The sequence below is a fragment of the Adiantum capillus-veneris genome, chromosome 22 (assembly GCF_014529385.1).
Source record: "Adiantum capillus-veneris isolate H3 chromosome 22, ASM1452938v2, whole genome shotgun sequence".
Lineage (NCBI taxonomy): Eukaryota > Viridiplantae > Streptophyta > Polypodiopsida > Polypodiales > Pteridaceae > Adiantum > Adiantum capillus-veneris.
This window is the reverse complement of record NC_140952.1, coordinates 60,242,933-60,387,111: the sequence shown is the minus strand read 5'-3', so window position 1 is coordinate 60,387,111 and position 144,179 is coordinate 60,242,933. Positions and strand designations below refer to the sequence as shown.

Sequence of the window (144,179 nt, the reverse complement as noted above, 5' to 3'; positions counted from 1 at the left end):
GCGAGAATGGTGATGTGAAGGTTATATACGGGATGAAGAAGGTATTGATTATCGAAGCTCTAAACGGGAAACCCTAAGTATCGAAAGATGTTACCTCTCTTAGCCACCTCTCTAGTCCATCCGGGGAGATCAAAATTATCATCCTCAAACAAGGAGATAAGTCTTGATTTTTCTATGTTACATTGAGACCCTAACAGTGTGTTGAACACCTGTACAATCTCTAAGGCTTTTCTAACATTATTTCCTTCCGCTTGGAGGAAGAGTAAAGAGTCATTAGTGAACATCTTAATAAGCAGCTACTTACCATTTTGGATTTAAATCCATTTTACCTCTCCTCTTGCTATTGCATGTTCCAACATAGCAATTAAAGGGTGGGTGCAAGTGGCGAACTAAAGCAGTGCCAGGGGGCAACCTTGATGAATGGACCTCCTGACATCAAAGCAACCAACTATTCTTGAGTTGAATAGCAGCTCTGAGGAGCTCCCTTCCCCATGAGTACTTACGACTTGACAGATTTGTGGATAGAACCCCAAAGTCTGCAACGTTTATTGCACAAATGACCAGGTTATCCTATCATAGGCTTTATCGAGGTCCAATTGTAGTAGGATACACTCCCGTTTCTTGAATTTAGCATATTCCATACCTATCATGGCCGCCAGGATGTTATGATAAAATGATCTACCTTTGATAAATCCATGTTGGTGGGAGAGATGACCTCCGCTAACACACATGCCATTCTTTTAGTAATGAGCTTAGCCAACATCTAGTATATTACTCACATCATTGTGATTGGTCTCCAGTGTTTAAGTTGAGAGCATGCTAATTGTTTGGGGATGAGCGCGATTGTTCCTTTCTTTACACGTGATTCAAGCGCGCCTTTAGTAAAGGCTCTACTTACCATATGCAAGAAGGACCGGGCCATAACTTCCCAGAACTCTTGATAGAACTCGGTTGTGATTCCATCTTATCTTGGCGACTTTTCTCTTGGTACATGCCCTTTTCATAATGCTCTTGGCATTCTGAAATAGTCTTTAGAGAACAAAGGATTAAAGAATGTCTCCCTAAGACTTTGATCCCATGATGTGAAGTATTGATTTAATAGAATTTTTCTTAATATTTTAGTTTGTAAATGGTCCTTTCATTTAAAGACTTCATAAATATTTATTTTCGTAATTTTTTGCTATGCTTATTAAATCTATCTTTTCTTATGAAGGCATTAAAATATTCTTTTGTTTAAGTTTTTCAGCGTATCTTTTTATTTTGTTGCTTTTTATTTTTCTTTTCATTTTACTTTTGCTTTAAAATCCTAATGTACAATGTGCACCTTTCACCTTATTATTTAAGTGGGACCTTTCTTATATATATATATATATAAAACATTTGTGATTATGTATGTATAAGTGATAATATAATTTTATATTAAAACACAAAAAAAATTCCATACGATTATAGGCACTCATTTAAACAATACTCTCATGACAAAAGAGTTAGCTTGGTTGTTTGAGCATTCATCCTTGGTGACTAGGGTTATCAATTCGAATGCAGCCAAGTGACCCATTGGTGCTCAGGAACGTTCTTTGTCACCTTGCACGGGAGTTGTGCGATTTGCCAAAAAAGAAAAAGCTAACTCTCACCCTCTTTAACTTAGCAAGCTTGCATGTCTCCTCACCTTGTTTGCATTTGCATACGTTTGCAATTTGACAAAAGTGTAGAAAGTTAGAGATAGTTTTAAAAGGCTAGTGGAAGAGGGGAAGAAAATGAAAGTACAAATTCGATTCTTACTATAAAGAGTGTTTCTTTGATCATGGGAACCGAAACCTTGAAATCTTGGTGAGTTTTCAAAGTCACTGCATGGAAGCATTCTGAGAGGGCACGGCTCATAGGCCCTTTAAAAGCGCCAATAGAGGACTCTTTGTTATTGTTCTCAACAACCCATACCCAATTTTAACTAGGATTTTGAGAAAAAACAAACTCATGACTGCTAAATTTTTGTAGGGGGCTGCCTCAACCACTCCTACCTTCATGATCCGCCTTTATCGTAGGCTATTGCGTGTTTCAAGATTGCTATTAGGGTTGCTTAATCTGCTGCCTTCATTGCACACCCCCTCCTGTAGATATAGAGGTAGCTAAAGGGCTCTTCAATTGTAGTAGCTCCCTATATAACTTGTGGAGGCTTGCTTTAAGGTAGGGACAAGCCTAAGGGCAGGTTTTGACAAGTTCGTTGACACTTCTTGTAGTTTTTGCTTCCTCCATCTTGGCGGTTCACAGAGGATGGTAGTAGCAAAATATACCAAAAAGACGATACAGAGTGGACAACGGACGTAAAGCATGAGATGAGGTTGAAGCCTAGCAATCTAAGTTTTTCATCGGAAAGTGAGTAATAGTCTCACTCTTTCCCATGGGGAGGGGGGGCTTGCCCAATTTTAGGTGGGTCCAAAGAAGAACCTCTCTTTTTTTATTTTTTATGCCCAATCTCTGCGTGCCAACGTGGATCCTCACCCTTGCCTCTCACTCTACCGCCACCCTAGGGCTGAGGCGGACGAAGTGTGAAACGGGAGTCTAGCTGTGAACGGTAAGGATGGAAGAAAGCGTTAAAAGGACGGTCCAGATGGGAGAAGGGGGTGGGAAGCCCTAGCAGATAGGCTCCTATTAAGAGAGAGCATCCATGACGCTGATGGTTATTGGGTGATGGTGGGGGGAGCTGGGGTGTGCAAGGGATGACAGATATCTGACGATCCAACGCCTACTCTTCCGTGAGGACCGTTCTGAGCTTTTTAAGTCTGATGCACTCTCCTCCCTTACACCTCTTCTTCAGATTTGATGCAGGTGCGCAGTGTTTGTCTTAGATTGTTCTGCGCTCGTCTTTTCCCTGTTTTTTGCCTCACTCTCAGCCACCAGGACTGTGCTTGCACTTGATGGGAGGCTCGTTCTCAAACTGAGCCAGATTGTCTGATTCACCTGCTGTGTAGCATGACCTCAATGCGTAGCTTTGTTTTGTGGAGTCGGTCATGGTTTGTGAGGGTGTGTTGTGCGCCTACCTGTCTGCTTCCCCCTATTTTTTCCATCCAGTCTAGTGTAAGACTCGTGCTCTGCCCTTGAAATGGTGTGGCATAACCTACGTCTCTGTGCTTCAATGGTGGAACATTTGTGCCACGTTCAATTTCAAAGGAAAAGTATGGAATTCCTTTACTTTTGTTGTATGTTTTGCTTCCTTACAGTGAAAGCTTTGTCATCTCATGAGGGAAAATAGCTGGTTAAGGTTGATTTTGTTTTACCAGTTTCTTGTCGATGATAGTTGTGATGACAAAAGAAGCCTTAACATCACGTGGCTTTAAGGGTAGCAAAAAGGTGAACTATAGGTGGCTTTTCTTCCCTGGAAGAAAGAGATGTTTGCTTTCTACATTATTCTAATAGAGCTATATTAATGTGAATTATTCCAATAGAGCAGTACTATATTCAACCGATGAACCCTGCCGAAAATCTCAAATCGTAAATACCTTTATTGGTAGTAGGTGTTGAGATGAAGAATGTATCTAAATAAATGCAGACGAGGACTATCATAAGTGCAGGGAGTAGGTAATTCTTATTTCATGGCTGTTTTAGTGTAGAAGCATACGTTTAGCTAAAAATGTAAGAAACCCATTAATAAAGCCCCATCGAGTCCCCCACCCATCGTTTTACTTGGTGTTGCCTACAATGTGTTAAGGACATAATCTAGCATATTCCCTAGAAAGTCTGTTACATGGTGTGGCCATCTGAGACTCCATGATAAGCTTTCTCTTCTTCATGTGGCCTCTCTACATATACTCTTCGTTTGCACACAGATTGTAACATGTTTCGTATCGATGTGCTTTCTCAGAACAATGATCTCTTCAGTACGAATGCCTCTTTCATATTCAGTGTTGCCATTAAGAGATGATTTACCTTTGCACGCTAAAGATTGTTCGCTACGTGATTGATTAAGTTGCCAAAATTGTCACTTCTTTAAGAGATGGTTGGTTCCCATCTTTATCAATCAATTTATAGTCGATACGAATTAAATTACTTGTGTATCTACAAAGGAGAAGCATTTTCTAACAATAAGAAATTTCTTGTGTAAATATCTTCTCTTCTCTCTAATGATAGACGAATTTTTCATTGCATAGTCTAGTGTCCTAAAGATGCATAAAAATTGGCATGTTTTCCACACAAGAAAAAATCTCGTGCTGGCACATCTTATCTCTGAAAAAATGCAAAAAACTTGTTATAATTGATATACTAGTGTTTTCATCAATAGTTACTTCGGAAAAAACAGGATTAAATTGGTTTTCCCAAATCATGGCTAGTCCAAATTAACCATAAGGCCGATTTTCATACGCATTATCGTATTTGCCTTCATTGGCAGGTGCGTAAGGATGTATCCATACTAAAAACAACCTACTAGCACAACTCGTCTCCTTGGGCAATGAAGCCCTGACCTTGTCAAATGTTTCATTAATGCACTGTCAAAAATTTGGTAGCCTAATCCTCACGTAGTATAAGAACTTCAATCAATGGATCAATTGAGCACAAAGGTAGATCACATGGCCTCACTTGAGCACACATCTACATCCCACAATAGGTGTTCATGTGCCATAAACAAATATCTTCTTAGTGCTTGTACTTTGAGAGTGAGTGTTATGCTATGTAACCATCTTTTATTAGGCCTTAATGTGTATTCAGACCCTATCAACCACTCTGCACACACTTTGCCTACATTGTTGGACAAAAACCGTAGGTTTATTGTAATTCTCCTTATAAATTTTACTAAGTATTGTATTCGAAGGTGAGAGAATGTTTGAGAAATAGAGAAATTTGATGTTTAAATACCATCAAATATGCTCAATTTAACGCTAAAATTCTCCATTTGTATAATTTCCAAGTACCATATTGAACAATACTCCAAGCTATCAGTCACTGGGACATTTCCTTACATACCATGCTACATTGATTGGATAGCCTAGTACCTTGAGTGCCCATTCATCTACACTACCTTGTTCCTTACCTTCCCGTCATAATAAAAGTGTCATGGTCTATTATCATTGCTTACTCATTGCAGTCGTGAACCACTCTATATTTGCGTGGACCAAGTAAGCACTGATATATTTGAAGCCACAAAAGTGCAAGTCATTGTGCCACACATCTATATATTATGTGTAATTTTCACATGTTAGAATTTCATTGGAAATGCCTCTGGAACTACCCATTCAATTCATCGCATTAAGTCTGACATTACATAGAAAATCTGGCTGAACATTCTTGAGTTTGCTAAAAAAATTGGCAAAGACTGCCCACATCACATTCCTCAACATTGGCGACCCTAGTGAAATTGGATATATAGCAACTTAATATGAGTATCTTAAATTCGGTGAATTGCCAAAACCCATTTTTCGAGGATGCCAAATCGAACTGTAGCATGACCTTCGTTGCTAAAAGTCTCTAAAAGTCTAGGCAACTTGTAAAATTTGAAATAAACATGCAGCCTACTTATGGTCAAACAAACTTGCTTTTTGAACACTCGTTCACTATTAATATATATTTGCAACTAAAATCTTAAAAAATTTTGAGTTTTCTAACCATCAAAAGTTCACTATTAATATTTTTGCAACTAAAATCTTCAAAAATTTTGAGTTTTCTAACGATCAAATTTGTAATCTGGGTCTCCAAGTAGAAAGAAGGGCTCTCTAAAGACACCCCCACATGTGTCCACATCAACCTCCGTTGCAGTTGGGCATATAGAAAGTCAAGCCCAAAAATTTCATGCCATTGAATGGCAGGTGCCTCTTAAAGTCCATTTAGTTGAGAGAACACGATTGGGTGTTGTGACCTTTCCTCAACTTCTACAACCTCATAGCCACCTCGTAGCTATTTAGACCAAGCAATCCTGACTATGATGTCATCAAAATTGAATTAAACTAGTTGGTCTCAAGCTCCCTAGTGGGAACTTTATAAGGTAGCTCTCTAGTGGTAAAACATTCCTGTTGAAAATATAACCCAATCCGTTGTGGAATACATTGGAGTGTTGTCTTTTGGTATCTCTTCATTATGCACTCCAACATTTATCTATTGACATATCCCATAGTTGCAAATGACCTATCTATACACACTCTTGCCTCTTCTCATGGCTCCACATTCATGTCGGACACAATAAGCATCAGTTTCAGAATGAAATAATCTATAAGGGCCTACACAAAGGCCTCTCAGCTATCTTAGTCACCCTTTGCCATTAAAGAACAATTTGAACCTTTTGAACTCAATAGTTTGCATCAGTTTCAGAATGAAATAATCTATAAGGACCTACACAAAGGCCTTTCAGCTATCTTAGTCACCCTTCTTTGCCATTAAAGAACAATTTGAACCTTTTGAACTCAATAGTTTTATGGCTACATTAATTAATTTTTCTTTAGCAACCTTCTTAATTCTCAAATGCTCCTGAACATCTTAAATCCACAACACTAACACCCATGAATCTTGAATACCATAATACTTAACTGGGGATATGGGCGTCACTTGAACATATATGTTTTGAGTCATTATATGCCGAATCTGATTGTAGATTACTCTTCCTAGAGTGTAATCCTCTTCACCTCTGGTTCTCCTCATGTCCCATGATATCCAAGCTTTGCTACATCTAGAACCGCTAAGCCTAATAAATTGTTTGCATATATTGCTCCAACGGTACAACTTGGTCTCTGCACATTATCCAACCCCTCATTGAGTTCTTCCCCTCCTCACTTTTCCTATCTAAAGCACATCATGCTCCCACTCCTCCCTTCTCGTGATGGATTTGACATACATACTCATCAATGTGTTCCCTACAAACTTGCCATATGTACCAATATGGAAGTGCACTGCAAAGGGCATACATGGTGGCCAACATGTTCCCCATGGATGTGTCCTCAAGTAGCATGTATCCTATTGCAAGCTTCACACACGATTCTTGGACACAAAATAAAGAGAAACAATGAGAGAAGTCACATAACTCTTCCCTAGATACAAATGAAGAAAAAAACATACAGATAGTGAACATCGCCAGCAACTTTGGTTGTATGGCTTCAAAATCAATAGAATCAAGCATTGTAAGCAAAGATTGTAAAATTTATAGCATGTCCCATTGCCATCGATCTCACCACCAACCACCAATTATTCATCAACTTCCTCCATCGTCTCTTGCGTTTGCATGCTGGAATTATGGATGAGTACTTTTGGTCAAAATGTTGGTTTGAAAACCTATCATGAATACAAAACCTCAATTTCGTTATCAAAAACTAGAACAGAGAAATAGGGGATTTGGTGTATATTTTGTCCGACATAGAGTGGAAAAGATATAGGTTTTGTCGTGAGGAATACTCCTTATGGATTGGAGATGGAGTTCCATGGCATGTTTTATATAATAGGGATGTTCATGGGGCATTACTATCCATTTTTATAAGTTGGTCAAGTCTACGATTTGTGCAAGAACTTTTGAGTTTACGGTTGCAATACAAAATGATATCGGCAGAAATAGAAATTCATGTATGGATTGAAACAAAGCTTGTGCGTATCTAGATGCTCTTGAAGTTGTTGGTCTAAATGAAAATCAAACGCTCTATCAATTTTTGAAAGCAATAGCCGTCACTTCAAACTTAGAAGTGTGATACTTACAGACCAACAAATAATTTCCTAATTTACACTCGGAAAAACCAATAAAATTGGTTGTCTTTCAAGAAGGGCTTGAAAACTCGTTGTGAACAATTTTAGGAACCATAGTCATAGACCTCAGCTTGTATATAAGTGGAACGGGAGCACTATCTATATATTAATTGGAATGGGGGGATCAAGAGAGAAGTGCAAAAGAGCATTAGTTGGTGAGTGGGTATATTCTCTCTCTATAGCCTATTACAATAAAATGGAGGCAATTGCTTCTCATTCATATTATGGAGTGGCCCTAATTCAGTTGCCATGGTGGCTAATGAAGTCATTGATGTCCATTGCCTCTTGGGCTTTTCTTGTGTAGCCTCGCCCTCTCAGTTTGCACGGTGACTATCTCTTCACCAAAGTGCATGGACCCAAATCCTTCTCTTTCATCCCAATTCATGTTGCCCACAATTATTAGCGTGCTCTCTCCTACTTCCAAGCTTGCGGTTGAGAAATATCCTCGAGGAAAGAGGAAGCAAAGCTTTCTCATATGCAGAGCTACTGTAAAGAGAGAAGCATTGAGTCTCTACCCGCATGATGCAATAACACTTGCTTCTCCCCAAGCAAAATCTCCTATATCTAGAAGAGTACGCTCCCTTGCCTTGCTCTTGTAGATATGGGAGAGCCTTTCGTGACTTAATTACCATCCTACAGGTAACCCAATATGAAGCACTCAAGGGTAGAACAATTGTACGAGCACTAATTTATAAATTCGCATTTCATGATTTAATTACCATGCTACACGTTCCCAATTCTAGTCCATTATGTGGGTAACATTATGAAGCACTCAAGGGTACAACCATTGTATAAGCATTGAGGTCGCTTGGGATTGTTTCTACAATGTATAAAATTCACTTCTTCTTCTTCCTCTCTCTCTCTCTCTCTCTCTCTCTAACTTTTGCATTGCTTCAGCATGTTTGTAAATTAGACCCATGATCACGCATCCCCATGACTACATTATTGAACATGTTGTGGATTGAGCAATTGTCAAAATGTATGTGCATTCTTAAATGATGCCAAAAGTCGCTTGAATGCATTTCAAAAGAGAATTTAAACAAAGACGGAAGATGATTTTTTAAAAAAAGGCAAAATATGTTCATCTTAGTCCGTGGAGAGATGAATAAGAAAAGAGTCTCTGTCTTGTGGCTTGCCCTCTCTAGCAATTGCACGTACTGTCATAAAATCTAATATCTAGCTACCCAAATGATTTTCTTATATTAAACTGATTATTTAATGTGGGAGAACAAACGAGAATAAGAGTTAGAATAGAGACATGTGCTTCTAAACCTATCTTAGCAGGGGACCAAAAGGAGAGATGGTTGTATCTCAATAGGGGTCCAAAAGGAAATGGTCTACCAAAGAGCAATGTGCAATAAGTGCTTCTAGACTTATCTCAACAGGGGACCAAGAAGAGCGATGGTTACATCTCAATAGGGGTCCAAAAAGATGTAGTCTATCAAAGAGCAACGTGTATCTAATGGAGCTTAAAAGACCTTAGGGTTAGCTTTATTAAAGACCTCCAAAGGTTAGTGTTAAAAATCCTTAGACCTTAGGCAAGCTAGGGTTGTTCTTAAGGTGGGAACCCGACCCAAGCTTGAGGTGCTTGTCATGCTTGGTGACTGTAACATTTAATGGTCTGATAACTTGTGTGTAGCGAAAAATAACGTAGACATAGTGAGCATTTCATTAAGACTAGATTCTTAATGAGCATAGCAAGAGTGCTTAGATAGAGAGAGCAACAAAAGCATAACACCTAGTAAGATAGGCATGAACAATACTTCCAAAAGAGAGAAATTAAGCTATTGACAACACTTGAGGACCGGATTTACATGGAGCCGGTCCCCCCTTCAAAAGGCTTTGTATTATAGGTTTCCTCCATCAAGGGAGACATTTTATAATACAATACTTTGTGTTCCTTCAATAACTTGGTGGTGCAATGAAGATTGAAGCTTCAAGCATCAAGCTTACACTTGAAAACACAACATCAATTCCTTCACGGCCTCAGACCCAAGACCTCACACACCTTCGAAGATGGTGAGAGCTAGCGGGGTATGAGAGTAGATCGAGAGAAAGGAGTATTCTTACGAGAAAGAAGTATGTCTCTTCACATAATCACTCTTAATAACTTATTAATTAGCATGGTAGAGGAGATGAGCATGCATTGGAGCTTGGCTCTTGGTTGAATTTGCATCACAAAGCCAAGATTTGTTGGTGTAGGCCTCCTTTCTCACAAGCTTGGAGTAGATGATGAGCTTTCCATTAAAGCTTGAGAAGGAGATAGTCTTCTTTACTTCATATATGAGATTGTGTGTGTGATAATGCCTTGCAAAAATCAGCCCCCTCTCTCTCTTGGTCAACCCCTCTTGCTATTATGCTGGCATCCTATTGACCCCTGCAAAGCTTAGCCAATGACAATTAAGAAACATAAGTGATAGCTTTGTCACATGTGTCCCCCTTTCCGCTTTTGTGAGAGCTTTAGGTATTTAAATAATACAATTAAACTCTCATTGGACTTCTTAGTCTTCTAGCCAATAGGAATCAAGCAAGCTTGGGAGACTGTCCAATAGTCTTCTAGAGAGCTTAATTTCTATTCGTCCTTTTTTCAAGTGTTTTTAAATGAATTAAACTAAATTTACTCTAGCCTAATTCTCATTGGTCCACCTCTATAGCCATCCAATAGGATTTGAATGCACCTTGGGGGCTGTGCCCTTTGTATGAAGGGAGCTTGAAAGAGTGTGTGTGTGTGATTCTCTCATCTCCCCTACAAATATGGCTCGCCTCCTCCTTGATAGGGATGTGGGAAGACTTTTGAGTCTTCCCACAAGCATCCAAATTTTCCCTAAGGCTTGACCATTGAGTATTTGATTTAATTTTGGAACCTTAGCATTTTGGAACTCTTAAAGGGATGAACCTTAGGGTCTTTGAAGCCCATTGATGCACATTTCTCTTTTTGTAGATGGCCCCCCTTTGGATCCCTATTTTTCCTCTTTTGTATCCCTACTGTGATCAGTCTGGCAGCCTAACCAATATTCTAGCTTTTTCTCCCTTGGTACTTCCCCATATTAAATGATCAGTTTAACATGAGAAAATCATTTAGGAGAATTAGATATTAGTTATTATGACAGTGACTAAGGTGCTTGTCATGTTTGGTGACTAAGGTGCTTAAGGTGCTTGTCATGCTTGATGAGTAAGGTGCTTGCTGACTAAGGGAAGCTTCCCATGCATGGGGGCTAAGGTGCTTGAGTAAAAAAGAGACCCTACAAAGGAGGGGAAAAGCCCCAAAGTTAGGGGAATCTTTGACTTAACTTCCCACTCACCCAAAGGGCACCCCCTTTCTCAAGGGGCACATGGACACATGTGAGACTCTCCCTATGCTCAGCCACATAATGTGCTTGAATCCTATTGGCTGGGCTAACCAATGAGCTTCTAGTTCAATTTAACAAATATCTAGATATTTTCAAGCTCTCTCTCTCTCAAAGAGGTAATGAGGACAATTGTCCTAACGCTACTCATGTTGCTTGAAATTCATACGGTGCATGTGATTGCTAGTTTTACAGGGGCCCAATGAGCTTCAAGCTTGAGCTACAAGGAGGGGTCGACCAAAGCAAGTTAGGGGGTATACACCCTCTCACACACTTATTTTTCACACATTCTCACTTGGTGAAACTGGAAGAACTCCATCTCCTTCTCCAAGCTTGTTGAGAAGTTGAGAGCCTACACAAACACTCTTAGCTATAAAATGTAAATCCAACCAAGAGCCATGCTTCAATGCTTAAGCTTGGCATCTTCTCCATCTTCATTACTATGCTATGCTAAGCAAGAAGAGTAATGATAATTGAGGAACTATTTCTTTCTCCTATGAATGTTTCTTCTTCCTCTTCCCTACCCTCATTCCCCGCTATCTCTCTCCACCTTTGAAGGTGTTTGAGGCCTTGGGAGTGAGGCCGGGGATGGTTAATGCTTTCAAAAAAGTTTATGTTATGCTCGTGATGCATGAAGATTTCCATCATCATTGCATCACCTAGGTCACAAGGAACACAAAGATTGTATTATACCAAGTCTCTCTTGATGGGAGAATCTATAATACAAAAGCCTATTGGAGGGGGGGTCGACTCCACATCAATCCGGTCCTCAATTGTTGTCAAGTTCTCTAAACTCTCTGTGTTGCAAAAGTATTGTTTATGTCAAGTTAATTAAGTACTATGGTTATGTTGATACCACTAATTAAGTTCACCCTCTATGTCCTCACAATAGTCTCATAAAAATGCTCACTCTAATTCTCTTCATTCCAGGCTATTCTCAAAGTGCATGGGCCATTTCCATTACACGTACTCCTCGGCTCACCACATGGCACTCGGTGTCCACTAACCCCGGTCAACGTGATCATCCCCTCCTCCTTCTCAGTCTGATCCGCACCTAACCTGCAATAGGCGCGCCACTGCATGCTCGATGTTGATGAAGGTGACCATCACAACACCATTACTCCTCGCTCACCACACGACGCTTGGTGTCCACTGGCAGCCCGAAACTTAGATCAACCTGATCATCCTCTCCTCCTTCTCATTCTGATCTCGCGCCTACCTGTAGGAGCCATGCTCAAGGTGATCATCTCCTCTTGGCCCACTAATTACCGCTTGGCGAGCTCCATCATGAGGTTTATGCGGCCCCGTGCATTCGGCAACGATAATATCACCACATTTGGCATCCTTGAAAACTTCTTCGTCCACCTTGCTGTTGGCGCCATTGCCATCAGGATCAAAGAGTAATGTGGTGTGATGGCTATGGTGTGGGGAAAATGGAGTGAGAGCAAGCGCAATGCATACTAACGTCGTGCATAGAGAGAGAGAGAGAGAGAGAGAGAGAGAGAGAGAGAGAGAGAGAGAGTGTTTTACCTTTGGCGCCCACATGGTATTTCTGGAAAAAACCTCTCTTCATTATAATAGGTAGAAGCCTTCGCATAGTGAATATTCAGTCTTTTGGAAAATTTTTATTTTATTTTTTATTGATGCAACATACACATACATACATACATACCAATCCATTATTTTCCTTCAAATAATGGCTTTTTATTTTTTTTAAATTGTGGCTCGCCTCTCGCTTGCGGGAGTTTCGCAGTACTGCTCAACTCCCCTCCTTCACCATGCCTCTGCCCCCTCTCTTCCGCCTCCTCTTTGAGCGACCTTGCCCCCCTTGCGCGACCTTCTCTCACGCTCTCTGCGCTCAAAAGAGAATATTCTCTTTTATTTAGAGATTTTCTCATTTTCTACCAGCTGGTACGGTACCCCTTACCTCGTCAGTTCTCCAGCCATCAAAGGAGTCTATTATATTTGCTCCACCCTTGCCCGATGCCCTCCTTATCTCTGCGCTTACTAACCTGGCTGCCTCTTCGAACTTCTGTTTATTCTCCTCGATGAGCTACAATAATTTCCAAGTGTCCATTTAACTCGCTTTCCTCATAATCCCGATGTCAAGAAGAGCAAAGAGGCATGGCGGAGCTGCAGAAGCTGATGATGACGCAGTGAGGAGAAAGCTCTATGTGCAGGGTTATGGATTTGAAGGTGAGGAGCGATGATGATGTAGTGAGGAGAAAGCTCTGCGAGATAGGTCAGGGCTTGGAAGGTGAGAAAGCTGCACTGCAGCACGAGTAGGACTATGCGAATGTGACTTCATCTGGGTTAAAGCTTGCAAGTATTCATTCCTTGAACACGTGCTCGGTGGTGACAATTTCCTTCTCTTGCATATCCTGTGACATGCATTTAGGATCACTACATGGATGTGAGCAAGCGCGCCAAAAACCATCCCAAAATCCTTTGTACTTGCGGAGCTGCCATATGCATGAAGAACAGGCTGTACAAAAGGAGAGCTTTACCTGCTTCCCGTTGCTCTGTACATGTGGACAACAATGCACTCCATGTTATGAGATTACGACCGGGTAATGTTGCAAAAATGTCCTAAGCCCGTTCTTTCCATGCACACTCAAAAGGATGGTTACCACAAAGACATTTGCAGTAAAGCCATTTCAGCGAGCAACTGTGCGTAAGTACGTAGGTCTGACAATTTGGATTCAAACCTTGGTCTAGCATTCTGACGTACAATTTCAAAGCTTCTTCAATTTGGTCATTTTCAAGACAAGCAGGTATCAATGAATTCCATGTGTGATAGTAGGATGTTTTAGGTGCTTGAAAGTGTGATGTGCCTTGGAAAGGGCACCACACCTGTCATACAAATTCATATCTATAGTCGAAACGAAGGGATCTGTAACTAAGCCTCGCTTGCGAGCACCAGCATGTAATGCCGTTGCAATTTCAAGGTGTGCATTTCTACTTTCATCCTGCCTATTAGGGATAAGCTCGCATGCTTGGATGGCAATCACAAAGGCTGCTTTATTTGGATCGACTCCTTCACCATTTGCCTATATGAAGCAAAACTTCCAACCCTAAACCTTGATCAACAAAAGTAGAAGCCATGGCAATCCATGACACGGTATTATGCTCTGTTGCGTTATGGAAAGGTGCCCGACTGTGCCACATTTTCCATACATGCTTGGATGGCAATCACAAAGGCTGCTTTATTTGGATCGACTCCTTCACCATTTGCCTATATGAAGCAAAGCTTCCAACCCTAAACCTTGATCAACAAAAGTAGAAGCCATGGCAATCCATGACATGGTATTATGCTCTGTTGCGTTATGGAAAGGTGCCCGACTGTGCCGCATTTTCCATACATGCTTGGATGGCAATCACAAAGGCTGCTTTATTTGGATCGACTCCTTCACCATTTGCCTATATGAAGCAAAGCTTCCAACCCTAAACCTTGATCAACAAAAGTAGAAGCCATGGCAATCCATGACACGGTATTATGCTCTGTTGCGTTACGGAAAGGTGCCTGACTGTGCCGCATTTTCCATACATGCACACAAGGGCAAAGCGGGCATGTAAAAGATTACCATATTCAAGGTCTGGCACACAATCACATGCTTTGAAGAGTCCAACAAAGGTGCAAGAATCAGGATCAACATCATCTTTGATCATGTGCTGATATAAGCAAAGGGCATCACTAGTACGGGCAATGTCAGCAAGGTTGGCTGTGTGCGGAGAACGAAGAGGGCACCGTCGGTGGCGCCGCAATGGTCAAGGGTGAATACCAAATGTTAACTGAGTGAAGAGGACAGATCCACACTGCTGCTTTCAAAGTGGTGTTGCAGACGCCTAGTGACTGGCAGACCTTTCCTCTTGGCGCACGCCTTGAAGAGGCACAAGTAGAAAGATTCAGAGGATGAAAATTTTTCGATGAGCGATATGGCCTATGTAGCTCTCCTGTGGCACACACAATTTGAAGCTCGCCATGGAAGTTCTGGAGTAGACTATAATTCCCATCTGTGCATCGCATGGGGCATCGTCTCTCTCCCTATCTCACCTTCTCACTCTACCCTTTTCCCCTCACCTTCTCTCTCCTCCCTTCTCACTCATATTTCCACTTGATCACTTCTCTCTCTCTCTCTCTCTCTCTCTCTCTCTCTCTCTCTCTCTATCTATATATATATATATATATATGTGTGTGTGTGTGTACACCACCGGTAAATGTATGTATGTGTACGTGTGTCTATTTTTATACATCCCTCCATAGCGCGCACACACACAATGGAAAATATCACCATTAATCTACTGGTACTTGTCTATCTCTGTCGCCCATTCTCACACTCTATAAAATGCAACAATTTCTAAAGGGGTTCTTTCATATTTTGGTAAGTTCATTCTACAATAGGAGAGCAAAAATAAACAAAATAAAACAAAAAATCAGCTCTACTCAATCGTGGTATTCAACACTATCCTTGGTTCTAATGTGGGGTCGTGCTCATGATGGAATCTAGCTCTTTTTGTTTCTGTTTTGGTGGGATTACTACTATAGGTGGGACAAGGATCACACCCTCAGGTTTTTCAACTTGTGGTTCTAGTAAAACTTGGGCTCCTTGAATCATTTTCTTGCACATTTCCAGCCTGTCCTTCTCTAGTTCCGCATATGAATATGTCATCCATGTCTGTTCTTGGGTTTGGTTGTTTTTGAGCCGTGTTTCATAGGCTTTTAGGAGGGCTTCTAATGGCTCATTGACCTTTTCTACCAATATTGATGCTCCCAAACTAGCACTTCTTGGCTCACTTTCCATTGATGGTTCTTTTGGAGGCCGAGTCCCCTATACAAGAGAAGGTGCAACCCTTTCCTCATGTTGTCTTATCTTCTCTTCAGCTTGGGTAAGCTTCTCAGCTAGTTTCCATTTTCTCTGTCTCTCGATTTTCAGCTTCCTTTTGAGCTTGCGCTATCGTAACTACTTAAACTGGTACAACGTTTTTATTTTCCAAGCTACTGGGTAGTTGAACAATTCCTTAGACATTCATTGTGATCGTGATGACTCGGTTTGGATTTTTTGGACAGTTAGGGATCAAGTGAATGACACCACATTCAAGACAATAGACATTTACTTGTGTGATCTCCGTCTAAGGACATTGTTTGACCAAGTGGTTGGCACGGCTTTTGTGACACTCTATCTCTGGTTGAGGAGCTTCTTCTTTCAATTCCTCTTGGTTGTAAACAGGCTTTGACCTTGCTAAGCCTCTATTCGCAATGAACCGCAATGTCCTTTTGTCCATCTCGTACCTTCTTTCTTCAGGTCGAAACGCAAGAGGTGGAGGTTTTGTACCGGCCGCACCACTCCATGTGTTTTTCTCATCTTTTGTCTCTTTGAAGGGCAGTACCCCCTTTGGTTGTTATAATACATGGTAGCTGGTACTAGCGCTTGTTTACTAGATGCTTCCATCATTTGTCTATATCTTATGTCTATAGGCATCCTAGCATCTGGTAGTGGAGGTTGTTGTCCTAAGATATGATGTGGTCTTGCATTTTCTACTGGTCCCGGCGCATTCCCCATAGTGTATCTAGGTGGAGTAGGTGCTACTGGAATAGGTTGTACATATCTCTCCCTAGCATATTCCATGCCATAGTAACACTCTTTCATTTTATGGTTTGTCCATTTCTGTTCGATTCTGCACTATAGAGGTTCTTGGAGGTCAGATTTGACTAGAGGAGCAAGTTTCTGAGCTAATCCTTCTATAAGCTTCATTTGCTCACTAGATACCTCTGGCTTTATTGTGGGTTGGGTTTTTGGTGAATCACTCCTCTGAGAAGATGTGTCACTCTCACTCTCAGTATCATATCTTCTCAAGATTCTGCTCTGATTTAGATATGAGTAAGTTATAGGAGGTGGTGATGGTACATATGGTCCTGTTGTGTCCATAATTTCACTTGAGGAGGCATGTCTGCCATCTCTGTGATCATTTCATCTCTCGTTATCGCTCTAGAAGGGAATCAAGGTGGCTCCCTTTTTGGAATTCTCGTAGGAATTCTCATGCTTGGTGGAGATACCTGTGGTCCTTCATTGACCAAATGTCCACCTCTTTCTAGTGCATTGTGTGGGCTTGTGTCAAAATGTGGATAGATTGGCATTTTAGCACTTCTAGCTTGGCTTACCATACCTCTGGTCATATCTACAAAAGGATTGGTAGATTGTCTTTCCATCCTGATGATCTCAGCTTTCTTAATGTAAGGTCCACTCAATACTCTCAAGATACTCCTTAATAAGCACCTTTGGCCCTTTGTCAGGTTCCTAAAAGTCAAGTCTGGGTGGTCTTCTGACCTTTGGATACTGGTTCTCGGTACCCTAGAAGTTTGGATTTAGGAAACCTGGGAAAATTCAGCTCTAAAACCAAAACTTTCAATAAATAAATAAATTAAGAACGACCAAACGTGTTGGTGAAGAGAGGTAAAAAATGAAAAAAAGGGGTGAGCGGAGGGGAAGGGGGGAGAAGAGGAAAGAATTGAGGGGAGAAACCAAACACGTTTCGCTGTTTAGAGAGCTCATCAGTGGTGTTTCCAGGGAGATTGGAGATTGTAAAGAAGCTTGGAGGGAGTAGGGGTTTGTTTAAGTAGGGTGAGTTTTAGGAGGGAAGATGTTTGAGAAAAAGTGGGAAGTAGGTTTAGAATTTGAAATTTGGAATTCCAAAAGGCTTTAGTCTTGTTTTGTGTGAAAGTGACATGAGTGAGATTGATTGGTAAGGGTGAGCCCTATTTAACAAAGGTTTTAAGAGGGAGAAGAGAGACTCAACTTGTGTGAGTTAGCTATAAGGGGAGGGTTTTAAACAGAAATCTAGTACAAAGGAGTCATATCAAAAAATAGCTAAGACCTATGGAATGATTCTAGAGATTGGTATGTTAAAAACACTTATAGTTTGATAAAGTTTTGGGTAAAACAATAAGAGGATGCGCATCACTTGCTTAGGTAGGGAGATTGAGTATCGAAAAAAATGCCGTAAACTAGTGACAAAGGAGGTTTTAGAGTGGTGACAGAAAAGGTTTTGCCCGTAAGTGGGGTACAAAAAAAGGCTTTGCTCATATGTGGGGTACCAAAAATGGCTTTGCTCATAAGTGGGGTACAAAAAAGGCTTGGATCATAAGTAGGGTACAAAACAGGGCTAAGTAGAGACAAAGTTTGGGTATATTTTTGATGGGGGGCAAGCGATGATAACTGCGCTGAAGTAGTATTCTCCATCAACCTGTACAGAGAGTAAGGCAGAACAAACGAGGATAAGTTTGGATAGGTTGAATGTCTTTATTGTGCATAAGGTTTGTTTTGGAGAAGTGTATGTAAATTGGGTATGGTGGTCCAACATGTGATGGGTTTATCTAGTTGGGAGAAGTTAGGAGAATTTTGGCAAGATTGATGGATAGGTTTCCCAATTTCTAAGGAGGGTTTTAGTTTTCTAGTTTTGGGGATAAAAGATATTTTAAAAATGGTTGGGGAGGGGTGGTTTTTTTGTTGGAATTAGGGTTGCAGAGAGACACACACAGCTTGGAGAAGACGAAGGAAGCTCAAGGCACACAATAGAGAGTGTGTTGCTTAGTGTGCAATGGAAGAATTGATAGCCCTAGAGTGATGGGCGTATATACAATGCACGGGGGAAAAAACCTCCTAAAGAGGGAAAAAATTCCCCGGCGGTCCTAGTGTGTTCACACACATCACTACCACATATATATGGTAACAAATCCCCCTTGGAGTGATGCGGTGAACGAGAGCTGGCACATGAGTAAAGGGAAGTGCCATGCCCTGAGGACATGATCAGTCCACAAAGGGGAATAAGCCCAAAGCTTAGCGGAAAGCTTCAAGCTTCTCACGAGACAATGCCTTTGTGAAAAGATCTGCAAGGTTGTCCTGTGTTGGCACATAAGCCAAGCTGATCTCTCCTGCTGAGAGCCTCTCCCTGACATAGTGGTAATGCACCTCAATGTGCTTTGTGCGAGCATGAAAAACTGGGTTTCTCGCAACTGCCAATGCACTCTGACTGTTAGTGTAGATAGTGTTGGCAGTGTCCTGTCCAACACCCAAATCAGCCATAAGGCGTCTGAGCCATACACACTCAACCGTAGCTGTGAAGACTGCCCTGTACTCAGCCTCACAACTCGAAGTGGCCACAGTAGGTTGCTTCTTGCTCAACCATGATATACATGAACTGCTAAGCATGAAATAAAAACCACTTGTGGACACTCGCGTCTCAAAACAACCAGCCCAATCTGAGTCTGAAAAAGCATGTAAGTCTGGCGGCAATGATCCCCCCTTGGGATAAAACAAGCCAAGATGTAAAGTGCCACTAAGGTAGCGGAAAATCCTCTTGACAGCCTGCCAATGCTTAGACCCTGGGCTATGCATAAATCTGCTGACCTGTGAGACTGACTGCAAACTGAATATCCGGCTCGTGTTGCATACATAAATGAGGCAGCCAACAGCTCTTTGGTAAAGAGTGACTTCAACAGGATTGCCAGCATCATGTAGACTCAAATTCAAACCTGTTTCCATGGGAGTGGAAATAGGTTTGCAATCCTCAAGTCCAAACTTACATAGCAATGTCTCTATGTAACTTTTCTGACACAAGGCAATTCACCATCACACTGCTTAAACTGTATGCCCAAATAATGATGCAACAACCCCAAATCTTTCATCTTGAAAGTAGCATTTAAATCAGCCTTAAATTCAGCAATATGTCTCTCATTTGGTCCAGTGATCAGCAAATCATCTACATAAAGAACCACAATGAGAAGTACATCACCCTCACGCTTTACATACAATGTGCTTTCTGTTGGACTGTTACGAAAGCCTCGTTTAACCAAATGAGTGTCAGCTTTCTCATACCAAGCACGAGGAGATTGCTTCAACCCATACAAAGCCTTCTTACATCTGCACACTTTGTCGTCTTGTCCTTTTATGACAAAACCGTGAGGCTGCGTTACATCAACTTCCTCAAATATGTCACCATTCAAGAAAGAAGTAACAATGTCTGATTGATGTACATCCCAACCAAAATGAGCTGCCAATGCACATAGAAAACGCACAGTAGTCATACGACAAGTGGGAGCAAAAGTCTCTTCATAATCTATGCCTTTTTGCTGTGCATAACCTTTTGCAACAAGTTGAGCCTTATGGCGATTGATCTCACCATCCGGCTTGCGTTTTCAACTTGTAAACCCACTTCGTCCCAATGGCCTTTTTGCCAGGAGGCAAATCACATAAAGTCCATGTGTCATTTTCTATAAGTGCATCATATTCTGATTGCATGGCAGCCATCCAATTTTTTTTGAATTTTGTGCTTCATCAAAAGACAGAGGCTCCTCAACATCATGTAAGCTAGACATAGCCAAAGCATAACAATCTGATGCATAAGATGCATGGTGAGAGCCTGAACGAGTACGACTAGACAAAGGTGCATCCAATTTACTGTCACATAAAGTGTGCACCAGCCATTTTGGCATACCTCTAGCCTGCTCAATTTCAGCCCTTTCCTCATCAAGTACATCATGTACATCTGCATCAGTAATAGGCTGATCTAGAACATTTTTTGAAACCCCCATAGGCTGTACATTTGCCTCATTGGAACTTACATTCGTATTTCCACCACTGAAAAGAGGCAACAAAGTGTCATAAATGTCCTGTCAGCTTACATTACTCTCTCTAGTACATGACAACAAGGGCTGAACAGAATCTTCCACAAACACTACATCCCGAGAAACCAGAATACATTTTGTTTGTGGATGATACAACATGTAACCTTTGGTTTCAGCACTATAACCAACAAAAATACATTTGACAGCCTTATCATCCAATTTTCTACGCTGCACTTGTGGCACCAAAGCATATGCCAAACAACCAAAAACACGCATGTGCTCAATAGAAGGCTTTCTATCATGCCATGCTTCATATGGAGTAATAGACTGCAACGCTTTCGTAGTGACGGACGCAAAGCGGACCTCGAACCCCGACGGCCTCTAAAACGCCGAGGGCCGAATGGCTCACCTCGAGCCTGCCACGGTAAAGCGAACAGGGGGCACCACCTAGCTTTGAGCGGCTAGGATGCAAAACCCACGATGATATGAACACCGCAAGTCTACACACCGAGCGAGAGAGAGAGAGAGAGAGAGAGAGAGAGAGAGAGAGAGAGAGAGAGAGAGAGAGAGAGAGAGAACACTCGCAATTGATGAAAACAACCTCCGGGGTGTGAGGGTGAGTTATTTTTGCAATATTTACAAGGTGGCATGCCGTGGTGGTAGAGAGGTAGGGGGAGGAGATGGTGCAACCTACTTGGTGCGTTCTCTAGGGCGACTCAATGGCTGTGAATACTCATTGCCAAGAGCGTGCATACGTGTGTGCATCGACCATTGGAGTCGAGAGATGGGTGTGGTTCCCTTCACATGGTGCAATTTCCAAGGCAAACCCAACACACAAGACCCCCTCCCCGTGATGGTGATGGTGTCAATCCCTCCTACTACACTCTACCCAATGCTTGGTTCCACCTAAGTTGCCCCCAAAATAGTGACCTCTCAGTGCCAATTTATAGGTGCTGGCTGCTTGGATTATGGTAATCCCAATGTGGTTAGGGTAATCTTAATCGGGGAGACAAAGCAAGTGGTGGGCCCGGTGTGGTTGACCCTTGCTTTGTTTTGGGGAAGGTTATTAAAAGATGGGAATCTCTAGGTGGGCCTTTGTGACCATCACCTAGAGAGAGGATATTTACAAAAATGGAAATTTACAATGGCTCGGGTGAAAAACTGAAGATAATGGTAAAATAACCTAAAAATTACTGGGATGGCGTCGTGGTTGCGTGTTGCCGGCGAATGGCGTGTTGCCGGTGCGTAAGTATCGAGCGTACTTCTTTTCGGAGTCGGCCGGGGCATGCCTTCGGCGTATTTTTTGTTTTTGTCGTTGGCGGCGCGTGCTTTGGATCCTTCTTCTTTTTGTTTGTTGACATCGTAGCCCTTTTCCTTCGTATTGCGGTGCGGTGCGTATATGCGTGTGTGTATGTAGTTGTGCATGAGACGGGTGCATATATGTGTATTTGCGGGTGAGTGCGTATATGTATATGTGTGTGCGCATGCGTGCGTGGGAACAAGGGAAGAGGGGGTACGATATAAATATAATGTATATATATATAATTATATATATATATATTTTTTCTTCTTCTCTGATGTCGGCGGCTTGTTCTACTGCGCAAGGCGGAAGGAGAGGGGGGGGGGGGTAGGATACGGTGTGTGTGTGTGTGTGTGTGTGGGTGGGTAAGTGTGTGTGTGTGTGTGTGTGTGTGTGTATGTGTTGGCGTATTTCGCTGCTGCCCGCATGGGCGTGTGTGTGTGTGTGTGTGTGTGTGTGTGTGTATGGCGAGCTGCGGACCGCGCACATGGGAGAGAGAGGAGAGGGGGGGTGCTGTGTGGGGAGTGGTGAGTGTGGGATTGCAGCGCTGGTTGAGAGAGAGAGAGAGAGAGAGAGAGAGAGAGAGAGAGAGAGAGAGAGAGAGAGAGAGAGAGAGAGAGAGAGAGAGAGAGAGAGAGAGAGAGAGAGAGAGAGAGACTTGGCGTGGGCCTGCGGCATCCGGATGAGAGGGAGAGTGAGGGAGAGGGGGAGGGGAGAGGGGATAAGAGATAGAGAGAGTGTGTGAGGGAGAGTGAGGGGAGAGGGGGTATGGCGGGGTATGGGGGATGTGTGGGTGAGAGGGAGAGGGGGGGGGGGGGGGGGGGCGGGGGGGGAGGGAATATTTCCGCGGGCCAAAGAGGGGGGGTGTGAATGAGCTGAAGGAGGGTGAGGCGAGCGGGTGGGGAAGAGGGAAGAGGGGTCGGGGGAGTGTGTCTATTGGCGGGCCAAAGAGGGGGGGGGGGGGGGGGGGGTAGGATAGGGTAGAGGGGTGATTAGGGTGAGTGTAGGAGTGAGGGGGGGGGGGGGGGGGGGGGTTTCTCATGTGGCTCATACCGAGGGAGCACGAGAGAGGGGTTGGGGGGTTTTTTCTGAATTTCTGCCTGGCCGGGGAGGGTAAATCGAGGGGAGAGAGATATTAGGGAAGGGGGTATGTAAGGAAAATGGAGGGAGAGAGTGCGAGGGTTTTATCTGATGCCCGTAGGGCGGGAGGGGGGAAAAATAAGTTACGGTTGGGGGGGTACTGAGAGTGGGGGGGGGGGGGGGGGGGGGGGGTGAAATGAGTTTTTTTTCTTTTTTTTTCTTGATTTCCGAAAGTTGGCTATCATTAGCCCTCTCTCTTTTGGCTAGAGGCATTCATGCTTCTAGCCCTTCTTCAGTTTCTCCAGTTGTAGAGTTAGAGGGTTCTCCCTTTTCTGGAATGTCTAGCACGAATTCTGGGTCAAACCTAAGAAAATACCTCTTCAGTCTCCATCCATTGACTCTAGTCTTGTGAATTCTCCCATCTGCTTCCATCAGCTTATAGCTGCCGTTGTCGTAGCGCTTCTTGATGATGAATGGCCCTTCCCATCTGGGTTGAAATCGCTTATCCTTCCTGGTATCAAATCTGTTGTCGTATCGTAGTACTAGCATGCCTTTTTCCAGTCCTTTCTCTTTAAGCCATTGATTGAAAGTGAGTCGGCGTCGTTCTGCTTGTGCTGCATAGTGATTGATTGCTTCTTCCCTATCCAGTTGGAGTCTCTCTAGATCCAGGATGTGGTTTGTAAGGTTTACGATTGGACGGTGGGTCTGGCTGGCCAAGACTCGTAAGCTGGCTATTTGTACCTCAATGGGTAGAATTGCCTCCTTCCCATAAACTAGATGGAAAGGGGTGAAACCTAGTGATGTTCGGAACGTTGTTCTGTAGGCCCAAAGAGCTGCCATGAGATGTTTATCCCAATCTTCTGTATGGTTGTTCACCTGTTTTGTGATCATCTTGCAAATCATTCCATTTACCTTCTCTACCAGACCATTGCATTGTGGATAGTATGGTGTGGAATGCCGACGTGTGATGCCTAACTTCTTCATCAATTCTCCTACCACATCACCTCTGAATCCTGGTCCTCTATCTGATATTATCTCAAGAGGAGTGCCAAAACGGCAAACGATATGCTCAAAAATGAACTTTGCCACCTCTTGGGCTGTAATGCGGGTGGTGGCCGTTGCTTCCGCCCATCGCGTCATGTAGTCTACACCCACTATGATGTACAGTTTCCCTGATTGGGCCCTTGGTAAGGGACCAATTGCATCTATTCCCCATTTCTCAAACGGACCATATGAAATGATAGGGGTTTGTGGCTCGTAGGTTAGCGTACGATCACTGGCCACTTGACAAGCCTTACATGTTTTACACCAATGGTGCACATCTCTGTTCAAACTAGGCCAAAAGTATCCTGCTTGTAGAATCTTCCTACTGGTGATATCTAGAGCAAAATGACCACCGCAGACGCCGTCATGGCAGCTTGAAATTACCTCTGTGATTTCACTGGAGGTTGGCACCCGCCTCAGAATTTGATCTTTGCCCTTGCAATACAAGTGGTAGTCTATAAGGTGGTACCTAGTAGCCTTCCTTACCAGCCATTGTTTTTGGCCTTTAGTGTGTCCTGTTGGACATTCCCCTATATTCATAAAGCTGATGATGTCAGGCATACCGTCACTGCCTTGGAAGAGGGGTAGCTTTAATTTGATTGCTCCTATGGGAACATCTTGTATTCTTTCTTTTGCTAGTGCATCTGCCTCCTGATTTTTTGCTCTGGGAATATGGAAGAGCTTTACTGCTTCAAACTTCTTCAGAAGGTCCCTAACTTGGCGAAGTTGACCAAGTAAAACCTGATTTTTGCACACCCAGGTGCCATTTATCTGCTTTATCAAAAGCAAGGCGTCGCCAAACACATTCAAGCGCTGAATTTTTTGTGAAATACATTGTTCCAGCCCAAGGATTAGGGCTGCATATTCTGCCTCATTGTTAAGGTGGGAGTGTAATAACTGCCCCATGGAGAATACTCTTTCCTGTTGTTCATTGAAAATGACCATGCCTGCTGCAGACTGATCCATTGTTCTTTTGTATGCTCCGTCAAAGAAAAGAGAGTGAGCTCTCTCTAGCTTAGGGCTCTCTTTATCTGGTATTCCTTCCTTTGCTTCCGTGTTGACCTTCAGTTTCTTCTCGTAGTGGCGATGAGTGAGAATTCCTGCTAGACTAGCCTTGGTGGAGTTTTCTACTTGCATGGTGTAATCAAACTCTTGTAGTCTAATTAACCACTTTGAGATCCTAGATGAGACATCCATGTGTCGCATTACATAAGGGAAAACTTCTTCCATTGTCAGGATTACAAATGGTCTAGGCAAGAGATAGGAGCGGAATTTCGTGGTAGCAAACATTAGTGCCAGAACCATGTGTTCTACTTCGGTGAATCCCTTTTCCGATGAGGTCATGACTCAACTAGAGAAGTAAATAGGGCGCATGAAAGAAGTTTTGGGATCCTTTTGCATTAGCACTGCTCCCAGAGTATCATTTCCCACACTAGGGTTTACATAGAATGGCTCGTCCCACTTAGGAGGTGAAATAGTGGGAAGCTTAGATAGGACTTGCTTTACCTCAGTAAACTGCTGCTCATTCTCTTCACTCCATGAGAAACCATCCCTTTGGGTGAGTTGTTGTAGGGGAAGGACCACTTGAGATAGCAGGTGAATGAACCTGCTTAAATATCTTACCTTCTGAAGGAAAGAAACCAACTGCTTGGCGGTGGTGGGAGATGATAAAGATACCAGAGCTTGAATTTTGCTAGGGTCAGCCTCGATTCCTTTTGCTGAAATTACATGACCAAGGAGAGTGACCTTGCTCTCACCAATGCGACACTTGTCCACGTTGAGTTGGCCACCTAGGGTTTGTAGCCTGGTTAAGCCGTCATAGACTTTGCTTAGATGAAGGGCTCGTGAGCTATAGATGCAAAAATCATCTATGAAAACCCGTATTGATGTTCCAAAGTAGGGTTGGAAAACAAAGGTCACATAGCGTTGAAATGTGGCTGGGGCGTTGGTGAGGCCAAATGGCATCACTCTGTAGGCAAAACATCCCCAAGGTGTGATGAAGGTTGTCTTCTTCTGATCCTCCTCCACAATGCTAATCTGGAAGTATCCTGAGTAGCCATCGCATACTGTGTAGCGTTCGTGACCTGCCACTTCATTGAGTATTTCATCTTGGAATGGGAGGGGAAAATGGTCCCTCTTCTTGGCTGCATTGAGAGGTTTATAATCCACACAAACTCTCCATTTACCTTTTTTTTTTTGGTGTGACTACTACTGGGGAGACCCATTCTGAGTCTTCGATAGGGTAGATGAAACCTGCTTGTAGCAAACTCCTTACTTCTTTAAGCAATGCCTCTAGTTGAATTACTCCAAGTCTTCTGAGCTTCTGTACTACGGGTTTACTGCCTTCCTTGAGCTTTATGTGGTGTTGCACTACTGTAATTCCTGTGATCTTATCATAGCCATCAATGAACAAAGTAGTGAATTTGCCTAACATGGAGACATACTCTTTCCTTTCTTCATTGGTTAACTCATTTGAGAGCATTTTTTGTAGCTTACCTGCATCCTCCAATGACTGCTTACTTGATGGTCCCTCTTGGTTTGCTGAGGTTGCTTCAGATTGTGTCAATCTGTTTGGGTCTTTAAGAAAGACTCCCATTACTTCGATGCTACTATCACTCCCATCGGTGGTGGTTGTGTCTTCTCCTGAGGTAGACGAGGAGTCGCTGGTGGACTCGTCTTCTGAAGCCTCCAAGATCATATTGCGCTGCTTTCCAGTCCTCATGTCATAGAATATGGACTTCCCTTTAGCATTCTTCATCTGGATCATCTCGATGCTCCAGTCTTGTTTGGCTTCCATGGCCATAAGCCAAGGCCTTCCAAGAATGATGGGGTAGCCCTCCCCTTTGTGTGGCATGACGAAGATGTCTACTTCCACTTCCGTATTGAATGCTTTCACTTTGACCGCATTTACAATGCCTACGCATTTTACTCTTACATTGTTTGCCATCTTGGCTCGGCAGGGTGCCGGCCTACTTACCTCTAGACCTAGATGGTGCATCATCTTTTCACTCATGACGCATATTTGCGCGCCACCATCTATGTAGACGTTTGAAATCCGCTACCCTTTGATGTGAGCGTCCATGGTTGGCAAGATGTCATCGAGATCCCTCCCAGAGATAGCCCCAGCTATCCGTGGTTTTGATTTCCTGGTACTTACCATTTTTGTCCATTGCCTCCTCATTCTAGGTGCAAGGTGGAGTAATTGGGGCCAAGTTATCTTCGGGCCCTGCATTAACACATCCTGAACTAAGTCATAGGGTTGTGCTTCCTCACCTAGTGAGAAGTCCACGATGTCTATCTTCCGCCGCGGTTTAGCTGCTTGCTTGCTAGACTCGGCTTTCCTTTTCATCTTCTCTTCTTTTTGGGATGCCTCCTCGTGCCTCGCACGTTTCACTCCCATAGGATCCACTTCTTCTACCTTCGCTTTTCCTTTGTGCTTCTCTCGAGCTGACTCTTCTACCTTCGCCTTCCCTTTAGCCTCTAAGATAATGACACTCACCGCTTGGTTCGCCGTAGGTGGTGGGGGTAGTGGTGGAATGAGAGGTTGGGGTGGTGGTTGCTGTTGTATAGGTGGTCACAAAATTTGGATTGCTGGGATTGGTCCTGGCTGCCTTGGTGGTGGTCTTTCTCTTGGCGGAGAGATCTGATTCTGTCTCCCCCCCCTATTGAAATTCTGCCTTCTTGGGTGCGGGCAGTAGTACATTCCATGGCCGTCTTCCCCGTAGTTGTAACAATGGTATTCTGGGTTCTGCCTTCGTTGTCCTCTTCCTTGTTCTGGATTCCTGCCAGATGCATGCCCTTGCTGCACCAGATGCACAGATAAACTCTCTTGTTGGGTGGTGCTGCGACTCAGCAGGTCTTGCTGTTCCTCTGCTGTCTCCTGTGGTTGGACTCTATGATTGGTTGTTGTAGCCACTGGGGTTGGTCGGGCCGAGCTTGTTTTCTCTGACTCGTTTACTCTTGCTTGCATGCGCAGCTTCTTGTCTTTAAGGCGGGCTACTTCGACTGCCAACTCATATGTTGCAGGAAACCTTCCCTTCACATTCTCTCTAAGCGGCGACCATAACCAGCAACGAAACGGTCATTCTTCAGGAAATTAGGCGCTCCTTCGCCTTCCTCCAGTGTGGCAACCCACCTCTCCCATAAGTCCACAAACTTTGACTCATAGGTGGCGTACTCCAGCAGGCCTGCCTGCTTTAATTCTGTCAATAACTGCCATAGCTTCTCCGAGGTTGTGCCTCCACCACACCTCTTTACAAAAGCAGCCCTTAACACATCCCATGCATTCTTGGTAGCCTGGGGCAATGCATTGTACCAGGACTTGGCCTCTACTTTCATCAGTAGAGGAAAAATTCTGAGTCGTGAAGCGTCGTCATCTTTGTTGGAGACGACACAAGCAATGTCAAAATCGTCCAAAAAATCAGTGGTGAGATCCTCACCCTTCTCTCCACTGAACGTGGGGAAAGAAACACTTGCCATGGTGGTGACTCGGGAAATTACAAACCCTTTTTTTTTTAAAAAAAAACATCAACAACAACTGCTCATAGCGGTTTTTACAAGGGCGAACGGATAGGCTAAAACAGGATAAAAATAGAGACATTAAAGGAATGATGGTAATCTAGTATGGGGAGAATGATAGGGTTCGGGGAACTGAGGATTTCTCCTAGTACTGCCGCACCGAATAGGTAAACGATCTTCTGTTGGTAGAAGACTTTCCTATCTACATAGATATTCACATGTATATGCTGCAGGAATCTGAACGGGAATGCCGTCGGCCCGTTTTCCATCATGCACAGAGGGTGAAATACTTACTTATACTCTTACCGTACCAGTGTTGATGAGTCGGCACATCCACAAGAGGTCGTCACCTTTCATGGGCTCTACCCTTCCTTCGTTGCTTAGCACGTACGGGGTGATGGCGACGCGTCTGACCACTCCCAGTCTCTTGGCTAACAACAATTGTAGGTAATTTCCGTAATCGGCGTGTTGCATGAATTCTACTCCATTCAGCTGCAGCTCATCTCCAGCCCATTGGGTCTCTCCCGTGGTAGAGAGCTTCTTCAGGATAAGTTGCACAGGGAGGGTAGGAAGGTCCTCCACTTGTTTCCCAAAACAGCGAGAGCAGTAGCCGAACAACTCTTCTCTAGGACATGGGAATCTTCTCACCACTTCTTCTTCTCGATTGTCGAAGTGGATTGGTAGCACTCGCATGTGTCGTGCAAATCAGTAGGCGACCTTCCGCCGCTTAGCTTCGGATGACCTCTTCTTTGACAAAGTGGGTACAACTCGGCTCTCTGAGCTTGAAGCACTTGCTTGGCCAGATGCTTCTCCCTTCGGGGTCATGTGTTTCCTCTGACTAGCCTATCTTCTCCTTGCCCTTGGCTCGAGCAGCCCCTTTAGGCCACTTTGGGGTTTTATCTTTGATTGCAGTTTCTTTAGGGAAAAGAGGCCTCACCGTCTGCTTTCCTTCCTTGACGTGAATGACCTCCTTGCGATGAATGTCAATGTAGAAGACTTCAGCCCTTCCGCTGCCTCCGTTGCTGGCACTCATTGACTGTGTGCCTTGGTTGACAACAGTGATGGCACCTCACCAATCTCCCACCTGATGCTTTCGATTTATAGTTAGAACGAGCGACACGAGATGGAGAATTTACCTCTTGAATGTTGATGACACTGCAGCCTGGCAATAGCACCTCAATGAAGGCGGCTAGGGCCTCCTTCGTCTCTTCTTCTTCCCTCCTCCAGTTAGAAAATTCCTTTAACCACTTGTCCATGATTGATAGTGGGCGTCACTTTCAGCATTATAAACTGAAGGGGTCTTAGAAAATCCCTCCTCAGTGGGGGCACCAAATGACGGACGCAAAGCGGACCCCGAACCCCGAAGGCCTCTAAAACGCCGGGGGCCGAATGGCTCACCTCGAGCCTGCCACAGTAAAGCGAACAGGGGGCACCACCTAGCTTTGAGCGGCTAGGATGCAAACCCACGATGATATGAACACCGCAAGCCTACACACCGAGAGAGAGAGAGAGAGAGAGAGAGAGAGAGAGAGAGAGAGAGAGAGAGAGAGAGAGAGAGAGAGAGAGAGAGAGAGAGAGAGAGAACACTCGCAATTGATGAAAACAACCTCAGGGCTGTGAGGGTGAGTTATTTCTGTAATATTTACAAGGTGGCATGCCGTGGTGGTAGAGAGGTAGGGGGAGGAGATGGTGCAACCTACTTGGTGCGTTCTCTAGGGCGACTCAATGGCTGTGAATACTCATTGCCAAGAGCGTGCATACGTGTGTGCATCGACCATTGGAGTCGAGAGATGGGTGTGGTTCCCTTCGCATGGTGCAATTTCCAAGGCAAACCCAACACACAAGACCCCCTCCCCGTGATGCCATGATGGTGTCAATCCCTCCTAATACACTCTACCCAATGCTTGGTTCCACCTAAGTTGCCCCCCAAATAGTGACCTCTCAGTGCCAATTTATAGGTGTTGGCTGCTTGGATTATGGTAATCCCAGTGTGGTTAGGGTAATCTTAATCGGGGAGACAAAGCAAGTGGTGGGCCCGGTGTGGTTGATCCTTGCTTTGTTTTGGGGAAGGTTATTAAAAGATGGGAATCTCTAGGTGGGCCTTTGTGACCATCACCTAGAGAGAGGATATTTACAAAAATGGAAATTTACAATGGCTCGGGTGAAAAACTGAAGATAATGGTAAAATAACCTAAAAATTACTGGGATGGCGTCGTGGTTGCGTGTTGCCGGCGAATGGCGTGTTGCCGGTGCGTAAGTGTCGAGCGTACTTCTTTTCGGAGTCGGCCCGGGCATGCCTTCGGCGCATTTTCTGTTTTTGTCGGTGGCGGCGCGTGCTTTGGATCCTTCTTCTTTTTGTTTGTTGACATCGTAGCCCTTTTCCTTCGTATTGCGGTGCGGTGCGTATATGCGTGTGTGTATGTAGTTGTGCATGAGACGGGTGCATATATGTGTATTTGCGGGTGAGTGCGTATATGTATATGTGTGTGCGTATGCGTGCGTGGGAACAAGGGAAGAGGGGGTACTATATAAATATAATGTATATATATAATTATATATATATATATTTTTTCTTCTTCTCTGATGTCGGCGGCTTGTTCTACTGCGCAAGGCGGAAGGAGAGGGGGGGGGGGTAGGATAGGGTGTGTGTGTGTGTGTGTGGGTGGGTAAGTGTGTGTGTGTATGTGTTGGCGTATTTCGCTGCTGCCCGCATGGGCGTGGGTGTGTGTGTGTATGGCGAGCTGCGGACCGCGCACATGGGAGAGAGAGGAGAGGGGGGGTGCTGTGTGGGGAGTGGTGAGTGTGTGTGTGAGTGTGGGATTGCAGCGTTGGTTGAGAGAGAGAGAGAGAGAGAGAGAGAGAGAGAGAGAGAGAGAGAGAGAGAGAGAGAGAGAGAGAGAGAGAGAGAGAGAGAGACTTGGAGTGGGCCTGCGGCATCCGGATGAGAGGGAGAGTGAGGGAGAGGGGGAGGGGAGAGGGGTGAGGGGATAAGAGATAGAGAGAGTGTGTGAGGGAGAGTGAGGGGAGAGGGGGTATGGCGGGGTATGGGGGATGTGTGGGTGAGAGGGAGAGGGTTGGGGGGGGGGGGGGGGGGGGGGGTGTGTCTTGCATGGGGGCTTGAGGATGAAGGGGGAATAAGTCAATGGGGGGGGGGAGGGAATATTTCCGCGGGCCAAAGAGGGGGGGGGGGGGGGGGGGGTGTGAATGAGCCGAAGGAGGGTGAGGCGAGCGGGTGGGGAAGAGGGAAGAGGGGTCGGGGGAGTGTGTCTATTGGCGGGCCAAAGAGGGGGGGGGGGGGGGGGGGGGGGGGGGGGGGGGTAGGATAGGGTAGAGGGTAATGGGAGAGGGGTGATTAGGGTGAGTGTAAGAGTGAGGGGGGGGGGGGGGGGTTCTCATGCGGCTCACACCGAGGGAGCACGAGAGAGGGGTTGGGGGGTTTTTCCTAAATTTCTGCCTGGCCGGGGAGGGTACATCGGGGGGAGAGAAATATTAGGGAAGGGGGTATGTAAGGAAAATGGAGGGAGAGAGTGCGAGGGTTTTATCTGATACCCGTAGGGCGGGAGGGGGGAAAGAAAGAAGTTACGGTGGGGGGGGTACTCAGAGTGGGGGGGGGGTGAAATGGGTTTTGTTTCTTTTTTTTTCTTGATTTCCGAAAGTCGGCTATCAGTAGGACACTTGTTAAGTACATAAGTGGCACACATGATGGCCTCCAGCCAAAAAGAATGCGGCAAAGCATGACTTTTGACCATACATCGTGCCATTTCCGTCAGTGACTTGTTTTTTCTCTCAGCAACACCATTTTGCTGAGGTGTATAAGGCACTGTACATTGGTGTTTTATCCCACGACTATCCAGAAATGCATTAAATTCATGAGACATATACTCCCCTCCTCGATCGAAACGGAGGGTGCCCATAGTACATTTCGAGACATTTTCAGCCATAGCTAGAAATTGTTTGAAGCACATAAAAACTTCGGACTTTGCTTTAAGCGGAAATACCCATGCATGCCTGGAGTAATCATCAATGAAAGTCACGAAGTACAGGTAATTTCCCAAGGATGGAGTTTGCATGGGCCCACAAACATCACTATGTACAAGCTGCAACCTACATGTGGCCCGAACTGAACCATCCTTTGGAAACTTAGAACGCTGCATCTTACCCAAAATACAGCCTTCACAAACATGTTTGACAGGTGCTTCAAGAGGCGGCAAAGAAGCAACCATATCAGATTTCTACAAATGCAGCAAACTGGCAAAATTCAGATGACCAAAGCGTGCATGCCAAAGTTTTGCATCTGAAATAGCCCTTGAATCTGCAACAACATTTGCAAGATTTTGTCCACACTTGTCATTCAAAGTGAGCTTATACAGCCCACGGCACAAAAGCCCAGATGCGACAATTTCATCACCAAAACTGAGATCATGAACTGTACATCTGTCATCCACAAATTTGACCACAAGTCCAAGTCTAGTAAGTGCGGAAACAGACAAGAGATTCTTCTTGATCCCATGTACATAAAGTGCATCAACAAGTGTGAAGGAACTGCCATTAGCAGTAGTGAGCACAATCTTTCCAACTCCCTGAACTGGATAAGAGGCGTTGTTGGCACAAGTGACTCAATTCCCATGAGGGACAGACTCGAGAGAGGTAAACAATTCACGATGTGAGGTAATGTGCTTTGTAGCACCACTGTTGAAATACCACACATGTAAATCTGCAGTAATTGACAAGCATGCATCATGGACAACAGGATTGTAAGTGCACTCTGCGCTAAAAGCCCAGTCTGCATCAACATCAACAACACAGTCTCCTTTCACAGAAGACTCAACAATGGCTGCATTTGTAGTGGAACCAGCATTTGCAGTGGAACCACCCTCTTTCTTCTTAGCCTCTTTGGCCTTCAACTCAGGACACGACTTGATCAAGTGATCATTGGCTTTACAATAATGGCAACACATCTTCTTTTTGCCCTTATCACCAAAATTTCCAGCCGAATTGCTGCCAGCAGAAGCATTAGGAACAAAATTTTTGCCACTCGCAGTAGAACCATAAGAAGTGGCTGCATTGCTGTTACCACCCTTTCTTTGAGAAGCAATAGAAGCATGTTCAACTGCACGCTGTCTAGTCCTGTTTTTTCTGGAAAGTGACTCTTGCAACAACAATGTGCATAATGAATCAAACTTGAAAACTTCTGGATTTCCTTGGGTCATAAGTCTCCAAGTACTAGCAAAAGTCTGGTAGGAATCTGGTAAGGCATCAAGAAGAGTCTGCACAAGGGAACTGTCTGAAATGACTTCACCTGCAGAAATAAGCTGCTCATTGATATCCTTGACACTAGCAAGGAAAGTGTCCATATCATCTTCCTCATGCATAATCTTCGACTCCAACTCTTTACGCAGCAAAGCAATTTTAGCCTCATTGCGGCTTGCATAAAGACCTGCTAGAATATCCCAAGCCTGTTTTGCAGATTTTGCTGAACGGATGTGAGGAACAATGGTGCGCTTCACAGACAACGCAATCAATGCATGAGCCTGCGCATCCTTAACATCCCAACGAGGTTTTTCTGCCGTAGGCAAAACAACTCTAACAACTGCAATCCTTGCAGCAAGACATGCAACATCCTCAACATCGCCTACATCCTCAGAACCAGGACGTACATCAATGCCCTGCACAATGTTCTAGACGCCCTTTGACACAAGAACATGTTGCATCATATAAGCCCACATAGGGTAGTTGTCCCCATCCAACCTGTCCTCAGCAGCAAACATCTCGAACACATTTGTGTTGTTGTCAGCCATGGTAAATGCTGCACCTGATGTGAAAACTGCCCGAAAATAGGAGAAACGGAGTGGGAACAACCTGTGCTATATAGCACAAACCGTAGAAGACTATAAGGCACGTGTTATGCAGAAAGCAGCACTGACAAAAATTTTGCACAAAATGACGAAATAGCCTGTGCAGTACTGCCTATAGTGGAAACGGAGGCCGAAATGAGCCCAAATCAAAATTTTGAGCAGACCAAGGTCTACGAGCTCTCCCAAAGTATTTGTCGACCTGCGAACGCTCTCCAAAGCTCACTGAAATCGGCGAAAGTGAGCAGGTGTGTGTTGGAGCAGCTGGCGACTCAGCCCGGGAGGACGTGGCCTGCTATGATACCAATTGTTGGAATTAGGGTTGCAGAGAGACACACACAGCTTGGAGAAGATGAAGGAAGCTCAAGGCACACAATAGAGAGTGTGTTGCTTAGTGTGCAATGGAAGAATTGATAGCCCTAGAGTGATGGGCGTATATACAATGCACGGGGGAAAAAACCTCCTAAAGAGAGAAAAAATGCCCTGGCGGTCCTAGTGTGTTCACACACATCACTACCACATGTATATGGTAACATTTTTTTGCGGAAGGTTTTTTCAAGAGGTTTTCCCCTTCTAAATAAGAGATTGAGTTGAATACTTTGAGAAGCACTTGCCTAGGATAGCCTCTTTTGCCGAGTCTTATGAAAAAGAGGTTCCTTGTGGTAAGGTAGTGTTTGAAGGAGCTTTCTCTCATAATGTACCTCCTAAGTTCTCACTTAATGAAGGCTATTTTTTGGTGGGTAGGGTGCCAAGAGATCCATGGTATATAGTGGAAAGAGTTTAGAGGTTTTTGGTAGTAGATAGAGTTTAGGATGCCGTAGGTTAAAAATTTGGATCCCTTGAAGAAGTGGATGTCTAGGATTGTGGCTTGACTGGTAGAAATGGAGGGGGTAATTTTGATTTGTTCAAGCGAAATCTCAACATAGGTGTTGAGGGCGAGTGTTAAAGATTTGATAGGGCCTGTCCATACTCCAAAGGCATCATTTATGAATCTTTTGAAGTATACCAGGTTTGGGTCATTAAGAAGTGGGGATTGGGATTCTAGGTGGCAAAGGAAAAGACAAGCATAGACCATGACAAATTGGATCCCATAGATGTGCCTTTGATTTGCTTGAAAACTATATTACTGAAACTGATGTAGTGTTGCATAAGGATGAGGGTAGAAAGAGAGATGATGAAGCTAGTCTTTGGAAGATTGAAGTGTTTAAAAATGGTTGTTTTTAGAGCAGGGAGTCCTTGGTCTATTGGGATGCTAGGATAGAGGGAGTTTATATCAAAGGTAAAGAGGAGGGAGCTTGGTGGAAAATGGGTATGGTGTAGGTCTTTGATTAGGGACAATGAATCTTTTAGATGTTGTTTGTAACTTAACAGGATAGGGTATCGCTCTATGTGTAGCCATTTTGATGCATTTTCCAAAAAAATAGCCATTGTAAGCACAAATAGGTCTAGCAACAAGGGATGGTTTGTGTAATTTAGGGGGGAAGTAGATTTGACAGGGTTTGAAAGGTTTTAAGAGGGGTGCAAGGATGAAAATACGTTGTTTCATGGGGAGGAGGGTGTATCTATGGATGATGGTAGAGAGGAGAGGCTCTAGGTAGTTGTGAGGAGGTGGGGTGGTTGGTTGATAGGTGATGGGGTGATTGAGTTGTCTAAGTGCCTCATTCTCATACCATTCCTTTGAGAGGATAGTAAGACCAAGGTTTTTATCGGCGGGTTTAATGACAATGGAGTTATCTTGTGAGAGATATTTGAGGGCTAGATGTACAAACTTAGGAGGTTTGGAGCAAGAAGTGTTTTAGATTTTCAATTTTTGTTTAAGATGAAGTTTGTTTAGTTTTGTGATAGTTTCTAGAGAGGGATTCTCTTTAGGTGGTTTCCAATAGGAGTTGGGTAATTTAAATGGAGACAAGGAAGGGGTTTCTTTGGTTTTGAAAAAATCTTTAAGTTGTAATTTTCTTCCTAAGGTTTCATGTGCTTCTAGGAGGTGGGATGTGCTTGAGACCCAAGTTCAAGCATTTGTTTTCATTAGAAGTGAGGGGGCATGTGGTGAGGTTGTGTACAAAGTTTAAAGAGATGGTCGTATCAAAAGAGTAGGCCGGTTGCTTACCAAAAATTTTGAGTTTATACTCGTGCGGGTTGGTAAGAGGGAGCCAAAACTTATTCCTTCTCCTTGTGTTTTTGCATGTAGCGGTTGTGTTGCATCGGTGGTTCATTGGGTTAGGCAAAGTCGTAGTCGAGGGAGTTGAAGGAGACGGAGTTGAAGGAGAAGTAGTGGAGGTTGTTGTCCTAAGATATGCTGTGGTCTTGCATTTACTATTGGTCATGCCGCATTCCCCATAGTGTATTTAGGTGGAGTAGGTGCTACTGGAATAGGTTGTACATATCTCTCCTTAGCATATTCCATGCCATAGTAACACTCTTCCATTGTATGGTTTGTCCATTTCTGTTCGGTTCAACACCAGAGAGGTTCTTGGAGTTTTGACTAGAGGAGCAAGTCTCTGAGCTAATCCTTCTATAAGCTTCATTTGCTCACTAGATAACTCTGGCTTTATTGTGGGTTGGGTTCTTGGTGAATCACTCCTCTGAGAAGATGTGTCACTCTCACTCTCAGTATCATATCTTCTCAAAGTTTTGCTCTGATTTGGATAGGAGAAACTTATACGGGGTGGTGATGGTACATATGATCCTGTTGTGTCCGTAATTCCACCTCTATAAAAGTCATGTTCTATGGTTGCATCTGGGTACAACCATGGTCCATTAAACAAATTCACTTGAGGAGGCATGTCTAAGGGAACTCACTGCCATACCAGAATTGTACAAAACTTAAGGAACACCATCCCCTCACTAGGATACACCTGGCCCTAAGCCTTTACTCCACTACTCTCTATAATTAACCAATTCGATCCGTGGGTGTAGATACTTAAGTGCTGATTTTCAAAGGCTAAGAGGAGTAGCAACTAAGGTTTTGAATTGCGAAAGAATACACTAAGTAAACACATAAGTATAATTAGCATGGCTGACAATAACCAAGAGAGTAGAATGAACATTGATAACTTTGATTTTGCACATGAAGGTGCTAATGATGATGCCCCCATGTTTATCAATTATCTTGTTACTAGGTTGCATCAAGCTATGGGTAACCCTATTTTACAAGCCGAAGTTACTTAACAACTTCGTGCTTATGGGATTTCCCTTCCTCTCCAACAGGAGAGAGAGAGCTTAAAGGTCTCTTGATGAGACTCCCAAAAGAATTCTCTCTCCCTTACAAGAGGAGGAATCCAAAGAACAAGAAAGTAATGAATCCCTAAGTTCCTTTGAAGATGTGGCCCATGAAGACGGCGGTCTAGACTATCGCCAACTCCTCCCAAGAGGAAACGGTCACCCATAGTCCTTCTCCTCGTCACTCTAAAAGGGAAGAGAGGAAACAAAGGAAGGAAAAGGCAAACAAGAGGTCACCCTCTTCTCCTTCTTCTTCACCTTCCTCCTCTTCCGATGAAAGCTATGGCTATTCTCCTAGAGAATACAAGAGGGGAGGTTATCGCAAATCATACCCTGCATGGCGAAGATCACAAAAGCTCAAGAAGTTCAAGGGAGGAAAGAGTATCTCTTTTCTCACCTATGATGGCACCTTTGGTGCCACAAACAAAGTATTGGCCTTCATCCAACAGTTTAATGCGGCCTTCGAAGACGAGGGCTTCACGAAGTCCTCCAAGCTACACCATGTACCTATGCACTTCCAAAAAATTGCTCGTCAATGGTGGGCTAGCCATCATGGCAGTGGCGAGGCCCCAAAGACATGGAAAACTCTACGAGTTTTCATCATGAAGCAATTCCTTGCAAGCGATGCAAAGAACAAAGTGCTTACCGAATGGCGGAGCTTGAAGATGCTCTTCAACAAGTCCATCCACAAATATGTAGACAAGTTTTGGGATTTACATCTCAAAGCTATAGTCTTTCAAAGGATAGACTTCTCCGAACAAAAGCAACAATTTTGTGCAGTATTACTTGAAGAAATGGCCGAGTATGTCAACTCACAACGGCCTAGCACTATCACCGAAGCCATCCACCACACTATGGTTGCTTCAAGGATCAATTTTCAACAAGGGGTGAGAAGAAATTTCTAGCACATGGAAAACAAGGATCGAAATGAAGCTAAAGGGAAGAACAATGCTCAAAACTCTTCCCAAGGCAACACCAACACCAACACCAACACCAACACCAACAACAACAAGGCCAAGAAGAAAGGAGCTTAAAAAGGTTAAAATAAGCTCTCTCCCGAAGAATTAGAGGCCTTTCATAAAGACCATAAATGTTTAAGGGTGGGGAGCAAGCACATGGTTATCGTTCTTGCCCCAAAAGAAATGTACTCAATGACACTCCTAGAGCTTCCATGGTTGAAGCTCCAAAAGAGGATACTCATTGCAAAGGCTCATACCTCTCCTATTCTTGGTAAAAAGTAAGGGAGCATGATGCCCTTATTCTCTTTGACCCTGGCTCTACTCACAACTTCATATCAACGAAGTTGGCCACTAAGTTGGGTATTCAAGATTTTGAGATGGGAGATACTGTAACTGCCGATGGAGCTTTCAAGGGATATCAAGCCTCCGTTACTCCCTTGATTGGGAAGTTGACGCTTCATGTCCAAAGCTACGTCGACAAAGAAGACTTTTTTTAATCTCTCCTCTCCAACATGAGCATGTTATCCTAGGGGCACCATGGTTCAACCGCATGGCTGCCAACACGAAGTTCCCTGAAAGAGAATCTATTTCACCTACAGAAAAAAGAGCATGTACATAGATGTTAATGATTCGGGGAACACCATATCCCTTTTATATACGCTTGCTTTTGATAAGTCAATGAAAAGCTCTATTTTTGCGTATATGATTTTTGTTAGAGAATCTGTAAATGATTCTAATGTTTTCACAAGTAGCAATAAAGGGAATCAAGAGAAATTAGAGTTGTGTAATTTCCTAATGGATTCCAAGATGTTTTCATTGATAACATCCCTAGTGAGCTACCTCCAAAACGAGGGGATGATGACCATGCAATAGAGCTTCTACTAGGAAGCTCACCGCCTAATAAACCTCCTTATCGAGTTTTGCAAGCTCGACAAGAGGAGATCATGAGGCAAGTGCATGCATTGGTGGGAAAAGGGATGGTGAGGCCTAGTTCCTCTCCAATCTGTTCACCAGTACTTTTAGTGCAAAAGAAAGATGGCACATATCACATGTGTGTCGACTATAGAGCACTAAATAGGATTACTTTACATAAAAAAGGTTTTTAGTGCCACAGATAGAAGATCTATTTAATAAGTTACAAGTGTTGACCTGAGAAATGCTCCAATCGCATTCAAACTCACGATGGACAAAAATCTTTAGGCCACTCAAATTCTCTTTAGGAGTACAAGTGACACCTCCAGGTAATCTTTCAATTGGTGAGAGAGAATAAGCTTTTCATTAATCAAAAGAAAAGTGATTTTTTCCTACAAGAGATTCAATATTCAGATCACATTATCTCTCAAGATGGTATATGTATGAATCCATCAAAGTTGGAGGTAATAAAAGCATGGCATAATCCAAGGAATCTACATGAGCTAAGAAGCTTTATTGGTATGTGTGCATACTATAAACACTTCATAGCAAAATTCTCTCAAATAGCAGGACCATTGCATGACTTAACAAGGAAGAACGTTAAGTACTCATGGACTACTAAATAAAAAAATGCTTTTGACAAGCTCAAAGAGAAGCTTACCTCCCAACCAGTCCTTATGCTTCCGGATCTCTCAAAGCCATTTGAGGTCCAATGTGATGCTTGTGGTGATTGCCTTGGAGTAGTTTTGCTTCAAGAACGGCATGCCATAGCATATGAGAGTCGAAGGTTCAATGCCGATGAACGGTTCTTGGGCATATACGAAAAAAAAGCTTTTAGCTGTTCTACATGTCCTAGACACATGGAAGCATTATCTTGTGAGAACTCCATTCATCCTACGAATAGATCACAAAGCCTCAAGAAATTCATGACGCAAACCAAGCTCTCCGAAAAACAAATGAGGTGGGAAATTTTTTTGTCGCAATTTAAATTTCATATTGCTGGCAAGCACAATCAAGTGGTTCATGCACTTTCACAACGGCCAAGGGTAAATGTGATGTCTACAACAACTCACAATGATCTATCTTTTATGATAGATGAGTATGCTATTGACCAAGATTTTAAGGAGGTAATTACAACCTTTGCATTAGGGAAGAAAAAAAGAACCATTCACCTTGAAGGTGGTTATCTTTCAAACAACAATAGGCTATGTGTTACTCACTAATACAATAAGAAAGTCATGTATGAATCCCATGCTTCTTATTATGCGGAGCAAAGAGGGATACCATAATCTACCCTTCGAGGAGTACAAATGTATTTATGTTGCTCTACCATGAAAATTAAACATACAAGAGTATGTTTCAAAATGCGTGCTATACCAAAAATTGACATTTGATTGAGGGAAGCAACTTGGTTTGTTTTAATCGACAAGCTTAGCAAGAAAACACACTCTATGCCTGTCAAAAAGACATTTTAGACACATCAAATGGCAACCCTCTTTAGATATCAAATTTTCAAGTATCATGGCTTGCCAACATCCTTAGTGTCTGACAAAGATCCTAGAATGACCAGTAATTTCTAGAAAGGTCTTTTTGAGAATCTAGGAAGTAGATTAAATTTCTCTTTCGGCCTATCATCCACAAACGGATGACCAAAGTGAAATAACTAATCTAATGATTCTTGAATCTACTAAAAGCCTATGTCATGGAAGTAGATCAACGTTCTCAATGAGAGAAGTACCTACCTCTTATAGAGTATGCGTACAATGACATTGTACATACTTCTATGGGGAAAGCACCTTTTGAGGTTAAAGAGGGAAGATCCAAAAGTCCCTTGCTAGTTAAAGTATATGGGAAGATCTTCGCTGCTGATGAATATAGTTGAGACTTACAAGAATCTTTTCTAAAGATTAAAAAGGTTATATCCATCTCACAGCAAAGGCAAAAAGGGATGCTGCTAATAAGCACAGAAGAGTCTTAGCCTTTAAGAAAAATGATTGGGTCTTGCTAAAATTTCTCAAGGTTCATCTAAGACATACTATGGGCAAGAATCCTACGAGCCACAAAGAGTATTATGCTAAACTAGCAAAAAGATACTATGGTCCTTTCTTTTAAAATTCTTAAGCTAATCAATGAGATGGCTTATTAGTTAAAGTTGCACAACCATTGGCTCATTCACAATGCTAACCATGTGAGCCTACTCAAGCCTTACAAAGGAGAGCCACCAAAAGAACCAATAATGGAGGACCCGCCAGAGACCAAAGATCAAGAAGAGGTGTTGCAGCCTCAATTGATTCTTCGACACGAAGACAAGGTATTAAGAAACGGTAACGTTATCCAATGATATCTTGTTAAGAATTATCCTTTTAAAGATGCTAGATGGATGCAAGTAACCTAGCTTAAGGATAATATAAACCTTGTCAATGCTTACAATACTATCCTAGAGTAAGCAAATGGAAATGCATTTTAAATGAACAATGTTCTTGTCTTATAAGACTCGTTCTCTTTCTTTTATTGTGCACAAAATTTAAGAAGTATGCATGCTTAGGATTATGTTTGTGGTGACGACGTCTCCCAAACACCAAGTAGAACTTATCACTCTACTTTGGAAGTATGATATGGACTAAAAAGCAGACATGCTTGCGACAACTAAGTCTCCCGAGCACCAAATGGATTAGTCATCCATTCTGGAATGATGTCGTAGGGCAAAAAGGGATCCTCTACCCGCATAGAAACATGGACTAATGACTAGGCTTTATCTTCTCTACCTTATAGTCGAGGACGAATATGATTTCAAGAGAGAGGTAATGTCATAAAATATAATCTCTAACTTTACCAAATGATTTTCTCATATTAAATTGATCATTTAATATGGGAATATAAAAGGGAAATAAGAATTAAGATATAGATATGTGCTTCTAGAACTATCTCAACAGGGGACCAAAAGGAGGAATGGTTGCATCTCAATAGGGGTCCAAAAGTTAGACGGTCTACCAAAGAGAAATGTGCAATAAGTGCTTCTAGATTTACCTCAGCAACAAGGGACCAACAGGAGAGATGGTTGCATCTCAATAGGGGTCTAAAAGGAGGTAGTCTATCAAAGAGAAATGTGCATTTAATGGAGCTTAAAATACCTTAGGGTTAGCTTCATTAAAGACCTAAAAAAGTTAGTGTTAAAAAGTCATTTGACCTTAGGCAAGCTAAGGATGACCTTGAGGTGGGAACCCTACCCAAGCATGAGGTGCTTGTCAGCTTGCTAACTATAGTGCTTAAAATGTTTGTGGGAACCTTGCCCAAATCTTGAGGTGATTTTTATGCTTAAAATGACTAAGGTTATTCTAATGTTTAATTCAAAGATAAACTCTCAAGAGGCATCAACGGTTTCCATGCTTGATTGACTAAGTGCTTGAAGTATTCAATTCAAACCAAATGATTTAAGAAGCATAAAAGACACATGTTCAAATGATCCTCCACATGTGGCCCTCATGATGTGCTTGAATCCTATTAGATAGGTTTGAAAGGGGTCCAATGAGAATTTAGATGCATAAAAATAAATAATTAAGTTCTTTCTCTCAAAGAGAAAAAGAGGACACATGTCCAAATGAAATAATTAAATAATACGAGAGAGAGAGAGAGAGAGAGAGAGAGAGAGAGAGAGAGAGAGGTGTCCCACACACACACACACACACACACACACACACACATTCTCTCATTGAGTGGAGTGCAAAGTGCAAGAGCTCCATCTCCTTGTCCAAGCTTGTTGAGAAATGGAGAGCCTACACCAACACTCTTGGCTATGGAATGCAAATCCAACCAAGAGCCATGCTTCAATGCTTAAGCTTGACATTTTCTTCATCTTAATTACTACGCTATTATGCTATGCTAAGCAAGAAGAGTGATGATAAGTGAGGAATGAATGATTCTTCTTCGTCTTCCCTACCCTCATTCCCCACTAGCTCTCTCCACCTTCGAAGGTGTTTGAGACCTTGGGACTGAGGCTTGGGATAGTTAATGATTTTTGCAAAGTTTATGTTATGCTTGTGATGCATGAAGCTTTTCATCTTCATAGCACCACCAAGGCCACAAGGAACACAAAGATTGTATTGTACCAAGTCTCTCTTGATGGGAGAATCTATAATACAAACGCCTTTTGGAGGAGGGACCAGATCCAAGTAAATCCGGTCCTCAACTATTGTCATGTTCTCTAATACTCTCTCTCTTGCAAAAGTATTGTTCATGCCAAGTTAATTAAGTACTATGTTCATGTTGCTACCATCAATTAAGTTCACCCTCTCCGTTGTCGAAGTGATCTCACAAAAATGCTCAATTTAATTCTCTTAATTTCGCTATTCTCAAAATTCATAGGCCATTTCCATTACACTTGCCTTGAAACAAATCGAGCAAGTTTTAGTGCAAATACCGACAATTCTTCAAAGTTTAGCATAAAGACCGAAAGAGTTTTATTTATGTCCTTTTTTACTTGGTGAGCCAAAGGCTCTTTCCCCCCTATCTTATCACACAAGCCACCAAGTAGCAGCTTCTCATGACTGGCAGCTTTTCACGCTAGCAAAAAGCTGAAAACCCTCGCTTAATAATAAAAACACCGCAAGTATAACACCTTCGCATGTACATTACAGCGTCGCAGGCTCTCAAGAAGCAATTCGCAGGCAGCTCTCAGGTTCCCCACAAGCAACTCGGACATGCAGTTCCAATTTGCAGGTTCCCCAGAAGAAGCAAGTTTGGTGATTCGACCCCAGATTATGCCAACTGAACATCGATTGAAATCTGAACAGACCTTTGCCATGGCTTGATCGCACGAAATATCTGATCTTTGAGAGTATATCTTCATACCTCTGCCATGAATTTATCACACAAAATATCTGATCTTTGAGAGTGCTCATCACGTCGGCAAGCATCCGAAGTACCTTCCAGCTTGATGATATGCGGAATATAACTAGGGTCTGCAAGGTCTCCGGTACTCCTTTCCGATTCCATCAAACTAGCCATCTGTGCTATTGTATCACTGAGCGTCAAACTAGACATATGTGCTATCATATCACTGAGAGATCACGATGGGAATGTCCTACACGTTGATGTTGAAGGATATGAGCATGAGCAGCAAGTGGAGGGCGGCCTCAACACCAGCGATAGTAGAAGAAGGCTGGGCCGGCCATATTTTGGCGTCATACCCCAAAGGTCAAGGATTGAGTAATTTTAGGGTTCGTTTGTAGAACAATTGTGAGTAGCAAAGAGAGCGCTGGTTGCACTTGCAGAGAGAGAATGAGCTATACAAGGTTGACAACAACGACAAGAGAAGGAGATTGGCATGCAAAAGAAGAGGAGATTGACAAGTGAGCAACATTGTGGGGGGGAGGCAAGCTCTTGGAAGAGGGGACGAGCCGGAGAAAAAGAAAGAGAGCTGAAGAGCCTCGGCGTTTGCAAAGAGGTGAGCTGAGTACAAGAGAGCACCGAACTTGGGAAGCTGGCAAAAACAGCCCAGCAGCTTTAAGAGGGTGAGATGCAAAGATACTTTTGTTCAGGGAATATATCTTCTTTTTGGAATTCATAGGTTGCAGGATACACCCAGCATGAGCTTTGTGATGAAGCCATGAAGTTTTGAGAGGTTTCGAGCGGAGTGAAGTAATTGGCATGACACTAGATGTGTTCACTTTTATTTTTAAGGCTCTCTTTCCATGATCTCAACGTAGAAGCTACCACGTGGCATTGATTTTAAATTTAAAAAAAACATCGTTGCCAGGAAGAGCTTTACAAGAAACAATGACGTGAAAAGCTACCAAAAAAGTACTCTGCGTTGCTCAATTGCTCAAGAATACTTCGGATGCGTGATGACTTGATGATGACTCTCAAAGATCAGATATTTTGTGCGATCAACCCATGGCAGAGATCTGTTCTAGTGCTACTGAAACAGAAGATATCAGATTTCAATCAATGAACAATTGGCCTAATCTAGAGTGGACAAATCACCAAAACTCATTGCCTTCGTAGGCATGTTCATCACATTTTTTGCTGATGCTATCAGATTGTTGGCTATGCAGGCTGCAGAGGCCAAAGAAATGAAAAGAGTAAATGTCAAAGTGGACATGAGGGTAGAAAATCTTAGCAGGATCGATCACACCGAGTTAAGCTTATGATGGTTATCCTCGAGTAATTAAGTTAGCGGCTTCAGTGCTAGCTGCTTGGGCTTTTAGCAGAGAGTGTGAGGGGATTAGTGATAGACAGCTCAATGTCGAGGGAAAGGCATTGGGGAATATTGCCACTTATAGTGCAAGTCATGGTCTGATGAGCCGTTGGCTTCAATCACACTCCTCGTTCAGCTCTGTTGATAGCCAATTTGATGAGGCAAGCAATTCGAAACGATCTGCAGACAAATAAAAACATCTCTCATGATCAAATCAACGTAGAATATGGTATCTGCGAGAGTTGGTTAATGTGTAGCTCCAAGGAGATGCAGCAGCATTACAGTAGAAGTCAAGTAGTCAATCATGCAGGTGCCTATGCTACCAACTAGGCTCAAAATAATAGTCAAAGAGCATAAGCGGAAGCTAATTCTTTTTCCCACACAAAAAGATTTGATGCTGGATAAGACGAAGAACACGGACTGCAGAGTAATGGCATTTCTAGAGACATGCATACCAATATGTCATCACCTATTAGCCACTAGCAGCGATTCACTTATGCCCATTCAACAAATGGGTGGGATAGCAAAAACTTTACAGACAATATGGCCAATATTGTGGCCTGTAATAAAGAGCTTCTCTTGCTAATACCCACAATTCGGTGGTGGATCCTATGAGCAAAGGTCGATGTACGTAGCAGCTATTGAATCAAGTTCAGATGGTTGAAGATGGCACACATCAGTTTGGTATTGTAGCCAACAAAAACCCTCATTTTTCCTTGGAGGCGAGCTACTCCAGGACGGGCAGTGAAAATCTATTGACATCTTCTCAAAGGGTCTTTTGTCCAACTCAACAACACTGCAAGGTTCATTATCTGCATCCAATTTTCCATGCGCATGCGTTTGCTTGGCGCAACACATAAATGCTACGGGGCAGGGCACGGCTTCTATTCCTCATAAGTTTTTGGAGAGACCACAATGCCAACTCTCCACCACACTTTTGTAACGCACCTCTGTATGACGTGCACTGTATACTCTGCACTTTCAATTTGTGACGTTTCATTGCAAGACGACATGTTTAACTATTTACATTGTTTTCTTGTAGCTTGACTCAAATATCAACCTGTAGATTGGACAATTGAAAAGCAACAAAACATTGCAGGTCAGTAAAGCACCTCATTTATTGTTGCAACTCATTCATGCTTTATCTATTTGCTTGTTTTAGATTTTTTCGCATTACTTCTCATTTTCAGAACTATACACTCAATGTCAATCAACATCTGCACATGTTAGTTACACACAAACTCTTTGCATACGGTTGCTAGCCAATGCATATGATGTATTACAATACTGAATACACAAGTAGTGAATGCATGTGGTGTATCACAGTAGTGAATTGACCTTGTACACCTTTACTTTAGATCTAAATAATTGATACCATACTAGGCGTCTAAATATTGATGCCATATTAGGCGTCTAAATATTGATACCATACTAGGCGTCTAAATATTGATGCCATACTATATATGTCCTAGTATGAGGTTCTCAAGACCTCGAAGATTATAGTCCAAGCGTCAATAAGCTAGGGAGCAAACTGGATCCAATTTGAAACTAGCTTACCATATATATGCTAGGTCATGGTTTAAGATTGGAGCATTCAATGTGGCATCTTTTCTCACAATGTAGAAATATGTCTCTCTTGTGCGGTAGCATACCTCACGTATATGCGATAAACGAGGTCGACAGACAAATAAAATAGACACTCCTGCTTCCCTCACTTCTGTATTATTGTTGGACACTTTGCCATCGGAGTGGCAACAACAAGACTTAGCGGCATTGCATCTACAGTCCATTACCAGTTCAAGATACCAACCACGAATCAACAGTATCCCCTCTCTATTCATGAGATCGATGAGCGATATTTGGACATGAAAAAGGCAGATATTATAGTTATAAACGAGCTGTTCATGTTAACCCAAACGACTTTTTACCTTATCATAAGACAAAATATTAACGTAACAACCAATACATTGGCAGATCCCTTCAATAACAAATGTGTTTTCTTGCTCGGTGATCTTGCCCAACTACCCCTAGTTTGTAGTTATACACGGGAGCTTTGTAACACATGCCATATCAAAGCTCGGTCCACTGTCTACATGCAACTTTCTATAGGATATCATGCTTTGTAAGACATGTAAGGGCGGACCTGAATTTCTTCAGTTCTTGACCATTATTTGTAAAAGAAAACCAGTTGTAGATGAGATCTATTGTAACTTGGATGCACATATTATAGATGAAGCACATGTGCATGACTACATCAACAAATCCACTATGATAATCTGTACTCACATATCAGGCGTCCAATACTATAACAAACTTGCCTTGAATAAGTTGTACAATCAAACTGACATTACAAAAGTTGAAATGAAAGACGAACGGAGGCAACATAAACGTCCTTCAGTAGTGCTTCTAGACCCTAAGTTCAACAAGCTAGATTCAATCGCGATTGACATGCATTGCATGATCATTGAAAACATCGACTTGACAATCGGTGTGGCAAATAGTGCAGCATGCATTGTCAATGCCATAACACAGAACACATAAGGTGAAATTACATTTATCACTGTCCTCATTCATTTACCGAGAATAAGAAGAAAGGCAAAACACACTCGACATCCACCTTCAAAAATGCGAGCCGACGTTCTACGCTACCAACCATTCCATGGAAGTTTTCTTCTTGGAATACTTTTCATTTGCAAGAATTTAGCACGTATACTAGAAAAAACCTTCATCAGTAGACAACCTCGCTTGGATATAATATTAACTGTAACCATCCCTATAATCTCTAATAATTAGTGCATTTAACTTTGTCTCCTCACATAAACATTATAGTGTTTTTCAAATGTATATCCCTTGCACGCAGTGCCATCCTTGTCAAATTAGTCATGCTCTTGTTCCCTTCAATGCTAAATACTAAATATCAATTTGCATATGTCCTGTTATATTCTATAGATGTCATATAGCAAGCCCCTTGTCAAATTAGTCATGCTCTTGTTCCCTTCAATGCTAAATATTAAATATCAATTTGCATATGTCCTGTTATATTCTATAGATGTCATATAGCAAGGCCCACCAAGCAAGACTAGTTATTAAATAAATTTGATTAGAAAAATAGCATAAGTTGATAAAAATTCATTATCATAGAATCGATTCTTTTTCTTAAACCAATATGTAACAGCTTTTGGATCGCTGGCAGGCTGTTGGTGACTCTCTCTCTCTCTCTCTCTCTCTCTCTCTCTCTCTCTCTCTCTCTCTCTCTGTGGATTGTTTCCTACGACGTTAAAACTCTCTTCTTCTCGGGTGTGTGTGTGTGGGTGTGGGTGTGGGTGTGTGTGCTAATAAAAAGAGAAAAATGGTATAACCTTTCTATCACCCATGTGTGGTAGATTGGTTATGCCATTTACCTCTTGAATAACAGGTCTTGAGTTCAACTCTCCTTGTCGGCTAGATCTTTAAGGTCTCTTGGGATAGTTTCCTACGACGTTAAAACTCTCTTCTTCTTCTTCTTCTCTCTCTCTCTCTCTTTCTCTCTCTCTCTCTCTCATATCAATGCCCATGTGAGAATGGAACAAAAACTTTATAAGTACATCCCTCATCTCGTCACATAATGTCCATGGAGTGATGAGAGAGCGACATTGAATGTACTGAGCCTCCAACTCTTTCATCCATCATGCCCTTCCATTGTGGGGCTATTTGAGACACGTATTCACACAAAATTAGGGTTTAATGTATTTGTAGTGAATAAATTTACAAAATCTAGGTTAGTTTTCAAGTGTACCTTGAAGAACCAGCATACTTTTACAAGTTTTGGTGTAAATATTTGGCAATTCTTCAATTTTTGATCTAAAAATTGGAAGAGTTTTTATTGTGCCCTTATATATTTGAAATGTTTGCAAAAAAACCAGAGTTAAGTGTATTTTAACCAACTAAATTGCAAAATCTCAGCTAGATTTCAAGCTTGCCTTGAAAAAAAGGTGAAAAAGTTTGCAAGTTTTAGAGATAAATTCTAAAACTTTGGCCTAAAAAGCAAAGAGTTTTTATTGTGCCCTTCTTTACTTCGAGTATGATTTTTTTAAGCAAGTCCAATAAATTAGTTTGATTAGGAAAAATATTTTTGGCAAGCCCTATTTGAGACCTCACATGCTGCATGCTTATGTTGTCCCACATGAGACATAAGCAGTGCCAACATGACTCCGAGAGCATCCAATTTTGTCGACTATAGAATAGCGACGCGTGTAGGTTCCTAACACAAGGTTTTCGCTTAGCATTTGCCCGACGTGTGGAATCATGGAGAGCTTGGCATGTCCTACTCTTAGGTCTTCTTCTTCTTTTTCTTTGTACGATTCATGGTCTGTGTTTATATGGACACAATGTTCCTTGATGTGACACGAGATGGCCTTATGGTGGCACCCGTACATGTACATGGTTATGGATTAGGCTTCCTCGTAAATAGCCTTGTGAGTTGGTACGGTCCGTTGTGTTTTCTCCTCATGAAAATTTCTCCGCATGAGACTTATGTGTTGGCATTGGTTTTAATCTATTAACACTTGTGAGTATTGCTAATAGTAAATAAAATGATAAAGTATCAGAATAGGATTTGTGTAGAAAGAAAAGGGGGGTTTTCTTTATGACATTCAAAAGTAAAAGTAGACCCACTCTCCAAATCTCCTTAAAGAGGAAAAATAGTCACCCTTCATTGGATAGTGTTGATGCTTCTAGGGCTCATATGATCTCTCTCTCTCTCTCTCTCTCTCTCTCTCTCTCTCTCTCTCTCTCTCTCTCTTCGACGCCGCACGTAAGGATGTAGTAGATTTTTAACAAGTGCACCCCTCCTCTCTTCACATAGCATGTCCTTGGGGTGACGAGGGAGTGATCTTGGATGTACTAAATATCCAACTTTTCTACATCTATCATGCCCTTTCATTTTGGGGCTACTCAAATCTACTGTTCATAAAAAACATAGGTTTACTGTATTTTTAACCATCTACAATTGTAAAATCCTAGATAGATTTTAAGTTTACCTTGAAGAAAGCTAAGAAAATTTTGCAAGTATTAGTATAAATACCACCAATTCTTCAAATTTTGAACATAAAAACCAAAAGAGTTTGAATTGTTCCTTATTTACTTTAAAATTATTTCGATTAAAAAAAAGGATTTGGCATCCTCTTTAAGATCTCTCTCTCTCTCTCTCTCTCTCTCTCTCTCTCTTCCCCCCCACACACACACACATACACACACATGCTCTTTAATTTTGGGGCTATTCGAGACCCATGTTCAATGTTTGATAAAAAATGGGATTAATTGTAGTTTTAATAGGCTAAAATTGCAAAGTCTTAGCTAGATTTTGAACTAAGCCTGTAAACAATTCCCTAAATTCTGAACTTTTATGACCATTGATCCTCAAAAAGTAAAGTTGAGCTACCCTTCAATTGGCTTTCAAAATAAAAAGTAAAGTCTACCTTTAAAAGAAAATGTACAATCAATTCTTTTCCTTGTAAGTTAAAAGGTTAAAAGTTGAAGGTTCACAAGTTCCAAGCTTCACAAAAATGAGACACATGAAAGGCTTCTTTGGCCTTGAAAATTTTAAGTTGCATTATATATAGTATAGAATAGATTGCTGCCAAGTTTTAGGCAACAAAACCAACATTGCAATCGAATCGAGGCTCTTCCTTCCTTGCTTCTTCCTTCAATACTGTGTCTTTTGTCCCTTTGAGTTTTGGTCGCAAACTTTGTTTTCTTGAATTTTGTTTCTCTGAATGAATATTGGAGAGAGAATCCTTTTCCTACATGTGCTAGCTCAACGAGAATGTGTGACTGTCATGCTGCCTATCAATGTTCAATGCTTTCTGCCCACATTTTGTGCTGAAAAGCGCCCAACATCATCCCCCTTTTTTTTTTTGAAAAGAGGGGGGGGGGGGGGGGGGGGGGGGGGGGGGGGGGGGGCCACAAAGGAGGCACGCACATGGTGCCTCACCTTCTGCCAGCCCGTCTGAACCTAGCCAATGCCAATAAAAAGAGACAACAAGAAGATATTTGGCTTTAATTGCATCATTCAATTACTAGATTTTTGCTGCAAATAATGCTCTGTAGAGTACCCTTAATATGGTTCTTATCATTGGATATGCCTCCATACTTGAGTTGAAATTGATAACCACTTGTAGTAAGGCCGGTGTCACACTGGGCCCGTCTGCTGGGTTGGCTATTATGCAAGTCTTGCTTTCAGCATCATCATTAGGCAAGTCTGTCGCGCGTCAGGAGTTTGAAACTTGTAAGCTCGACCTTAAAGTTTGGCCAGGGAGTTGAAGTCGGCCATCTGATAGCCCATGTCCGTTCTGCAGGTTATATGCCAACCAAGCAGGGGCATGCAAGTACGTACTTGCATACAATGCATTGAGCAATACGTTAAAGCAAGAGAGGAGACAATAGTTCCCTCATCACTAAACCTCACGTGAGCTCTATGCTAGAAAGAGTCCGATGGAAAATGCCCTTACATCATGCTGTCTTCTTTTGAGCATAGCTTGAGCAACTTCTGCATCAAAGATGCGATACGGTGTAGTTTTGTGATCTATATATCCCATTGCGACTTTACTTTTGTCGTTAAGCAATGCGGCTTGTATCCCCTAGGCTTTTTGTAGTTAATTCTTGCTCTTCATGTAGGAAGCACAACTTCAAACACTGGGATCTTAGGCAACCAATTCAAAACAGAGGGTGTTGTTACCTTTAAGAAAATGTTTCATTTTGTCAGTTGCAGCAGTAAATACTTTGATCACAAAAATGAGAACACAATTCTCCTCGTTTTGTTTTGAAAGAATCAGAACAATATTTTTGCAAGAATCAAAACTTTATCATTTATCCCAAACCAAACCTTACAGCAAACCAAGATGGCTATTCCCCATTGCTTAAAGAGGCTGTATCCGACCTTCCACCTATACCATCCAATGTGAGGAACTTCAGTTCTCAACTTGCTTCTATTTTGAGACTGTCTTACAAGCAACTTCAGTCCAAAAACAAGCTTCATTTCTGCCTACAGCCACGAGCACTCTACCTCCTTGATTCTGTCCTGACCCCTTTGAAGGGGATGGAAAGAATCATTCAAAAAAAGGTTAAAACTTTACAGTATGAAATTGTAATGACAATAGCCCACAGCGAGGTTACATTGTGTTCCACTTGTGGTGATTCGCTTGTAAAGTCACTCCATCCTTTCACCAAGATCATAAAGCTTCGAATATATACTTCTCCCCGTTGCTATACAAAGCACTCCAACACTTTTTATCGCTCGAGAAGAGCTTTACCATGAGGAAATTTTAACTTTCAGGGTTACTTTGATGTCATTTAAGCCGAGCATTCTTTTCAAGACTTGAAAACAATGTGGAGGGTCTTTCCTATTTAGCTGCTTCCTTGCAGTAACAGAGAGGAATGTGCCAAAGCAGTCAGTAAGACCTCCCGCCCCCCTTTTCCCTCCGCTTTCTCCTTGCCCTTCATCTCTCTGTCCCACCACCACTACCACTATAACCGTAACAAGTCTTTCGTAACAGATAAAAGTTTTATTACAAGTTGCTGAAGAATAAATTAATGCCTTGCCACAATACCATTAGTATGTAATACAACCATCTTTCAGTAGAACAGAGGGTTTGGACTCAAAATAAGATTGAAACCTCTGTCTTGAATATTCCAGGTAATCAAAATCGATGTCTGAAAATGTTGCCTGCAGAGATAGCCACAGGAAGTATCATTTAAGTGATCAGTTGTAACATATATGTGGATGGAAAGAAGGTAGAGAGACTTACCGACAGAATTCCCCACAAACCCCAATGAAGATGACTAATAAGCGTGTAGCTTTCAACTTCCTCCATGAGTTCTCTAGCTCTGGGCAAAGGTGTAATAACAGCTGATGAAGATGTCAAGTATGCTTCAATAAAGTGACAGCGCTCTTTATAGTCTGCATATTTAAACCACTGAACATGAGAGGCGACTAAAAGAAAAAGCATACTGTTGTACTGCTAGTGTTTGTTTTGGAGTTTTGTGGCATGTTGCTGGATCCTTCTGCCGGTAATTGAGTTTTCTTTTCATGAGCTAATTACCAATCGATACAATTTATCTCTACACCTTGTCTTATGCGGGAAACAAGGAGATTGAAGCTTTGTTTCCTCAATCTTCTCCATTTATAGGTGCATATTGAAACCTATGATAAAACAATCAAAACTAAAGGCACCACTCATATATTGACTCCAGGTATCCCTGACAAATTAATGGAATTTATAGGAGGGATACCTATCAACATTGCATTTTAAGGAATTTAAAAAACTTGGGAGGCAGTTCACAAAGGATGATTGTCTAGGGCTGGAAAAGAAAAGAATCGAAATCTGAAAACATCTTATTGAAAACAATGAAGACCTTAATGAAAAATGATGTGATATGGAGGTGATACAAATGAGACAAAGAAGATAAACAGAACTACGTAATCTCAAAATCCAGACGATATCACAGTCTTGGGCATGCATCTCTTAGAAAGAAAAAGCACTCCAGTTATGTGCTATGATAGCACACACATACTTCTACTCTTAATTATCATAGCACAAGCCTAGAAGGCATATGCATTAAGGTCCAGCACTTCCACAAAATTGAGAAAATGCCAAACTTCAGAAACTCTCTCATAGTGCAGTATGAAACATGTGTAATAACACTAAATAGCGTGTCGAATATAAACATAAGATTTTTCCTAGGACAGAAGAATCGTTGTCAACCCGAAATCCATGCATCGACTTTTTTGAGAGACATTGTGTTTAGTGTATGGAGCAATCATATGGACCTTTTAAGGAATTTTGAACTCCAATATCACTCTTTGAAAAGCACATTAAAATGCTGAAAATTTGATGCATTTCCCACTTCCAAATTGTTTTAGTGGTCAAAAAGAATGTGGTCGCTTGGTTCATCAGTTTTCCCTTCTAAATACCCCTTGCCAGGGTATTTCCTTGCACTCCATAGAAAATAAAGAGACTCTCACAAGACGCTTGGTGAGAGCCCATCTAGTGTAGAAAAGTCTACGAGGAAACTAACCAAAAGTGAGAAAACTACTGAAGATTGAGTGCTCCTCCATGCAGACTCGAGAGACCAAAAACCAAGCAGAGAAACTGAGCAAGCACAAAAATGCTGGCTTCTAGAAGGTCCTCTAGGCTCCTGTACAATACGTACACAAGAAAAGACACAGTGAACCAAGGGACACCATGTAGTCGTAGTTGTCAACAATAACATGATTGGAGATTCTGTGAACACACAACCACAACACAACCATGTACATGCTATTGCCTACCACCTTGAAGGGGAGTGTCCCAGCAACACAACAAAACCACAAGCGTCCTTATAGGGAAAACTTTAGAACTCTCCACTCCAATGATCTCTCATGGTTGTCAACACTATGACCAAAAACAACACAAACGTGAAGGATGATACAAAGCTTGAGTGATGAATTGCACACACACTCAAAAGAAGACCTCATGCATACACTCACGGAAATCAAAGCAAAAGAAAAAAATAGAGAAGACCAGATTGAGTGATGCTCTCCCAATAGTAGAGAACTTTCCTTTTGTGCAAAATCCTAGTGCGCATGTAGGAAAATTTGCACTTCTCATATGCTCCCAAAATAAGCATACCTTTGTGCCGATTTTGAGGTATGCCATATGATAGCTCAAATAGCATGCCACCTAGTTATGCTTTCACCCAGATGCATTGGACTCCTCTTGTGCGGATAGAGAACTCATAGTAAATCTTGGTAAATTGCAAGTCATGAAATTAAACACACGACAAGCATGAAGGTCCAAATCACACTTGCAATTCACGTTGAGAGGATGTGAGATCCTGCGTGCATTTTCCAAAAGACCACAGGTTTATATGAGGGAGGCATCGGATGGAAGACTTGCACGTGGTTATGCATCTTTGGGAGTGCTTGAGGACACACAATTTCAAGAGCCAAACACAACACTAAGGTTATTTATACACAGGTTAATTTGACTTCCCTTTATGGAGCAGAGATTTGGGGTCCTAGCCTTTACCAGAGGAGGAGGGTGCCTTTGGCAGGATGTAAGGGACCTAAGAGACCTAAGAGATACCATTATGATAAATGGGAGCATCCAGATAGGCCATTAGTGTTGATGATTGCACTCATCAGTACTGCATGAGACTTTAAAGCGGAGCTGGGGGCTGCTCCAGTGTCTTGTTGTGGTATTAGTGGCGTTGTTATGAGCTGGGGGCTGCTCCAGTGTCTTGTTGTGGTGTTAGCGGTGTTGTTCTGAGCCATGTCTATTCTCATCAAGATATGGAAGCTATCACAATAGAGACATCCCCGTTTAGCACTCATCTACTCCATGCACCTTGCTAATGAGGAAGCCACCCACTCCTATTAGGCAGGCGTGAACCTCATCACACAATTTGAGATTGTAGATGGGTCAAGTTGAAAATATATGTCATGAGAAGACCCTATATGCCGGATGCGAGAGAGAGATCCAAAGCCTTTTTCCTGAAGGCTTTGGACCATCGCGTCAGATGAGGACCAGAACTTTCTTGGGCTCTATTAGGCGCCATAGACAGACTCAAGAAATAGGAGAGCAGCAAGCCCCAAAGTGCCGCCCTCACAAACTTCAGTGCTACTCTAGCAGCCAATACTTCCCAACCCACTGATCTACCGTGCACTAGACTCCGCATTAGAGCCATTGCCATTTGTAGATTGAGACGTTTGCAACCAGGAGATCCATGTTCACAACTTCTGCAGCATCTCACATTCGAGCCATCACTGCCCACAATCGGAGGAACCATGTACGACAACTTAGCAATCTCTTCCTCTCGACCCACACGGTAACAAGATATTGCACTCGACAAGGACGACTCCTACAAAATGCCATTTGTCATACAGCAACTTACAGCCTAGAGTCATTTAGAGTCTCCTCTTTTCATCATAGCTAGGATTTAGTTCACAGGATACTTCAACTTCTACACATTTTGTGATGAGAAACTGTCATCAGTTGTACTTTACATTACTACTCACCCCGAAAGAACTCTAAGCTCCTGTGCAACTGCGAGGGCTACAAAAGCAGATGAAAGCTATCAAAACAGACTCAGCTATATGCCATTGTGCTAGTGATCCTTGGGAGTTCCAAGCCTCCCTTGTCTATAAATTATGTAAGACAACTTCCATGCTGATTTATGAACAAGTTCTCTTTTTAGAAAGAAATATAATCAAAATCCTTCCAAGAGGGGAACGGTCTTAAGATATCTGGTCCTCAACATTATATTCACTACTCATTCTCTTAAGGTTCCAATTTTCTTTTTATGTCTTTTCAATAATGATCATTAATTTGGAAGATCTCCCACTGTACAACAAGACTATGTTTGCATGATATAAGAGTGCGCGCATGATATTTAAACATCCTTATACTTGTGATAATATGGAAAAGTGCTGTATCAGTTGATGAAATATGACCATTTGACAGGAAAGAAGACACTTTTGTGCACATTCGACAAGAGGGAAGGCCCCCCATCTTACCTTGGCAACATTGTTGTAGCCAATGAGGCATATTTTAAACTAACAGCAGGATCTCTTTGGTATTGAAAACAATATAATCTATATAGTTGTAACAAACCAATTTGTTATCTAGGTTTCAAGCAAAAAGCATGGACAAGAACTTAGAAAACTAGGTGGTTTCCTTAAAGGAAGCACAAACCTGGAGATGAAAAGAGAAAGAACAAACCTATCCAAAGGGCAATCTCAGAAACTATGAACCATTTCACAATTTCAAATGTTAGAAAAACATTTGAAGAAGTACGATCAAAAACTGCGTTTCCAAATTAGATCCTATAGATCAGCCTCAAAAGAATATACCTAGATGAATCCAGGATGAACCCAGATTCACCCTGAACGTGCAAGGTATAGACTCATGGTAGTCACCAACAAGATGATAACCATCAACTCCATCATGGGTAGTATTGACTAAACACTATGACATACCCACTAATATTGTCAGTGCCCAATAGCACGTGTAGAACACACACACGCGCACGCGCGCGCACACACACACATCACTTTCATTTGTGGCTTATTGTTCTAAGAATGGATACTTGCTGATATTTAACACTACATGGATGGTAGGTATAAGTTAAAAGGTTTTAAGTAGAACATGGATAACAACTGATAGGTTCATTGACACCTATAATACGTATTCAAGGCTAACGAATCTGTTATCTTGTTTATATGGATGCAAGTGAGGACTCTATCTTTACTTAGGACCTTTTTAGCTAAGCTCCTGTCCATCATTGTCGAACTTGGCCTCTTTCACTTCAAAATAAGTTGTTCTTGACTATCTTATGTACAAAACACTACAATGATACCTCATTCTCACTATGATATACAAAAATGACTCAAAAACTAAGTTGGTTTTGTGATATAATTGTTCTTTGTCTAAAGCCAGCTATCTTTTGAACTGTTATGTTCTTTTGTGTATAAGTATAAGTCTTAAAACAGCAACACACACGTCCTAAACACAAGGTTCTCTCACAAGGCTAGGAACCCGGACGTTAGCTTTGGAGATTTTTGTCTATAAGCTTTGATGGACCGTCTGTCTATAATTCCTTGTTAAGTTGACAAGTGTTAGTTTGAGTTTCCTTGTCTATATATTGGATTCTTGCTCACAGCTATTGTAGTTTTTAACTATGTTGATTTTAGGTTGCAGGTTAATCCAAAATTACTTACCTTTGTGTAATTATTTCGATTCTTATGATTTCAAGAACATTTTACCTATAAACGAACTACTCTTGGATGAACGGTTTGTTTGAGGACTATCCATAGAAACTGATTAAAGCATGAAAAACTTCTACGACTCGCTATGAACGGCATCCATACTATTCTCTACTGGCCAACAAAGCCTTAAAACTCCGACTGGAGTATAATCCTCTCTGTTAACATTGTCACTTGTAGCTCCGATGAGACTCATGGATTTTCTAAAATGATACAGCTCTTTGGCTTCAGGCTTGACTATTCTATTCTCATCAACTTGGCTTAGTGTTCTGAGAATGGATACTTGCTGATATTTAACACTACATGGATGGTAGGTATAAGTTAAAAAGGTTTTAAATATGATATGGATAACAATTGATAGGTTTGTTGACACCTGTAATATCTATTCAAAACTTACGAATCTGTTGTCTTGTTTATATGGATGCACGTGAGGACTTTATCTTTACCTAGGATCTTTTTGGCTAAGTTGTTGTCCATCATTGTCATACTTAGCCTCTTTCACTTCAGAATAAGTTGTTCTTGACTATCTTATGTACAAAACACTAGAATGATACCTCATTCTCACTATGATATACAAAAATGAATCAAAGACTGAGTTGTTTTTGTGCTAATCATTATCCTTTGCCTGAAGCCAGCTGTCTTTTGAACTGTTATGTTCTTTTGTGTATTAGTATAAGTCTAAAAACAGCAACACACACGTCCTAAACACAAGGTTCTCCTAGAAAGCTGAACATCAGGACGCTGGAAATCTGGACGCTGGTTTTGGAGGTTTTTGTTTATAGGCTTTGATAGACCCACTGTCTATAATTCCTTGTTACGTTGACTAGTGTTAGGTGGTCTTTCCTTATCTATAGATCAGATTCCTACTCATAGCTATTGTACTCTTTGACTCTGCTGGTTTTAGATTGCTGGTTAATCCAAGACTACTTACCTTTGTGTAATTATTTCGATTCTTATGATTTCAAAAACATTTTACCTATAAACGAACTACTCTTGGATGAACGGCTCGTTTGAGGACTATCCATAGAAATTGGTTAAAGCATGACGATTGACTATGAAAGGCATCCATACTATTCTCTACTGGCTAACAAAGCCTTAAAACTCCGACTGGAGTATAATCCTCTCTGTTAACATTGCCCATCACCTCAACATAGAACAGAAAGAGGAAAGGGGTAAGAGGGCAGCCCTGTCTGACCGAACGTTTGAGCATGAAGCGATCTCTTCTACCACCTGCCAACAGCACCTGACTGTGTGCCCCTCTGTAAAGAGCTGACACACCTCTGATCGAGGCATCTAAGAAACCCATCCTGCGTAGAGTGCCCTTCAAAATGTCCCAGTCAACTCTATTGTAGGCCTTCTCAAAATCGAGAAGAAGTATCACCAGATCCTCACCACGGAGGTGCGCGAGAGCAGATGCCTCCCAAAAAGTAAAGATGTTGTCAAGGATACTACGCTCCTTGACAAAACCTGTCTGTGTTCCATGTATAATGCTCTCTAGAAGTGGCTGAATCCTCAAACTCAGCCTCGACAAGATTTTTGTAGGCTGAGTTGAGGACGGTGATGGGCCGCCACTGTCGAATCTCATCCAAGGAGCCACCCTCACTGGAAATGAGGTAGATCAGACCCTCACTCATGCTCTTAGGCATCTCTCCTGTGTGCAGGATGTACTGAAAAGCGCTGCAAAGATTTGAGCCAAGCAAGTCCCAGTACTGCAAGAAAAAAGCTAGGAGTCAAACCATTCTCAGCTGGACAGCTACCACGGGGAAGTGCTCTGAGGGACGCGTGGAGATCCTCTAGTTGAAGAGGCTGCTCAAGCCTCTCGGGTATCTCCTCAGTCACAAGACAAGGCATCTGCCCCCAAACCCGCTCCCTCCATGCATCCTGAGCTCTGACTGAGGCTCTGCTGACAACAGGTCACAGTAGAAGTCAGTAGCAACTACTCGCATGTCCTCTCGCTCTGAAGCAACTGACCCGTCAGGCCTCCTCAACTGGCTGACCCTGCCATGCGTATGTCGGGGTCCCACTGTCTCAAAGAAAGCCCTTGTCACTGTCACCTACCCAGTTGGGTCCATAGTTTTTTCATGCGTCTCACTCGGGCGCGTATGGAAGCCCGATATAAGCCCGATTCAAACCCCCCGAAGATTCCATACGTGGAATACCATACGGCACTAAAAAATTAGTGTATATATATATATCTCATAACAAATAGCAATTAAAATTAAAACAGTAGACTCTACAGAGTAGCCCAAAGCCACATAATGCATTAAAACATCATAGAAAATGTAGAATCTAGCTAAATCAAGGAGTCGGGAGCCGAGAAACAGATCAAGATCTCTAATCAATAGATACATCAAGGAATCATGATCATACTAGATGGCAAAATATGGAGCCTCCAAAACCAACAAGACTGTGTACTGAGTACTCCAAAATTCAATGACAAAACATAAATAGAGCCTAGAGGGTGGAGTCCAGCCGCTTGATGCTAAATAGTGAATCCAAAACTTAAGTGGAGCTAAGAGGATTCAGGACCGAGGCTAGAGCAAAATGCAATGAGCTCTAACTCTCATCAAAGGCCACCTCCTCATCATCATCCTCATCATCACTCTCATCATCCTCATCCTCATCCTCATCCCAAGCCTCATCCTCAGCAACGGAGCATTAAGTCCCAATATCACTGGGCATGCTAATCGGAAGAGACTCCGTAACATCATCAGTGCTCTGTGCAATAGCCTCCTGAATCTCCTACAACTCAAGCAAGCGCTCCTCATCCTTCTCTTTGTTAAGCATCTCCAATGTCACCTCCATTCTCTCATAGCCGCGCTCTTTGATCTTGCATAAGAGCCTCACGTTGGTGTGTATGTAGACAAGCTTCTCGGTATGAGCAGGAAGTAACCTATTTCTTCTCTTGGTGTGAATGAGAGAGAAGGTGCTCCAATTTCTCTCACATGGAGAGGCACATGTCCCTTGAGAAAGCACCTTAAGTGCAAGAGTCTGCAATGTGGGCGTGCAAGCCCCAAAAGTCTCCCACCATTTTACACCCTCTTGCATTCTCTTTGGATCCTTTGCAATAGGATGAGCAAATGACTTTCTTTCAGTGAGGAAAGTGTCCAACTCATCAATGAGGGTACCCTGCATGGTCAAATCACCCTTGGTATACCTGTCCAAAAATGTCATCCACCCGTCATGAACCTCACTGTCATTGAATTGCCCTCTTCCTTGCCATATAGGATGCAACAAGTATCCCATAGCATGCAATGGTGTGTGCATCATATTCCATCTATCAATGCATAGGTCCTTGATCTCTTGCATCCTTGCCGCATCAATACCTTGCATGTTTTGAATTTGCTCAACCATGCGATCCGTAAGCTCATACACAAGCCCCATGGTGGCTCCTTCCCTATCAGCCAAACGAAGTATCTTCAAGATGGGAGCACAAATCTTCAAAATCAACTTGGCCTCTTGCCAAAAGGATGCATTAAACACGATGTCCGAGACCACTATGGCCTTTGCAGTCCTGGATGCCTTCATTTTCACAAATTTTGCATCAATCATAAGCCTACGCACACCTTGCATACATCTCTCATCCACAAGACTAGCCAACATGATGAAGTAGTAGGCAAATCGAGTGGCCGATGGCTTCAACAATTCCTTCTTGCTAAGCATTCGAAACAATGCCAAGACAGTGGACTTCCTTGTGACAAATGTGACAACCTTTGTTGCATCTTCAAGAATTTTTGCAATCCAAGGGAGCTTCCCAATATCCTCAAACAAGAGGTCCAAGCAATGGCATGCACACCTCGTGAAAAAAATGTGTTTCCAGTTCTCTTCCACCATTTGCCCGGCCCCAACACAATTAGTTGCATTGTCCATGCATACCTGCACAACATTGGAGGGTCCTACCCCAATAATCACATCCTTAAGCTGCTTGAAAATAAATTCTGATGTCTTTGTCTCCCCAGATGTGCCCACAAATTTCAAAAACACAGAACCATGTATAGAGCATGCAAGAAAGTTAATGATAGACCTGCGTCTAGTGTCAGACCATCCATCACATACAATTGTGCATCCATGTTTTTTCCATTTCTCGCACACACCCATGATCTCATGACCAATGCATTTGACCTCATCATTTAACTCTGTGGTGCGCAAAGCATTGTATGTGGGAGGCACATAAGATGGACCAACTCGTCCAATTGCCTCGACCATTTCCAAAAAGAAAGGACTCCGCACTTTCCATTCAGGAATGTCCTTTGCATAAAAAAAACTGAGCAAGGCTTGATCTGCTTGCTTGCGTGCTTGCAAGCTAAATGCACTTGCCAAGGGCCCTTGTGCAACCTTCCTCTTCTTGCTCGAGGACCCCACATTTGATTTGGAAGCCAAAGTCCCAGTGGCACTTACATGAGCACTCCCTAATGCATGTGTACTCATTGAGCCTGAGGCAGAGGCATTAGCTCCCAAATCATCCACCAAGGCATCTACAAATGCATTTGGGTCCTTCCCATCATTCTGTACATCTACATGCAATCTTGTGACCACCTCTTTGACGTCCTCTGGCACACTGTCACATGGGCCTACACCATGGCCAGAAAGGGACAATAAATGTGCACGAATACGGGAGGGACCGCCGTCCCAAGTATGCCCACAATACTTGCATTTACATGTAAATTGCCCTTTCTTTTGAGGCTTCAATTGTTCTACATACTGCCATTCGGGACGCTTCACTCGACCCATATGGATTCTGCAAACTTGCAAGGTGCACACTGCACAGTGCAAACCTTGACAAAGTAGAGGCCTCACGAGTAACGGACGGCGTAGGTGAAGAATCAGCCGCGCACGGGAGAGTGTGTGGGCACTGGGTAGGGCTCCCGGCTCGCGGTCTCGAGTCCTCTCAACTCTCAAGCTTCGATGGGGACTCTCTGTGCAGAAACGGCAACGCTGCAGGTTTTTAATAAATCGCGCAGAGGCGTTGTGGGCCACATTTGAGAAATTGGGGGTTTTTTGCCAGCGCGTCAAAAACTGCCTTGCTCGCGTCCGAAAACAGCTACCATGCGGCAACCATGCGCACACGCGTGAGGAAGCCCGATTGGGCAATCGGACGAGTCTGGAAAAAACTATGGTTGGGTCCACTGAGATGCCTGTCGATGGAAAGCAAACTCATGGCGCCTCTCCTCTGTGCTGGCGAGCCTACTGCAACTGCTCCTCCAACCAGGGACTGTCTAGATGCTGCTCCTACATCCTCTGCAAGGAAGCAACGCCTCGTCGGAGACACTGCTCCTCCACTCTCGTTGCAGTCAGGCGGACCGTAGACTTCTGGAGAAATAGCCGACTAAGCTGAGCAAGTCAAGAGGCCACTCTGTCAACTGGAGAGTCTTGCATGTCTAAGCCCTCTGTCCAAAGAGCCACCACTCACTCTCTGAGCGCAGAGTCCAACAAGACCTCTGGGATGCGTAGCATTGTGCTCCCCCTCCTCTGTCTATTTGTCACTATAAGGGTCACTGGTGCATGGTCCGAAAAAGAAGTCCCAGCCAGAATGCAAATCTGTCCCACCCAAGTCACAGAAGTGGTCACTAGTGTAGAAGCGATATATCCGAGATAGTTTCACTCCTCCCACTTTGCGGTCCGAACGAGAGAAGGCCAGGCTGTCTGGGGGCCTCACAAAGCTAGAATGTTGCCACACATCTAAAACCCGCAGTCATATATAACCTCTCCCAAGCTGTCTGAAAAGAGACACAAGGGGAGGCTGGACAAGCCCTTCTTTCCTGGGATTCCTGTCACTCTTCAAAAACATGATTAGGAATCGACACGCCCAAGCGTACTTGGGTTTGTGCGACCGCAACAAGCAAAAAAAATTCTTGTGATTCTTGTGGTTCTTTCCTTGAGTGATACAGAACACTGCCAAAGCTCTGATACCAATGTTAGGTGCAGCGGAATGATTGTTTGCGCTTTGCTCAAGATGAGTGCTCTGAACTATGCTCAAGGTTCCTTTTGTTCTTAAGGAAGGTAGAGCTTTCCGTTCTTAATGAGAGAGTGCAATGATCACAAACAAAGTGAATGGACACTGTGCGTGAAAGTGTATGAGACTGAGAGATAGAGAGAGAAGAGAATATGACACCAGAGACGTAAAACCCTCCTCCGAAGGTCCCACTCTCGTCGGCAAGAGTGGTCTACTATTGATTGCACAATCTCGTACAAATGAATGCAAGTGACTGATGCAAGTCTAGGCTATGTCGACGATGTCGACGGTGATGACGAAGTCGACCTAAGGGCTGAAATCTGCAAATCTTCTATCTGCTGAATTTTGACTCTATGTCGATGACGATGTCGATGGCGACGATGCGACGACGACGCGCTGAAAACGCAGATGCTGAAATCTGCGTTTTCCGGGCTGAAACTGTAAATCTTGCGGAAACTGACCGTGCGGCGAGGAACTGCTGCGGGAAGGTGAGATCTGCGAAGTTCGGGACTTGATCTGCGGGTACTAACTGCTGAAAACTGAAAACGCTAATGTCCCTTGACTTTCCGTCGCGGTAAAGGTGCAAAACGCCGGGGCTGATCTGCAACCAAAAACGCTAGGGCTGAGTTTTGGTCCTGCTGCTACCGTGGTTCTGCAAAATGCAAAACGCTAGGCTGATCTGTTGATCTCTTGCAAAAACGCTGGGGCTCTTGCTGTCTACAGTAGCCGAGGCTGATCTGATGAGGAAAAACACTAGGTGATGCTGGATCTGCAAAACGCTAGGTCTCCTGGGGGTGTCTGCTGAGAAGTTGCTTGTTGAGCGTGGAGCTCCTGCTGCCTCTTCTGCCATTGAGTGCTAACTTGGGTTTGCTTATATATTTTCTTAGCAAAATTGCCCTACCTACTTTTGTTGGAAAGTCACTTAAATTAATAAGTGAAAATGCCAAAAATAGGTAAAATAGGCTAAATGCACTGGAAAATTCCCCTGATGGAATCTGATGGATTCTGATGGGAATACGGATGATCATGCTGTGTGCAACCAGAGGATATGCATCTACACTAAGTGACTGGGCATGCACGGTCTACGAATAGACTCACAAAAGTGCCAGATCACTTCTAATCTAGATTGACTGGACTGACTGAACCCTGATCATGCTGTAGCTTGTCCACGGACACATAGGGTTCCATGTGTCACGTGACACTGCCAACTCAACTCCATGTACTGTAGTATAGCTACCTCCAATCCTGTCAGAGGGGTCCTCCAACATGTTGAAGTCACCCCCAATGCACCATTGCTCTGCCTGCGGCAGAGACTCTACAATGTGAGACCAAAACTCTGCACGTGCAATCTCCACATTGGGTGCATAGATGTTCAGGAAGCCCATGAGGCAACCCTAAACCTGCATAGTAATCCACTCAGCCCAGCCTGGCACAATAATCCCTTTGCCCACAATGGCCCGCTGCTAAGAATCCGCAATAGTCAAACATACCCCTCCCTGGATGCCTCCAGATCCGAATGCAGCTGAAACCGGCCCGTGGGGCGATAGGGTTTGGCTTTCACCCAAAATTCTTTACTTTAGTTTAGACACACACACACACACACAGGGTACTTTGCAAAGGGAGCCTACAACGGGAATTAACACTAAAGCACACACACGGCTTGGAAGCTAGAATGCTCCGAGCAGACGCCAACAACTTGTAGGCCCCAAAATTGGCGTCCCTTTCGGTATTTCTTTATACTTAGAGAGGGTAAATTACAAAGTAGAGTCCTGAGAATTCTTTACCTGTGTCCAGCTAGATACCACCTGCTTTGGCCAAATTTTGGGAGCATAACAATCCCAAAACTTGCGCGAAACCGATTCCCCCGCTCAAACTCACTTCCACTGGCATAAACCCTCTGATTCCTGCCCAAAAACAGTAAATTCAGCACGCTGTATTTACTGGTTTTTGCCCTGTTTTCAGCCCTAAACAGTCCCCGAATTGTCCTCTGTCAGTGGGCACTATTCCCAATGGATCTGGCGTCCGTATGGCTGAAAAACAGTCAATTTAGAGCGCATAACCATTGCTGAATTGCACCTGTACGGTGAGGTTATCACCCTCACCGGCGCCTGCTCTTGGAGTAGCAGTTAGCTACTTCTGTTCCTGCTCAAGGAGGCTCTTGCCTCATTACAAAAGCATAAAACCACACAGCTGTACATCAGTCAAATGAAGAGCCCTCTTGTGGGGCATCACATAACTGCACGTAGGGGAGAGAGAGAGCAGTGTATAGTGTGCAGGTCATCAGTCCTAGCACCACACTGTACATAGAGAGGAAAGGAAGCACTCCATAGCTCTTAACCTATGACAAAAGCTGAAAAATGAGCCCTCCCAGCTACAAATTCAGCGCCGCTTCTTCATGCAAGAGGAAAGTGCACAAAAATGTGCCACTTGGCGAGATTACAAGCATTTTCCCGTTTCGGGGTTGCCACCTAAAAATCTCCCAACTGGTTGCCCAATTGACTTCACGGCAGAGTTGTAAAATGTTCCCCTTGTCATTCCGAAGGTAATGACGCGAACACATTTCAAGGCCCAAAGTAGCAGTTCCCTAAATTTTAGGGGATGCTTTCGTTGGACTCTCCCTGGTCATCTGACCATCTATCCTCATTGGGACCGCATCCAAAAGTGCAATGTGGCCCAACTGTCGGATACTTTCCTTTGGTGATCCCACCTTGGCTTTGTGCCTTTATTGAGTTCACTTCTTAGTATCCACCAACTTGCTAATTGCGACGGGGGGACCTACATGATCTTGAACTGAGCCTAAACATCCTCTTACTATACGAATTCCAGTGCCGACCCACTTCTCGTCTGCGGGTGAAACTACCGTTCACATTGGCCAAACAATGTCCGACAATTTGCAACTTCAAAAGGAGAATCTCAAAAAGTTAAACAAAAATCATTGGAAAGAAACCAACAACTAAGGTTAGCAGTTGCCACGTCCTCGTGACATACCCCCCTCTTGAAATCGCAAACGTCCTCGATTGCATACCATAAATACACACCATTGATGATCTTGTGTTGTTAGCACTCTTTTATCATCGCATGTATCCGCAAGAAAGGTCGTAACACATAGATACAAATGACTTAATGAGACCTTCATACTTTTGTCATTGCCTTCTATTACACTGAATTCATATGTACATTTGATGTGCTAGCTCTATCATTACCCCTCCTTTGCACACGTTGGGTTGGGGCATAAGTAGGTTGAAACCCAAAGGCTTCAAGGTAAAGCTGCTACATTTGGTGACTCTGACAGTTCATGCTCTTCCATCCACTTTGCATCCATAGGTGGATAATTCTTGAACTTCACCAAGTAGCGTCTTGCAACCTGTCCTTTAACTTTTCTGTCCTTATGTGCCAAAACTTGCTCAGGTACAAGATCTCATCAAGTTCCTCAACTTCTGGCTGATCCTCATCTCGCATATCTTCTGGCCCATCACCCACGAAGGGTCTTAGAAGACTCACGTGAAACGCATTATGAATCTTCCATGCATCAGGCAATTTCAGCCTGTAAGCCACATCGCTGATCTTGTCAAGCACTTGAAAAGGCCCATAGTAACGCATGCTGAGCTTAGGAAATAGCCGTTCCTTGCCCTTCATCTTCTTTAACCTTGCCTTTTCAAACCTTAACAGAACCCAATCACCAGGTGATAGTAGCAATTCACGACGGTGACGATCAGTAGCCTTTTTCTGCTTTGCCTAAGTCTTCTCCAAGGCAACTTTAATTTTCTTATACATCTCATCCATGTTCTCAACATATCGATCTGCCTCAAAGATCTTGTCGTTTGTATGCAAAATGGGAGGAACCTTTTTACCGCCTTCAACAATCTCAAAAGGTGCCTTGCCTGCGGACAAATGCACCGTATTGTTGTACGCATACTCAAGCATAGGCAAATACTGTTTTCACTTGCCCTTGTTATCTGACACATAACATTTCAGCAGATCTAAGACAATAGAATTAGCCTCTTCTGGCTGTCCATCAATTTGTGGATGAAATGAAGACAAGAACTTGAGTGTAGTGCCCATGTTCTCAAACAATCCTCTCTAGAACAAACTGGTCATGCGAGGATCACGATCACTGATAATCGATTGTGGCATATCATGGTACTTACACACATTGTACATGAGCAAGCGTGCCATCTGATCAGATTTTATCTTCTTCCTAACAGGGATAAAATGGGCCTGCTTGTTGGACCTGCAGATAATGGTCCACATACCATCATTCCCTGTTGGCGTTCTTGGAAGATCAAATATAAAGTCCATAGCAATGCTTTCCCATGGCTTATCCGAAATCGGCAGTGGTTGTAACAGCCCAAGTGCCTTTTGCCTGTCAAACTTGACCTTTTGGCAAATCACGCATGCTCGCACAAAGGCATCCACATCTCTCCTCAAGGTAGGCCAATAGAAGAATGTCTCTACCGCTTTAATTGTCGCATCAATACCACGATGCCCTGCATACGGTGGGACATGACTCTCTTCCATGACCTTATGTCGCAATGGCCTAGTGACACAAAGTCTGCCATGCATCATTATAAAATCATCTCTAAGGAGGTAGTGCTCATGATGTTGCCCCTCTTGTAACTATTCAAAGATCCTTATAAAATCTTCATCAGTAGCATATTGTTCCTTTATGTCATCTAACTCATGATGATAAGGAATTGACACAGCTGAAATTTGTGGCTTCCTTGATAACGCATCAGCCACAAGATTCTTCTTGCCTTCCACATGCATAATCTGGAAGTGGAACATAGAAAGAATGTTTGCCCATCGCATATGCTTTTCGGATAACTTTGACTGTGTCAAGAAGTATCGCAAGGTCTGATGGTCTATCTGGACAACAAAATCAGCACCTAAGAGGTAGTACTTCCAGCTACAAAGCGCATGAATGACGGCCAAGAGCTCTTTCTGATAGACTTGCATAGTCTTCTCTGGCCCTTGCAAAATTCGGCTTTCATAAGCTACTACCCGTTCATTTTGCATTAGCATTGCTCCGATGCTACTGCCACACGCGTCACACTGGACCACAAATGACTTCTTGAGATTTGGCAAAACAATTATTGGATTTGAAGTCAACTTTTCCTTTAAGAGACTATCTCTTTTTGGGTCCATCTGAAAGTGACCTCTTTCTTTTGCAAAGCGTGAAGAGGTGATGCTATCTCTGCAAAATTCCTGATAAACCTTCTATAGTAGGAACACAATCCCAAGAAGCTTCTGACATCGTGCCAACTTCCAAGTCTTCAAGTCTGGCCATGTCTTAATAGCTTCGACCTTTGCGGGATCCATTCCAACACAGACTATGTGGCCAAGAAAATGGATCTCTTCCAGGAAGAATTCACTTTTCTTAGGATTGACAGGTAGCCTGTGACTACGCAGCTCTTCGAACACAATGGTCAAGTGACGCCTATGCTCCTCTTCATTCTTCAAATAGACTATCATGTCATCGAAGAACGTCCCAACAAACTGTTGATACGAGCAGAAAATCCGGTCCATCATTCTGTTGAACATGGCAAGAGCATTTGTTAGCCCAAACGGCATCACTAGAAACTCATAAAGACCAAATGTCGTTCTGAACGCAGTCTTGTGCACATTGTCTGGCATTATACGAATTTGATGGTAGCCACTCTTAAGGTCTATCCTGTTGAAAATTGCAGCACCGTCTAAACGATCGAGAATATCATCAATTCTAGGAATAGGAAGCCTATTCTTGATGGTATTCTTATTCAACGCACGGTAATCAATACACATGCGCCATGAGCCATCCTTTTTCTGCACTAGGAGCACTGGGGAGCAAAAGGGTGAAGAACTATGCTGAATCAGCCCCTTCTCTAATAACTCCTCAACCTGGCCCATAATCTCTTTCTGCTGCGCCGCACTAACCCTGTAGGGAGGTCTATTTGGTGGGCTACACCCTGGCACCAAATCTATCCGATAGTCCTCAGGTCTCTCTAGCGGCAATTGCGACGGTAATGAATCAAAGAAACAGTCACTAAACTCTCGCAAAAATGCTGACCTTTGTTTATCTAACACAGATAAATTTGACTGACAATTATCTGAGACATCACGTGCAAAAATCAAGTACACAGAAAGATGATTCTTTATTACAGAAGTGATAGCAGATGCAGATACAATAGGGACAGACTCCCCTTTGAGCTTTACATCCAAAACATGAGTTTTGCACCTATGCTGAAGGGTGATCATCTTGCCAAAGGCATCCAGCACACCATGCACTCTGAACATCCACGAAATTCCAAGTAGCACATCGCACCCTTCCAATGGCATGATATAGAACTCTTCTGTGTCTACATATGACTGAATATGTAGACGCAGCTTTCCAATAATGGGAGTGACACACTCTGAGTGGCCAGGACGTGTCAACCCTGCCTGTGCCGTGTACCCCATCTCTTCAGCTCTGATGCCCAGCTTCATAGCTAACTCTGGTGAGATAAAGTTTTCTTTGGCACCTGGATCAAAGAAGATGAGTGCCCTCTGATCTCTAACTTTACCCCTTGCTCTGTATAACTCGCTGGCATCTGTATTGGGCCTGTCACCCACCATATTTGGCACCAAACCTGCCGTGGGTTTAGGCTTCTTGCCTTTCTGGTCCTCTATCATCTGAGTCGGCTGGTCTTTTCTTTTGTGGGCAATTGGTAGCGAAGTGACCAGGCTGCTCGCGTATAAATTATTTTCAACCATTAGGACCTTCTTTTCCTCGAGCGACTTGCGCACAAAAGGCTTCCTTTTCTGTTTCTTTGCCTGCGCACCAGAAGTCCCGGCTGAATCCTTGTCTTTGGTGGCCTTTTTTGACCCTTGTGACACTTCAGGAGCCGTTTTCACAAAGGGCTTCTTCGCTGAATTTTTCTTTTGCTGCCTTCCTTTCTCGTTGCTCAGAAACCCCCTGTCCTCTCCTTTCAACAAGGCAAGACCAATGTTAGCAACTTCCATGAGTTGGGTGAGGGTAGCCACTCTGTTCTTGGTACAATAGTCCCGAATCCCTTTAGGCAGCCCACAACAACACTTCTCTATCTACTCTGTCAATGGCACAAATCTGTAGGAGGTCACTCAGAGTAACGCTTTACAAAACCTCCGATTGTACTCCAGCAAGCTCTTGCATGTAGCCGAAGTAAGCTGGTGCCAATCTATCATGACGTCGGCTTCAAATTCATTTGACAGCCAAGCAGATGCAAACATTTGCTTGAAGTAGACCCAAGTGGCGGGTGCCTGTCCTTGCATTAACAATGTCGTCCACCATGTAAGCGCATTGTCCTTTAAGAAAGTGGTAGCTTTCCTGAACTTTACAGCTGCACCACCTTCTTTGTAAGCTTTCGGCTTTTCCAGTGTCCCCAAATTGTCATAAGGAATAGTCTGCAACATGGCCACTGTAGTAGGCACCATCGGCACATCTTAGCCATTCACATTTTGCGTCAAAGGTGCCATATCTGACTACTGTCCAGAAAAACCAGCCATGCCAAAATGACCCTGTGGCACCCCAAATTGGCCCTGGTTGCACTGAAGACCTTGTTGCATGCCGATGCTACCATACATGGGGTTTGACATCATGCCTTGCATACCTCCAAACACTGTCCTAGCATGTACGGCTGACTTCCAGGCGCATAACCAGCCATACTCTGGAACACAGATTCACCCCCAAAATACCCAGGATGTACCGTGGGTGGTGGAAAAACTGGGTGCATTGCCTGGTAACCAGTTCCCTGTCCATTCAAGACAGCATGCGGGCTTTGAAAGGTGGTGGGCTAAATTGGCATAACTCGTGGAATAGGCGTCCTAACCACCTGTTCAAGGATGGGAGGAACCTGTTTTGGAGCCCCTGACTCCACAACATGCGAGTGTTCCCTATCCTGCTGAGGCGCATGAAGTACTTGGGCTTGAGCTTCAACAAGCTCTGTTCGCGGTGTAGGTTGCCTATTTTGTTGTTGCACTGGTGGCGCTTGCAAGAACTCCATAAACCTTGGATTTTGCACCAATTGCGAAAACACATTCACTGCGGCAACTCAATGAGTCTTGAACACATCATCCTCAAGTTGCCCAATCATAAAGCCCTGTACTACTGGAGGGACATTCACATCAACAGGAGGTACAGACTGACGTGGCCATGAGCTCTTGCCAATCTCAAACACCATAGGGGTTTCCTGTCTGTCCTTCAAAGAGGAACCCTCTTCCATAATGCCCTTCCCTTTGTTGGCCATAGTGTAATCCCGCGTTCCTGTACTCTGTGTCTTTACCCAAAACAACCGAGGCGCACTCTTTGAGGAAAAAGTGATTGATGTCCCGGCAATGGAACCTTGAAACAGGCCCGTGGGGGGGGGCGGTAGGCTTTGGCTTTCACCCAAAATTCTTTACTTTACTTTAGACACACACACAGAGAGAGTACTTTGCAAAGGGAACCTGCGACGGGAATTAACACTTAAGCACACACATGGCTCGGAAGCTAGAATGCTCCGAGCAGACGCCGACAACCTATAAGCCCCAAAATTGGCGCCCCTTTCGGTATTTCTTTATACTTAGAGAGGGTAAATTACAAAGTAGAGTCCAGGGAATTCTTAACCTGTATCCAGCTAGATACCACCTGTTTTGCCAAATTTCGACAACATAACAGCCCCAAACTTGCGCGAAACCAATTCCCCCGCTGGAACTCACTTCGACTGGCATAAACCTTCTGATTCCTGCCCAAAAACAGTAAATTTAGCACACTATATTTACTGGTTTTTGCCCTGTTTTCAGCCCTAAACAGTCCCCCAACTGTCCTCTGTCAGTGGGGCACTGTTCCCAATGGATCTGGCGTCCATATGGCTGAAAAACAATCAATTTACAGCGCATAACCAGCACTGAAATTGCACATGTACGGTGAGGTTATCACCCTCACCGGTGCCTGCTTTTGGAGTAGCAGTTAGATACTCCTCTTCCTGCTCAAGGAGGCTCTTGCTCAGCACAAAAGCATGAAACCACACAGCCGTACATCAGTCAAATGAAGAGCCCTCTTGTGGGGCATCACATAACTGCATGTAGGGGAGAGAGAGAGCGGTGTGTAGTGTGCAGGTCATCACATAACTGCACGTAGGGGAGAGAGAGAGCAGTGTGTAGTGTGCAGGTCATCACTCCTAGCACCACACTATACATAGAGTGGAAAGGAAGCACTCCATAGCTCTTAACCTGTGACAAAAACTGAAAAATGAGCCCTTCCAGCTACAAATTCAGCGCCACTTCTTCATGCAAGAGGAGTGTGCACAGAAATGTGCCACTTGGCGCGATTACAAGCGTTTTCCCGTTTCGGCGTTGCCGCCTAAAAATCTCCCGACTGGTTGCCCAGTTGACTTCGTGGCAAAGTTGTAAAATGTTCCCCTTGTCATTCCGAAGGTAATGACATTTCACGGCCCAAAATAGCAGTTTCCTAAATTTTAGGGGATGCTTCCGTTGGACTCCCACTCGTCATCTGACCAGCTATCCTCATTGGGACCCCATCCAAAAGTGCAATGTGGCCCCACTGTCGGATAATTTCCTTTGGTGATCCCACCTTGGCTTTGTGCCTTTATTGAGTTCACTTCCTAGTATCCACCAACTTGCTAGGGGGGGCCTACATGATCTTGAACTGAGCCTAGACATCCTCTTACTATACAAATTCCAATGCCAACCCACTTCCCGTCTGTGGGTGAAACCACCGTTCACATTGGCCATACAATGTCCGACCATTTGCAACTTCAAAAAGAGGGTCTCAAAATAAAACAAAAATCATTGGAAAGAAACCAACAACTAAGGTTAGCAGTTGCCACGTCCTCGTGACAGCAGCTGACTAAAACGTCTCATAGCGACCACGCAAAATCTGACCACACCGTCTAATGCGGCTCTCACAAAGATGATGCTCCTGTAGCATAAGAATGTCAATCTCACCACCCACAAGGCATCTCTGAAGCTCCTGATGCAGCCGACCCCTCTGACGCTGAAACTGGGGCCCTCCTAATCCTTGCACATTCCATCAGATAATCCTCATGGAATCAGTGGGAGGAAACAGATGCTGCCACAACAGCCAACCTCGCTATCTTTGAGGCCGGTTTAGATGGAGAGTAATCCTCATCCGAACGACCTCTAGATAAGCGCAAAAGAAGTGATTGTCCCGCCCAGGCCCAAGCCGAGCGTGCAGCCCGAAGGGCTACATCCTCACTCCAAGAATCCTCATGTACAAATAGATAACAAGGAGGGCTCTCAGTGTCAACAAACAAATGCACCACAATGTGCCTGCAACCCGCTGCATCCGGAGACGTCATGCTGAACTTGGCAAGAGGCCAAAGTGTATGCACCAGATCTGTCACCCCTAAGTCCCCTATGGGTGTGAGCACTCAGTAGCCTAAGTCTGGAGCCAGTCAAGAACTGTGTGCTAGGTCCACTCTGTGGAATCCCTACCGGACAGCGGAAAGGAGAAACCCACCACTGTGTCTAAAGCCTCAATGCCTCTAGCTGTAAGAAAGAGGACGTGAACTCAAAAGCAAGCCTCCTCCAGGCCGAGAAAAGAGTCACCCAGGAACCGTGTGAAGCTATAGTCGAAGAAGTCCCAACGTCTGTGCATGTCAAAGCTAGTCAAACCTTCAGGGACTACTGCAAAAGGAATGGCGGCCTCAGGGGGGCTGTCCCTCTCGAGCCACACGGCTCATAGTGAAAGCACTACCAAGAGATTGCCTCGCGGTAGACGCGTGTCCAGTCCCTTGCAACTGTGGAGGAGGGGTCGGGAGATGAGGCTGTGGCCCCCACCGGGGAGAGAGGAGGGATGGGAGGCGGAGGTGGAGGGGGGGGAGGTGGAGCGGTAGCGTCAGAGGGAGGTGGAGGTGGAGAAATTGAAGTGGACGGGGCCTCCTCAGGCGGGTACTGCTGAAGGGGGGCAAAACGGTCCCCAGTCGGAACCTAGTGCTACTGTGCTGCAGATGGTCGGTCGGCCACCAGGGGGAGCAATGGGGCGAGCCCGCCCCTGTCGGAGGTGGCCACGCACCTACCGCCACCTGTTAGCTATCTGATCGCTCGTCTCAATCGAGGTATCAACCTGTGCGTCCTATGTATCTGGCTGTTGGGCCTGCTCAGCCTTGGGAGGCTGCACCTGCGCTGTGGGTCGAGGTCTCCTGCGAGGAGAGGCCTTTGCCAAATGGCCCATCTGTCTGCAAATGAAACACTGATTCGGGAGGCCTGAATACTCCACGCTTTGACGGAACCAACCTCCACTCACCCGAGGTAGTAGGATGACCTTCGGGAGAGAGTGGGTGTCCCGAACCAGAACACGTATTGTGGGGATGCCGGACACCTTGGCAGCTACAGAGGCTGCCGTGTGAGGTGTCTCCAGGACAGTCCCGATCTCTGAGCCTATCCTGGAAAGGAGCGGAAGCCTGAAGGTACTCCCTCCTCATGCCGGGGAAGCAGACTGAGATGGGCAGGTCTGCCTCCTCGACAAGAACGTCAGTAGCCTGGGTCGAAACCGTGGCGCCACTGTCGAAAGTGTTCTCTAACTGCTCGGATGGCCAAGGGGCTCATCGCAATGACCTTGGACGCCATCTCAAGAGTCTCAAACTCTATCTAGTAGTAGCCACGTCCGAGAACCTGAACATCGAGAATCTTGCCCGCCTTCTCACCTAAAGGAGATCGTGCACTTCCCCTCTGCTGGTCAGTTGTCACGAGGACGTGGCAACTGCTAACCTTAGTTGTTGGTTTCTTTCCAATGAATTTTGTTTAATTTTTGAGACCCTCTTTTTGAAGTTGCAAATGGTCGGACATTGTATGGCCAATGTGAACGGTAGTTTCACCCGCAGACGGAAAGTTGGTCGGCACTGGAACTCGTAAAGTAAAAGGATGTCTAGGCTCAGTTCAAGATCATGTAGGTATCCCCCATTGCACTTAGCAAGTTAGTGGATACTAGGAAGTGAACTCAATAAAGGCATAAAGTCAAGACTACCAAGAGAAAGTATCCGACAGCTGGGCCACATTGCACTTTTGGATGCGGTCCCAATGAGGATAGATGGTCAGAAGACCAGCGGGAGCCCAACGGAAGCATCTCCTAAAATTTAGGGAACTGCTATTTTGGGCTATGAAATATGTTCGCGTCATTAGCATCAGAATGACAAGGGGAACATTTTACAACTCTGCTGCAAAGTCAACCGATGCATCAGTTGAGAGATTTTTAAGCAGGAAGCCAAATGCGGGGAAATTGCATGCATGAGTGCCAAGTGGCACTTTTTGGTCAATTTACCGAGTGTGGGAGAACAGAACTCGTAACTGACTTTTGGAAGCAGTTTTGGAGGCTGATAACTGTGATTTTCAGCCATTTCTCTCTATTTTTGAGCTTCCCATGACTTTACCTAGGTCCAAGGAGCTCATTTTCAGCATTGGAAGGCATCAGATGCATGTTTACAGGGCTGTTTTGCTGTGTTTTCAGCAATACGCAGGTTTTGGCAGCCATGGAAATCTTCCCCTTTTTGCATCTATTTGTTCACAGATGCATTATAGGTCAAGGGCAGCAGAGGGGGCGCTCAATTTATGCTGGGGGGATGCTTCATTGAGAACCTATCACAGGTTAAGAGCTATGGAGTGCTTGCTTTCCTCTCTATGTACAGTGTGGTGCTAGGAGTGATGACCTGCACACTACACACTACACACTCTCTCTCCCCTACGCGCAGTTATGTGATGCCCCACAAGAGGGCTCTTCATTTGACTGATGTACAGCTGTGTGGTTTCATGCTTTTGTGTTGAGGCAAGAGCCTCTTTGAGCAGGAACAGAGGTAGCTAACTGCTACTCCAAAGCAAGCACCGGTGAGGGTCATAACCTCACCGTACAGGTGCGTTTTCAGCGCTGTGTATGCGCTGTAAATTGACTGTTTTTCAGCCATATGGACGCCAGAACCATTGGGAATAGTGCCCCACTGGCAGAGGACAGTTAGGGGACTGTTTGGGGCTGAAAACAGGGAAAAAACCAGTAAATACAACGTGCTGAATTTACTGTTTTTGGGCAGGAATCAGAGGGTTTATGCCAGTGGAAGTGAGTTCCAGCAGGGGAATTGGTTTCGCGCAAGTTTTGGGGTTGTTATGCTGCCGAAATTTGGCCAAATCAAGTGGTATCTAGTTGGATATAGACAAAGGATTCCCAGGACTCTACTTTGTAAATTTACCCTCTCAAAGTATAAAGAAATACCGAAAGGGGCGCCAATTTCGGGGCCTACAGGTTATCGGCGTCTGCTCGCGGCATTCTAGCTTCCGAGCCGTGTGTGTATTCAGGTGTTAATTCCCATCGCAGGTTTTCTTTGCAAAGTGCTCTATGTGTGTCTCTAAAGTAGAGAATTTCGGGTGAAAGCCAACGCCTACCACCCCACGGGCCGGTTTCATCAGTGCCAAGAATCTTGCAAATAACAGAGGTGGCTTGAAGCCCGTGCCACCTCTGCCTCTAAGCTCGCTTGCTCTGTCGGCGAGAAAACAAGTCAAATGGGTGGGTTCTGTGGGGTCGGGCGAGGGGGCTGCAGTGGAGTCCCTCTGAGACAGCAGAATCCTCCATTGTGTCTATTGCTGCGAAGGCGAGCGAAAGGGAGTCGAGGACGTCGATGAGGGCGAGGCGAAACGAAACAAGGAGCCGATGCCGCTGTGAAGCGACTCCGAGAGAGAACACGCGGAGGGAGGGGGGGGTTAAGGCTGCGAACACCGCAAGCAGGGAGCGTGGGAGGGGCGGGCAGGACTGGCTAGACGGGCAGCATAGAGCAGCTCACAGCAGGCAATTGTGGGCAACGCGCGCGGGGGGGTGGGGGGGGGGGGGGGGGGGGGGGGGGGGGGGGGGTGGTGTACGCGAGGGGAGGCAGAGGGAAGAAAGCGATAGCGAGCGCGAGGCGTAGCAGCAGCAGCGAGCAATGCTTAGAATCTTTTTGGCTAAGCTGCTGCCTATTACTATTGAACCTGGCCTCTTTCACTTCAGAATAAGTTGTTCTTCAATATCTATGATGTACAAAAATGAATCAAAGACTGAGTTGCTTTTGGTCTAAAGCCAGGTGTCTTTTGAACTGTTATGTTCTTTTGTGTCTAAGTATAAGTCTAAAAACAACAAAACACACACACACACACACGAGCATACATAAATACAAAGTTCTACGTACTACGTTTCTGTCATAACTCTAGAGATGCAGGGGAAACTCAGCCATAATGAAGCCATAAAAAGAAGCATTAAAATGACTCAGCCTCAAAAGAATTTGACAAACTACCTTCATGCAATCACAAATAAGGTGGAGACATTGAAAAAGGTGAGCTTACTACTGCAAAGACATTGCAACAGAGTATTCTACCAAGAGCTGACCTACAATGAGAATTGTTTGGAAATGGACGAGGCTAAATCTAGCCCAAAATATCGAATAGGCTCATTATCCAGCTTTTTCTTCTAGTTTTGGCTTGTCTCTTATTCCCTTCTTATTCTGTGCCCTAAACAAAAAATTCTTTGACAACGATTAGTGAGTTCGATAATGTGTTTGAAGATCTCCCCACCATCTTACATTTTAACACTTGTTATGCAATGACTATTATAGCCTCTAGGTAGTACTTCTCAAGCAATAAGAGGATCTGCTTTCCAAAACATTTCAAAGAACTAACCTATACAAAATGATACCTAAACCTTGCAAACGAAGAGGTCCAACATAAACCTTCCAACAATTTTCTTTAACAATTAATGCATATTTCACTTCTTTTCTAGTCGTTTATGGAAGTCTCGCAAGACCTAAATCGCTCACAACTTCATAAAAAACATATCTAGAGAAAGGAAAGAAAGATTAACCACAAAGAATCGAAACCTATGAAGATCTGTCAATATGTAGGCATCATCAACAGAAAATAACAACTCCTTTGATTGAGACATCATTCAAGCGAAAATTACAAAAGATTTCATCAAGACAAAAAGGCTACCTGGGTACTTAGAGTTGTCCAGCTTATGTGGTGTCTCTGTATGATAATCTGCTGTCATTTCACAAAAGTGGTTTGCTATATCAAAAGCTATGGGATTGAAGCTGGAATACTCGTAGTCCTACATGAAAACCCTAGTTCAGATCAATGGAAGATATCAAACAAGTTCAAAAGTACATATGCTTGTCAAAAAAGAGCGGTAAAATTTTCACAAATAATATAAACATGTGTCTAGTACACAAACTAAACAGGAATCCATGTACAAAGGTGAAACACCAATGTTCCCATTTAAGTTCTTAAATACACGAAAAACCTTAAAGAACGTAAAGGTGCACATTGTTGAACAACTAGTTCTGCAATGGTAATCTTTCATTCACAAGCATATGAAGATCACCTTAATTGTAGGACATATCATTGTGAATGCAAACGCTTCAAAAATCCAAATGTCCATGGTGTTGGCATTAGATAAATCTTTGAAAAGTTGGACTAGAAGTTGCATATATGTAAGTGATTTAATACATCCAGAATTCCATTATATTTGTGTACAATCAATCATTAGCTCTCTGCCTGGTTTGAGAGCCATAATGGTCTTCTGATTGCTCCGGTGACCATTATGATTGCTCCGGTCTCCTCTAATCGTAAAATGTGATCCCCTGCTATGTGTGCCCTATATGGACTACTACCTACTAGCAGAAGCTAGTAAGATGTAACTGCCTCTCACTACCCTGGATAGAGATGCCTCAACTGAAGTATCTCCAAGGCTATGTGTCTCCAATAGAAAAACGTCCTAGATGGGCTGTCCATTTGAAAAGTGCACAATATCCCATCCTAATAATATCATATGCTCTAAATCCATCCTACGAGAGTGTAGAATACAAACCTAATGATTCAACAAAAAAAGACAATTGGTTACAGATAAATAAATAGATAGATTGACAAACTCATTAATCAAAATTAGCCCGCTAGCAAAACAGAAGCGAAATGATAAAAGGTTATAACATAACAGAGCAAGAAAAAACATGTGAAAAAAACAAATACAAAACTTAACTAAGTAAAGGCAGAAATTTATCTTTGGAAAACACCAACTACTCTGTAATAAACACTCATCCACTCATTCTTGATCTGGCTAACGAACATTTGACTCAACTACAGCTTACTATTAACCAAAGAGTTTAGTTTCTATCACCCTTTGAAGGTGATGGGCAAACCCAACCATGATAAAGACAAGAACTACGAATGTAAGACCAAAAGAAAACGTCACAACATAAAGGCATTAAACTACATGATGAGTGGGCCAACAGGGTTCCCATTTTGAAATAGTTTATAACTTACCCCTTTGTACATTCCAAAAGATAAAAGCAGCAAAACTGGCTTGGCCATTGTGAAGAAAATCAAACACTTTTTCACAATCTTCTTGGAGTCGTCTCCTTTTTTAACAAGTAAAGAAAAAAGGCGGCAAGATTGAGCAACAAGAAGCAAACTTAATTAAACAAAGACGAGAAAAGTCAAATAATGAAAAACAAACAACAGTATATAAAGCTGAATTGGAAGAAACCGTGGCATACACTATTACTTAAGGTGGCATAACGCAGCACACGGAGTTCGTCAAAGATATCTACTTTCAAACCCATAGGTGTCTCAAAGATCTTAAGGTCTAGAAAAGCACGATAATCACTATTAGAATGACCATATTATTCACAAAACTCCTTGGTATACATTCCAGCACCACCACACACTAAAGATATTTCTTGAGAGAACAAAAACCAGTGAAAGTCTTACTATGATGGTTACTTCCCCAGTTGTCTCATTCATCATTATATTTCCGTATTGCAAGTCATTGTGACAAAAACCAACAACTCCATTGAACTTTGAAAACCTGCATTGAAGTTGGACTAGTTCTTGTTTTATAAGCTCCAGTTGGAATTCTTCGTGCCATGCTGGTGGGCATATTTCCAGTGCCTTGTTGATCCAAAACCTAGAAGAAAAAATTTTATTTTTTACTTCCTTGGGAGACACCAATAGGTCGACAAAGATTTGGATGCGTGCTAACATAACAGTACAATTATGGTACAGAACCACATGCAAACAATTGTGCAAATGAACTCTTACACAATTCACGACTAAGAAACAGTTTCAAGCATTCAATATAGCAAATATGATCTTAGCTTTGGGAAATCGTTTAGAAGTGTGAGAAAATTATGGCTAACTAATTGCAAAGGCATATGTAACCTCTCAGCAACCAACTTAACATACATGGAGATGGTATTGTTGTAAGGCACAGCAAAGCAAAACCTTCACTGGATTCTGGTGAACCTGTCATTTGAATACGTGACATGCACACACATGCACATACGCACGCATGCGTGCGCGCGCACACATACAAGTATGTTTCATAGACATCATATGCCGTCAGTAGGTGGCTGAAGATAAAGTGGTTGAAGTTAACAAGCATAGACGTCAGAAATAGTTAGCACTAGGTTGCAACAGGCCCTAAGCCACTCTGTTTAATGCGAATGCTCCAAAATGATAACCACCATATACAACAAATAGAACAAATTTCTGGTCTTTGAGTAAACATGAATTGCAGGCCATACCATCTAAAAAATGGAAAAGAATAGCATAAAGCGTACAAAATGTTCAGGTAAAGGCACCCACTGTATTCGATTCCAAATCTTAGGTTCATGAGGCCCTTGCATGTCAAGGTTATGGAATTCTCGCAGCTTTGTTGCAATTCTTGTAGAAATAGTTGCATCTCGTAAATCGATGGCTTTCATTGTCTGTGATAATAAGATATAAATGGAGAGGCACTAAGGCAAAAATTGATATAGCCACAAGATATAATCCGCTACCAGTTTACAGTGATAACACAAGTTGCATCAACATTGAAGAAGAATTAAAGGACAAATTGTTAATGCCTCTCTCTCTCTCTCTCTCTCTCTCTCTCTCTCTCTCTCTCTCTCTCTCTCTCTCTGCTGGATGAGGGACGAGGACGAGCTGCTGGTCGAAGGCAGGGCGAGCTGCTGGACCTGGTCGAGGGCGAGCAGGTGGACCTGGTCGAGCTGCTGGTCCTGTGTCAAGGGGGCGAGCAGCTTGCCAAGGGCGAGGACGAGGGCAAGCTGTGCCAAGGGCGAGAGCTAGCTGCCTACCAAGGAAGAGGGCTAGAAGAGCCAAGGGCGACCAGACGAGACAAGTGCCAGGGCGAGGACGAGAGCAGTCAAGTCAGCCAGGACGAGGGCTAGGACTTGGTGACGAGGGCAAGGCCAACCAGGTTGGAGGCCAGACCTCAGCTGGTGAGGGCCTTGACTCAGTGCTCACTTTGTTCTTCTCTCTCGGATGGACCAACCAGTTGAGGATGGTGATGCAAGTGGCTTCACCACGCCACAAAAAATGAAAGCGACATTCAAGCGGAGGAACAGAGATAGCATACTCTCGCCAAGCTCATTGCGGGCAGGGAAAACCGTCAGAATCCAAGATGATTTAATGATGGAGAGGGTTCAAGTGATGATTAAATCTGAGCTCAGCTTTATGAGAGATGACATCAAGAAAGAGATGTACGCAAACGCAAAGAGTTATAAGAATTCTATGTATGCAGATATGAGGAAAGAATTCGATAAAGCAATGCTTGGTAAGCATGATGAGATGTATCTATCTGTGAAAGGGGAGATGCAGGCTCTAATGCGGGCAGAAGTGAATGTAATGGAATGTATTATGCAGAAAAAGTTGGATGAGGCAGTTGCAAGCTTTGAATCTTGGAAAACCAATGTGGAAAAGTGCATGAAGGAAAAAGATGCAGTGATTGAAGAGCTTAAAGGGGAACTTGCAGCGTGCAAAATTATGCCCAAAACGGAAGGGGGAAATCAGCCCTCGATGTTAAAGGAGCTCGAAGATATTAAGGAGCAGGTGAAAACTCTGCGCGAAGGGGAAGAACTAAACTCGAAAGAGGCTTCCTCATGGGCGGAGCGCCTTTCTAAAACACAGGATAAAGTTGACGAAGCAGAAAAATGGATTGAAGGTGCAAAGAAAGGAAAGGCCCGGATGCCAGAAGCCGCACAGACTTCTACCATCATCAATATGACCATTGAGGAGGAACAGAAGAGGAGGACTAGAGCCCTCCATGTGCGTATTACTGGTATCAAAGACACCGAAAATGTAGAAGACGAAGTGAAGGAACTCTTGCAGCGCATGGGCATCCCGGAACCTATGCACACAGGTGCTTGGAGAGTAGGAAAGAAGGGAGTGGATGAGAAGGGAAACGTCAAAGAGAAAGCACTTATTTTGCGTTTCCCGACTTTGGAAACAAGGAAGGAATTCCTGAAGAAGAGACCAGCACTTAAGAAAACTGGAATATTTATGGGGGATGACCTTACTTTAGCACAAATAGCACATATGCAAGAGTTGATGCCAAAGATCAAGGCAGCAAGGGAGAAGGGAAAAATTGCCTTTTACAGAGGAGGGAAAGTAGTGGTTTTGGAAAAACGCACAGCATGACGGTGCGAGACATATGGGACCACACTCCGGATGGCGGCATGGAATTGAAATGGATCATATAGGCTAGATGTGGGTGCCTTTGAAGATAGCTTCAGAGATAGAGACATTGTCTTTTACTCGGAGACACATCAAAAATCTGGACAGTTGATGCCAAGTGTGACTGGCTATTTATGGGTGACCGCTTGTCGGCCAGACGCTAGATCCCAGCATGGAAGTCGAGGTTCAGGAGGGGTAGCAGTCTTATTCAAGGAAGAGTTGCAGCCGCTATTACAGATTGTCCGGAGAGATGACCAGGCGAGATACATGTGGGTGAGACTGAGAGCTGAGACAGGCAGATTCTTATGCATTGCTATATGTTACTTTCCCCCTAGCACACCTATACCTCACCTAGAGGGCAATCCCCTTTCTCTATACTTGATGATGGCATATGGGAGTTCTCTAGAGATGGAGATATCATTCTCTTGGGAGACTTTAATGCCAGGACGGCCAACTCCCAAATGGTATTTTATGATACCTCGGAGGAGATGCTTAGAGAGATGGATATATCGGAGATGGGACTTGACAGACACTCACAGGATAAAGAGCACACAGAGTATGGGAGATATCTCATGGAGATGACAACTACGCATGGTCTGGCCATACTTAATGGTCTAGAGATTTTTCCTTCGTCTGGGGGATTCACATGCTTTCCACACAGACATGGGGCCAGTACAGTGGACTATGTCATGACTTCACCGAGCTTCATCTCTCATATTCAAGATCTCAGTGTGGGCCCTAGGCCTCTTGGAGTAGCAGTGGACCATGCTCTCCTGACTTTTTCAATCTCTTTCCAGTATAGTGTCTCTCAAACACCACGGAGCGCTGCACACACACGGTATACTTTTACACCAGAGACGGATTCAGTTTATGTGGCAGAGATTTACAAACGGATGGGGGCAGCCGAGCCTGTATATACAGTGGAGGAGATCACCACTTTATTGACGGAGATCTTGCATGGGGCAGCAGAAGAGGCATACCCACACACTCAACCAGATCAGAGAAGACGTTCTGGGAACATGCCTCAGAATAGTTCGTATGATGAGGAGTGCAGAGAGATGAGAGTTCAGATTCAGAGCAAGCTTATACTTGGAGTCATTACATATAGACAGTCTCGGATTGCCCTTCGGCGTTTAGTGCGACGGAAGAAGCGGGCCTTTTTAGCCCAGATGGAACGTGATTTGTATCAGCTCTTTTTGAGCCGAGATTCAGGTGAGGCCTGGCGTCTCTTCCATAAGCACTCACCTCCTCCAATGATTACCTCTCCCGAGATTTGGGGTCAATATGCAGCATCATGATATACAGTACCTGGGCAACCACCATTACCAGACCCTCTAGAGCCATGTCCAGCCACTATTCTTTACCACTGAGATGGTGAAGAACGCCATTGACAGGATGAGGACTAGGAGAGCATATGATCATGATGGTTTGGTGGCAGAGCACTTGATACATGCTAGAGATTTACTGTCAGAGGTTCTTGCGCGGTTGTTTAACCGTGTCATGTGTGAGGGACTACCCGAGTCCTGGAGATTATCTACTATTGTACCTCTTTTCAAGGCAGGGGACCCCACGGTACCAGGGAACTACCGTACTATTATGATAGGGCACACATTGGCACGGTTGTATGCATCCATTCTTGAACAGCAACTGAGTAAATGGGCAGAAAGTGAGGGCATACGAGCAGCAGGGCAGGCTGGATTCAGGAGGGGTTTCTCCACTTTGGACCATATTCTTACACTCAAAGCCATTATTGAGGAGGGTCGGGCACATGGGAGACCGATGTATTGTTGCTTTGTGGACTTCCGCAAGGCATTTGACACAGTGCCGAGGGCCAGATTGATGCACACGCTACTGAAGTTGGGAGTACCCACAAAGATCATATGGGGGATCATGGCTTTATACGGCTCAGTGACTGGCCAGGTACGCACTCCTGAGGGGATTTCTGACATTGTTCATTCCACTATTGGAGTGAAACAGGGGTGTCCTTTGTCCCCTACACTTTTTGGTATGTATGTAGATGAGGTCTCTGACTACATTGACAGAGAGGGTGACAGAGGCGCTCAGTTTGCAGGGACATGGATCCCTTTATTATTATATGCTGATGATATTGTGTTAATGTCAGAGTCGCCAGAGGGCATGCAAAGACATTTGGATGCATTGCACAACTTTGCAGAGGATAGTGGACTGTCTGTGAACCTTGGTAAAACCAAGGTTATGGTGTTTAACACCACACCACAGTGGGTCAAGAGATCGGCACCTACACTCGTATATGGCCAGGACACTGTGGAGTACACAGATGAATATACATATCTGGGGGGGGTATTCACGGGACTGAGGTTTACCCTGAGGAGAGCAGCAGAGACTAGACTATCCAGAGCCTATGCGGCATTAGGAGGGCTAGAGAGGATGTGTTCGCAGGTTCAGTTTCAAGAACCACGAACAAAACTATGGCTCTTTGATACTTTGGTTGCTTCAGCTATGCTTTATGGGGTCCAAGTTTGGGGACCATCTGTGAATCATGACAGTTGGAGGAACATGGAGAGACCCTTGGTATTTATGATATCCCGGATGATTAGAGCCAAGGCCTCTGTACCACATGCGATTATTCAAGCGGAGGTAGCCGCCCCTCCTATAGAGATTGAGGCTCTTACCAGATCAGTGTCCTTTATGCACAGTCTATGGGATACACATAGAGGCAGATATACTAGACTGGCTCTTGAGTCCTCTAGACAGTTAGCGATGCAGGAAGATGCATCATGTTGGTATGCACAGATGACCTCATGGTTTCAGAGGCATGGTTTCAGCATGGATAGATTGCCTCCCTTTCAGTATTCCTTGGATGCACCCTCCTTGCCAGTCACACGGACGGAGATCACTAGACTCATTCGTCAAGATCTTATACAGTTGGACACCAGGAGGACATGGGTAGAGCCGATACAGGAGTTGGGCACGAAGATGGCTTTCTACAAAGCGCACCTTCTCCAACTTTCAGGGGATGGGTTTGTGACTCGTTCGAACTACATGGACACTCATTTATCTCATGGTTTGTGATGTGCTATTGGTCAGATTCGCACATCCTCACACCAGCTGGAGATTGAGACGGGTAGATTCAGAGGGATACCACCAGAGTCTAGGATATGTCAACTATGCGGTAGAGAGCCAGAGACAGAGCTACACTACATATGCCACTGCACTGTGTATTATGAGATACGAGGGCACTTCCATTGCTTATTCAAGGAGGGTTTTGGACCCCTAGATAGAGTCATGAGGTATCAGAACCAGAGATGCCTTGGCTTATATCTACTTGAGCTACACCAACATAGAGACAGTCTGTTGGGGAGACATGGAGTACAACAGTCGCAAAGACAGATCACAGATTTCTTTGGATCGAGGGAGCCAAGCGACCAACCACCAGCACAGGGTTGTACCCGCTTTCATACCAGAGGCACCCTCATTGACAGGGCGATCGAGCTCGGGAGATCGAGACAACCACGACCGAGACACAGGAGCACACTGCATCGACGGAGACTCCAGCAGAGGATCAGAGGCATTCTAGCACGACACCCAGATTGTCATTGAGGGCCTATTCTACATTTTCACATTTCATATTTCACATTTCACACTTCATTTCAGTTTTCATTTTTTACTTTCAGTACTTTTTGTACTTGTACCTCAGACATTGTATTAGATTCACCACTTTGTATCTGATGGTCTCATAGGTCATTTTGGCCTTTTGAAGACGTTAATATATCATTTCATTTCTCTCTCTCTCTCTCTCTCTCTCTCTCTCTCTCTCTCTCTCTCTCTCTCTCTCTCTCTCTCTCTCTCTCTCTCTTGTTTTTAGATATCCTCCCTATCATCTCATGGTGGTATCACCTTGTAGCCCCTAGTTGAGCCTGATGATGCGTGAGCACACCTCGACACGAGGACCCACACTATACATTGTACACCACATGCACCACCCTACCACACGCTCTTGCATAGTATAGGCTCATTTCAGTTTGTACCCTTTTTTTTATTTTCCGATGCCTAGAGCATCAACACATGTATATGATATTGTCTCATAGGTCAAGTTCGGCCTTTCGAAGACGTTAATAAAGCTTTCTTTCTTTCTTTTCTTTCTCTCTCTCTCTCTCTCTCTCTCTCTCTCTCTCTCTCTCTCTCTCTCTTTCACTACTCACTGTTTCATCGTCACACTTTATAGTGCTACACAGCTCAGAGCTACTTAGATTCATGACAGTAGCCATTTAGTCTTTATCTTATTTCACTTCATTTTATTTTGTACACTGACATTGTATCAGATTCATCAGGATTGTACTGGCTGGTCTCAGAGGTCATTTTGGCCTTTTGAAGACGTATAATATAACATTTCATTCTCTCTCTCTCTCTCTCTCTCTCTCTCTCTCTCTCTCTCTCTCTCTCTCTCTCTCTCTCTCTCTCTCGGCAATAATCTGGAAACTATAAAAATTGGAAATAACTAGCCACATGGCAACTGTAAAAAATAAAATCCAAGGTAAAAACTTCTGCTAGAGAGAGTAAAAAGTGCCCTAGCAAGCTAAGTGGAGAGAGGATGACATCAGCCTCTGAAAAATAGGCACTTCCACCAAGAGCGAACTCCTCTAATGCAAATAAAAAATCGGAACCATCAGAAGCCACCAGCGGTGAAAAGGACAAGGAACATCTGCAGTGGCACGAGCTCGAACGTCAGGCATTACCCGTGAACTCTTAGAACCTAGTAGCAATAGGCAATGGAAAGACACACGGAAGAGAGCACTCGGTGACGAAGATGAGAGAGAAGAGGCAACCGACATCACCAAAAAACTACAAAAGGATGCCACAAGATGCCTAACAAAGCACTGCACTAGAGTTGACAAGGAGCCATCAGGCAGGGTAGAAACCAGTCCACTTGCTGTCACGATTGTGACGTATACTCCATTCATATGTTACCTTCCTGCACTTGGTCGTGTTGCAAACACAAAGATGGACCAGAATGGAGACCCCTATCCTCGAAAGGGTGCGTCTCTTGCCTCAACGAATACATCTCTTCATTAAATAATTACACCCTTACACCGAATGGTCATGTCTCTACAACGACTACTAACAACGATTGGTCAAAGGATGCAAGTCTTTGTCTAGAGTCATGTGTCTTCACCATAAGACATGTCTTTTCATTTATGACTCTTCATCTCCTATATAAGGAGCCTGTTGTATTCAGTTCCAATCAATCAAAAACATTTGTGTTCAAGTCTCTCAAATCTACTTTACAGCTTTCCATCTTAAGAATACATAGATAATTAGGATGAAATACCAATTAGTAATAGTAATCCTCACAGTTGTGAGCCTCTCACTCTCCCTGCAACAATCTTCTCTTCTCAAGGAGTTGCATGGAATCAAAAGAACGGTCGCACACACACACACACACACACCTATGAGATTTTCCGTCTCGATTACACTTATAAAAGACACATACACACATGCACAGATGTGTGTGGCGTACTCAGTGAATGTTTGGAGTCTCCCTGCGGGTTACCTTTTTGCATGCCTCTTCATCGGATTATATCTCTTCACGCGTGTTTTCGCACCCCTTCACGTGAAAGGGCACTGAACCGGAAGGCAGCCATCCCTTCCCCAATGATCGCACACCCCTTCTCCCTGTTAGAGTTCAGGCATCTGTCCGGATTTGTGTAGTCGGTCCCAATTTCTCCCAGTGACAGGTGTTAGGGAGTGGGGGCTGTTTTGTGGCTGTGCCCGGCCGATGTGAGGTAGGTCTCTTATGTCGGGTTGTGTCTAGCCATGTTTAGCTTGGGTTTTGGCTTGGTACCATGGTCAAATAGGCTCCTGTATCCCCTAGGCATCGTTCCATGCCTTCCCAGGATCCTATGGGTCACTTCCCCTATTTTTCCCTATTTAGGGATATTTATGCAGGGTCGTGGAGGCATGTGGCTGGGTCAGGCAGTTTGGCTTCTGGTCTATATACGCAGTAGGGGGGATCACCTATATGTATGCATTCAGCCCCAGTTAGGGACGCCCTTCCTTAGGGGCCCTAGGGGGCAATTCTCTGCCGAATGCCAGAGGGCAAGGGGGGGCAAACCAGCGTTTTTGGGCAGCCCTCATCTCAGCATTTTTGAGGCAGCCGGCAGCGTGCAAGATGGGAGCAGTCCAGCGTTTTTCATGGGTAGCAGGAGCAGTGTTCAGTGATCATCTCCACGGTGCAGTACCACCTCAAGGCAGCCTTCGATAGCCCTTTTGCCCATGTAGTAGCAGGTTTCCTCAACCAAGATCTAGATCCACATCTAGATCTAGCCAAGAGGAGATGCACCATATCTATGCTCTCAAAGCATGTTTGGAGGTGATGTCCATGCGGAGACCGTGTCAGTGGTCTCATGTGCACGAGCAGACGGCAGTGTCAGTAGCAGTCGCAATTGTGTGCGCCTCGGGTCTGTCCATTGGGCATGTCAATTCTATGCCGGACCACCCTTGGTCACTTGGATGAGCAAATTGTTATCAGCATGGAGAGCCTTTCCTAGATCTCTCTCTCTCTCTCTCTCTCTCTCTCTCTCTCTCTGAGAGGTTTTTCTACTCTTGATCACATTCTGACACTCAGAGCCATTATTGAGGAGGGTAGGGCACATGGGAGGCGGACTTATTGCACCTTTGTGGACTTCCGCAAAGCATTTGACACACAGTCAGAAGAGGCTAATCTACTGTCTTGGATCTGCTGAAATGTTGTGTGTCAGATAATAAGGGCAAGTGGGAACAGTATTTGCCTATGCTTGAGTATGCGTACAACAATACGGTGCATTCGTCAACTGGCAAGGCACCTTTTGAGATTGTTGAAGGCGGCAAGAAAGTTCCTCCCATTTTGCATACAAAGGACAAGATCTTTGAGGCAAATCGATATGTTGAGAACATGGATAAATTTATAAAATGTATAAGAAAATCAAAGTTGCCGTGGAGAAGACTCAGGCAAAACAGAAAAGGACTGTTGATCATCACCGTCGTGAATTGTTGTTTTCACCTAGTGATTGGGTACTCTTACGGTTTGAAAAGGCAAGGTTAAAGAAAATGAGGGGCAAGGAACGCCTGTTCCCAAAACTCAGCATGTGTTACTATGGGCCCTTTCAAGTGCTTGCTAAGATCAATGATGTTGCTTATAGGCTAAAATTGACTAACAATTGGAAGATTCATAATGCATTTCACGTGAGTCTTCTAAAACCCTTTGTGGGTGATGTGCCAGAACATATGCCACAGGAAGATCAGCCAGAAGTCGATGAACTTGATGAGATCTTAGTACCTGAGCAGATTTTGGCACATAAAGAAAGAAAAGTTAAGGGACAAGTTGCAAGAAGCAACTTGGTGACGTCATTAGGTCCGAAATGACAAGAGGAACATTTTATTACTCTGTCCCTAAGTCAACTGAGCAACCGGTTAAGATATTTTTAGACCGGAAGGTACAAAACGGGAAAACCATGAGTGCCATTTGGCACATTTTTGGGCACTTTCCAGCTTGAGAGAGAGAGAGGCATTGAAATTAAACGTGGGGCTGCATTTTCAGCCATATGGTGGATTGTTGCAGGTACCAAAGCTACTGTGTGCTTGCCTACCCTCTATGTACTGTGAAGTGCAAAAACTGAAGCCTTGCACAACATTCATTGCTCTCTCTCTCTTCCCTCAGTGCAGTTATGTGATGCCCCACAAGAGGGCTTTTCATTTGACCTATGTATAGTTGTGTAGTCATATGCTTTTGTGCCGAGGCAAGACCCTCTTTGAGCAAGAACATGAGTAGCTAACTGCTACTCCAAAAGAAGACACCGGTGAGGGCAATACCCTCCCCGTACAAGTGCATTTTCAGCACTAGTTATGTGTTGTTTCTCTCTCTCTCTCTCTCTCTCTCTCTCTCTCTCTCTCTCTCTCAGATGTCCTGTCTCTTTATACCTTAGTGATCTCTCTTCTCCACAGGTATGCCTTGTTCATGTATGTGGCATTGCAGGTGTTCTAGATCGGAATTGAGGTGTCCACCAGATCATGAGCCACTTCTTGTTTTCATTGCATCTTCCGCTGCCACCTTTGACATGGTATCAGAGCCCTAGGTGTCGCGACCACCTTGGATGCTCGAATTTGGCTGATCCGGTGCCGCTTTGGACTTGGTTGAGAGAGAAGAAGCTTGCTATTTTTTTCCTGTTTTTTCTCTAGTTTTGGGCAGATCACCCAGGGGAACCCAATGGAGGTCTCAAGATGTGTAGCAGTGCTGGTGTGCTTTGGTTTTCCCAAATGGTGTCATGTTGCCATGCCTTCCCGCAAGGGAGCAAGCATCGGGTTGCTGGATCCAGAGGGGGGGCTATTCATTTCTAGCTTTTTCTTAAGAGAGAAGTGTTTGGACAACACTAGGATCTTGTTCAACACTTCTAGAGTAGGTTTCTACAAATGTGTTTTCTTCAAGGAGATGGATTGATCATTAGCAGATTTGTTGTGTCTTTTGCAAATGCACATCTTTCTTGGAATTGTAGACAGAGCTACCTATCTGATGGGTAGCAGGTTGATGATTCAACTGCACTTTTGTACCAGATTGTCTTTCCTTCCTAAAGCAGAGGATGCTCTTTGATTTTTCATGTCCATCTAAGGATGGAAGTCACAGTTCCGGCTTCGATTGACTCTTTCTCATTCAGTATGCAGCAGTTCATGTGCATGTTACAATGCATGTGTTGGAGTTGGCTTTGACAAGCAAAGGTGTCAGAGTGAGCGGCAGAAGGTGGAGAGAGAGAGAGAGAGAGAGAGAGAGAGAGAGAGAGAGAGAGAGAGAGAATGGCGATGGACACACAAGAGATAGATGGAAAAAGGCCGGCAAGCCCCAATAACTCCAGATGGCAAAAACTGTTGTGTACAAGATGGCAAGATGCATGGGAGAGTGCATCCGCCCCCCTCCTATATAAAGGAGAATAGGGAGTAGGTTGGGCAGACCAGAAGCCCCAACGACAATGCACAAAAAACCCATAAATGAGGAAAAAATGGAAAAGGACCAGAATAGGTCCGGCCAGGTAAAGTGCTGAGCAAAACCCTAAATGTGCCTGAAGATCCATGTCCAGCAGGTGTACGGGTGGCCAACCCACAACCAAGGGCCAGTGCATGTGATGTGTGTGAAGCCTGTAGGCAAGGTGTGAAGCATCTAGAGATAAAGAATCTAACACCCCCCCCCTCAACGACAAATGCGGAGTCGCTGAGGAAGAAGATACAACACGCCTGGCAAATCTGGAGTGTGAAAAAGAAGAAGCGCCAGCCAAACAAAAAACTACAAACCGTCCTGCACCAATGTGATGATGACCAAAGCTAGGTCCGGCTGATCAAGTCGCACAAGGAAGTTCATGGAGAGGCTAACAATAGAACAAGTCTCTAAAGAGGATATATGAGGGAAAGATGGAAGACGAGTAGGGAGCTCATCAGTGGAGGTCCGCAGAAGAGAGACGGAAGAGAGAGAACCCCCCCCCTGAAGCAGAGCACTCTGACACAAAAGGATAGAAGGCCAAGGTGGTAAATCGGCTAACTCTAAGCCAAAAAGTGATCTCGATCATAAGAGGGAAGAAGGAGGTGGATGAAACTAGAGGGTGAAGCCATCGGCCTGTGAAGGGCTAGAGATGGCGGTGGCAGACGTCTATCGAGAAACCGTCCCATCCTCAGGATCTGAATCCTTCTTGCGGTCCCGCCGTCGTTTATAACATTTTGCTACAAAATGACCTTTCTTTCCACAATCGGTACAAGTGATGTCAAGGCGAGAAGGTGTACAACCAGGTCCAGACTGTCCGAGAGCACTACCACCCCTACTGGAAGTAGAAACCAATGCAGTAGAAGCGAGGATCCTTCCAGGTGTCTTCGCCTCGTACATATTGCAAAGGTGAGGATAGGATCGAAGAACCACGCCGGATAGAACGCCAGAAGACCGCGAAGTAGAGGGTACATGACGGGAGAGGCAAGGGAAACCCGAAGGGATGCCGATGAAGCAAAGTCGAGGTGCTGTCCAAACCTGAAATCGCAGCAAAAGGGAGCTCGAAACACCACGAGAACGCAGGGGTTTGAGCAAAAAACGCGAGGTGATGAACACCGGATGCCGAGGTTGGTAGGTGAGGGCTGTAAATGCACCAAAACAGGCTGAAAATCAGCAAGTAAGTGATCGGGAAATCACCGGCAATAGTCACAATTGTTCAGCTTCCAAGTGGGAAGACCAAGGGGCAAGGAGCGGGGCTCCGGCTGTCCAAGATCTGCAAGAAGAAAACGTTGAATTGGCGATGAAAACGCTGATACCAAGCTGCCGTTGTCTTGCTCAAATGTTTTATGCCCTCTTCCAGGGACATGCTTAAAGGGAGAGATACCCCAGAGATGAGCATCAAGCCAGGAATAAGGTCCTTATGGAACGACGTGAACAGACAGGAGTTTTCCTCCTTAAACTAAACGCTAGGCCAAGCTGGCTGAAAAACGCTAATGGCAGATGGCTGTCCTCCTGCAACAAAAACGCTAGAGCAAGCTGAAAAACGCTAATGCAAGGGAGGGCAGCAAGTGGCGATCAAGGTAGAGGGAGGGAGGGCGCTAGCAAAGGGAGTAGAAGAGGGTGCAAATTCCCAAACGCTGGGGCTGAAGCAAAAACGCCAAGTCCCAAAAAAAACGCTAGTAGATCTGAGCAGGTCTTCACGATGGAAATCTCCGCAGTGTCCTTCCGGGGGATGGCGATGCCTAGAGCTCTGATACCATGTCAGAGTGAGCAACAAAAGGTAGAGAGAGAGAGAGAGAGATTTGATTTGATTTGGTATTAACGTCCGCGGGGGGCCAAAAATGACCCATGGGACCTCAAAGTGATACATTGTCTCCCCTCACGGGGGTGTATGGTGTGGTGTGTGTTATTCTCTTTTTGTGTTCCTATGAGTGTCTTTTGATGCTCAAGTATGCGGGTGAGGTATGTTCCGAGAGTTGTAGGGGAGGGGTCTGTCTTGGATAATAGGTCCGCAAAGGTAGAGCAACCGCTTAGAAGTGGTTGAAAATTAGCCCGGATGTGAGCGTATTCTGGGCATTCCAATGTCACATGTGCTTCATCTTCGGGAGCTTGCATTGTACATGATGTGCATATCCGTTTAGAAGCATCAATTTTCAGCCAGCCCTCTGTTTCTATTTTGAGCATATGTGACCTTGTGTGCATCAAAGAGATGGCTCTTCATGCCATGTGGGGCATGGGTGTTCGTATGCGGGCCTGGGCTTCCATTGGGTTTGTGCTATAGCCTTCCCAATACTTTGTGTTGACATGCTTGCAATAGTATTCAAATTTCGAGCGGTGTTGCGTTGTCTTCCACTTGGTGTGGAGGCTATTTAGTAATGCAATTTCAAAATTCAGCATGTGTTCTCCCTCCTTGCCCTCCTCAATAAGCATGTCCACATATGTCTCTACATTCCATTTAGCGAACCATTTCTTAATGTCCTGTATGAGGCTCGATGACAGAAATTTGCTTTTTTTTGTCTTTTGCGGCGCACATCCCGTTCCCCATGCAATGCGGGGGATTCGAGTAGTAGGCATCGCTTTGACCTTCATGATATATGTGTACATTTTTTGCAATGCTTTCATTTCTAGAGAGTAAGAGAGAGAGAGAGAGACAATGGCGATGGACACAAAAGAGACAGATGGAAAAAGGCTGGCAAGCCCCAATAACTCCAGATGGCAAAAACTATTGTGTACAAGATGGCAAGATGACTGGGAGAGTGCATCCCCCCCTCCTATATAGAGGAGAATAGGGAGTAGGTAGGGCAAACCAGAAGCCCCAATGACCATGCACAAAAAACCCATAAATGAGGAAAAAATGGAAAAGGACCAGAATAGGTCTGGCCGGGCAAAGTGTTAAGCAAAACCCTAAATGTGCTTGAAGATCCCTGTCCAACAGGTGTACGGGTGGCCAACCCACAACCAAGGGCCAGTGCACGTGATGTGTGTGAAGCCTGTAGGCAAGGTGCGAAACATCTGGAGATGAAGAATCTAACACAAGGGCGATACTTTTATCTCCAGAAACCACTTCTTGGTTGATCATCCAACTTTCCTGGATGAAATGTAGAGGTGGAGCATGTCACAAAGAGATGACATGGCATGTCCAACTGGAAGAGAAATGGGCGAGTGGACAAGTGAAATTAAACTGACCAACTTTAAGAACCGTGGGGCCAAAATCCTAAAAGACAGAAGCTTGAACTCTGAAAAAGGTTTCCGTAAATCGCATTGACATGCTGACGTGGCAGTCTATATGATGACGTGGCAGGACGATACGGATTTTTTCACATTTTGGCTGCTAGTGCCATGTGGCAGGCTGAATCCGACAAACACAAAACCCCTTCGACTATTGGTCGTCGGGGAGATGAAGAAAAGCCGAAACCCAACGTGGGAACAGAACAAACCAACGAACATTTTGGCAAATTTCTGATGAGGAATGTCAATATAATAGAGTACAACTATTAACTGCAGGTTGACATGTGTGAAAAGATTGATCAAGTACTCCAAAAGTGCGAAATATGTGAATCACATGAAGAATTAACCGATTATGAGATCACTCAAGATGGCGAGAGGCGGTCGATTCTCCTCTCAAGATGGTAAGGAAGCTAAAAGAAAAGCCGAGTGTAGAAAAGAAGAAACAGTTTGACAAAGCTATTGAGAAGAAGATGAACCAGTTAATGAAAGGCTTAAAGCACTCTCGGAAGAAGAGGAAATCAGCGGATTACCCAGTTATTTGGCTCGAAAGTCCACTTTTAAGGTGGTAAGCAGATCTAAGAAGTGTGTTCATTTCGAGGTTGACCGAGATTTTTCTTCGTCTTCGTAGAGTTCCAATAGTTCGTTGTCCACTAGTTCCAGAGAGGATGAAAAAAAGCGGAAGAAGCGGAGAAAAGCAAGAAAAGCATATTTTTGAAAAAGTCTAAAAGGCATGAGAGGCCATCTAGCAGTTCAAAGGAGGAGACCTCGTCCTCTTCTGGCAGTGAGAACAAGAACAAGAAGACCAAGGAGTTCAAGAATGGGGGTCAAGCAATCAAGTTTGACACGTTTTCAGGCTTCCAGAACACTCATCGAGCCCATGAGTTCATATAGCAGTTTGGCATCGCCTTCTCGGGAGGTCGTTTCTTGGAACGCTCCAAGGTGCGAAGGGCGGCATCTTACTTGAAAGGAAATGCACAAACATGGTGATCTACTCTGTTGTTATGCAGAGAAGCATCTAAGAAGTGGGTAAAAGTCAAGAGAATTTTCACTTCTGCTTGGATAACGGAAGAATATGAAGAAGATGTCATCACGGCTTGGCATCATCTCAGAATGACTAAGAAAGACACGTTCAATGACTACTGCCAGAGGTTTTGGGATACCTATTTGGCAATGTCCTCATTTCAGAGGGCACTTTGAAGGACCAGATTGAGCGATTTTGCAGTGGATTCCCAAAAGAGATTCAATGGTATTGTCTACAACAAAAGTTTGACTCTATTCAGAGACTTATGGGACATGCCAAGCAAGCTTTTCGTATGCATGCCGGCTCATTGACTTATCCTACGGACGAGCCAGTGTCCACCTCAACAGGGCAAGAGTCTTCCAACAAAGAGAAAGAACCAAGGGGACCGGATGAAAGTTCATCTGAGGACTCCGGAGAAGCTAGGGAATCAGATGATAGTGCATCTGCAGGTTCCGACGAAGCAAGGGAATTTACTAACAATTCATCAAAGAATTCCGAAGGTTGAGGTGCAAGTGGACAGGGGAGGCTAGCGGGGCTACCAACAGGTCAGAGGGCATAAGAAAAAAATAGAAAGGTAAGCTAGCTCCACCGGATAATTTGGTCAAGGGTACTTTTTGGCCCTAAATCCAAAGTGGATGGAGAAGGAGAATGTCGCATTCTCTTGAGAGAGAGCTGCACCTTTGAAGATTTTGAAATATTAGCAATATCTATGTCAAAAGTTACCAATCAGCTGGTCGAATCTGGTGCGGTGCCGACTGCACAAGAGGGAAGCCACTCCACTTCTTTGTCATAGATTTCCTAGATTGATTAAAAGTCAATAATTTCTCTTTGAGATTTTAGGGATATTGACAGGCTAACAGTATATTGTGGAATGACTTTATGAAAACATGTGCACTGAACTGGAAACTTCCTTGGATAAACTGAAAAAAATGTGCACTTTCAGTGTGTATTGTGACTGAGATGTAGATACAGATGAAATGTCTACAGCGTTTTGTCTAATGAATGATTTGAACTTTGACATCTTTCAGAGATCAACGTGATCTGGATAAGATGGCTAAGTGAATGTGAACTTAAGAAGATTCTTGTGCATCAAGATGTCTATCTGGGTGAGATGACTCGATACTGTCGTGAGTGCATCAAGAGTTCCGAAAGGATGAGATGGCTGCACAGTGATCTAGGTGCATCAAGAGTTCTGGACGGGATGAGATGGCTAGATTGAATGATTGAAACACGGTGTACAATGTGAACTAAGTGTGTGATTTTATGAACTACGTGCTATGTAAATGTATTGTCTTGTGGGGATGGTCATGGGCATGGTTTGCTTGATTGAAATGTAAAAAGAAAGAATATGAATCTGATAGTAGCAAGAATTAGTAGATCAAGACATCCATGAAAAGATCAACGCGGTCTGGATGTGATTGCTAAATGGTTACAATAATCATGATTTGTATCTGAGACCCTCGTCAATGTCAAATGTTTCCGTCCTTTGGTTGTTTTGCAGGTGTAATCGAGAGCGATTACAATTCTTGCAAGAGAGGGGAATGTCACAAAGTGTTGACGTGGAGTGCCCAACTGGAAGAGAAATGGCCAAGTGGACAAGAGGGGCTGAAACTTGAAGAACTTAACCCAAAAAGTGTGGCCGAGGGGCCTAAATACAAGGGGTTAGGGTTTTTAATAAAAACTTAACCCTACCCAACTTATGGAGCACCCGCCAAGGGGCCTAAAACCCAAAAAGTCAAAAGCTTGAACTCTGGGCTTATTTCCGTAAAATGCGCCGCTGCGTGGCACTGCTATACGGATTTCCGAGATTTGCGTTGTTGAGTTGGTAGTTTTTGCGCAAGGCTTTTGGGGTCACAACTTTTGGGGATAAGTGCTTCGGGATCAGATGCTCTGCTTTTGGGCATCCCTTGTAAGTGTACAAGTGCCCAAGGGGCCACTTCTTGGAGAGCATCTGGCGCAAAGTCTAGGAGAGAGTTGGACCCTCAGGAGTTGTACTTTGCAAAGAGAAATAATAAAGAAATACAAAAAGGGACGCTAGTCTTTGAGGCCAGTAGATCTGGGTGCAGAACTCTGCAGTGCTCTCTCTCTCTCGTTAAGTTCAATGATTTTGTAGTTTTTGTTTGTGTGTTGCTATTTCTGCTAGGAATGTCCAAGCCTGTAGCAAGTACAATGCAGCATGCTTTGCCGCTGTTAGCTTCGGAGATTACTGTGAGAGTTGTGTTTTCCCCAAAGCGCTGCATCACTACTTTCATGCAATAGAATCAGAGTTGCATTGTTAAAGCCAACAACCCAGTGTTTCGTGCTGAGACAAAAACACATCGAGGTCCAGTAACACTATGTTTGTGAGAAAATTTTGGTAGATCTTTTTATTGGAGTATTGTTTCACAAAGGACAATGCAGCAGACATCTTCACGAAGACTACTCAAGTGGATTTTTGAATTTTCATCTACTATGTGTTGTTTCAGCATCAGGTATTAGGAGGTGTTAAGAGTATCATCCCTTGCTCTTCATCAATTTAAGCATTCTTCTATGGCTAGAGGTTTTCCGGGTTGGCCATCCATTGAACGGCATGTCAACTGCATGGCCGGAGCCTTTGGGGCTGCTCCGGCCAGTCATTTGGGCCACGTGACAAGGTTTCCCATTTTTCCCCATTCTATTGGTTTACGGGGTTTTCCCCTAGCATTGTGGGCTTTTGTATATGTTTGCCCTACAGTGCATATATAAATGTCACTGGGAGTAGCTCCACCATCATGGTTTTGCAGTCTTGTGAGTTATCAATTCTCTCAGCAAACTCTCTGTGTCTCTCACCTCCCTCTCACACTTCCACACTATGCACTCTCACATTCACTACAAAAAAGCATTCAATAGTGATGGTGGGAAAACTAAACCTAGTTTACAAGCCATTTCTGAATTCTAAGCCCACGATAATGGGCGCCTACTACAAAAAGAAAATTTATTTTCGTACCTGATACGAAAAGTACTGCAAAAACTTGATGGATTCTATAAGAGAATCATGAAAAAATAACATGTACAAGCATAAAATGTGTGTGGGTATTTCCTCTTTCAACAATATCCCCTCTTGCAATTGATGATAGACATCAGGATTGGCACATTCTGGGGATTTCACTCTGAAAATTTCAGACGAACATCTCATTATGGAACATGGATAAACCAACATGTTGGTGGCGGACAAGGCTACAAGATGTTTGAAATAGTAGTCTTTCCTTTAAAGAGAGGTTATTCTATGGAGATGCCTTTTAGGGGTACTGCCTCTCAGATGCTACTTGAATCTGGTCACATCACATCCGCTCGGCTCGACGTCTCAATGTTCTCGCCATGCTGAGAGTCTTGCTCATTTGCTCTAGTGTTGTCATCATACTATCAAGTGAAGCAGAATTGAAATGGTCACAAGATCTAGACTTTACACTTCCACAAATCTTTACTTTCTTTCCTTGCTTGAATGTGTGCTACTTAGCACAAATGGTGATTCCTCTTATTTCCTTGTAGAGAGAGAATGAGAGAGAGAGGTAGAGTTGTGTAGCGAGAGAGAGAGGAGGAGAATGACACCCGATGAGTCCCAACCAACCCTCTCAAGGACTCCCCACACCATTGTCGATGTGGTATTTGCTTTTGATTGTGTAAATGGAGTGTACACGCATGCAATACCTCAATGCAAACTCTATTGACTCGAATGGGGAATGTCGCCGCGGTAACTCTTCAAGATGAAGCACCTCTGTCATGTGACACATCCAACCCTATGTGTCCGTGAACAAGTTACAGCATGACAAGGGTTCAGTTCAGTCAAGTCACTCTAGAATAGGAAGTGATATGGCACTTTTGTGAATCTATTCGCAGACCGTGCATGTCCAAACACTTAGATTAGATGCATATCCTCTGGTTGCACACAACATGATCATCAGCATTACCATCAAAATCCATTAGAATCCATCAGGAGCATTTTCCAGTGCATTAAACCTATTTTTCCTATTTTTGACATTTTTCACTTATTATTTTTAAGTGACTTTTGTTGGAAACTGGGTAGGGCAAATCCACTAAGTTTGTATATAGAAATCTAGTGCTAGCACTTCTTGGCAGAAGAGGCAGCAGGAGCATTGCTCACAGGCAACTTCTCAGCAACACCCCAAGTTCTCTAGCGTTTTTGCATCACAGCAGAAGAGCTAGCGTTTTTGGACAAGAACCCAGATCAGCCAGCATTTTTGCATCTACATCACCCTGGCAACAGCAGAGGAGAATTCAGCCCTAGCGTTAGCAGTTGCATCTGTCACGGGGACGTGGCAGCTGTTAACTATGTCACGAGGACATGGCAACTGCTAACTTTAGTTGTTGGTTTCTTTCCAATGGGTTTTGTTTTATTTTTGAGACCCTCTTCTTGAAGTAGCAAACAGTTGGACATTGTATGGCCAATGTGAACGGTAGTTTCACCCGCAGACGGGAAGTGGTCGGCACTGGAATTCGTATAGTAAGAGGATGTCTAGGCTCAGAGCAAGATCATATAGGTCCCCCCGTCGTCGCACTTCGCAAGTTGGTGGATACTAGAGAGTGAACTCAATAAAGGCCTAAAGTCAAGGTGTGACTACCAACGGAAAGTATCCGACAGTTGGGCCACATTGCACTTTTGGATGCGGTCCCAATGAGGATAGATGGTCAGATGACGAGTGGAAGCCCAACGGAATCATTTCCTAAAATTTAGGGAACTGCTATTTTGGGCCGCGAAATGTGCTCGCGTCATTGCCTCCGGTATGACTAGGGGAACACTTTACAACTCTGCCGCGAAGTCAACTGGGCGACCAATCGAGAGATTTTTAGGCGGCAAACCCGAAACGGGCAAATGCTTGTAATTGCGCCAAGTGGCAGTTTTTCATGAACTTGCCTCATGCAGAAAAATGGGCGCTGAATTTTATGTTGGGAGAGGCCTCCTTTTGCATTTTGTCACAGGTTAAGAGCTATGGAGTGCTTCCTTTTCCCCTTATGTACAGTGCGGTGCGAGGAGTGATGCCCTGCACGGTACGCACTGCTCTCTCTCTCTCTCCCCTATGAGCAGTATGTTATGCCCCTCTAGCGGGCTTTTCATTTGACCAATGTACAGTTATGTGGGTTCATGCACGATTGCCGAGGCAAGAGCCTCTTGCACAGTACTGGATTAGCTAGCGGCTAATCTCCCGCAGGTACAGGTGAATTCCGAGAGGTTTCACGTGAGAAATCTCATCCGATTCAAAGGGCAAGTAGCCCTATAGGTGCGGGAGCTCGAGGTCTTGCTACAGGTGCGACCGGCACGCGAAACGGAGCCCAAAACAGGGAATTACAGCCTGCTGTGTATTTTTGCAGGTTTAAGGTTTCCGCCCTAAACGGACCCTAATACCCCCAAGAGGTTCGGGGATGCAAGGGGACCGCTGTACAGGTGATATGACGCATTTTTGGGGCAAAAAAACAGAGAATTCAGCGTGCTGCAGATTCTCGCCGGGTTTTGCGAAGTGTCTATATGCGTCGCAAAAGTCATCTATTGCATGGGATACTGACTGTGAAGCGTCCTAGTACAGTTATGCTGCCGAAATCGGGCCAGAACAGGTGTTTCTTAGCCTAGATTGTGCGGGGCAGCTCGTAGGAGATCACAGGTTTTATTCCCTCTGTTAAAGAATAAAGAAATACCGAAAGGGGCGCCAATTTTGGGGCCTACAGGTTGTCGGCGTCTACTCGGAGCATTCTAGCTCCCGAGCCGTGTGTGTACTTAGGTGTTAATCCCCGTTACAGGTAACCTTTGCAAAGTACTCTCTGTGTGTCTGAAGTAAAGAATTTCAGGTGAAAGCCAACGCCTACCGCCGCACGGGCCGGTTTCATGGTTCCATTGCCGGGACATCAATCACTTTTTCCTCAAAGAGTGAGCCTCGGTTGTTTTGGGTAAAGACACGGAGTGCAAGAACCCGGGATTACACTATGGCCGACAAATGGAAGGGCATTATGGAAGAGGATTCCTCTTCAAAGGACAAGCAGGAGATCCCTATGGTTTTCGAGATTGGCGAGAGCTCACGGCCACGTCAGTCTGTACCTCCTGTCAATGTGAATTTCCCTCCAGTAGTATAGGGCTTTATGATTGGGCAACTTGAGGACGATGCGTTCAAGGCTCAGTTAGTTGCCGCGGTGAATGTCTTTTCGCAGCTGATGCAGAATCCAAGGTTTATGGACTTCTTGCAAGCGCCACCAGTGCAACAGCAAAATAGGCAACCTACGCCGCATAGGGAGCTTGTTGAGGCTCAAGCCCAGGTACTTCATGCGGCTCAGGAGGATAGGGAACACTCGCATGTTGCAGAGTCAGGGGTTCCAAAACAGGTTCCTCCCGTCCTTGAACAGGTGGCTAGAACGCCTATTCCACAGGTTACGCCAGTTCAGACCGCCGCCTTTCAGAGCCAGCATGCTGTCTTGAATGGACAGGGAACTGGATACCAAGCTATGCACCCAGTTTTTCCACCACCCACGGTACATCCTGGGTATTTCGGGGGTGGATCAGTGTTCCAAAGTATGGCTGGTTATGCGCCTGGAAGTCAGCCCCATACATGCCAGGAACAGTGTTCGGGGGTATGCAAGGCATCATGCCAAAACCCATGTATTGTTAGGTGCAACGGAATGAATGTTGTATTTTCTCAAGATTAGTGATCTTTATTGCTCAAGGTTCCTTTTAGTTCTTTAGGAAAAGAGAGAGCTTTCCATCTTGTAGAGTGTTGTGGTCACGAACAAAGTGAGTGGATGTTATGCGTGCAAATGAATGAGACTGAGAGAAGGAGAGAGAAGAGATACGACACCGAGAGGTTTGTATAACCCTCCTCCGAAGGCCCCACTCTCGTCGGCGAGAGTGGTCTATTCTTTGATTGCACAAAGGTGTACAATGCGTATGCAATGGACTATGCAACTTGGTCTATGCCGATGACAACGACGATGACGACGATGATGCTGAAATCTGGGACTTTCTAATCGCTGAATTCGGGGACTATTTCGGTGGCTGAAAATGACTGTTTTGGCTGCGTTTTCTTGGCTGAAAAATGAGGTTTCTTAGGGCTGAAAACTGATGGTCTTTACGGGCTGAATCTGCTACACTTTAGGTGAATGATGTCGGTCTTAATTTGCTGCTGAAATCCAAAAACGCCAGGGGCTGAAATTGGTTCTTCTGTCACCGGGGTTCTGCAAATGCAAAAACACTAGGCTGATCTGCTCTGTCGTGATGACACTGGGGCTGATCTGCTGTGCACAAATCGCCAAGGCTGATCTGATGCAAAAACGCTAGGCCTTCTGTGGAGAAAACGCCAGAGTAGTCGCGGGGGTTGGTCTTGCTGAGAAGTTGCCTGTTGAGCAAGGTGCTCCTGTTGCCTCTTCTGCCATTTAGTGCTAACTTGGGTTTGCTTATATAGAAACTTAGCAAAATTGCCCTACCTACTTTTGTAGGAAAGTCACTTAAAAATAATAAGTGAAAATCCCAATAAATAGGAAAATAGGCTAAATGCACTGGAAAATTCCCCTAATTGATGCTAATGGATTCTGATGGGAATTCCGATGGTCATGCTATGTGCAACCGGAGGATATGCATCTATGCTAAGTGACTGAGCATGCACGGTCTACGAATAGTCTCACAAAAGTGTCAGATCACTGCTAATCTAACTTGATCAGACTGACTGAACCCTGCTGTGGTGTAAGCTTGTCCACGGACACATAGGGTTGGGATGTGTCACGTGACATCCCCTCCTTTTCAAAGTGAGGTACTGGTACCGAACTGTATGGCGTCGAGGGAGATCGCCAACAGCATCCGGAATCCTGGAAGGGACTCTTCGCCGGCCCACTCTGATGTGTGGGTCGTGCGGTACTTGAACTTCATAAAGGTCTGCAACGCTTGCTTCTTTGGGCCGCGCCGAAAGCGACACAAAGTCTTCTATGGCTCCTTCGATGCTTCAACTTCGTCTAGAGTCATGCTTCTTTCGTCTTCAAGAATCTCCATGGCTGAAAATTCCTGAAACCATCTCCAACACAAAACCATGAACATACCCATTCCATGTAAAGTGAAGGAAAAAAATATTGTCTTCTCTAAAGACTGTGTATGCAATGTAGATGAACATAGAAACGGAGTGACAACCCGTTCATCAAACACATGCAAACAATGCGATCGAATCTTTTTTGTTTGATCGAAATCAATCAACTGTGGCAAATCACAATGGAAATGCCCATGCCTTTCGGAACCTGTGTCATGCCAAGGAAGAGACATGGAATGCGACTTCCTTACATACAAACTTTTCAGCTTTTCATGAACAATCCGCATACATTCGTGCTCATCCATGAGAGAAACGTGCTCAACATACAATAGTCATGCCTAGTAAAAGGGATCACATAACGATGCTGACTAAAATACAGGAAACCTTCACAAATGAAACACTCGAACAATGCGTGCGTATCAATCATGCGAACACATAATACTTCCTGTGAGGGTTCTTTGGACCAAGGCTCGAGAGCCAAGATCGCTTCTTCGGGCTCTATCGAATCTTCTTGTGGGGGTTCTTTGGACCTCGACTCGAAAGTCAAGATCGGATCTTCGTGATTGATCAAATCTACAATGAGGTTAGCTTCGCTAGAAAAAGCATCCACTAACACATCATCCTTGGGAACAATCACATCATCTTCATGCAACTCATCATGCTTGTGAGAAATCACATCTTGATCATGCAAATCATCATGCTTGTCATTGTCATCCAAATCATTATACAAATCATTGGCATCTAAATCATCATGCTTATCATTGTCATTCAAATCATCATGCAAGTCATTGTCAATCAAATCATCATCATGCTTCACACAATCATGCAAATCCTGTGTGTCATGCTTGGGAGAAGAAGAGACTGAGAGAGTCTCCTTTTCCCTATCCTGTTGAATCTGTGTCTGTATTCGAGAAAAGAGTCGCAACATCTCTTGCCTTATTTCTTTGTTCTCGCGATCAAACTTGGCTTGCATTTCTTTGTTCTCTCGATCAAATTCTGCTTCTCTTGCTTTGGCTTCCAAGCGTGCTTGCTCGCTCTCACATGCTATGGTTGCCATTCTTTCTTGGTATTGGCGCTCTATGGCTATCATGTCTTCTTCGTAGGCTTTTCTTTCTGCTTCTCTTTCTTGGTCTAACTCCTCCATAGGAGTTCGTGCAATCTTTGTCGTAGACAGGGAAGGGTCAGAAAAACCTCCTGGTGGGGAAAATTCTTCTTCGCCTCTCTCACGCTCATCACCTCCAAAATTTTGCAGAGATAGCATCGCCTCTTCATGCTTTGCAAAAGAACGAGGTCACTTTCAGATGGACCCAAAAGGAAATTTCAGCTTTCAATCTCTTAAAGGAAAAGTTGACTTCAGATCCAGTTATTGTTTTGCCAGATCTCGGGAAGTTATTTGTGGTCCAGTGTGGCGGGTGTGGCAGTAGCATCGGAGCAGTGCTAATGCAAGACGGACGGGTAGTAGCTTATGAAAGCCGAATTTTGCAAGGGCCAGAGAGGACTATGCAAGTCTATGAGATCCTGGTACCTGAAGTTTTGGCACATAAGGACAGAAAAGTTAAAGGACAAGTTGCAAGACGCTATTTGGTGAAGTTCAAGAACTATCCGCCTATGGATGCAAAGTGGATGGAAGAGCATCAACTGTCAGAGTCACCAAATGTATTGCAGCTTTACCATGAAGCCTTTGGGTTACAGCCTACTTATGCCCCAACCCAACGTGTGCAAAGGAGGGGTAATGATAGAGCTAGTACATCAAATGTACATATGAATTCAGTGTAATAGATGGAAATGAAAAAAGTATGAAGGTCTCATTAAGTCATTTGAATCTATGTGTTGTGACCTTTCTTGCGAATACATGCGATGATAAAAGAGTGTTGATAGCACAAGATCGTCCGTGGCATGTATTTATGATATGCAATCGAGGACGTTTGCGATTTCAAGAGGGGGGTATGTCACGGGGACGTGGCAGCTGTTAACTATGTCAGGAGGACGTGGCAACTGCTACCTTTAGTTGCTGGTTTCTTTCCAATGGGTTTTGTTTTATTTTTGAGACCCTCTTCTTGAAGTAGCAAACGGTCGGACATTGTATGGCCAATGTGAACGGTAGTTTCACCCGCAGACGGGAAGTGGTCGGCACTGGAATTCATATAGTAAGAGGATGTCTAGGCTCAGAGCAAGATCATATAGGTCCCCCCGTCGCACTTAGCAAGTTGGTGGATACTAGGGAGTGAACTCAATAAAGGCCTAAAGTCAAGGTGTGACTACCAACGGAAAGTATTCGACAGTTGGGCCACATTGCACTTTTGGATGCATTCCCAATGAGGATAGATGGTCAGATGACCAGTGGAAGCCCAACGGAATCATTTCCTAAAATTTAGGGAACTGCTATTTTGGGCCACGAAATGTGCTCGCGTCATTACCTCCGGTATGACTAGGGTAACACTTTACAACTCTGCCGCGAAGTCAATTGGGCGACCAGTCGGGAGATTTTTAGGCGGCAAACCCGAAACGGGCAAATGCTTGTAAATGCGCCAAGTGGCAGTTTTTCATGAACTTGCCTCATGCAGAAAAATGGGCGCTGAATTTTATGCTGGGAGAGGCCTCCTTTTGCATTTTGTCACAAGTTAAGAGCTATGGAGTGCTTCCTTTCCCCCTTATGTACAGTGCGGTGCCAGGAGTGATGCCCTGCACGGTACGCACTGCTCTCTCTCTCTCCCCTATGAGCAATATGTTATGTCCCTCTAGTGGGCTTTTCATTTGACCAATGTACAGTTATGTGGGTTTATGCACGATTGCCGAGGCAAGAGCCTCTTGCACAGGCACTGGATTAGCTAGCGTCCGATTCAAAGGGCAAGTTGCCACGCGTAACAGAACCCAAAACAGGGAATTACAACCTGCTGTGTATTTTTGCAAGTTTAAGGTTTCGGCCCTAAACGGACCCTAATACCCCCAGGAGGTTCGGGGACACGAGGGGACTGCTGTACAGGTGATCTGGCACATTTTCGGGGCAAAAAAACAGAGAATTCAGCGTGCTGCAGATTCTCGCCGGGTTTTGCAAAGTGTCTGTATGCGTCGCAAAAGTCATCTATTGCATGGGATACTGACTATGAAGCGTCCTAGTACAGTTATGCTGGCGAAATCGGGCGAGAACAAGTGTTTCTTAGCCTAGATCGTGCGGGGCAGCTCGTAGGAAATCACAAGTTTTATTCCCACTGTTAAAGAATAAAGAAATACCGAAAGGGGCGCCAATTTTGGGACCTACAGGTTGTCAGCGTCTGCTCGGAGCATTCTAGCTCCCGAGCCGTGTGTGTAATTAGGTGTTAATCCCCGTTACAGGTAACCTTTGCAAAGTACTCTGTGTGTGTCTAAAGTAAAGAATTTCGGGTGAAAGCCAACGTCTACCGCCCCACGGGCCAGTTTCAGCATCAGTAGATTCCACAGCGACAGCAGATCAGCCCTAGCGTTAGCAGATTTCCTCAGGATGGACAGTTTTCAGCCCTAGCGTTTTTGGTTTGCAGATCAGCCTCGGCGTTTTGCAATTCCATCGCGACAGAATCAGCAGTAGCACCAACGTTTTCAGTTTTCAGCATCAAGACACCGCAATAGAACCCCCGAACCTCGCAGATTTCACCATCTCGTAGCAGATCCTCGCCGCACGGTCAGATCCAGCGTAGTTTGCAGTTTCAGCCCGGAAAATGCAGATTTAAGCATCTGCATTTTCAGCGCGTCGTCGTCGCCATCGACATCATCACCGACATAAGAGTCAGAATTCAGCAGATAAAGATTTGCAGATTTCAGCCCTTAGCGTTTTCAGATTTCAGCTCGTCTCATCGTCGTCCTCATCATCGTCGACGTCGTCGGCAAGTCCAAGCATTGTAGAGATTTGTGCAATCAATAGTAGACTGCTCTCACCATAGAGAGTGGGGTCTTCAGAGGAGGGTTTGACAACATTCTGGTGTCGTATTCTTCTCTGTCTATCTCTCAGTCTCATGCACCTTCATTCACAATGTTCATCACTTTGTTTGTGTCCATTGCACTCTCTCACTAAAGGAACGGAAGGCTCTCCCTTCCGTAAGTAAAAGGAACCCTTGAGCACAGTTCGGAGCACTCATCTTGAGCAAAGTTCAACATTCACTTCCGTTGCACCTTACATTGGTATCAGAGCTTTGGCAGTGTTATGTATCACTCAAGGAAAGAACCACAAGAACCACATATTTTTTTTTGCTTGTTGAGGTCGCACGTAACCCAAGTCCTCTTGGGCGTGTCGATTCCTAATGTTTTTGAAGAGTGACAGGAAACCCAAGAAAGAAGGGCTTGTCCAGCCTCCCCTTGTGCCTCTTTTCACTCATTGAGAGCGGACCGTGCACTTAGCGGCCGGCCAATCGACGTGAGGTGGGAAAAAGCAACCTTGGTGTGAGCGCAAGGCCGCCAAGGGGTGCACCCGCAGAAAAGAGCAGAACTCGGGTGAAGAGAAGATCCTTCTCTAACACAGATTGCAAGCTAAAGAAAAACCTCAAGAACCTCAAGAACTCAAGACCCCCAAGAACCCAAGAACCCAAGACCCACAAGAACCCAAGTTCCTCATGAACTTAAGAGCCAAAGATCTCAGTGGATGGTCATCACCCGAAGCGGAATGGATACTTTGCACGAAGGTGATGAGCATGGAGGTGGCGAAGAAGAATTTTCCCCACCAGACGTTTTTCTGACCCTCCCCCTTCCCCATCTACGCCAAGGATTGCACTAACTCCTATGGAGGAGTTGGAGCAGATGTTTATGGACAGCAAGTTAGAACGCGAAGCAAGGAAGTTAGAACGCAAAGCAAGAAAAGCATAAATTGATCGTAAATAAATACGAAGAAAGAATGGCAGCCATAGCGCGTGAGCGCGATGAAAGAGAAGTAAAATTTGATCGCGAGAACAAAGAAAGACAATCGCGCGAACAAAGCAAAACAAGCAATGAACGAGCGACACATGAAAGAGATGTTGGGACTCTTTTCTCAAGTGCAGGCACAGATGCAAGAGATTTGGGAAAAGGAGACTCTCTCGGTCTCTTTTCTCAAGTGCAGGCACAGATGCAAGAGATTTGGGAAAAGGAGACTCTCTCGGTCTCTTTTCTCAAGTGCAGGCACAGATGCAAGAGATTTGGGAAAAGGAGACTCTCTCAGTCTCTTCTTCTCCCAAGCATGAGACACATGATTTGCATGATAATGATAAGCATGATGATTTGCATGACTATGATAAGGATGATGAATTGCATGATAATGATTTGGATGAAATGACAAGCATTTGCATGATCAAGATGTGATTACTCACAAGCATGATGATTTGCATGAAGATGATGTGATTGTTCACAAGAATGATGGGTTAGTTGATAATGTTTTTAGTGAAGCTAACCTCATTGCAGATCAATCAATCAAGAAGAACCGATCTTTGCTCTCGAGTCAAGGTCTAAATAACCCCCTCAGGAAGAACTGATCTCGGCTCTCGAGCCTAGGTCCAGAGAACCCCCTCAGGAAGAACCGATCTTGGCTCTCAAGCCTAGGTCCAAAGAGCCCCCACAGGAAGTATTTTGTGTTCAAATGATTAGTCAGCACGCATTGTACAAGTGCTTCATTCGTGATCGTTTCCTGTATTTTAGTTACCATCCTTATGTAATCCCTTTTCATAGGCATGCCATATTGTACGTTGAGCACGATTCACTCATGAATGAGCACGGATATATGCGGATTACTCATGAAAAGATAAAATGTTTGCATTCAAGGAATTCACATTCCATGTCTCCTCCTTGGCATGACACAGTATCAGAAAGAGCACAAGAAAGATAGAGCAACAAGCATAGGCATGTCCATTGTGATTTGCCACAGTTGATTGATTTAGATCAGAAACACAAGATTCGATCTCATTGTTTGCATGTGTGTGGTGAACGGGTTGGCACTCAATCTATTTGTTCATCTACATTGCATGCACAGTCTTTAGAGAAGACTAGTATTTTTCCAGTCACTTTACATGGAATGGGTATGTTCATGTTTGTGTGTTGGAAGTGGTTTTAGGAATTTTCAGCCTCGGAGATTCTTTAAGAAGATAGACGCATGACTATAGATGAAGTGGAAGCATTGAAGATGACTTTGTGTCGCTTTCGGCGCGGCATTGCAGACCTTTATGGAGTTCAAGTATCGCACGACCCACACATCAGAGTGGGCCGGCGAAGAGTCCTTTCCAAGATTCCGGATGCAATTGGCAATCTCCCTCGACGCCATACAGTTCGGTACCAGTACCTCACTTTGAAAAGGAGGGGATGTCACGTGACATATGTCCGTGGACAAGCTACAGCATGACAAGGGTTCAGTTCAGTCAAGCCAGTCTAGAATACGAAGTGATCTGGCACTTTTGTGAGTCTGTTCGCAGACCGTGCATGTCCAGACACTTGGATTAGATGCATATCCTCTGGTTGCACACAACATGATCATCAACATTACCATCAGAATCCATCAGGAGCATTTTCCAGTGCATTATACCTATTTTCCCTATTTTTGACATTTTTCACTTATTATTTTTAAGTGACTTTTGTTGGAAATTGGGTAGGGCAAATCCACTAAGTTTGTATATATAGAAATCTAGCGCTAGCACTTCTTGGCAGAAGAGGCAGCAGGAGCATTGCTCACAGGCAACTTCTCAACAGCACCCCCAACGTCTAGCGTTTTTGCATCACAACAGAAGAGCTAGCGTTTTTGGACAAGAACGCAGATCAGCCAGTGTTTTTGCATCTGCATCAGCCTGGCGACAACAGAGGAGAATTCAGCCCTAGAGTTAGCAGTTGCATCAGCAGATTCCACAGCGACAGCAAATCAGCCCTAGCGTTAGCAAATTTCCTCAGCAAGGACAGCTTTCAGCCCTAGCGTTTTTGGTTTGCATATCAGCCTCGGCGTTTTGCAATTCCATCGCGACTTAATCAGCAGTAGCACCAACGTTTTCAGTTTGCATCAAGACACCGCAGTAGAACCCCTGAACCTCGCAGATTTCACCATCCCGCACAACAGATCCTCGCCACACGGTCAGATCCAACGTAGTTTGCAGTTTCAGACCAAAAAACACAGATTTCAGCATCTGTGTTTTCAGTGCGTCGTCGTCGCATCGTCGCCATCGACATCGTCACGAACATAGAGTCAGAATTCAGCAGATACAGATTTGCAGATTTCAGCCCTTAGCGTTTTCAGATTTCAGTCCGTCTCGTCGTCGTCCTCATCGTCGGCAAGTCCAAGCATTGTAGAGATTTGTGCAATCAATAGTAGACTGCTCTCACCAGAGAGTGGGGCCTTCGGAGGAGGGTTTGACAACATTCTAGTGTCGTATTCTTCTCTCTCTATCTCTCAGTCTCGTGCACCTTCATTCACAGTGTTCATCACTTTGTGTGTCCATTGCACTCTCTCACTAAAGGAACGGAAGGCTCTCCCTTCCGTAAGTAAAAGGAACCCTTGAGCACAGTTTGGAGCACTCATCTTGAGCAAAGTTTAACATTCACTTCCGCTGCACCTTACAACCTCCAAGGCTGATTTGATGCACCTTTGGATCCGTCTCGATGAGGGATTGTTGGTGGCCTCCAAGGGCTAGATCTAGGGCTGATTTGCGCTAACGAATCTCGATGTGAGAGGAATCAAGGGCTGAAAGCAGCTGCAAAAGCGCAACTGATCAGTCGCGCAAAACAGGGCTAAAAATGCAAATGATAATGGAGCCGATGATGGACAGCAATGGGAGCACTCGCTGCAACGGGGAATGGCCGAGAAGAGGCTCAATGGGCTGCCGAAGCACTGGGCTGCAACGGAGAGGCTAGCGTTAGCAAGAAAACGCTGGGCTGATCTGCTGCTAACTAGAAACGCTAGGCTGATCTGCGATCTGGGAGCAAAAATGCTGAGAGCATGCAAAAACGTTGAGGCTAGATATGGCATTGGCTCCTCTGTTCCAAAACACTTGCTCCCTTATAGGGTAGAATACTGGTTATAAACTTTCTAGGACTTAGGTTGGGTAAGTTTGAAAGACAAAGTTATAAAAATAAATCATTAAAATGATTTATTAATAAACTTGACTTCGGTAAAGATTCTGGGTGAAACTGTCGCAAATCTGTCCACCCAAGAATCTGATCTAATGGCTCATTTGATTCCTCTAACCTAAAACTTTTTTATGCACGTCATGTCAAATGTCCAGCGTACTGTAAGAACATGTCTAACACTTGTACAATCCATTTATGCAAGAGGGTTCCAAAACTGGAAAACTACTCGTCCAGACATGCACGCTCACAAAATTGCCGGTACTAATCCTCCTAGGATTCTAGACACTCCTATCTAGGGATAGAGACAGAATTGGCTCTGGAAGCTAATGAAGCAGGTCCATGTGGCACACAGAGCCATGTGCACGTGACTACTATAAATTTTTTTCGCAAAGTCACCCAATCCCTGAGATTACGCTTTCCCTCGCATAATTTTCCAAAACGCTCCAGATTATTTGGAGTGCTTCTTGCTCCTCTCAGATCTTCTTCACTCGGGTACACTTCTTGCTACTTGGGGTATCTCAAACTCTTCAGAAATCAGCTGATGTTTCATTAGCCTCAATCAAAATCAAATATCTTTGCTACATTCAAGATCTTGAAGACCTTACAATTCTCCTTTGACATCGGTAAAATCTCCTTGAACAATTTGGAGCTAATCTCAATCTATTTCTAGAGCTCCACTTAGGCATGCATACACTTGTTGCATAGCCTTGCCACTTGTATAAGCTTCCCTTTTCTGTAAGCTTTCCCTCTCTCTAAGGTTTCCGTGAGTAATATAGCATTACCGGGGGGTGGGCGAGCAGGAGGGGGTTGTTTTGAGAGAGAGAGAGAGAGAGAGAGAGAGAGAGAGAACTTACCCGCGCATTCAAGAACTCCTCAACACGGCCATTGGAGAAGCGAGCGAGCAGGCGAGGTCCATGGCCAAGCTGTGACATGCGCTCAAATGTGCAGATTTCATCCTCCCGCCGAAAGAAGAGGTCACAGCCATCGCCATAGATGCGAACAAGAACCTTTCTTAGGCTACCAAGGGGAACTGTCTCTTGAGGCCAGTGGCACTCGTACACATGGTTGGTCATGGCGCCCTTGAGAGGCTTGAGTACCAGGTTCTTGGCATCCGGCACGTCCGGCCATGTGTCTGCTAGGGCATGAAGCGCGATGTAGGCTTCCCCTAGTAGCCATTCTCTTCTGCTGCTGCTGTTGCTGCTGCTCCTGGAGAGTAAGGCAGAGAGGTCCGCTGACTCAGAACCCTCCAGCTCCGTCGCCATACCTGCCGCTGGTGTCAAACACACATAGGCTGTAAAGGTGGTGAGCAAGCTATGTTTTTTGTTGGCACTGCCTGCCAGCGTGCAGGGAGTTGAGAAATGTTGTACACAATTTTTAGGCTTTTTGAAGCTATTGCCATGCTTGTAATAAAAATAGCGCTTACATAAAAAAAGCTAATTTGCTGACAGCAGTAGCACTAAGAGAGTCGAGCAAGGTATGTTGCTACCGTTCTCTCTCTCTCTCTCTCTCTCTCTCTCTCTCTCTCTCTCTCTCTCTGTGTGACGTCGTGGCATGTTAGTGACGGCCTTGTTTTGTAATATGGTTTGGCTTTATTGTTGTGGTAGTGCTAAATATGGCACCCCGACCTTGGATAGAATGTGCTTTATGTATTAGGTGGTATATGAAGAGTTGAGAGAGGATAGGGTCTGACTATGTTGGCATTGCGCCTGCTTGCAGTGAGTGATATAGGTATGGTGCCTATAAAATATTGTAAACAATTTTTAGGCTTTTTGAAGCTATTTTAAGATGTTGCTTTTCAACGTTCCTTTGGAGCCATGCTTGTAATGAAAATAGTGCTTGCGTAAAAAAGCTAATTTGTTGACAATAGTAGCACGAAGAGACTCAAGAAAGAAGGAGTGCAAGGTATGCCGCTATAGTGCTCTCTCTCTCTCTCTCTCTCTCTCTCTCTCTCTCTCTCTCTCTCTCTGTGTGTGTGTGTGTGTGTGGCAGTGCCGCCGTTGGCAAGTTAGTGACGGCCTTGTTTTGTAATATAGTTTGGCTTTATTTTTGTGGGAGTGCTAAATATGGCACCCCCACCTTGGATAGAATGTGCTTTATATATTAGGTGGTATATGAAGAGTTGACAGAGGATAGCGTCTGACTATGTTGACACTACCTGCTTGCAACGAGTGATATAGGCGTGGTGCCTATGAAATGTTGTCCACTATTTTTAGGCTTTTTGAAGCTATTTTAAGATGCGTGTTTTCAGTGTTCCTTTGGAGCCATGCTTGTAATAAAAATAGTGCTTGCTTAAAAAAGCTAATTTGTTGACAACAGTAGAGCGAAGAGACTCGAGCAAGAAGGAGTGCAAGGTATGATGTTGCAGTGCTCTCTCTCTCTCTCTCTCTCTCTCTCTCTCTCTCTCTCTCTCTCTCTCTCTCTCTCTCTCTCTCTCTGAGGGAGTGTCGTCATTGGCAAGTTAGTGATGGCCTTGTTTTGTAGTATAGTTTGGCTTTATTGTTGCGGTAGTGCTAAATATGGCACCCCCACCTTGGATAGAAGGTGATTTAGGTGGTATGTGAAGAGTTGAGGTAGGACAGAGAGGGTAGGGTCTCTCTCTCTCTCTCTCTCTCTCTCTCTCTCTCTCTCTCTCTCTCTCTCTCTCTCTCTCTGTGTGTGTGTGTGTGCTTTATGGTGCAATGTCCTTCGTGAACTTTATTGATAGCTCCTGCCTCTGCTTCTTAAGTCGCACGTGTGCTAGCCAAACCACACGTTCCTAGCACCACAAGGGAAACTAAGATCGAGATGGAGAGTGTGAGTAGCTGAGGGTTCATCACTAGTGGTAAAAAGGCTTGATCGTGGTGCTTCCTTTTTTGCTTGCCAAGCTCAGTCGTGAAAGACAAGTCACCTCTCTCTTCTATTATTTTCTTAAAAATTCTCTTTGTGTCTTTGGTCTTTCCCTAAAAGTTCTCTCTCTCTCTCTCTCTCTCTCTCTCTCTCTCTCTATATATATATATATATATATATATATATATATCACACACACAGAGGCAACACCTCCATCTATGTATTGATGACCTTGTTTCAAAGTTCTTGGCTTACAATGGACACACTTAATAAAATAGGCCTTATAGGTTACACAATAAACTTCAAGACATAACCCAACACATGAAACTTGACAAGATCTATGCCACATTTTCCTCAATAGCTTAACTATTGCATTGGCAATAGATTTCAATTGTCTTCATTGATTTGTGCCACAAGTCTAACTTGTAGGTTTTAGCCTTACTTAGCACATGGAACTTTAAGAGTAGGCCAGCCTGGCCTACTTTTCCTCAGTAGTTATGCAACCAATTAAAAGTTGATAGGTGTTTCCTGGCCAAAATGTCACCATGGTCCCTCATAGTGTCATACAGTCATCATGCAAATGCAAGTAAATGAGCATCTTTGCTAACTTCTCTTGTTCTCTTTCTAGTCATCTTAGAGAGATTTCCCCACTATGGAGGGCCCTTCACAAATAATATACTTAGAGCCATGTAGTGATGGGGCAATTTAGGATCTCCACTCTTAGCATTTTAGATTTATTTATTTATTTATCCTTTTTTTGAGGGGGTGCTTTAAGCAACCCCCTACCCAAAGGGTTTCCCCCTTCACCCTACTATTACTGGTTTGCTCCTACCAAAGGAGGGCATTTAACTTTTTAATCTAGCTTTAGCTACTTTACACCATGTGAAGTGACCTATTACTGCTACAACAAGGTGTATTGGGCTGCTTTTTTCATTTAGTGGACACCATAGAAGATTCGGGGGCCTATGGAGAGCCTTCTTATGCTCCTTAGTTTTTGCATCAATCGATTGAAGTGTGTGAACTATTTGTAATGAAGGGATATTGATAATGTCACCCAAGCAATGGAGAGCGGGTTTGAGAAATTGCTTGCCCTATGTCATTTCTCATCCCTTGTAGTTCCAACTAATGAGCTCTTGGTATTACCCAAAAACACCAATAGCGCTCACTTGTGTATCCCGTTACTCCCTAAAGCTACTTTTTAAATTTTTCATGTAGCTTTTGAACACATTAGCCATGTATATTAACCATGCCAGATAGCCCATAAACACATGTGTATTGTTGGGTCTTCATCTTTATTATGGATGTGTAAGCCCCAACAAGAATATCTCATGTTATTTAGCCCTTGGTTAAGTATGCATAAAAATGATTTGAAGGAATGAATGCCCTAGTTCTTGTGTTTTCAATCTCTCTCTCTCTCTCTCTCTCTCTCTCTCTCTCTCTCTCTCTCTCTCTCTCTCTCTCACTCTCACACACACACACACACACACACACACACGCATGCACGCACGCACGCACACACTCTCACACACACACACTTGAAGTTTCTAATGTCTCCATAGAGGAGACTAATGTAAAGCAAGCTTCATTTTGGCCAAGAAGTGGCCAAAGATTCACCTAGAAATTGTTTATCGCTAGTTCCCATGAAAATGACCAGAACATCAAGAGCTTTCGCTTAGGAGGCACCACATACCTAGTTAGGTGTGGTTGGGACCAAGGGATTGCTTCCCTAATGGGTGGGGATCGGAGGTCTTGTTCTACCAATTGCACCTAGCTAGGTATGCAATAGCTTTTGAGTGGTGGGTCATGATGTCAAGCATTGTTCGGAAAACTACGATAAATAGTCAATTTTTGCACATGAGCTGAAAATGTCTAAAACTTCTTGCGATATCTCTTTGCATAGGTATCAAGCAAGACCACTAATACCACGATGGAAGAAGCACAAGCAGTAGAGATCCAGAATCCAAGAACGATATGTCTGGTTGGAGAGCTCCTCCTCCATCACCACTTGCAAACATCTCTCTCTCTCTCTCTCTCTCTCTCTCTCTCTCTCTCTCTTTCATTCTATCAGTCTCTCTTTGTTGCCTTGTACGGTTTTGTCTTTGGACTTATTATTCAAAAAACAATTTCATGAAAATTTGAATAGGACAACGAGTCTTGGATACTTTTTGGTTGCCATTGAGGTACAAAAATCCATCCCTTCTTGGCCACCACTGAGGCATGTAGAGACACATACACATAGATAATAGATGATCTAGACATTTCCCCTATATAAGAAAATGGACATATTCTGACTGATTTTAATATGGTGCTTTAACATCATGAACAAACACCATATTGGGGGAGATACAGGTCGATGGTAGTTGAAGGCATGATGGGATGCTATGTACAGAACTTAAAGCGGTAGCTAAGAAATAGAAGCAGGAGCCCTCTTTCGTTGTTTGAGAAGCAGCAAAGCAAAAGGCACAGAAGTGAATTTGAACAATAAAGTATAGTTGAGGGTGCGAGCAATGTAGATAATAAGCATGGGATAGAGCCCCTTGTCTCAATGCTATCATGTTGGGGTAAAGGTGGTGTGCCTTACTCTGGGCCAGACACAGTGTTTGATTGCCCACTTACTTTCCCCATATTCTTTGTACATATACAAGAATAAGGAGCTCTCTTAGTCTTCCTCTTGAGAGGTTAGCCCCACCCACACACGGTCTCCATCTTCTCTTTCTCTCTCTCACATGCACGCAGCTGCGCATGTGCTCTTTCAAGTGGTATTAGAGCATAGTTCTACATGAGGAGCTCATTGTAGAGAGCTCTCATTTTGTAGCTTGCAAGCATTTGTGCATCTGTAATCGGGTGGCCATTCCAAAGCTTACCATTGGAGCTTGGTGCAAGTGAGAGCATTGAGATATGAACTAGATTGGAGTGGAGATGCACTATGTGAGCTTCATTTCAGCTGGACAGTAGGTAAAGGAGTAGGTATTTTTTGTGCACTTCAACTTTGTAGAGGGACCTTTTTGCAAATTTTGAGCAACTTGAGAGATATTTGCATCAGATTGCAGGGTGTTCTACCTTTGTATGTTCACCAACGTGCAACACATGAGGTCTTGGCATCAGAACGCACGTTTCAACACTTTTGTTCGATGGCCAAAGACAGCATCGACTTCTTCATCAACTTTCCTTGGCATTGGCTACCTTGCTTAGCCTACCATTGACATCCATCTATGAGATTTGGTACACTTTGACATGAATCTTTTATTACACACACTCTCTCAGTTCCTACGACACATCTGCTCTCCAACCTAGTGTGAGAGCCTGACATGAAGAGAGTGGGAGATTACATTGAGCATTCTTGCATTGGAAGCACACTTTTGCTCTCACCGAGGTCTCCTGAGAGACCGCATTCTTGAGTGCATCACTCAGAGGTAGAATTGTTTGCATTGACAATACAGGTGAAGCGCGTTGAAGATCCAACCGATGATCCATTTGGACTATGGCGTTGTTTTCGGCCACGACACTACAGGTGGTTAACTTCCTTATGTGTCTAATTTTTGATTGATGGGCTAGTGTGTCAATTTTTAATGCAGATTATACATCATGAGATTTGTGCTCATGTTCGACTGCATGGATCATTTCAGAGATGTTTACACACAAGATTCATGCATGTTTTTGTCATGTATGACATATGCAAATACACATGATTACAACCCATAGGTTGCAGATTCACAAGTGTATAGGTTTTGGGCAAGTGGAGTTGTCCAAAGAGCTACTCGTGTGGGAGTGAGCTCATTTGCATGCTTTTGGAGTATGTGTGCCCTATGTGGATTTGTGTACGAGACAATTTATCTTGGACAGGTTTAGTTTCACCAAGAAGGTTTCGTCTTGCTTCTCTTCATGGGTTTTGGAGAGCCATATGGTTAGGTTTGGCCAGGTGTTTGGCAGGTTGTGGACAAGAGACTGAGTCTTTGATTATGCACATAGGCGAATTGGCTTCGCTGATGCTTTTATGTGATTTTTTGTGTTGCCGATTTTATGGCTGAGAGTTTTTGAGATTTTTCTCAAATTACAAGAGAAACTCTACGAGATTTTCCCCAGGTTCTCACCATAGTTTCTAAGTATTCGTAGTTTATTCTCGGATTCTATAGTGGGCGATTTACTCCCACTTTGACAATGATTGAGTTTGACTTTTACTTGGACAGGTTTTTTGTCACTTTTAGATACACATTAGTGTTCTTGTATCTACTCTCACAGGAGTTATAGGGTATGCTTGTAGTGGCTACAACTTATAAATAGTCACGAGTTTTGGTTCTACAGATTTACATGTATGGATTTGTGTAGTTCTCAAAATTTGCAGCACTATTTGTGGAATACGTAGTTATCATAGCATTTGCTATGTACTTATGCATGTTGTCATGTGGTTGAGAGTCGTCTATCCTAGTTTTGAGTCTTTGCTAATCCTTTTTCTTGTGTTATTACTCGATGTTTGACTCTACGCAATTTTAGCTTGGTTCAGTTGAGGGCGTTGGACATTGCTTATGTACATCTTTTGGTAGACCTACATTGAGCTTTAGGTTGCTTACAGATTGATGCGTTGATCATGGTTATGATTGTGTAGTGGTCGAAGCGATCTCCCACTTTGGCATCTTTGATGTGGTTTATGATTAAGATTTTGGTTGAGATTTTGCTTGATTTACATGTAAGACTGTTGGATTTTTCCCATGATTTCTCACCATACATTTTTTTGATGTATAAGTGGATTTTGGTTTCTTGAAAACTATATATAGAAGATATTGTGTGATGTTCTAGAGTCTTCAGAGATGACTTGTGAAAGACAAAGGTCTCGTTCATGTTGATACTTGCGTTGTTGGTATTGCAGTCACATTGGGTACATTAGACGTCATTGCTTTCAACTAGGCAGGGGCAACAATGAATGTGAGATGCATATATGGTTTTGACACATACTAGAGAAGTGGTTCAATATGATAGTGATGGTGATGTCATGTTTACCTTAGCATTCCTTATGCTTATATGTCTAGCATGGGTGACATTTCTTCCTGTTGGTTGCTAGATGAGGGTGTAGATTTCCACATCACACCATGTCTTGACTGGTTTAGCACTTTTTCTAGTGGTATCTTTAGCCGTGTGCACTTGGCTGATGGTTTGACGTTTGACATTACAGGTACAGAAGATGTTTGGTTTTCATTGCCCAATGGTGCATCATATATGCGTTATGTTCCTTAGCTGAGACAAAACTTGATCTTAGTGAGAGAGTTAGTAGCTAGTGGATGTCATACACTACTAGAGAGCAGTCTTTCTAGATGAATTGTGGATCGCTAGTGATTAAGCAGGGAGCCTAGAGTGGCTTGCTTTACCCTATGCATGAATCTGAGGTACAAGATGGTTCAGTCTCAATTGTGTTGTAGACGTTTTAGCTAGAGATGAGACGAGTCTCTTTCATGGATCTCTAGATTGTTGTGCATGATGCATTTGTAGAGGCAAAGTTGGAGCATCCATGCTCTAGCAAGACATGGTATCCTCTTAAGATAAAGATGCCTCCTACTATGAAATGGAGTTTTTTTTATATGCTCATGCTAGAGGCTAAATATGGTGATGTCAAGAAATGTGGATCTAGTCCCTATGGATGAGGGGGACGTGGTCCTCTAGGAGTAAGAGTTGACACATCCATATGTGATGAGTCTTGATGGTGATGATGCATTTGATGCAGATACTGCTATGGTGGCTAGGATAGCCAGGGTTGCACAAATTTCGTCAGTTTTCAAGAGTCTCATGTATGATGTTCTAGTGTCAAGACCTGAGATAACAGCTGTTGTGGAAGCGTTTGCAATAAGGGTTGTCAGTTTAGTGATGATTGAAACTAGCATGATGCATCATGGAGCTATGTAGGTCATTACGAGATACCTGTAGGATATGCATGCGCATTCAGTGAAGATACATGCATTCTAGTGAAGATACATGCTTTCACACATCGTTATAGCTTTATACAACGGCATGCTTGTACTTTGAGAGAGCAACTAGGCGTAGGTTGAGAGAGTCTCTCACCTACCATTGTATATTCTACTAGGTCCGATAGTGGATCCACTTATCGTCCACAATCACCTTTAAGTGAGAGGTTGTTACAATGCGCGAGCCCGAGACAGTGTCCGACTGCCCACTTACTTTCCCCTTATTTTTTGTACACATACAAGAGAAAGGAGTTCTCTCAGTCTTCCGCTTGAGAGGTTAGATAGTCTCCATTTTCTCCTTCCTCTCTCTCGCGCACACACACACACACCCGCATATGTGCTCTTTCAACCAATGCGACCATGCTTGTTAGCTTTTGAGGCCACGTGAAGCCATGATCTTGGGGAAATCCCACCTAAAATTTCCATGATGGTGGTTTTTAGAAAATCCAACCACTTTTTTCAAGTTTGAACCTCCCTGAGCTTGCCTACGTGGGCCAAAATAAAGTAGAGAACCACTTTGAAAACTTATTGGAGATTCCCTATGTGGTGGCTAAAAGGGAGAGAAAAACACGGAGCTTTTAACATCTAGAAGCCCTCTACACTAAAAACCTTTGGCCTTTATATTGTAAATAGATATAATGCTTCCTTGAGTTAAGTTCCATCTATGGTGCATTGCTTGCATGCAATAGATGGATTAATGCCCCATGTATAACTTGTAGCCTTAGAATCAATTGCAACTTTGGGGACATAGTATGCTTTCTTGAAGTGGTCTATTGTGCATGGCTAACTTGAAAGTTTGTAGCTCATTGGTTTATGCCACACGTCTAACTTGTATTGCTCACCGATTACTTTTTCCTTTCTCTATGCTTTCCCCTTTGAAAACCCACATGACCCTAGGCCTATTCATCTTTCTCTTCTGCTCCTCGCTCTACAGTTGCAGACGATGAAGGTTGACCCCCAAACCCTGTGCTTCGCATCAACAAACGAACAAAGCTCTTTGTAACTAATCGCATGCATTTGAACTCATACCGTTTGGGATACCCATGTTGGGATCCCCCTCTTCATTGTGTGAAACCCCCATGCTCTAGCAAACTCACTAGTGGGGGGCTCCTCTCTACATAAAAGGGGCCATCCCCCCACAAACTTCCACTTGAGATGCTTTAATTTCCCTATTTAGCTCCAAATCTTACTCTAAAAAGTTTGATTGAGTCTGGATCTTGATGGCCTCAATGTACACTTCCCATATACAAAGCACTAAATCCACCTTTCACTCCATTAAATTGACCCCATCAAAAATCCCAAAAGTCATTCAAGTTAGCCCCCATGGCTAATTTGAGCACACCTTGGTTGATTTGAGCTCAATCTGAGCGTTGTAAATCTCGAGCAGCTCTCATACTTGCCGACCTTCATCAGAACTCTAGATTTGGCTCTCAATTGGCAAACATTGATAGCATTTATTCAATCTTGTATGCAATCAAATCCATTGCAAAGTCATAAATTGGGGAAAATCGATTGTATTTGCCTTGTTATGGATCCAGAGACATTTGAAACGAATGCAGTAATGAACCTCACCCATTTGAATAGATTTTTAATGGAAAACAAATTCTCAAACTACCTTTTTGACACAGTCTTGGTACTCCAAGTTCTACATGACATTAACTCAGTGAAATGCAACCATTTATTTGTGAACTTGGCCCAAACTTCATGTTGAGCTTCATCTGGCATTCATTTTAGAAAATCAATGTTATAATATAGCCCTAACATAAACCATAAACTAAACAAAGGCCCAAAAACACATCTTGATCTTCATCTTTCACACCGTGCCAACAAAACAACACGATACCCCAACTCTCTTAATGGAATTGAATGACATTGTAGTACAATTTGATTGGCACAATTTCTCTTTCCAAACCTTTGAGTGCTTATTGAAACCAAATTGACGTCACAGTTTGGATGTTTCTAATTGTACAATTTGATCACAGACACATATAAAACATGTCGTCACATTTTCTAAGAAGGTTGAATCCATCTAGCTTAATTATGAAAAGAGAAAGTCCAAGATGTTCTTTTCTAAAAGAAGCAATTAAAGCCATTGTTTGGCTAATCTAGCCACCATGTTTGACAAGGATGCATTGGAAAATTATACGATTAGAACACTTGAAAAAATATGTTTATTGCAATGTGATTGGTGAGAAGACTGTTGCATCCTTGAGGACAAAGTTATGGATCAATTATGAGAAGGGAACTGCTCTGAATAAGGTCTTCTTGGAATTAGGGTTGCAGAGAAACACACACATCTTGGAGAAGACGAAGGAAGCTCAAGGCACACAATAGAGAGTGTATAACTTAGTGTGCAATGGAAAGATATATAGCCCTAGAGTGATGGGCATATATACAATGCACAGGGGAAAAAACCTCCTAAAGAGGGAAAAAATGCCCCGGCGGTCCTAGTGTGTTCACACACATCACTACCACATGTATATGGTAACAAATCCCCCCTGGAGTGATGCAGTGAACGAGAGCTGGCACATGAGTAAAGGGAAGTGCCATGCCCTGAGGACAGGATCAGTCCACAAAGGGGAGTAAGCCCAAAGCTTTGCGGAAAGCTTCAAGCTTCTCATGAGACAATGCCTTTGTGAAAAGATCTGCAAGGTTGTCCTGTGTTGGCACATAAGCCAAGCTGATCTCTCCTGCTGAGAGCCTCTCCCTGACAAAGTGGTAATGCACCTCAATGTGCTTTGTGCGAGCATGAAAAACTGGGTTCCTCGCAACTGTCAATGCGCTCTGACTGTCAGTGTAGATAGTGTTGGCAGTGTCCTGTCCAACACCCAAATCATCCATAAGGCGTCTGAGCCATACACACTCAATCGTAGCTATGAAGACTGCCCTATACTCAGCCTCACAACTCGAAGTGGCCACAGTAGGTTGCTTCTTGCTCAACCATGATATACATGAACTGCCAAGCATGAAACAAAAACCACTTGTGGACACTCGCGTGTCAAAACAACCAGCCCAATTTGAGTCCGAAAAGGCATGTAAGTCTGGCGGCAATGATCCCCCCTTGGGATAAAACAAGCCAAGATGTAAAGTGCCACTAAGGTAGTGGAAAATCCTCTTGACAGCCTACCAATGCTTAGACCCTGGGCTATGCATAAATCTGCTGACCTGTGAGACTGCAAACTGAATATCCGGCCTCGTGTTGCATACATAAATGAGGCAGCCAACAACAATTTGGTAAAGAATGACATCAGCAGGATTGCCAGCATCATGTAGACTCAACTTCAAACCTGTTTCCATGGGAGTGGCAATAGGTTTGCAATCCTCAAGTCCAAACTTACATAGCAATGTCTCTATGTAACTTTTCTGACACAAGGCAATACCACCATCACACTGCTTGAATTGTATACCCAAGTAATAATGCAACAGCCCCAAATCTTTCATCTTGAAAGTAGCATTCAAATCAGCCTTAAATTCAGCAATATGTCTCTCATTTGGTCCAGTGATCAACAAATCATCAACATAAAGAACCACAATGAGAAGTACATCACCCTCACGCTTTACATACAATGTGCTTTCTGTTGGACTGTTACGAAAGCCTTGTTTAACCAAATGAGTGTCAGCTTTCTCATACCAAGCACGAGGAGATTGCTTCAACCCATACAAAGCCTTCTTACATCTGCACACTTTGTCCTCTTGTCCTTTTATGACAAAACCGCGAGGCTGCGTTACATAAACTTCCTCAAATATGTCACCATTCAAGAAAGCAGTAACAATGTCTGATTGATGTACATCCCAACCAAAATGAGCTGCCAATGCACATAGAAAACGCACTGTCATAATAATCAATATCTAATTCTCCTAAATGATTTTCTCATATTAAACTGATCATTTAATGTGGGGAAGTGCCAAGGGAGAAAAAGCTAGAATATTGGTTAAGTTAGCAGACCGGCCACAGTAGGGATCCAAAGGAGGGAAAATAGGGATCCAAAGGGGGGGCCATCTGCAAAAGAGCCATGTGAAACAACGGGCTAAAAAGACCCTAAGGTTCAGCCCATTAAGACTTCCAAAATGCTAAGGTTCCAAAATTCAAAGGTTGTGTCCAAAGGTTAACCTTAGGGAAAATTGGATGCTTAGTGTGTACCCAAAAAGTCTTTCTGCATCCCTACATGGGAGGGGGCGAGCCCCAAAGCTAGGGGATGAGAGAGAAAACCACACACACACACACAGGCTCCCTTTACACAAAGGGAATGAGGGACACATGTCAGCTTCTTAGGCCAGATGCCCACAAGGTGTGCCCAATTCCTATTGGAAGACCCTTGAAGTGGACCAATGAGAATTAAGCTAGAGTAAATCTAGTTTAATTAATTTAAAAACATTTAATAAAAGAAACCAATAAGAATTAAGTGTCCTAGAAGACTATTGGGCAGTCTCCCAAGGGGTCCAATGAGCATTCAGAAGCCCCATGGCTTGCCTGATTCCTATTGGCCAGGAGGCAAAGGGGTCCAATGAGAGTTTAGTTTAATTATTTAATTATCTAAAGCTCTCACAAAAGGGGAAAGGGGGACACATGTCAGAAGGCTATCACTTATGCTGCTTAATTCCTATTGGCTTGACCTGGGGAGGTCCAATGAGGAAAAAGCCAGCCTAACTTAGCAGCTAGGGCTCGCCCAAGAGAGAGAGGGGGCTGATTTTTGCTTGGCATTCACTCACACACTCTCACACTTGACCATGTGTGAAGGGAAAACACTCTATCTCCTCCCAAGCTTTAATGGAGAGCTCATCACCTACTCCAAGCTTGTGAGATAGAAGCCTACATCAACACCCTCTTGGCATGTGGATGCAAATCCAACCAAGAGCCAAGCTTCAATGCATGCTCATCTTCTCTACCAAGCTAATTACTAAGCTAAGCTATGCTAATATGAGTGATTATGTGAGGAGATGTACTTCTTTCTCGTAAGATACTTCTTTTTCCTCTCAATCTACTCTCATACCCTGCTAGCTCTCACCATCTTCGAAGGTGTGTGAGGTCTTGGGTCTGAGAACGGGGATAATTCAAGTTGTGTTTGATTAAGTGTTTTTGCTTGGTGTATGAAGCTTCCATCTTCATTGCACTAGCTAGTCTTGAAGGAACACAAAGAATTGTATTGTACAATGTCTCTCTTGATGGGAGAAACCATAATACAAAGCCTTTTGGAGGGGGGACCGGCTCCATGCAAATCCGGTCCTCAACTGTTGTCAATAGCTTAATTGCTCTCTCTCTTTTGAAAGTATTGTCGATGCTATCTAACTAGGTGTTATGCTTTTTGTTGCTCTCTCCACCCAAGCACTCTTGTAATTCTCATTAGGAATCTATTCTAATGAAATGCCCACTATGTTCATGCTAATTTCCGCTCCAAATAAGATTTTAGGCCATTAAATGTTACATTGGTATCAGAGCTCAAGGTTTCTCTTTTCTTGCTCAAGAAGGGAGGTCCTCAAGCTAGCTACAAATGGTTGGTATTATTAATTGCCTGTGAGTAAGTAGAATAGGGATTTTTCAGCCTTGCAGTGCGCCTGCCTTTGTGCAGTTAACGGGGCATCACCGTCGAGAGCTATGGTCTTAATAGTGGAGTCCTACGGGGCTTGCCTACGGCTTAACCACTATTGAGCTATTAGAAGCTTGACAGGAGCCGGTGCTGTTTTGGTGTCGAAAGACCCTCTCTTCTATTCCTTGCAATTAATGGTATTCGAGCCGCGGGTACAGTAGCTTGAGTGCTTTTTCTAAAGGGGTAAAGAGGAGTAGCAACTAGGGCTTGAAGTGCCAAAGTACACCTAAAAAGTTTACACCTAAAAGTTGTTAGAATGGCTGACAATATTAAAGAGAGTGAAATTAATGTTGATAACTTTGATTTTGCTCATGAGCAAGCTACTAATGATGCTTCAATGCTTGTTAATTATCTTGTTTCTAGGCTTCAACAAGCCATGGGCAATCCATCTCTCCAAAGTGAAGTGCAACGGCAGCTCCGTGCTCACGGGATTCTCCAAGTTCATCACCATGACGAGAGAACACCTAGGAAGCCTCCTTGTGAGACTACCAAAAGAGGTCTCTCTCCGATTCGGGAAGAAGAAGAGAATCCATATGAAGGGCTCAAGAACTTACTTCTTGATGATGCATCTCCTTCCCAAAGGAGAACTCAAGAGCCTCCACCGAAGGAACGAGAAAGAAGCGAGTCTCCCGCCACCTCGGCGGAGATGGCTCCACGAAGACGGCGGGCTAAACGCTCTCCATCACCACCAAAGCGGAGAAGACCATCACACTCTTCTCCACGCCATAATTCAAAGAGGGATGATAAAAAGCAAGAGAAGAAAAAGGCGAGAAAGAGGACACCCTCTTCTCCATCTTCTTCATCCTCTTCCTCTTATGAAAGCTATGGTGAAGATGACAAAGATCAAGACAAGAAAAAGGCGAGAAAGAGGTCACCCTCTTCTCCATCTTCTTCAAATTCTTCATCTTCTGAAGAAAGTGATGGTGCAACTTTTGAACCATCAAAAAGAAGAGGCCATAGGAAATCCTATGCCGCATGGAAGAGGTCGTCCAAGCTGAAGAAATTCAAAGAGGGAGGGAAGAGCATCTCTTTCCTTACCTATGATGGCACCTTCGGTGCTACAGACAAAGTTTTGGCCTTTATCCAGCAATTCGATGCGGCGTTTGGAGATGAGGGCTTCACGGAGTCCTCTAAGCTACGCCATGTAGCTATGCACTTTCAAAAGTCCGCCAGACAATGGTGGTCTAGCCTACGAGCCAACGGTGAAGCTCCACGAACATGGAAGGCTTTAAGAGCTTCCATTATGAAGCAGTTTTTGGCCACCGATGCCAAAGACAAAGTACTCACCGAATGGCGAAGCTTAAAGCTCTCTCCCAATGAATCCATCCACAAATATGTAGACAAGTTTTGGGACCTACAACTCAAAGCCACTGTCTTCAAAAAGTTGGATTTTGGAGAGCAAAAGCAACAATTTTGTGCGGGCTTAACCGAAGAAATGGCGGAGTATGTTAACTCCCAAAGGCCACGTACCATATCGGCGGTAATACACCATACTATGGTGGCCTCGCGAATCAATTTCCAAACGGGGGGTAAAAGAAATAATAAGCCCCCGGAAAACAAGGGTTCCAATGAGCCTAAGGGGAAGGACAATGTCCAAAAGTCTCCTAAGGGCAATTCCAACAAAGCTCAAGAGAAGGGAGTTTACAAAGGAAAGAATAAACTCTCTCCTGAAGAGCTTGAGCGTTATCGTAAAGATAACCGGTGTTTCAAGTGCGGCGAACAAGGGCATGCGTACCGCGCTTGTCCCCAAAAGAACAACCGCCAAGATCCTCCTAGAGCTTCTTTGGTTGAAATCCAAGAGGAGGAGATTCACCAAACTCATCACAAAGGATCTCCTCTATGCCATGCTTGGGGAAAGGTAAGAGAACATGATGCTTTTATTCTCTTTGACCCTGGTTCTACTCACAATTTCATATCTATGGAGTTAGCCACCAAGCTAGGCATACAATCCTACGAGATGGGAGATATCCTACCCGCAGATAGTGCCTTCAAGGGGCAAGAAGCTTCAGTCACTCCCTTAATCGGGAAATTGAGGCTTCATGTCCAAGGCTATGTGGACAAAGAGGATTTCTTTATCTCTCCTCTCAAGCATGAGGATGTAATCCTAGGGGCACCATGGTTTGACCGTCTGGCTGCCCATGTTAAATTTCCTGAAAGGAGAATCTCCTTTAAGTTCAGGGAAAAGGACATGTATATAGATGCTAGGGAGATGGGTAACACCATCCCCATTGTACATACACCAGCTTTCAACAAGTCAATAAAGAGCTCTATTTCCGTGTACATGATTTTTGTTAAAGATTCTCAAAATGAACCTAATGCTTTAGCAAAAGAAAATAAAAGTAACCAAAAGGAATTATAGTTATCCAATTTTCTCAAGGGGTTTCAAGATGTCTTTATTGACGACATCCCTTGTGAGCTACCTCCTAAACGAGGTAATGACGACCATGCAATTGAACTTCTTCCAGGAAGTTCACCGCCTAACAAACCTCCTTATAGAGTTTCTCAAGCTCAACAAGAGGAGATTATGCGGCAAGTGCATGAGTTAATTGAGAAGGGCATGGTTAGGCCTAGCTCATCTCCATTTTGCTCACCTGTGCTATTAGTGCAAAAGAAAGACGGTACATATCGTATGTGTGTCGACTATAGAGCACTAAATAGGATCACTATCAAGAATAGGTTTCCCGTTCCACGGGTAGAAGACCTATTTGATAAGCTACAAGGATCGACCTACTTCAGTAGGATTGACCTAAAAAGTGGCTATCATCAAATAAGGATAGTTGATCAAGACATTGTAAAGACCGCATTTCCTACTACATTTGGTCTTTACGAATACATTGTCATGCCTTTTGGCTTGACTAATGCACCAGCCACATTTAACCGCTTGATGGAGAAGCTGTTCAGGCCTCATCGAACCTTCACTGGAGTGTTCTTTGATGATATTATCATCTACTCTAATTCATTAGAGGAACATAAGCAACACCTCCAGATAATATTTCAAGTTTTAAGAGAGAATAAACTTTATGTTAATCGAAAGAAAAGTGAATTTTTCTTGCAAGAGATTCAATATTTAGGTCACATTATCTCTCAAGATGGAATCCAAATGGATCCATCCAAGTTAGAGGTAATAAAAGGATGGCCTAAACCAAGGAATCTTCATGAACTAAGAAGCTTTATAGGTATGTGTGCATACTATAGACGCTTCATAGAAAAGTTCTCACAAATTGCAGGACCATTACATGACCTAACAAAGAAAAATGTTAGGTATACGTGGTCTGCTAAGGAGAACAATGCTTTCGAAAAGCTTATCTCTCAACCTGTGCTTACACTACCGGATCTCTCAAAACCATTTGAGGTCCAATGTGATGCTTGTGGTGATTGCCTTGGGGCTGTTTTGCTCCAAGAAGGGCACGCCATAGGCTATGAGAGTCGAAGGCTCGACCCTGTTGAGCAAGCTCTAGGCATATACGAAAAAGAACTCCTTGCAGTTCTACATGCCTTAGACTCATGGAAGCACTATTTATTGGGGACTCCTTTCATTCTGCGAACGGATCACCAAAGTCTTAAGTACTTCATGACGCAGACCAAGCTCTCCGACAAACAAATGAGGTGGGCAAATTTCCTTTCGCAATTTCATTTTCATATTGCTCACATTGCTGGCAAGCATAATCAAGTAGCCGATGCACTCTCAAGACGACCGAGAGTGAATGCGGTTTCCATAGCAACTCACAATGATCTATCTTTAATGATAGATGAGTATGCTATTGATCCCGATTTTAGAGATGTGATTTCAGCCCTTGCCTTAGGGAAGAAAGAAGAACCATTTACTTTACAAGATGGCTATCTTCTCTATGGCAATAGACTATGCGTTACTAACTCACTACGTGAGAAAGTAATGTATGAATCTCATGCTCCCCCATATGCGGGGCATAGAGGGATTCAGTCTACTCTAAAGGGAATTGAAACATATTTCTATTGGCCTACCATGAAAGTGAACATACATGAGTATGTTTCCAAATGTGTGGTATGTCAAAAGACAAAATTTGATAGAGGGAAGCAACTTGGATTGCTTCAACCCTTGCCAATCCCTAATTCACCATGGGAGAGCATATCCATGGATTTTATCTTTGGATTGCCTAAGTCTATCCATGGGAATACGGGAATATGGACGATAGTAGACAGGTTCAGTAAACAAGCTCATTTTATACCTGTCAAAAAGACTATCAAAGCCCATCAAATGGCAACCCTCTTCATTTCGCAAATTTTCAAGTACCATGGCTTGCCAATGTCCATAGTGTCGGATAGAGATCCTAGAATGACCAGTAATTTCTGGAAGGGTCTCTTTGAGAATTTAGGAACAAGGCTAAACTTCTCTTCGGCCTATCATCCACAAACTGATGGCCAAAGTGAAATAGCTAACCTAACTATTCTCGATCTACTAAAAGCCTATGTAACGGAAGTAGATCAAAGATCCCAATGGGAGAAGTACTTACCCTTAGTAGAGTATGCTTACAATAACACTGTACATACTTCTACAGGAAAAGCACCTTTCGAGGTAATTGAGGGAAGATCAAAAAGTCCCTTGCTACTTAAGGTACATGGGAAGATCTTCGCTGCAGATGAGTATAGCCGAGACCTACAAGAATCTTTCCAAAAGATTAAGGATGCTATCTCTATCTCACAGCAAAGGCAAAAGGCTGCTGCTGACAAGCACAGAAGAGCCCAAGCCTTTAAAGAAAACGATTGGGTCTTGTTAAAGTTTCCCAAGGCTCGATTAAGGCACACTACGGGCAAGAATCCTACGGGCCACCAAAAGTACTATGCTAAACTAGCAAAAAGGTACTATGGTCCCTTCCAGATTCTTAGGCCAATCAATGAGATGGCCTATCAACTTAAGTTGCCCAATCATTGGCTCATACACAATGCTTTTCATGTGAGCCTCTTAAAGCCTTACAAAGGAGAGCCACCTCAAGAACCAACTATTGAAGACCCACCGGAGATCGAGGACCACGAGGAGCTGCTGCAGCCCGAGTCCATTCTCCGACATGAAGACAAGGTATTAAGAGGCGGTAAGACTATCAGACGATATCTTATTAAGTTTAAGAATTATCCTTTTGAAGATGCTAGATGGATGCAAGGCATACAATTAAAGGATAACCTAAACCTTGTCAATGCTTACAATGCTTCCCAAGAGTAAGCAAATGTACAAAATGTTAAAAAAAAATGAACAAAAATTTTTGTCTTATAAGACTCTCTTTTTCTTGATTTGTGCACAAAAATGAAGTAGTATGCATGCTTAGATCAAGTTTGCGGGGACGACGTCTCCCAAACACCAAAGTAGAGCTTGTCACTCTACTATGGAAGACTGATAGGACTAATGTACAGACATGCTTGCGGCAGCCTCAGGCTCTCAAGCGCCAAATGGACTAGTCATCCATTATGGAATGATGTCGTAGGGTAACATAGGGATCCTCTACCCGCTAAGAAAAGGACTCATGTATATGCTTTATCTTCTCTACACCATAGTCGAGGACGACTATGATTTCAAGAGAGAGGTAATGTCATAATAATCAATATCTAATTCTCCTAAATGATTTTCTCATATTAAACTGATCATTTAATGTGGGGAAGTGCCAAGGGAGAAAAAGCTAGAATATTGGTTAAGTTAGCAGACCGGCCACAGTAGGGATCCAAAGGAGGGAAAATAGGGATCCAAAGAGGGGGCCATCTGCAAAAGAGCCATGTGAAACAACGGGCTAAAAAGACCCTAAGGTTCAGCCCATTAAGACTTCCAAAATGCTAAGGTTCCAAAATTCAAAGGTTATGTCCAAAGGTTAACCTTAGGGAAAATTGGATGCTTAGTGTGTACCCAAAAAGTCTTTCTGCATCCCTACATGGGAGGGGGCGAGCCCCAAAGCTAGGGGATGAGAGAGAAAACCACACACACACACACAGGCTCCCTTTACACAAAGGGAATGAGGGACACATGTCAGCTTCTTAGGCCAGATGCCCACAAGGTGTGCCCAATTCCTATTGGAAGACCCTTGAAGTGGACCAATGAGAATTAAGCTAGAGTAAATCTAGTTTAATTAATTTAAAAACATTTAATAAAAGAAACCAATAAGAATTAAGTGTCCTAGAAGACTATTGGGCAGTCTCCCAAGGGGTCCAATGAGCATTCAGAAGCCCCATGGCTTGCCTGATTCCTATTGGCCAGGAGGCAAAGGGGTCCAATGAGAGTTTAGTTTAATTATTTAATTATCTAAAGCTCTCACAAAAGGGGAAAGGGGGACACATGTCAGAAGGCTATCACTTATGCTGCTTAATTCCTATTGGCTTGACCTGGGGAGGTCCAATGAGGAAAAAGCCAGCCTAACTTAGCAGCTAGGGCTCGCCCAAGAGAGAGAGGGGGCTGATTTTTGCTTGGCATTCACTCACACACTCTCACACTTGACCATGTGTGAAGGGAAAACACTCTATCTCCTCCCAAGCTTTAATGGAGAGCTCATCACCTACTCCAAGCTTGTGAGATAGAAGCCTACATCAACACCCTCTTGGCATGTGGATGCAAATCCAACCAAGAGCCAAGCTTCAATGCATGCTCATCTTCTCTACCAAGCTAATTACTAAGCTAAGCTATGCTAATATGAGTGATTATGTGAGGAGATGTACTTCTTTCTCGTAAGATACTTCTTTTTCCTCTCAATCTACTCTCATACCCTGCTAGCTCTCACCATCTTCGAAGGTGTGTGAGGTCTTGGGTCTGAGAACGGGGATAATTCAAGTTGTGTTTGATTAAGTGTTTTTGCTTGGTGTATGAAGCTTCCATCTTCATTGCACTAGCTAGTCTTGAAGGAACACAAAGAATTGTATTGTACAATGTCTCTCTTGATGGGAGAAACCATAATACAAAGCCTTTTGGAGGGGGGACCGGCTCCATGCAAATCCGGTCCTCAACTGTTGTCAATAGCTTAATTGCTCTCTCTCTTTTGAAAGTATTGTCGATGCTATCTAACTAGGTGTTATGCTTTTTGTTGCTCTCTCCACCCAAGCACTCTTGTAATTCTCATTAGGAATCTATTCTAATGAAATGCCCACTATGTTCATGCTAATTTCCGCTCCAAATAAGATTTTAGGCCATTAAATGTTACACTCACAGTAGTCATACGACAAGTGGGAGCAAAAGTCTCTTCATAATCTATGCCTTTTTGATGTGCATAACCTTTTGCAACAAATCGAGCCTTATGGCGATTGATCTCACCATCCGGCTTGCGTTTCAACTTGTAAACCCACTTCGTACCAATGGCCTTTTTGCCAGGAGGCAAATCACATAAAGTCCATGTGTCATTTTCTATTAGTGCATCATATTCTGATTGCATGGCAGCCATCCAATTTTCTGAATTCTGTGCTTCATCAAAAGACAAAGGCTCCTCAACATCATGTAAGCTAGACACAGCCAAAGCATAACAATCTGATGCATAAGATGCACGGCGAGAGCCTGAACGAGTACGACTAGACAAAGGTGCATCCAATTTACTGTCACGCAAAGTGTGCACCAGCCATTTTGGCATACCTCTAGCCTACTCATTTTCAGCCCTTTCCTCATCAAGTACATCATGTACATCTGCATCAGTAATAGGCTGATCTAAAACATTTTCAGAAACCCCCATAGGCTGTACATTTGCCTCATTGGAACTTACATTCGTATTTCCACCACTGAAAAGAGGCAACAAAGTGTCATAAATGTCCTGTGAGCTTACATTACTGTCTCTAGTACATTACAGCAAGGGATGAACAGAATCTTCCACAAACACTACATCCCGAGAAACCAGAATACGTTTTGTTTGCGGATGATACAACCTGTAACCTTTGCTTTCAGCACTATAACCAACAAAAATACATTTGACAGCCTTATCATCCAATTTTTTGCACTGCACTTGTGGCACCAAAGCATATGCCAAACAGCCAAAAACACGCATGTGCTCAATAGAAGGCTTTCTATCATGCCATGCTTCATATGGAGTAATAGACTGCAAAGCTTTCGTAGGACACCCGTTAAGTACATAAGTGGCACACATGATGGCCTCAAGCCAAAAAGAATACGGCAAAGCTTGACTTTTGACCATACATCGTGCCATTTCCATCAATGACCTGTTTTTCCTCTTAGCAACACCATTTTGTTGAGGTGTATAAGGCACTGTACATTGGTGTTTTATCCCACTACTAGCCAGAAATGCATTAAATTCATGAGACATATACTCCCCCCCTCGATCAGAACGGAGGGTGCCCATAGTACATTTCGAGACATTTTCAGCCATAGCCAGAAATTGTTTGAAGCACATAAAAACTTCGGACTTCGCTTTAAGCGGAAATACCCATGCATGCCTTGAATAATCATCAATGAAAGTCACGAAGTATAGGTAATTGCCCAAGGACAAAGTTTGCATGGGCCCACAAATATCACTATGCACAAGTTGCAACCTGCATGTGCCCCGAACTGAACCATCCTTTGGAAATTTAGAACATTGCATCTTACCCAAAATACAGCCTTCATAAACATGTTTGACAGGTGCTTCAAGAGGTGGCAAAGAAGCAACCATATCAGATTTCTGCAAACGCAGCAAACTGGCAAAATTCAGATGACCAAAACGTGCATGCCAAAGTTTTGCATCTGAAATAGCCCTTGAATCTGCAACAACATTTGCAAAATTTTGTCCACACTTGTCATACAAAGTGAGCTTATACAACCCACGGCACAAAATCCCAGATGCAACAATTTCATCACCAAAACTGAGATCATGAACTGTACATCTGTCATCCACAAATTTGACTACAAGTCCAAGTCTACTAGCAAGTGCGGAAACATACAAGAGATTCTTCTTGATCCCATGTACATAAAGTGCATCAACAAGTGTGAAGGAACTGCCATTAGCAGTAGTGAGCACAATCTTTCCAACTCCCTGAACTGGATAAGAGGTGTTGTTGGCACAAGTGACTCAATTCCCATGAGGGACAGACTCGAGAGAGGTAAACAATTCACAATGTGAGGTAATGTGCTTTGTAGCACCACTGTCGAAATACCACACATGTGAATCTGCAGCAACTGACAAGCATGCATCATGGACAGCAGGATTGTAAGTGCACACTGCGCTAAAAGCCCATTCTGCATCAACATCAGCAACACAGTCTCCTTTCACAGAAGACTCAACAATGGCTGCATTTGTAGTGGAACCAGGATTTGCAGTGGAACCACCCTCTTTCTTCCTAGCCTCTTTGGTCTTCAACTTAGGACACGACTTGATCAAGTGATCATTGGATTTACAATAATGGCAACGCATCTTCTTTTTGCCCTTATCACCAGAATTTCCAGACGAAGTACTGCCAGCAGAAGCATTAGGAACAGAATTTTTGCCACTCGCAGCAGAACCATAAGAAGTGGCTGCATTACTGTTACCACCCTTTCTTTGAGAAGCAATAAAAGCCTGTTCAACTGCACGCTGCCTAGTCCTGTTTTTTCTAGAAAGTGACTCTTGCAACAGCAATGTGCATAATGCATCAAACTTGACAACTTCAGGATTTCCTTGGGTCATCAGTCTCCAAGTACTAGCAAAAGTCATTAGTCTCCAAGTACTAGCAAAAGTCTGGTAGGAATCTGGTAAGGCATCAAGAACAGTCTGCACAAGGGAACTGTCTGAAATGACTTCACCTGCAGAAATAAGCTGCTCATTGATATCCTTGACACTAGCAAGGAAAGTGTCCATATCATCTTCCTCATGCATAATCTTCGACTCCAGCTCTTTACGCAGCAAAGCAATTTTAGCCTCATTGCGGCTTGCATAAAGACCTGCTAAAATATCCCAAGCCTGTTTTGCAGATTTTGTTGAACGAACAATGGTGCGCTTCATAGACAATGCAATCAATGCATGAGCCTGCGCATCCTTAACATCCCAACGAACTTGTTCTGCCGTAGGCAAAACAACTCTAACAGCTGCAATCCTTGCAGCAAGACCTGCAACATCCTCAACATCGCCTACATCCTCAGAACCAAGACATACATCAATGCCCTGCACAATGTTCCAGACACCCTTTGACACAAGAACATGTTGCATCATATAAGCCCACATAGAGTAGTTGTCCCCATCCAACCTGTCCTCAGCAGCAAACATCTTGAACACATCTGTGTTGTTGTTGTCAGCCATGGTAAATGCTGCACCTGATGTGAAAACTGCCTGAAAATAGGAGAAACGGAGCGGGAACAACCTGTGCGATATAGCACAAACTGTAGAAAACGGCACTGACATAAATTCTGCACAAAATGACGAAATAGCCTGTGTAGTACTGCCTATAGTGGAAACGGAGGCTGGAATGAGCCCAAATCAAAATTCTGAGCAGACCAAGCTTTTCGAGCTGCCCGAAGTATTTGTTGACCTGTGAACGCTCGCCAAAGCTCACTGAAATCGGAGAAAGTGAGGAGGCGTGTGCTGGAGCAGCTGGCGACTAAGCCCGGGAGGACGTGACCTGCTTTGATACCAATTGTTGGAATTAGGGTTGCAGAGAAACACACACAGCTTGGAGAAGACGAAGGAAGCTCAAGGCACACAATAGAGAGTGTATAACTTAGTGTGAAATGGAAAGATAGATAGCCCTAGAGTGATGGGCATATATACAATGCACGGGGGAAAAAACCTCCTAAAGAGGGAAAAAATGCCCCGGCGGTCCTAGTGTGTTCACATACATCACTACCACATGTATATGGTAACACGTCTACTCGTTCAATGTTTTTTTTTAGTCATAGGCTTAGACTTGGATGCGGAAGTGAGGCTACATGTTCTTTGTGCTCATTTATTTCTTCAAGGGATACAAATGTTCCTATTGTTAGTAATTTTTCACCTGCTATGGGTACCCTAAAGTTTAATGATGTAGGCCATCCTCAATGTTGATCGAGGGAGAAAGCAATTTAGGGGGAAGTTGCATGAGCGCATTAAATCTCGATGAAATCATAGTAAGTCTTGAGATAAGAAGGACCTTGAATGCAACTTGAATGCTTTTACTATAAGAAGAAGAGTCACATCAAGAAAAACTACTATAAGGAGAAAGAAGAGAAGGAGAAGGAAACGGGTGAGGAAGGCAAGAAAGAGGACAATGGCAAGGTCAAGATAGAGGAGATAAATGATGACAATAGAGATGGCGAGGATATCCTATTTTCTTCTTCTCTACTTGCTTGTTTTTTTGTCAAGTAAAGATGGCTAATTTACCCAACAATGGAACTTGGATTTTGGTGCTTTTTTTTATGTTATGCTACATTTGATCATATAAGATATGGATTTGTACATTTGGGGAGAAACTTTGCATGTAATACCTTGATGCAAGAAACATACATTTGAAGCTTGCCAATGGTTCTCCGTTTGTGATCATGGATGTGAGACGTGCCTTCTCTCACCAAGAGCTTGATTTTTGTTGGGCAGTTGGATGATTGTGCCTATCATACATACCTAGAAGATTCAAAGAGGATATTTTTCATTGGCTAAAGGAGAGAAGTGTGGTACTCTTTACCCTTTATAGTCCAAGATAATGCTGTGAATTTATTTTATCAACCAAATACCTCTTTGTGGCATAGCCGATTAGGCCATTTAGGCTAGAGTGGAATGAAAGATCGATCTCATTTGCTTTACGGCAATTTTTACACTTTTTTAGACTGTGAACTGTGGGACCTTTGTATGTATGGAAAGCATGCTAGAAGAACATGTTTTGGTATGTTAAAAAAGAAGAAGCTTGAGAAGTTAGCTCTAGAAAAATCTGATGTGCCTTTGTCATAATCACTTTTATAATTGATACAAATTGCAAGGATTGTTGGAAGTGCGGATGTAGGAATGCACAAGAAGGCGGAGAAGATGAAGGATATCAAGGGCACACAACATAAGAAGTAGCATTTTTGAGTGTGCTAATAGAAACATAAGGCTTGTCCTAAAGTGATGGGTGTTTATACAAGGTAGAGTAAAATAACCTCCTAACTAAGAAATAAATTTCCTTGACGGTCCTAACTCCTAAGGGTGTTCACATTACTATCAAAATATGGTCACAAATTCCCCCTAGGAGTGATGCCATGAACATGAACTGAAACTCATGTATTGGAAATTTCCATACCCTATGTGATGAATCCACAAACGGGAGAAGGCCAAAACTTTAGAAAATCTTAGAACTTCTCACAAGGCAGAGCCTTTGTCAATAGATTAGTATGGTGGCCCTATGTAGGCATATAAGCCAAGATGACCTTTTGTAGAGAGTCTCTCTTTGACACAATGATAATGCACCTCAATGTGATTGTGTAAGCATGGAGAACTGGGTTCCTTGAAATTGCCAAAGCACTCTAATTATTAGTGAAGATCATGGTGGCAGACTGATGTTCAACACCCAAGTTAGTCAAAAGGCATCTTAGTCAAATGTACTAAACAATAACAAGGAAAGCTACCATGTACTCAGTCTCATGACTAGACATGGCCATCGTGTGCCAAGCATGAAACAAAAATCACTAGAGAACACTGATGTGTCATAGCAACAATTCAATCCGTCTAAAAAAGCATGTAAATCTATCATCAATGCTTCCCCCTTGGGATAAAACAATCGGAGATGTATAGTGCCACTCAAGTAGCAAAAGATCCATTTAACTGCCTTCCAAAGTATATACTCTAGGTTATGCACAAATCTTCTCACATGGGAGACTACAGTTGAACATCTACCTCATAATGCATACATTAATGAGTTAACCCAACAACATGCCGATAGAGAGGGACATCAAAGTAAGCTCAAGCATTATGAAGACTAAGTTTCAAACATGTCTCCATAGGAGTAGCAGTAGCTTTGCAATCTTCAAGTATGAATCTATGCATTAATGTCTCAATGTACTTTGTCTGATAGAGAGCGATACCTAAATCAACGTGCATAAACTATCGTTCTAATAATGATGCAAAAGCCCTAAATCAGACATCTCCAAAGAGGCTTTTTCATCCATTGAGCAATATCTTATCAACATAGAGAGCAATGATTAGAAATATATCACCTGTATGCTTGGCATACAAAGTGCTCTTGATTGAACTATTATGAAAACCATGTGTAGACAAGTAAGCATGAATCATTTCATATCAACATGTGGAGCTTACTTTAAATGATACAAAGCCTTCTTCGCCCTACATCCCTTGTTTTCTTGCCCTGTTTGAAGACCACAAGGCTGCAATGCATACACTTCCTTATGCAAATCACCATATACAAATCACCATTCAAAAACGCAGGTGATGTACATTCCAACCATTATGCGATGTTAATGCAAAAAATCCTATGAATGGTAGTCATATAACAAGTGGGAGCAAAAGTCTCATCAAAATGCCCTCCTCTTGAGCATACCCTTTTGCCACAAGCTTAGCCTCATAACAATCAACACTGCCATAAAGCTTACATTTTGTAACATTTAATGCACTAGTAACTTGTGTGTAGTGGAAATTGATAACATAGTGAGTATTTCATTAAGAACAAGTTCCTAATGAGCATAGAAGTGTACTTAATTCGAGAAAGCAACATAGCAATTTACACCTAGCTAATTTTGGCATTGATAATACTTGAAAAGAGAGAGAAATAGAGCAATTGACAACATTTGAGGACCGGATTTACATGAAGCCGGTTCCCCCTCCATAAAGGCTTTGTATTATAGCTTCTCCCATCAAAGGAGACTTTTGTACAATACAATCTTTGTGTTCCTTAACAAAACTAGTTGGTGCTAAAGGAGTACGAGCGGAAGTGCGACGCGAGAGAGTGTGCGAGAAGAAGAGCACGACGATATGGTGAACTCGCTCTACTGTAATGTGTAGAGCATAGTGAGTTCTTATTAGGTTTTTACAAAAGAATATGTGTACATACCTGGCGGCCCGCCCACTTACCTGGCGACCACATTGGGCTTTATACCCCAACAACCTCCCACTTAAAGTCCAATGTGGTACTTTAAGTGTGAGAGAAGCTACTATACAAGCTAATATACAAGAGATGTAGAGAAGTGATGTACTACCCTACACCTAACTGCTTGCGAAAATGCGCAAAGCTCTCTGAGGGAAGTCCTTTTGTAAGTAGATCAGCAGGATTTTCTGTGGTGTGAACTTTGACAAGCTGAAGATGCTTATCCTCGAGCATTTCCCTGATGAAATGATACTTCACATCCACATGCTTTGTCTTTGAGTGATAAACTGGATTGCGAGCCAATTGTATAGCACTTTGACTATCACAATATAACACAGGCATCTCTTCTTTGATTCCCAAATCTGTTACTAGTCGATTAAGCCAAATTTGCATGCCTCTGATGCTGCAACATATTCAGCCTCTGTAGTAGACTGAGTAACACAATCTTGTAATCTAGAACGCCATGATACTGCTCCACCAGCCAATGTAAAGACATACCCTGACGTAGACCTTCGGTTGTCTAAGTCACCTGCATAATCTGAGTCTGTAAAACCCTTTACACTTAGCTCCTGACTCCCATAGCATATACGCATACTCTTTGTAGCTTTCAGGTATCTCAATATTCCTTTCACTGCCTCCCAATGTTTCTTGCCTGGGTTTGACATGTATCGACTTACTACTCCCACTGCAAATGCAATGTCTGGGCGAGTAGCAATCATTGCATACATCAAACTACCCACTGCAGACGCATATGGAATCTTATCCATTTCAGCCTGTTCTTCCTCAGACACAGGACAATCTTGTTTGCTAAGTTTCACATATGGTGGCAATGGAACACTCAGTGCCTTTCCCTTCTCCATATTGAAACGTTGCAAAACCTTGTCAATATACTCTGTTTGAGATAACCAAATCAAATTCTTTGATCTGTCTCTCTCAATGCGCATACCAAGTATATGACTTGCCTCACCCATGTCTTTCATGTCAAACGATTTTGCCATCTTTGACTTCAAAGCTGAAATTTCTTCCAAGTGCTTGCCAGCAATCAACATGTCATCCACATACAAAATAAGGATCAGCCAACTACCATCCTTAGCCTTCTTTGTATATAGACAGTGATCGAACTCACTACGTTTGTAGCCTTGAGAAAGCATAAACTTGTGGAATTTATGGTACCATGCCCTCGATGATTGTTTTAAGCCATAAAGACTCTTTAACAACTGGCATACCCAATCTTCCTTGCCTTTCTCAACAAACCCTTCTGGCTGCTGCATGTAAATTTCCACATCTAAATCACCATGCAAGAACGCTGTCTTGACATCCATTTGGTGCAACACCAAATCTAATATGGCAACCAATGCAAGAAAGCATCTCAATGTAGTCATCTTGACCACCGGAGAGAAGACTTCATCAAAGTCAATGCCTTGTTCTTGCTTAAAGCCCTTGGCAACAAGCCTTGCTTTGTACTTTGGCTGACTATCATGAGCGATGATCTTATACCTGTAAACCCATTTACAAGGTAGAGCCTTTTTGCCCTGTGGTAATTTAACTAGCTTCCATGTCTTGTTTTTATGCAGAGCTGTCATCTCTGACTGCATGGCCAATTGCCAATTCCCGGAGTCCTTCATTTGCACTGCTTCCTTGTAACATGAAGGCTCATTGCAATCAGTCAACATGACATAGTTCATAGATGGAACAAACCTATCAGGAGGTCGCGTGATACGTCCAGATCTACGCACAATAGGTGGCTCAGGCTCAGCCACAACCTGTGGTTCCAATCTATCCTGTCCTTGCTCCTCTTGAGCCCTGACATTTTGTCTTGCACGTGCAGGTCCATCTTCTTGGAATACAACTCTTCTAATCTCCTCAACTTTCTCTGGTTTAGAATGATATTTGGCTTCATTAAAGTGAACATCATTGCTGCGGATAACCTTTCTGGATTCGGGATCCCAAAGTCTGTACCCCATCTCACCAGAATTACCATAGCCTAGAAAGATGCACTTTCTACTCTTTCGCTCAAGTTTGTTCCTAAATTCCTTTGCAACGTGAGTATATGCCTCACAGCCAAAGACTCTGAGATGCTTGTATGAGGGCACCTTGCTTGACCATACCATCTCTGGCACTGAATCCTTCTGCAAAACCTTGCTAGGAGATCTATTTACAAGATGAACAGCTGTTGATACAGCTTCAACCCAAAACCCATTTGGCAGCTGTGCTTTAGACAACATACTTCTGACCTTCTCTTGTATGGTCCTATTCATCCTCTCAGCAACACCATTTTGAGGAGGATTGTAAGGAGCAGTAAGTTCACGTTTTATACCTTTTGACTCACAAAAGTCCTGAAAGGCCTTTGAAACATACTCTCCACCATTGTCAGTGCGTAAGCATTTAAGCTTCTTGCCACTCTGATTCTCCACAAGTGTCACAAACGTTTTGAAAACACTAAACGCTTCATCCTTGTGCTTGAGAAAGTAAACCCATACTTTCCTCGAGTAATCATCTATAAATGTCATAAAGTAAGAAGCTCCCCCTAGAGATAGGTTAGGCATAGGTCCACACAAATCACTATGAACAAGTGCCAACTGTGTATCTCTTCTACTGCTTCTATGCTTATGTG

General features: G+C 43.6%; 2 protein-coding genes and 1 pseudogene across 3 annotated transcripts; all 3 read right to left on the bottom strand.

Moving 5' to 3' along the window:
• Positions 1 to 12,620: 12,620 nt before the first annotated feature.
• LOC147429446 (pentatricopeptide repeat-containing protein At2g34400-like) lies at positions 12,621 to 15,319 on the bottom strand (annotated as a pseudogene).
• Positions 15,320 to 52,578: 37,259 nt separating this feature from the next.
• LOC147429444 (putative choline kinase 2) lies at positions 52,579 to 114,635 on the bottom strand. 2 transcript variants are annotated; one of them, XM_086495696.1, is made up of 6 exons: positions 114,120 to 114,635; positions 82,076 to 82,222; positions 81,322 to 81,420; positions 79,449 to 79,566; positions 53,544 to 53,695; positions 52,579 to 53,461 (listed from the first exon to the last, which is right to left on the bottom strand). In XM_086495696.1, exons 1-6 carry the CDS (start codon positions 114,525 to 114,527, stop codon positions 53,348 to 53,350), a joined length of 1,038 nt encoding a protein of 345 aa, XP_086351822.1. In that variant the 5' UTR covers positions 114,528 to 114,635; the 3' UTR covers positions 52,579 to 53,347. The 2 variants fall into 2 exon arrangements, with proteins under 2 accessions (XP_086351822.1, XP_086351821.1); XM_086495695.1 differs by having other exon boundaries at positions 81,225 to 81,420; positions 82,101 to 82,222; positions 114,120 to 114,633.
• LOC147429445 (uncharacterized) lies at positions 61,283 to 63,271 on the bottom strand. Its single transcript, XM_086496090.1, has 3 exons — positions 62,517 to 63,271; positions 61,790 to 62,339; positions 61,283 to 61,561 (listed from the first exon to the last, which is right to left on the bottom strand). The coding sequence occupies exons 1-3, from the start codon at positions 63,269 to 63,271 to the stop codon at positions 61,283 to 61,285; spliced, it is 1,584 nt and encodes a 527-aa protein (XP_086352216.1).
• Positions 114,636 to 144,179: the final 29,544 nt, after the last annotated feature.

Bases quoted from the DNA above. Each gene is read 5' to 3' on its own strand.
- LOC147429445 (XM_086496090.1), bottom strand. From the start codon at position 63,271: ATGGGTCGAGTGAAGCGTCCCGAATGGCAGTATGTAGAACAATTGAAG. The intron at 62,340-62,516 runs GAAATTTGTGGG...CATTTTTTTCAC, and splicing joins ATACATGGTTCTGTGTTTTT to GAGGTGTGCATGCCATTGCT. The intron at 61,562-61,789 runs GCTATGGGATAC...AAATGGTGGGAG, and splicing joins TGATGCACACACCATTGCAT to ACTTTTGGGGCTTGCACGCC.
- LOC147429444 (XM_086495695.1), bottom strand. From the start codon at position 114,527: ATGGCGACGGAGCTGGAGGGTTCTGAGTCAGCGGACCTCTCTGCCTTA. The intron at 82,223-114,119 runs GTAAGTTCTCTC...TTATTATCACAG, and splicing joins AGGAGTTCTTGAATGCGCGG to ACAATGAAAGCCATCGATTT. The intron at 79,567-81,224 runs GTAAGACTTTCA...GTTTTCATGTAG, and splicing joins CTGGGGAAGTAACCATCATA to GACTACGAGTATTCCAGCTT.